Here is a 115595-nt window from a genome sequence, read left to right on the forward strand (position 1 = left end):
TTCATAAATCACAAACACGTACATTTTTATTATGCATTTTTGACAAGCAGATAGATGCCAGTCCATGAACTGTCAGCTGCCAGTGCCCCAAGTTTCCAAGAAAGAAACAAACAATTGCAATCAATGGGCATCAATATAGAACAGGCCCCTAGCACACTTGGGGGGGGGGGCTGCTGGTCTACCACATCAATTAGATTGAGAAGCAGTGGTTCATACCTGTATCTCAGAAGTTATGGCTCTTTGTACATTGTGCAAGGAGGTGTGGTATATTATGCCATAGTGTAAGTTAGATGTGCAGTTGTTTCCTGCTTTTCTTCTTAAAGATGATGAATAATTGTCTTCCTGCTGTGAGAAAGACGTCAAAAACTCTGTAGTATTCAAAGTCCATTCACAGCTCAAGTCGTATTCTGGACATGGTATTTTTGCATAGAAAACATTTTTTCACAGAAAACAATATCCATACACATACATATGCACACATATACATCAGTCAATTTCATTGTCAAGTTTACATTCAACTGAAAAGCATTGTAGAAAGCCTGTGGTATTTGATGAGTGGCACTTTGATGGATTTTTCTGTAACCTGTGCCATCATCACTGGAAGTGTGCAAAATCATCCTAATCCTCGTCCTCATAGAATCATAGAGTTGGAAGAGACCACTAGGGCCATCCAGTCCAACCCCCCGCCATGCAGGAAATCCAAATCAAAGCATCCCCAACAGATGGCCATCTAGCTTCTGCTTAAAGACCTCCAAGGAAGGAGACTCCACTACACTCCGAGGGAGTTTGTTCCACTGTGGAACAGCCCTTACTGTCAGGAAGTTCTTCCTAATGTTGAGGTGGAATCTCTTTTCCTGTAGCTTGCATCCATTGTTCCGGGTCCTTTTCTCTGGAGCAGCAGAAAACAAGCTTGCTCCCTCCTCAATATGACATCCTTTCAAATATTTAAATATTGATGATGATGATATTTAAATCATCATCATCAACATGTATACAGCTTTACAATGTAAAATTCATTGCAGTTGTATCTTGCTATTCTCATTCAATTATATAAGGTCAATTTCCTTTTCCAAAAACAGACTTTTGGGGAGAAAGGGAGGGTTGGGAGACAGGGAGGGCTGCCATAATTGTCCACTTTTACCAGGGACAAAATGTAGGACAAATTCAAGACCAAACTGTAGGGCAACTGCAGGACAAAACTCAGCTCAAAATGTAGGACATTTAAGGTCCACCATTTTTCTTCAATGTCCTACATTTTGGGCTGAGTTTTGTCCTGCAGTTGTCCTACAGTTTGGTCTTGAATTTGTTCCACATTTTGTCCCTGGTAAAAGTGGACAATTATGGCAACCCAGCATGGCACCATACCTCAGGTATTTTATGGTACTTTGCTTTGTCCTTCCTGCCAGGCATCTCTCCTAGGGTTGTGATGCAAGCTCGTTGTTGTTTGTCAAACCTATAGGATTTTTGGTTTTCTTGATGCTCAGCTCAAATATTTATAAGCTCTAAAATTTGGCACCCAAAATGTCCAGGATTTCCCTCCCTTAAGTAATAAAAGTAACAGTGTCTCAGCCATTCATTTTAGCTGTGTGAGACTCATAGCATTTATATATGAGTCAAATAAAATTATTTCACCTGGTCTTCACAGAAAGCTGTCTGGACAGTGTATGAGATGATTGAGATCAAATCCAGGTCTTTTCAGTGCCTCCGGATTTTAATCTAGACCAAAAAAGTTGGGATTTATCCCAGTTTTTATTTTAAAATCTGGATATAAATTTGTACGTGTGGACTGCTCGCCATAGCAATGTCAGTGTGGAGCTAGGTAGAGGAGTTCAGTAATACATATATTCACATTCATTGGGGGGGGGACAACACTCCCCCAAAACCGGAGCCGCCACAACAGTGTGGCCATGCATACTACAATTTTTCAGACCATGATGAGTTTGAAGGGGAGACCTGCATGAAAAGTTCTCTTGAACTTCTCGCTGTGTGGCAGTCATGTAGACGAGCCCATAATCACTGCAGATCAGGGAAATTCAAACATAAGGTGAATTTTGCTGTTAGTGTAGATGCACCCTGAGTTAAGGCAATTTGCAGGAAGGATGAGGGAGAGGGAAGAATTCAATTCTAAAGATAAACACAGACTTCCCATCCTTATTATGTACTACTTGTTGGTAGAGGACACACTGGTAACCTCAAGGCTTGACCTTTGCAATGCACTGTACATTAGAATATTTCTGCGACAATTTTAGAAACCTCTTTTAGTTCAAAACATGTAAGCCAACTTGGTCACTGGTACATCTGGGAGTGATCATAACACACCAATATTAAAAATCATGCCACTGGCAGCCAATTAGTTTCTGGGCAAAGTACGAAGTGTTGATTATTGCCTTTAAAACCCTACATCATTTGGGTCTGGATTATCTACAGGATCTCCTTCTCGTATATAGCCCACCATGTAAACTCCATGAACTCAAGTTGTCTGGAAAACATCTCCTTCAGTCAGCCAAATTAGGCTGTTACCCAAAGGACATTTTCTTTGGTTGCCCCCAGAGTGTTGAATGACCTGCTGGAAAAGATTCATCAGTCAAGATTCTATCCAGTGTCATCTTCACCCCTGATGCCACCCATTGTGTGGGAAGGGGCTTCCAGGAGCAGGGCTTCTGGTGAGGGGGGGACAGGGCTTCCAGGGGTGGCCCTCTTGGCCTCCCTGAGCGCTGCTGCATTGTTCTCCCCATAAGGAGAACTATGGGACAACACCAAGGTGTGTGTGTGGGGGGGGGGGGTGCTTGATCTCCCTCGATGCTGCCATGTCATCATGAGAATGACACGGTGGCACCAAAGTGGGGAGGAAGGCCTGACCGGGTGTCACCCCTCTTCTTGGATGTCACCCCTAGTGATGCTACTGATGGTATCTGAGTTTAAATGAGCAGTAAAGACCAATCTCTTCCAACAGGCCTATCCAGTTGATTTTTACATTATGAATTTTAAACTATGGTCTGGTTGTTTTAATATGTATTGCTCTTATATGTTATTTTAAACTATTGTTACATTTTTTTGTAACTAGTTCATGTGTTTTCATTAATGTCATGTGTTTTTAACTGATGTTGTGTGTTGTATTTTAATCTGTTGCTCGTCTGTTTAATCCATAGCAAGAGGCAGGTAAGAAATAATAATAATAATAATAATAATAATAATAATAATAATAATAATAGGTTGGCAGCAGGTGCTTGGGATCATACTACACTGCTTCTGACTGGCTTAAGCAACCCGCACTAGATGTGGAGAATAGGTGAATACAGTAGATACAATTCTATGAATATCTTCAGTAGTAGCAGGAATTATAGTCTAGCCAGACTTCCCTGGTTTCTTGGTTCATTTTAATTTCTAGGCCCTGATAAAGTCTATGCTTAGACAATCATGTGCTGGCCTTGGGTATAATTACAATATGTTAAGCTGTACCTGTGTGATGATTGGAAGAAAAGCAGTCACAACGAAAGGTGTCATCTCATAGACATATTATCCAGTCTACACAGAGACTTTGGTTGTTGAGAGAATTTCTAAGCAACCGTGTAATTATTAAAATTATGATGATTTTCCTCAGATTCTTGCAGATGTCCCAGTGTGACGGGCCATTTCCAAAATTCATAACACCAAGAAAATCACACACTGCCCTCTATAAAGACTCCCATCGAAATATGTTTATCTCCTAGTTGATGTAAACTTGGCAGGGCTTAGCCACCAAATGCTTTTGTGCCTTTTTCTTTCAATAAAAAACTCCAGGCTGGTGAAATTTGTTTAATGCTTATGCTGCTTGAGAACTGTTACCAATGGATTCTCTTAAAACTACTACAGCTGGTACTCATAGTGATGTTTGTGTTGGTGACAGTGCAGTTCTTCAGGTGGGGCAGGGATCAAGGTTTGCTAGCTCTCAAACTACTTTTGCTGCTCTTTTCACTTTTGGTTCTGCCCCATACTTTCAGCAAGACTTTAAACTTCTCTTTGTGTAGCAGGAAGGAAATGGAACAAGATAACTCACATAACTCAACGGGTGACATTATCCTGGGCCAGCTTTTGTCACTGATTTATGCTGAAGAGCCTTCACTCAACTTTAGAGAGAATCCACCTTATTCAAGAAATAATTTGTAAGTAGTTCTTAGCATATTGTAAAAGCCTTTTATAGGAAACATGAATCAAGTTTGCTCCTTCCTGCTTCAGAACGTAGGACCTGATCTAATAGATTCTAACTACAAGAAAAGATTTCTCAACTAAGCATTGGGAAGAACGTCTTGATGATGAGACCGGTTCAGCCTTGAAATAGACTACTTCCTCAAAAGTTGATGGACTATCTCTTGTTGGAAATGTTAAAACAGAGGCTGGATGGCCATCAGAGAAGAAGGCTTTAGCTGTGCATTGACAGTGTTTGGATGACTTGCTCTTTGGTTTCCAACTCTACAATTCTATGGTTCTGTAAATTTATTGAGATTCAAAGTGGAGAAGAAAGGAAGGAGAAGTCTTGGGGAATTAGTCAAGGACAGTGAGACTAGGAGGGGCTGTAAATGTAGAATGAATCCACATGGTACATTGATTATGGCAGTCCTTTGAAAAAAAGCTAAAGAAAGTAGGTATAAAAACATTTAAATAAAAACAAGAAACAATGATCAGATTCCTGGCTAAAATTCTGTTATGCCTTTACACTGATGTAAATACCATTACACAAATAGTTGCATATTGTTAGAGGCTACCAACATCCTATTCAGGATGGTACCCTGGCTGTCATGAAGCTAATACTATTCAAAATCTTCAAGGCCATATGACTGCAATTGCTCTTTTTCCTTGTTAGCATAGCCTGACTCAGCTGGGTTCATCTTCTCACAATAGTTAATTTACTGCACCTGGCTCATCACTTCTCCAGACCAGACTCCCAAGGGGACATAATCTTCCCATGTGAAGATGATTTAGTTGTCAGTTTGTTCTTGTGGAACTCTGCATGACCACAGAAATTTCAGAGGTTGTGGCTTTGGAGCTAGTTAACTAGCCTGGGAAGATGCTTGATGCAAAATCCTATATAATGGTTCTGCAAGGAATTGTACGCTGCCATTTGTATGTATCTGTACAGCACAACTTACCACACATTGTCCTTGCTAGAGCTGAAAATCCTGCTTGACATTTGCTGACATATTGGCTAGGACACTTAGGATTTGTTATGTCCTTTGCCTAATAGAAAAGCATCTTTTATAATTATTTTGTGAATTACTACTCAATTTTCCCCTTCTTTTAAAATTAACTCTTCTCCTTTAATTTGTCTTCTGTGTCTGTTTATTTTAAGACTGTCCAGTACTAAATTCTTTGTCTATTTAATTGGTCAGTTTACAAAAGGAGCTTATAGCATCTTTGTACTAACTGTGTGAAAGAAGTTGTTTAGCATAAGCTTTTGTAAACTTGGGGGCAAAGCAGACTGCCCCAAAACCTGGGTGGGCGCCATGGCAACCACACAATATGGTCCCACTTGAGCCTTTTTCTGGTGCAAAAAAAAAGCAGCAAAATGCCACTCCTTTTTGCACTGGAAAAAAGCCAGCTTTTCTGCCAACAACACTTTGTGGCTCTCCTACAGCATGTGGCATTTAAGAACTGTTTGCAAAACTTAGCATCACTTCCTTTTTTTAATCACATAGTTTTCTTCTTCCTTTTTAAACAATCTGATTGTAGACCTCTTCTTAAAGACCTCCAGCATGTCCTTGCTCTTGTTTTTGCCATTCACGAGATCAACAAGAGCCCTAGACTCTTGGCCGATGCCACACTGGGATTCAAGGTCTATGACAATGTTTTCAGTGCAAGCCAGAACTACTGGAACATTCTGGATATACTTTTCCCAGGAAAAAGGAACCCTCCCAATTACAAGTGTGAACAAAACGAGAAAGTGGTGGCTGTAATTGTTCAGCTCACCTTCCAGCATTCCATTCAGATGGCTACCATCTTAAATATCTTCAAAATTCCACAGGTATGTTGATATACAAGGCAGTTTGGTAGGCAAGTAGGAATGCAGGTGTTTCCACCTAAACATTAGGAAGAACTTGCTGATAGTAAGAGCTGTTTGACAATGGAAGACACTGTGTCAGAGTGTGCTGGAGTCTCCTTCTTTGGAGGTTTTTAAACAGAGGCTGGATGGCCATGTGTGTGGAGTATATCACTTCATGGCAGGGGGTTGGACTAGATGACCATTATGGTCTTTTCCAACTCTACACATACAGATAGACATAATCAGAGGCACTAATTAAAGGCAAATATTTTGAAAGCAAGGGGTCGCACACAAGTGTCCTTCCAGATGTCGGATTCCATCTTCAGTCACACCTTGTCAGCATAGCCAATAACGAGGGATTTATGGATGTTGCAATCAAAAAACATCTGGAGGGTCATATATTTTCCTATTTCCATTCTGAGTGTTCCTGCCTCTTTCTGCTTCCGTGGTGTATGGACTGTTCCTGTTATTTTTTTCCTGCTCAATATTTAAAAGTAGATCTGCTCAACTTCCTGCACCATAACAAGTTTTACTTCATCTCTGCTAGACTGTCATGTCTCAGAGTTCCAGACTGTAAAGAGCCATCCCTCCCCAGATTAAAAGACACTTCTGTCTAAACTTCCCGCAGAGAAAATTGAAGTCCTTCAAAGATGTAAGATTGTAATTTTGGTATCCACCACATGTGTCAAAGGATCATTGTCAGTGATCAAATTATTTTGTTCTTTTTATTAGCTTGTTTACGGATCCTTTGATTCAAGGCTAGGTGACAAAACGCAGTTCCCTTCTTTCTATCAGATGGTGCCAAGCGAAATGTTGCCTTATATTGGGATTGTTCACCTGCTTAATCATTTCAGATGGACTTGGGTTGGCCTCCTTGTGCCAGATGATGACAACGGAAAAATTGTTCTGTGGAAACATACACCTATGCTCATCCAGAACAACATTTGCATTGCATTTCTGGAAATGATTCCAAGAGTGATTTTTCCATCCAAGATTCCATACGCCTTTCCTAATAAATTACTCCAGATATCTACTACCCTATTGGTCACCAAAGCTAATGTGATTCTTGTCTACTGGAATACATATTTTTTCAAGGTTTTTCAGTGGGCTCTAGAATATAATGCATTACATGAAAAATACCACTCAGGAAAGGTTTGGATCACATCAGCTCAGTGGGATGCAGATATCATGGACAATGAGAACAAAATCCCTGCACAAACCTTGAATGGTACCCTATCCTTCACACTCCATACCAAGGTGATACCTGGATTTGAGAACTTTCTTCATACAATAAATCCTTACAATTACACACCGCACTTCCTTCATACGTTTTGGCAGCATGCCTTCAATGGTTCATTCCCTAGTCATTCTCTTTACACTGCAGACATTCAAAACTCTACTGGACAGGATAACCTAGAGAGCCTCCATGGAGCTATGTTTGAAATGGGAGTGTCAGGTCAGAGCTACAGCATCTACAATGCTGTTTATGTTGTAGCGCATGCCCTTCATGCCATGTATACATCAAAAGACAAGCAGAAAGGAATGAGAAGTGGGGTCACATGGAACCTCATGAATGTCCAACCATGGCAGGTGGGATCTTTTTCAGAAAGAACCAGGATAATGGTGGTGGATGATGATGATGATGATGGTGATGATGATGATGATGATGATGATGATGATGATGATGACGACGATGACATTTCTGTTAACAACAGTTATTACTGTTGTGGTAGTTATTATTTTATTATGTCCACAGCTTTACCATGCATTTTTGATCAAAGGAAAAAGAGAGAGAACAAGTGAATTCTTATTATTTTTTATTTTTTAATCTTTTAATGAAACTACGGTGTGAATGTGTTTTAAGTTTTTAACTGTTTTAACCATGTTTGAACAATACTGATATTTAATTCTCTTTTTTAAAATTCTCTTTTAACTTTTGTAGTCCATGTTTTAGCTGTTGTTTGTTTGTTTTTTGAACTATTTTAAGTCGCCTTGGACACCATTTTGGGAGAAAGGTGGGATACAAGTGCAATAAATAAAATACATGGATACATGCATAGAATTTTATAGTTACTTATGAAAATTAAGAGATATGGCTCAGATAGGCCTGAGAAGGCAAGCCAAAAAACAAACACACAAACACACAAACATCCTATTTTTGTGTAGACATTCCTTTTTACAAAAATGTCATGTCTTATTGTTACATCTTTTTGTCCTGCAGTGAATACAGCTTAATATTTTGTATTAAGATTTCTTGTTCATCTTCAATAAGCCAATAGTGGGGGGGGGGGGGGCATTAAGTCAAATGCAATTGCTGCCTTGAGGAAAGATGATGATAATGCAACTAGTGACTGAAATATCTGAATTCAAAAACATCTGAATAGGTAACTAAGGTGGTTGCATACAGTAGCTGATCTACAATCATAGCCTATGTCTGCTGCAATAGGACTACTTTTAATAGAAATGTAGAGAAAAATGTATTATGGGTAAACTAGTATTAGTAGTATTAGTATGGGATTATTATAGGAGCTATTAAGATTATTATTATTGAGGTTATTCTATTATTATTATTATTATTATTTCATTTCTATCCCATCTTTTCCAGAATATGGGACTCAGGGAAGCTTACAATATCTTAAAACAAATATAGACTAAAATACATACAGAAACATCAGTAAAACTATAAAAAATATTTTAAAATAGAATTAAACTATATATAGAATTACAACCTTTATAAAATCTATTGAACACTGTTATTATCCCCCATTGATCTGATTTGATAATTGCTTGTCACTTTCAATCTAGCTTCACAGCTTTCTGACCAATGTCCGATTTAACAACAGTGCAGGGGAAGAAATATTTATTAATAATAATATGGAAATGGAAGATCAATATGATATTGTAAATTGGGTCATATATCCCAATCGGTCTTTCAGAAGAATACAGGTTGGAAGGATTCTTAGCCACGCTCCTGAAGGCAAAGTGTTTACCATCAGTGAGGATGCCATTGTGTGGAATCCTTACTTCAAGCAGGTACCGTATTTATTAATCTTGGCCTTCTAAAATGCTTACTATGTTTACCAGAAAACACTCCAGGCCAGGTCTACTATGGTCAATTCTTTCTCATGCCATAATTTTTTTATAATGCTAGGCTTCAGCCCAATAGGGTTGCTAGGGAGAATAATATGGACTATTGGTCTTGCATATTAGACCATAGTGCAAGGATAGGACCATCCTCCATCTCCTCCATCTACTGACAGGTGGTAGTAAACCTCACCATTGGCTAGTCCCATTGTAAAGGTGAAATATCTGATTTTCTTGTCAACACAGAAGTATCTCATGTCTTTTGGCCTTCGGATTTCTCAGGTTTTCCACCTTTCGTGTCCTTGGCTAAGATTAAGCCACTGTTCCTTCAGGAAGATATATTCCTTGTGATCAATAATTTGCAGCCTCCATAATTCTGTACTGGATTGACACAACAGGGCCATACTTTACAGAAAGAGGATGTGCTAGAACAAATGACTTTATGTGGATACTAATATTGTTCATGGGGCCAATGACTATGGTAAATTCCACCACTCTCTTAGGCAGTCTAACCCACTGTTGAATAGTTCTTACAGTAAAGAAGTAATAAAATAAAACAAAATCATATAGCAATGAATGAATGAATGTTTTCCCTGATGTTTAAGTGGAATCTCTTTTCTTGTAACTTTAATTCATGCTTTAATCTCTGGAGCAGGAGAAAGGAAAGCTCACTTCATTTTTACATGACATCCCTTCATACAACTCACAGTTCAATCTCTTTCTGGAAAAGAAGGAAGCTTTTAGAAAACCTGGAAATCCAGTCTTAGTAGTTACTGACAGATGTTGAACTTGGTGGGACAAAGCTGTTCAGGTGATCCAAATGATGACAATCTGCCACACATCATCTGATATTACTAAATTATTTATAGATTACAAGAACATGTATTTTACTCTCTCTATCTCTCACTCACTCCCTTTATAAAAAGAGTCCTTTCTTTGGTAGACCACATCATAACAATGAAAGTTTAGAATAAAAGAAAGTAAACATTTAGAGAGTTGAATCTTCTAGTCTTCATTAAGAGATCCATGTACACTCCTGATGAAAGATGGTCAGTTCAGATGACATAAATCAGGTAGTAGTGATGGTGACATGTGGTCTTGAATGAATTCTCCTTCCCTGCAAAGAAAATCAAAGTCATAAAAATAGATATTTGTACTTACTGCCTCATTCACAATTTGAAGGTGCTGGCCAAGGTTATTATTGCTGTGGTCTCCCAAGACATTTTGGGAGACATTTGACATTTTTGTAGATGCATTTTCCACATTGTAAGGAAGTCTACCTATGGAAGGTTTCACTTGCTGGGTAGAAGTGAAATAAAATGGGAAAGGAAGCATGAATAGGATTAGAATTTGAGGTTTGATGATGGATTGAATGCCCCTCTTCCTGGAATGCTGACAGTTTTAAGAAAGGTCCTTGGAATGTCCTCAAAATTCTTGAGATATCTTGCCTCAGTAGCAATATTCAAATTTGAAGTCGAACGCTTTCGTGGCCAGCATCCATAGTTTTATGTGGGTTTGGGGGGCTATGTGGCCATGTTCTAGAAGTGTCTATTCCTGACGTTTCACCTGCATCTGTGGCTGGCATCTTTAGAGAATGAAGATCTTCTCTGAAGATGCCAGTCACAGATGCTGGCAAAATGTCAGGAATAAACTCTTCTAAAACATGGCCACATAGCCCCAAAAACCCACATAAAACTTTGTAATATTCAAATTCATTTCAGCTCTTCTAGGAAGTGGTAATAAAGAAGAGTGAGAGAAGTATTGAATGAGAGTAAGAAATTGGATTGTGTGTGTGCATGCATGTGTATTCTTTCCATGAGAAGCAGAAAGCACTATGTTTCTATCATAAACACTCTTTCTTTTGGATATTATTAGACATTGCCTGTTTCCACTTGTGCCAAGAGTTGTCATCCCGGATATCACAAAACTGTTCAGCAAGGGGAACAGGTCTGCTGCTACAATTGTGTTATTTGTCCAGAAGGGATGATATCAATCCAGATGGGTAAGTAAGGGGTAGTGCAGGTAACTTCTGGCAAGAATATTGCTGAAGAAGCTAATTGTGGGCCGGAGTGTTTACAAATGGACAAGGATGGAAAATGTAGTATTTGGATTTGGTTTTAGATCTGAATGATGTTCCCCATGTCATGTACTTCAGATACATTGTTCTACTACAAATTACATTCCTTCTGCCTGTCAGATTTACATGGAAAATCAACACAACTTCAGGACTGTCATAAGTCCAATGTGCTCACGTGCATAAAATCATAGTGAAAAATAGGACATGCATATGTGGTTGCACTGAGATTCCTGGCTGCCCTGTGATGCCATTAGGGTCCCTGTATGTTGGTGTAAATTAGTTGTTTTCAAGTAATAAAAGAAATGCAAAGTGCATATGTGGAGCAGGAGCAAAGGGCAGAAATTTTTATAAAGGAAAGTGTGAGAATTGGAACTCACCAAGGAAGATCTAATAATTTGCATCCACAATCAGTTTAGGACTTGAAGTGGGTACAGTGAAATCTGGTGGCTTCCGTGTGAAAAGAATCAGAATCTGTTTTTGGTTTTATTACAGATTTTAGAAGACCTATCAAAGATGCTGAACCTATTTCATGGTGAATGTTCTAAGATACAGTGAGATGTGCCCCCCCCCCAAAGGATTAACAATAGATTACATTAACCACATCCACTTACCCATTCTGGAAATTTCCAGCAAAAGCAAGCACAAAGTTGAAAGGCTTTACCAATTTTTGGGAATGAAGATGGACTATATTTGAGACCAAAAAAACTCTTGGTGTATTTTTACTGCTGTTGTTGTTGTTGTTGGAAAAACTGAGAAATTCTATATTCTTTTCAGATGCTGATCATTGCAAGAGGTGCCCAGAAGATCAACATGCAAACAAATACCAGGATGAATGCATTCCCAAGGTTTTAACTTACTTAACCTTAGAAGAACCCTTGGGGATCATTTTGGCTTCATCTGCTCTTTTCTTTTCCCTGATCACATTGCTGGTAATGGGGAGCTTCATTCACCATCGCCATACTCCCATTGTCAAAGCTAACAACTGGAATATTACATGCATCTTGCTTTCTTCTCTGCTGCTCTGTTTTCTGAGCTCCTTCTTATACTTTGGGCTGCCCGGAAAGGTGATCTGTTTTCTGCGACATGCCATGTATGGCATCTTTTTCTCAATCACTGTTTTCTGTATATTGAGCAAAACCATTATTGTGATTTTGGCCTTCAGGGCCACAAAGCCAGGAAACAGGATGTGGAAATGGGCAGGGAAGAGACTAGGAATCACAGCCTTTGTTCTCTGGTGTCTTATTCAGATGAGTTTCTACACAGTCTGGTTGATAACCTCTCCTCCCTTTCCAGAGTTTGACATGAAGTCCCAGATTGGACAGATCCTAGTGCAGTGCAAAGAAGGCTCAGCTGTCATATTCTACACCATCCATGGCTTTCTTCATTTATTGTCAATTGTCAGCCTCACTGTAGCATTTTTTGCCAGAAAGTTACCTGGTGCTTTTAATGAAACCAAGTTTATCACCTTTAGCATGTTGGCACATGTCAGTATTTTGGCATCTTTTCTCCCAGCCTATCAGAGTGCAAAGGGGATATATATAACTGTTACAGCAGTCATTTTTATCTTAGCATATAATTCTGGAATTCTGTGTTGCCTCTTTCTTCCAAAGGTTTATATCATTGTATTGAGACCTGAGCTGAACACAAAGACACAGCTAGTAAGGAGAAGGAAATAAGTTACTTAACTTTTCTTTTTCTTTTTCAAAAAAGAATTTCTATGTTTTATCTGATTCTTTCTTGGGTATAGCTGCAGCATACATTTTCCATTGATTCAATTCTCATGTTTATGGGGGAGGCAGAATGATTTAACAGTTTTGTACATTGTTTTTCTAAAATGATTCACAATAATAAAGTCAGATTGTTTGTGATCAAAATTACCTCAGCGATGACAGATGCTGTGAAGTCTATCCAAATGTTAGAGAAAATGTTTTCTGTTACTCTACACTTTGATGCATCTATCTTCAAAATACCAGGTATTGTAGATGTTTTCAAGAGAACCAGCAAATACAGAAGAGAAGGGTCTCAACCATGGATACATAAACCAAACAAGACTATAGTAAATACATAAAGAAAGCATAAAACAATGTTGCAGACTACATAATGATGGCTTAATTCATAGAATCACAGAATAACAGAGTTGGAAGAGTCCGCAAGGGCCATCCAGTCCAACCCTACAACACTCCAAGGCAGCATATCCCACTCTCAAAGTGTCTTTGAAATGCTTCCTAATGTTGAGCTCTTTTCCTCTAGCTTGAACCCATTGCTCCAGGTTCTGTTCTCTGGAGCAGCAGAAAACAAGCTTGCTCCCTCCTCAATATGACATCCCTTCAAATATTTAAACAGGGCTATCATATCACCTCTTAACCTTCCCTTCTCCAGGCTAAACATCCCCAGCTCCCTAAGGCGTTCCTCATAGGGCATGGTTTCCAGACCCTTCACCATTATAGTCACTCTCCTTTGGACATGCTCCAGTTTCTCCACTTCCTTTTTAAATTGTGGTACCCAGAACTGGATGCAATATTCCACGTGGGGCCTGTCCAAAGCAGAATAGAGTGGCACTATTATTTCTCTTGATCTAGACACTACTTTTATTGATGCAGCCTAAAATTGCATTGGCCATTTAGATGCTGCGTTGCACTGTTGACTCATGTTCAACCTGTGGTCGACTTGGACTCCCAGATCCCTTTCACATGTAGTTTCATTCAGCCAGGTGTCACTCATCCTATATATGCGCATTTCATTTTTCTGCCCTAAGTGCAGTACCTTACATTTCTCCCTGATGAAGTTCATTTTGTTAGCTGTGGCCCAACTTTCTAGTTTATTCAGGTCATTTTGAATTTGGATCCTGTCCTCTGGAGTATTAGCTATTCTTCCTAATTTGGTGTCATCTGCAAATTTGATAAGTATGCCCCCAATTCTGTCCTCCAAGTCATTGATAAAGATGTTGAATATCACTGGGCCCAGGACAGAGCCCTGTGGGACCCCACTGGTCACTTCTCTCCAGGATGAAAAGGAACCATTGTTGAGCACCCTTTGGTTTCAGCCAGTCAACCAATTACAAATCCATGTAACAGTTACCTTGTCTAGCCCACATTTCACTAGCTTATCTGCAAGAATGTCATGGGGAACCCTATCAAAGGCCTTACTGAAATCAAGCTATACTATATCCACAGCATTCCCTTAATCTAACAAGCTAGTAATTTTATTAAAAAAAAAGAGATTAGATTTGTCTGGCATGACTTCTTTCTCTGAAACCCGTGTTGACTTTTTGTGATTGTAATTGATAGATTCAAGATAAATAACAAACAGGCAAGAATACAAAAATGCAGAAACAGAATGGAATAATGTAACTTAAATCCAAGAAATAAACATGCAAGAAGCACTACTGCAAGCAATATAAAAAATAAAGACAGAAAAATTAAGATACATACCTCAGAATATAACAAGGAATTATATTCAATGCAGAATACAAGAAATCTAAAACAATGGTGATATAATAATGCTTTTTTATTTCTTACTCGCCTCTTTCCAAGGCTTGAAGTGGGGTACAACAAATTTTAAATTCCATTTGCAAAATGAAAAGCTACTGCCTTTGAGATACAGTTTGTCTCTAATCCTTTCTGAGGCTACAAGTTCCTTTGTTAGGAAGAGAATGCTGGATTTCTCAGGAAGTCTCCATACTTTTGCATCAGGAAGTTTTTTTAGGTATAGTTTAGGTGGCAGCTAAAATGCAGTATCTTCACATCCAGAAAACATATCCAGGGGTAGTGGTGATGGCCATATTGCAAAGTATGGTATCATCTAAAATCCACAAAACACTGATATCTTTATTGGGCCAGACAAAATGCATATTATATATGATGCAAGCTTTCAAAGCTGCACTGGCTTCTTCATCAGAAAAAGGTACTAAACATCATACTGGAGAAAGAAAGGCATTGGGGGAATTATGATTTTAGTCATAGTGCTGCATTTGGTCAAGATGTTGTGGTTGTAATAATAATAATAATAATAATAATAACAACAATAAAATTTATTTGTATCCTGCCCCTCTGAGAACAATCGAGGTGGCTAACAAGTTAAAAATACAAAACATATCAAATCCCTAGTACCCTCCCCCCCTTAAAAAGGTATTAAATCTAATAGAGGATTAAAACCATACAAGTTAAAACTGACCCAAAGGTCAAACAACATAACAATAATCAATGGGAGCGGCGGTATCTATTTATAAGAGTTTCCTGAGGCCGGGTTCTCTATTCTGGGAAGGCCTGCCGGAAGAGATTCATCTTAACAGCCTTTTTAAAGCTGTCTAAGGATGTAAGCAGATGGATTTCATCCGGCAGGCCATTCCACAGTCTGGGGGTGATGATGGAAAATGCCCTCTGGGAGGTAGCTGAAAGCCTAGATGTTTGTTGCTGAAGTAGGCCTCTCCCAGAGGACCGGAGTGTGTGGGGAGGATTATAGGGGAGAAGGCGGTCCCGAAGATAGTTTGGACCGAAGCCATTTAGGGCTTTAAAGGTAATAACCAACACCTTGTACTGGGCCCGGAAATTAATAGGCAGCCAGTGGAGGGACTTTAGAACCGGAGTAATATGGGCTCTCATAGATGTTCCGGAAATTACTCTGGATGCCATATTCTGTACTAGTTGCAGTTTCCGGACCAAGTACGAAGGTAGCCCCGTGTAGAGCACATTACAGAAATCTAGACGTGAGGTTACCAGCACGTGGACAAGTCTCAAGATCCCTTACATCCAGGAAAGGGCGCACCTGGCGTATCAGCCTAAGCTGATAACAAGCGCTCTTGACTGTCACATTTACCTGATTCAACATCAGGAGCGACGAATCAAGGAGCACTCCCAGACTGTGAACCAGTCCTTGATGGAGAGTGTGACCCTGTCTAGGACCTGAGGTTGCAACCCGATTCTTGGTTTCGGGGCCGCTACCGTGAGCACCTCCGTTTTGTCTGGATTCAGTCTCAATCTGTTTTTCCTCATCCAGCCCATTTATTGAGAGAGGAGATGCCATCAGAATTCGAGGTCGACAAACGAGGCATGGAGAAATAGATTTGGGTGTCATCAGCATACTGATAACACCCAGCTCCATGACTCTGAATCATCTCCCCCAGCGGCTTCATATAGATGTTGAACAACATTGGGGACAGGATAGCACCCTGTGGGACTCCAAAGGTGAGCTCCCTTTTATTGGAACAACTGTCCCCGAGCATCACCCTCTGGGATCTGGCCAAGAGGAAGGAATGGAGCCACTACAATGCAGTGCCTCCAATTCCCAATCCCCTCAGGCGATCCAAGAGGATGCCATGATCTATTGTGTCAAAAGCCTCTGAAAGGTCTAAAAGCACCAACAGGGTCACACTGCCCCTGTTGATGTTCAGACGCAGATCGTCAGTCAAGGCAACCATGGCAGTCTCAACCCCAAAGCCTGTCCTGAAGCCAGTTTGAAATGGGTCCAGATAACTGGTTTCATCCAAGACAGCTTGGAGTTGTTGTCCTCAGTTCAGATGGTATGGAAAGATATTAATGCAGGTGGGCCCCTCCTTTTGCTGGCTATATAGGTACTGGAAGAATCGGTCCAGGAAGTAAACTTTAAATTTCTGTAAATTTACTATTTAAATTTACTTTGCTATTTGCGATTTCAATCTCCAACAAATGTGTTTTTTTCTGCACGGAAAAATATTATTTTCTGCACAAGAAACTTGGTCCCTAAACAGAAAACAACATTCATCTGTAGAAAATGGTTTTCTGCTTGCCACCCCCATGTGTTGGGTAAGCTACGTATCTTAGTTTACCCAACATTAAGTATCTTGGTTTACCCAACAAATGTCTTTACCTTTCTGATCATTTTCCTTGCTAGAAATATATGTTCCCATTTTCCATACCAGCAACCCATTGTTGTGGAAATGAATGGGGGAACCTGAGGCCAACTCAAATGAAATAAGTTTGGCGAAGGAGCATTTCATGACTCAGAACAATGTTTGGTAGCAAGCTTGCATGTGAAAGCTGTTGGACACAAAAAATGTATAACTGGAAAAATAAGCTAGAGCCATGAGTGGGATTTCTTTTTGTTTTGCTTTGATTTTTTTGAGCTCCTTCGCAAGAACAGATGCCCTCTGCAAACATGACATATTTTATGAAAACCATTGGATTTTGCCCCTGAAAATCTTCACCAAACTTTCACCAAAAATGCAAAAGTTAATTGAAAAAATGTGCATAAAATAAACTTTTTAAATCTCACCCAGAGGGGAGAAGCCTGAGATTAAAGATTTACATCCCTATTGTGCAGTGCCATTATGGTCCCTGGTTTATCAGAGAATAACAGACAAGAAAACAGATGGTGGTGATTCTAGGGATTTGTTACTCCATGTCCTCATTGACAGACATATGTTTACACCTGTGAAAAGGGATTGTTGAGAATAAAGGGAGTGGATGATGGGAAGGCGGAATGGAGGTTTAACTTTTATTAGGAAATCTAAAGGTGTTATAATTGGATTGCAAGAATATAATTTAAAATGAGAAGTCTAAGGTTGCATCTGCACAGCAGAAATTATACAACTAGATACCACTTTAACTGCCACGGCTCCCTCCCATGGAATTCTGGGATTGGTAGATTATTGTGGCACCAAAGCTCTCTGACAGGGAAGGCTAAATATCTCACAAAACTATGAATCCCAGAATTCCATAGCATTGAGCCATTACAGTTAAAGTGGCATCAAACTGCATTATTTCTGCAGTGTAGAGGCAGCCTAAAACAGGCTTCTTCTTAGGCGTCATCTGTTCAAATAAAATAATAAATGGAGAGATGAAGCGGGCAACTAGAGAGAAGAGGCAAGAAGGGATATTGACTTAATGAAAGACATGGCTGATTTTTTGATGGTATTGCAAGAGGCACAAACATTGTAAAAGCATTTTAAAAGATTGCTTCCTGGGGAATATTGTAGAATTTAAAATAGAAGAAAAGCTAAATCACTCAGTTGTAGTTTGGGTATGAAACGAAGAATAATAATGTTAAAGAGGGGGAATGAAGAAATGGGAGAATGCAGCCAGAAGTAAAATGATAAATGGAAATGTTGTAAGGAAATGAAGGCAAAGAATACAATGCAGCCATACATATGAAGCTATGTCTTTGTCATTTAAAGACAGAATCCTGAACAAGAAACATTAGAAGACTGTTGGGGTTAAGAGGAACCCCGGGTTTAAGTGATGTCAATAATCTGCCTATGACAGTAAATGTAAGGAATTCAATAAAAATGCTGCTTTATCCCCCCTACCCAATTTCTGATCCAAATATCATACCAGACATGGCTATCACATGTCTGTTTCAGTTGTGGCAAATCTTAAAGTCAAAATCATTTATTTTGGATCAAAATAAGTGTGGCTTCTGTTTATTTTATCAGATGCTTTCTCACAATAATTCACTGTGGTTAAGCTTTTTTTCATCTTAGGATAATGAAGAGTTGTACCTAGAACTCTGTAATGTACTAGACACTTTGCTAAAATAAATACATATCTGATTTTAAAGGATCTTAGTATTTATACAGGATAGAATAAGGAATTCTTTAATTGCAAGTTCACCTAGAAATTGACAAATAAAGCTAGCCATCTCGTAGCTAGATCTTTATTGTTTTTCTTACTAAATGAACTCTGGTGTTCAACTCAGGCCTTATGACAATTATGTAGAATTTAGGGATAAAAATGCAGCCCAGCAATCCAGCACTAGAGGTTAATATGGAGAAGATCTCCACAGCCACCATGTATTTGCCCTTTGTGCTCAGGTATGTGGGGACAAAGGACACCCAAACACTGCAAAACATCAACATGCTGAAGGTGATCAGCTTGGCTTCATTAAAAGCACCAGGCAGCTTTCTGGCAAAGAAGGCTACAGTGAAGCTGATGAAAGCTAACAGCCCCATATAGCTTAGGACTATGTAGAATATAACATTGGAGCCTTCATTGCATTGTACAATGATCTGATGAATCTCAGACCACGTATCCAACTCCAAGAATGGTGGACAGACAGACAACCACACAACACAAATAGCTGTTTGAATGAGAGTTGAGAGGATGATGATTGACCCTGCCAAACTCTTCCCTACCCATTTCTGCATTCTGTGCCCTGGTTTGGTAGCCAGGAAGGCCAGGATTACTGTGATAGTTTTGCCCAAGACTGAAGAAATGGCAACAGAGAAGATGATGGCAAACAACACTTGCCGCAAAGTGCAAGACACCATTCTGGGCTGACCAATGAACAGAAAAGAGCACAGAAAGCAAAATAGCAGAGAGACAAGCAGAGTGTAGGTAACACTTCTGTTACTGGCTTTGATAATGGGAGTATTCTGGTGCTGAATGAAGCTCCACAAAACCATAAGGGTTATTAGAGAAAAGGAAATAATAAAAGAAGACAAAACGATTCCCAGGGGCTCATCATATGACAGATAGGTAATCTGTTTGGAGATGCACTGATCCTGATTCTTGTTTGGATGTTGATCCTCTGAGCACTTGACACAGTGTTCTGCATCTGAAAGTAATAAATACAATTTAAAAACAGATAATTGTCTTCGTAATGAAGATGACTCCACTTACCAATATTATGCTATGGCAGGTGAGGAATAGCTGCAAGAGAACACCCCTTCCTTTTAATGCACCTGAAGGTATATGGAGGTCAACATCAAATAATCATTTTCCTCATCCCATGCTTGGAACACTGGTGATGAAATTGAAAAGGCTGTGGATCTGAACACATTTATTGTGTTGTAGCTCATAGTTCTTTCCCATGAGGGTATTTCCTTAGGCATAGAGAAACGCACAGTGTAAATACTGAATTGCCAGCTTTACAAAAGCCCAGCATATACTAGTGCCCACATCTGGCATAAAGAACACACTGCAGAAATAATCCAGTTCAAGACTGCTTTAACTGCCCTGGCGTAATGCTAGGGAATTCTCAGAACTGTAGTTTAGTGAGACATTTAGCCTTCTTTTGTCAGAGAGTTCTGGTGCCACATTAAACTTAAGATTTGCTTGCCTTTAATAACCTCAGCAAAGAAGACTTTTCTGGTCAGGTAGACCAAAATTGTGGCATCTGAACTGCTAAAAGAGAACAGAGGAAACAACCCTTTCTGAGAAACAAGCTGAAAATTCCTTCACTTCCAGATTTTGATGTTTTCTCTTCTTGTCCTTTTGAGACTCTGGGTCTAATAATAATAATAATAATAATAATAATAATAATAATAATAATATGTTTATACCCTGCTGTTCAGCCAAAAGGCTATCAGAGTGGCTTACAAATTGTTTATTAGACTTTTCCCTGCTCTCACTCAGAAGGCAATGTACATTATATACTATAGTCACATAAAACCCATCCAAGAGGCTGCCTTTCACTTTGCATGTCACTAGGCAATCTCAGCTTACCCATCTGGTTTGCAATCATTCCTTCAGGACATTGTAGACAGTCATAACAACAGATCTGTTCCCCTTGGCGGACGATCTTGCTATGTCCAGGATGGCAGCCCTCAACACATCTGGATTGGGGAAGCTTCTATCAATAACCAGAAGGGAAAGTGTTTGTGGGAAGAGCATCTCTGTGTGTTGTTTTTTTCCCTTTATGTCTATTATGCTGAAATACACTCCCCCACTCCGTTTCATATAGTAATACTTATGTGCTGGTTGATGTCCTAGAATCCTATTAACATTAACTGACTATCTTTTTTCTTGTACTCTCAAACTCACTGGCTTGTAACATCCTTTCATGAGCTGGACACTTACAAGAAGGCATCCTAATGAATTGATTAGGTAATGAATTGACATCTAAGTCAGTGGTACTCAAACGTTTTACCCTTGGGGATCCTCCCCCTTTACATCTACAAGTGGGCATTGTGCCTCCTCCAATATAGTATATAAATAAAAATATTTTGTTTTTTAAGTGTGTATTTCCATTCATACATTTATGTGTATTTGTATTTTAACATTTTATAAGGAGATAACATTGTACAAATTAGAACAGTTTTATTTAAGTAAATTCAGTATTTAACTCAACACATGTGTAAATTTTATACATAAAAAATCTGGGAAGAAGAGGAGGAGGAGGAGAAGGAGGAGGAGGAGGGATCAAGCCTTCCAAGTCTTGCACACACACCCTTGAGTAACTCTCTTTCTCTCTCTCTCTCTCTCTCTCACACACACACACACACGGGGGTCTCACCCCACCAAGGGTGGGGTATAAATACCATAAATAATAATAATAATAATAATAATAATAATAATAATAATAATAATTTGAGAACCACTTAGCTAAGTGATGTCCTGACCACTTTCTGCTCCAAGAAATATTTGTTCTTGGGCTCAGAAGTGAGGTGAGCAGAAAAAATATACAACTCTGCAACTATAACTATGGTCCAAAACACACTGCAGAAATCATCCAGTTTGAGACCATTTTTACTGACCCGGCTCAGTGCTAGGGAATCCTGGGAAATGTAGCTTGTTGTGGCACCAGAGTTCTCTGACAGAAGGCTAAGTGTCTCACCAAACCACTGTTCCCAGGATTCCCTAGCACTGGGCCAGGGAAGTTAAAGTGGTCTCAGACTGGATTATTTCTGCAGTCTGTTTTGGATCTATGCCTCTAGTTGGTAGAATTTAAAGACATGATTGTATTAAGCAGGAAAATCACTATGCAAAGAGATTTAAAATATTTTTGTTTTAAAGATTAATATAGACCCGGTACATACCTTCTTGAAGGTCTGGGCTGGTGGCAATGGCTTTTCTGCTGGAGGAAAGCCACAGCCGCCAAACCGTGCGGCTTCGCACCAACAGAAAAAGAACCCACAAAAACCCACCATGGCGGTGGTGTAACAAGTGCACCACAGGTGCACTGGTTGCATAAGTGCCATGCAGTACCATGGGGATGCTGCACGGTGCTTACATAGCAATGGTGGCACCCATGTATACAGGGCACCACCATTGTTACGTCGCCATGACGTATTAGGGTTAGGGAGCATGTACATGGTGCGCGCTCCCTAACCCTAATGCTGGCACCGGTACGCCGCTTGTTGGCGGTTTGTACCGTACCATAGTTTTCTAAACCTGGTGGCAAATAGTGTATTTGAGCCTGATTTTTTTCTGCTTGATAGAATTGTTTGCAAAAACTTGGCTAACATTCATTCTTGACAAAATCATTCACACCTGGTTGAACTTGTGGTTCCATGTAATGACACTTCCATTAATGGTGAACTCTTTTCCTGCAAGAGCCTGTGGGTTTATCCTTCCAACATGGACTCTGTGAATGGACTGATTGAGAAATGTAACTGTGTTGATGATATCATATCCACTTGCCAGCTCTCCATTTTCATCAAAAAATATTTCTTCTCCAACACTGTTATTGAAATGGATGTGCTTCAGGAAAGACTGAACCTAGGTTGGAGGATGAAATAAAATTAATTTCCTTGGGACTTGCTAGGTTTTCTACCATCCATCACAACTAGCTGTTTCTTATCCATTCGAGTTGTTTTAATTGTTTTAATTCATGAAAGGTGCCTTGAACCTCCATTTGCTCTGGGAGCAATTCCAAATAGACAGACAAAATAAGTGAATGAAATAATCATAGATAGTATCATAACAGCACAGTTGTAAAAAAATGACTCTGATTGGAATATGCTACATTATCTGAGGATACATCACTGGTTCCTAATTTTTTGGACAGAATCTAAATCATTGATGACCCAAAAACTCCATCTAGTAACACCTGGTAGACTATGAAATAGCAAAATATAGAAGGGACACAAATCATTTTAAAATGCTTATGTTAGATCAGAAGTGCTAGGAACATGAAAAAGAGAACATTTATGGTTTCTGGTAATAAGCTAGAATTTTAATATCAAATTCTACCTCCACAAATTCAAAAAGGTAGATGTTCACAATTTTCCAGTAGTTTTCCTCAAAACCTTTCAAATCCAGGATTCTTTAGATAAAGATAAAGGCATTCCCTTGACGAAAGATTGTTTAGTTGTTTCTGACCCTAGGGAGCAATGCTCATCTCCATTACTAAGCCAAGGGAGCCAGCATTGTCAGAGAAGATTTCATGGCCATGTGGCCAGTATGACTACATGGAGTACTATTACCTTCCCACTGAAGTGGTACCTTTTCTGTACTTGCACATTCACATGCTTTCAAACTACTAGGTTGACAGAAGCTGGGCCTAGTGACAGGGTACAGTGCGCCTGCGTCATACGCGGGCATGCTTTACATGGCTTTCAACATACGCTGAAAGCCGTGTGGGGAGAAGAGGCGTGCATTCCATAGGGATGAATGGAGCACACATGCACCACACCACCACCACACCGCCACGTGCACGAGCCCCATTCATTTAAATGGGGCTCAAGCATAGGCAGTATTTGCTTTATGTGGGGGAGTCCAGAATGGACTTATATTTAGTTTAATGTAAAGTACAGTGCACCCTTACTTTACGTGGGGGATCCGTTCTGGACTTCCCTGCATAAAGTAAGGGCGCACTGTATTTATTATTATTATTAACTTTTATTTATAAAGCGCTGTAAATTTACACAGCGCTGTACATACAATCTTTTAGTTAGACGGTTCCCTGCCCTCAGGCTTACAATCATTAAACTAAATATAAATCCAGCTGCCAGTATCTATAACAATTAACTAGAAATCTATTTAAAGCAATGCACATAGTTATGAAAGAGGTGCATTTCAGACCACTTTACAATACCACTCTACCTGGTAATACTGGAATATAAATCTCTGCATTCTCATCACCAGCTGATGGTTGAAAGATTCTTGATTTTGCAAGGGCCTTGTGCCCAGCAATAAGAGGTTGTTTCCCTCTATTTGTGCCCTATGTATACTTGTAGAAGTCATTACAGTAGTGACCTACAAAAGAATATCCTTACCTGCCACGGCTGGATGTTTCGAAGGTCCCATGTCCTTCCCTCTCCCATTGCCTTCTTGTGGAATTTTGATGAAAACATGGCATGGAGGGCATGTGCCACAGCATAAACAGCATTATAGATGCTGTAGCTCTGACCAGACATTCTCATTTCAAATACAAATTCAGGCAGATTGCTTACCTTTTCCTGGTTAGTACAGTTTCCTACATTTGGTATATATATATTGTATGTAGGGTGGGAACAGACAAACACATTGGACCAGAATAAAGTGAAGTAATCAAGGACAGACTGATTAGGATTTAAAGTCTCAAGAAATGCTTTATATCTTGCCATGTCATTTGTATGGAGAGTAAAGGACAAAGTACCATTGAAGGATTTAGGTGTGAATACTCCACTATAGAATACAGATGTAAAATCCCACTGAGCTGTTATGATCCAAACCTTCTCTATTGGCTTCATTCCATCCAATTCATTGAATGACAGAACCATTCGTAAGCCCTCCATTGCTTGTGAATCCCCGTGAACAAGAATGACATTGGCGTCTGTTGACGAGAGAATAGAACTTAATCTTTCCATTTTAGCATTTAGTTCCAGTCTTCCTTCACGATATCCTTTCCAGGGTTCCTTCACTGCTGGAATGATTTCCTTAAAAGCAAGGCAAATATTGTTCTGGAGGAGCTGAGAAAGGAGAGTCTTCAATAGCATTTCTCCACTCTCATCATCTGAAACAATGAGGCCAATCCAGGTCCACCCAAATTGTTTAAGCATCTTGACAATCCCAACATACTGAGGAATGTCATTTGGGATCATCCGATAGACAGAAGGGAACTGAATTTTGTCATTCAACACAGGGTCGAAGGAGCCATAACTCAGCTAATGTAAAGAACAGTGATTTTTTTTTAAAAAAACTAATAGCAATATCCCATTATTTCTGGATTAAAATTCCATCTGTCTACATCTTGATAACATAGGTTTTACTTGAAGGGTTTGGGCAGCAAATATTGTAGAGATCAAATGCATCCTAGTGTTGCAATGTAACCAGAACTACCCAAGGCAAAACTATGCATTAGACTGAAGTAGCTAGTTCCAAAATATTTTGGGGGGAATGAAATTTTGGAGCAGTGTGGAAGGCTGTATTTATCATAGTCCCCCAAATTGGGGGGGGGGGCAGGGTTGCTTGATCCCCCCCAAGGGTAGTCTAAGGGGGGCTAAGCCTGCCTACTTCCAGGATCAGGACCACCAAGACTCCTGGGTAACTGTGCCCCCCAAGCAGAAATGTCCTTGTTTCTAGCCATCTTTGCATTCATTTAACAAGATCATGTATATTTTCCCCTTTCCTTGATACATCAATGTTATGGTTGAAATAATTTTATAACATTTCTTTTAGTGGTTTGTCATTGGTCTAATCTGCACTGCAGAAATAATGCAGCTTGACACCTCTTAAACTGCCATGGCTCAATATTATGAAATTATGTAGTTTGTTGTGGCACCAGATCTTTCTGACAGAGAAGGCTAAATATCTCACAAAAGTACAAATTGCAGAACTCCATAGCATTAAGCCATGACAGTTAAGGCAGAGTGATACTACACTAATTCTGCAGTGCAGTTTAGACCACAAACTGCATTAATTGTTGTTGCTGTTGGTGGTAGTAGTAGTAGTAGTAGTAACTATTTTATTTGTTCTTGCTGTTTTTAAAACATACAAGTATACAAAAATCATAATGACTGCCTGCCTTAAAAGCAGTTCTGGGGTCCCTGGTGTTTATATTAATCCTGCTCCTGCCTTTGTTCAGTCCCCCCCCCATTCCCAGATCCTTTATACTTTCCTTAAATTTCAAATATAATATGCATGCAAAGGCACTTTGGAGTGGTGAAACACCAACAGAATTATTTCCCAACTGTTCTACACCATTGAATATAGACCTATATTTTTATTTCTCTCATCCACACAGAGCCTTTCTTCTTTTTAAAAGAGAACTGTGGTCAAATGCATCTGCTTAGTATGAAGTCTTCTCCAGATATGATCAGGATTTTTGCTGAGCCAAACTAAGCAGAGCTGTTGAGCATTGCCAGGCCTTGCTGAAAATTGTTCCCATTCTCCACTGCTCCTTGTACTTGTGTTATGAATTTGTATACAAATACCTGTGGGATCTTATAGATGTTTAAGATGTGGGGCATCTGCCTGGAATTATGAGCACCAAGTCCTCCAATGATGGCTGTTAACTTGTATTTTCTGTTACACATGTAGTTAAGAGGACTCCCCCGTAAGGTGAAAAGGAGACTCATGGTCCCAAAACTTGTTCCCATTTGATTATAAGCATTTTGAATGGTGATGTATTCCAGTGTGTGGTTGGGTAAGATATAGGGATTTTTGTTGATCTCTTCCATGGCAAATGCAAACACAAGAATCTGGTGGTAGTATTTGGGTAGCATGCTGCAATAAGATTGTAACATGGTCTTAGCTCTCATTCATGCAATTACATCATTTGAATTACTGTCCACGCAATGGGCTTAAAATGAATTCAGACTTGTGTATACTTAAAAGAGACATTCCTTCTTAGTGGGATATAAGCAACTCATACACTAACTCTGAAGAGGTTACTTTCTAACTAAGCCTGTATCTAGCCTTCTAACTCTGATATTCTTGTACATTGTTTTTCTTTGCCCTAATTCATTTCCCGAAACATTTGGAAGCACTCTGTGACTGAGCCATGTTATTGGCAGGGGATTTATATAATAGGCCTTGTCCTCATATGATACAGTCCACATTAAAAATGCATAATATCATAAAGATATAGACAGTGCCCAATATTTTTTTCTCCTTTCTCCTTTCTTCCTGAAACAAAAATGAAGAACACGGAGTTTTATGGGAAAGGACAGGCAATCTCTTCCCCTCCAGATTTTATTGAACTACAACATCAGTCATCTCTAATGTTTGTTCTTGCTCACTGGGGCTGATGGAAGACGGAGGCCCACAACATGTTGTCAATTGTAGGTTTCTCATCCCTCACCAATGGCTTCAGCACCTCAGCTACAATAATCTAACAGAGTGATATTCCCACTCTACATTTATGTGATAATATTTATACATAATTACAATTCCACCTAATACACAATGTGTAAAATGCAAAATGTTGAATACATTATCAAATAAAAGAAAGCACATTTTTGTATAAAAAGAGCTACCTACTATCCATTTATTATTTTCTGTGGCATTCTATTAAAAGGAAGCTCGTTCAATAAAGAAATCAAAAAACTGACAAATTCACCAATGACAATATCCTCTTGAAAGCCAAATAAATCCTTCTCAACTTTTGTCCTCCAATCACATCCATAGTTCCATTTTTTGCTGACAATATTGGGGAGTTGTATCAGCAAAAGTAGGATCAGCAGTAGTGTCATTCTAAACATTATTAGATTTCGGGCCCAACCTCAGTGGAACGTATTCAGTCTCAGAAATTCACAAAACACCAGGACTACAGAGATCCACAGTGCTCAAACTAGCTTACAAGTGATGTTGAAAATCTTTACAGGTTAAACAGACTTTACTGTCTCATAAACTCTAGTCTGCTCTCTCAAACATCTGCTTAATAAAACCTTGAGTATCTTCTGTTAACTCCCAAGAGCTATGTCTACCAGACTGTTTTGAAAATATTCTTTATAGACAAGGCGGAATACAGTTGTAACTCCTGTGGTGGATTCATTTACACCTGAGGTTTCCTGATAGCCCTGTGCTAAATTTTCTTCTTGACAATAATTGTGATAATTGTAGGGTAGAAAAATTCCCTTTCCAGTATTCCCAACGATCAGTAAAACTGATGAAAACTTAGTCATGTGTTTTCTGTCCAGTAGTTTGGATCCAGACATAGTCATAGTTAGAGTAGATCAATTGAAATGAATGCTACTCACTAGTCAGTGTGGTATAGTAGTTTGAGTGTTGGAAAGAGGGGCTATGCAGACCCGCACTTTGTGCCGGCATGTGGGCAGGGTGAGGGCTGAGTGGCCGCACGCTCCAAGACCAAACGATGAAGCCCAGGCACCATTTTGGTGTGCGCTGTTCTAGATGGGGTGAGCCATGATGACATTCCTCTGGTGCAGCACCCAAATGGCACAGCGGCAAAGGCGCGTCATCATGGCACACTGGCCTGCTTATGATACCACTTCCAGGGAGCTAAAAAGAAGCCGCTTTTTGCAGCTTCTTTTTGCTCCCTTCAGGGACCAGATCGGTGCAGCTGTGTGTGGACTCGAGGGCAGTTAATCACAAACTTTAAGTATGACTTCCCTCATTTTCAGGAGAGCTCAATTTATTGCATTTAATGCTCATGCATTACAGGCCTTCAGAACATCTTGAGGATCTCCATCAAAGAAAGGGAAATACAGTTTTGAACCAGCAGGATGGCTATAGGAGTATAGAACCTGGAGTACTGTAGAAATTGTGGGACTCCAACTTCCATCACCCCTGACCTTTGGCCACATTGATTGAAGTTGATGAGATTTGGAGGCCAACAAAATCTGACCTTCCAAAGGATCCCAATTCCTCGCTATGAGTTTTAATGATTCCATTTCAAATGATAAAAAAGGAATTATTTTTTTTTCATTTGTACCCAAGTATAATCCATCAGAATTATCCTTTCAGAAGTTGTGTTACTTTTTACATAGCAAAGTTTTACTTAATAGCTGTTTAATAGGTCTTCAGAGCATCTATTGAAAAGAAACTTATTCAAGAAAAGTGCACATAAGGAGACAAATTCACCAAGAGCAACCCTATTCCCCCATTTATCTGCTAACCACATTTGTCCTTCTGGTCCTTGCAGGCAGTGCGTGGCAGTTATAATGGCAATGACATTCATCTCACTCTATGAAAAATCTGGCCAGAGACACACCTGGACACATACTTTTTGGAAAGCAAACAGAACACCTGGACTACCAGGACCTTCAGTCTTCCTTTTACGAAGTACACTGAAATCCAGAAATGTTACTATTTCACCAGTCTGGTCCTTCAATAGTCTTTGATCAACCCTTGTTTCTCTTCAGTTAAACTAGGGTTCTCACTTTAAACATGGTTCATAGAGCAGATTATTTCACTATTGTATGAACTGGATTCTTCTGTGTTTGTGGCTTCATGATAGCTTTGGGATAAAATCACTTGACAAAAAACTGACTAATTTCTGAAGTTAAATGTAAAGTAATTCCCACTTGGATTCGATCTGAAGTAATCCCTACTCAGCCATGGAAACCCATTTTGTTATCTTGTGCAAATCACAGTCACACTCTTTCAACCTCAGAGGAAGGCAGTGGCAAACCTCTTCTAAAGCTATCCTGCCAGAAAAACCCCATGCTAAGTTTGTCTTAGATTCACCATAATTCAGAAATGATTTGAAGACAAACAACAACAATCCATTGCAAGTAATATTTTACTTCCAGATTCTGAGAACTAAGAATTCTTCTACTGAAGAAATGCCTTGATCAGGAACTACTATGTCCTTGCCTTTTTAAAGGTGGTGTGAAGAATGTACAGGCAGCAGTATAGCAGTAACAGGAACAGACATAACTTCCCATGTTCTCAGTTCTCACTCACTCACAAGTTCTCACTAACTCCCATACTTTTTGCTAAAAGGTCAACAATGTGTGATCAGAGAATATCTTAGATGAGAGAATACCTTTTACTTCCCATCACAAAACATCCTGTCAGCCTTTATTTCATATTGCATTTCCTCTACTGGACCCTGAATTTCCTTTCATGAAAATTCTCCGTATTCTACGTCATACACACTTTCCTGTAGTGAAGTAACAGATTGCACATGTAATGTCACAGCTTGCATACATATCTTGATTGTGTTCATGGCAGCTAGTCCTGATAGACTGTGATGGTCATTGTAGTCTCCCAATAGCTCAAGAAAGATGGTAGGGAAAAGGATGCCCTTTTCCCTCATAGTCCACTGTTTGGTCACAGAATTCTTTCATTTTCTCTTGCAGTTGTTCACCTCATGCTTTTTTATTTCACAGTGGCTGTTATCCTGCATTGTAGTTATGGATTCGCCTAGCTGTTCTGTATTCACCTATGCTATATATTCATGATCATATGGCACTATTGCCACAATTGCAAATGCCAGCCAGAACCCAGCTTAAACTTGAAGGAGCTACTTCAGGTGATAGAGGTCTGCAGAATGGGCAAGTAGGGAGCTTGAGAATGCAGGGTCATACAATGGCTCAGGGGTGGGAGGATACTAGCCACATCATCCTGAAACACCCCACTCGACCATGCCACAGATCTCCATGACATGGAATGGCTCCAAGTTTAAGGTGGGTTCATGCAACATCAAACCTATAGAGGTGCTCAGCCTACACCTTTCTGCCAATGCATTCAGGCAGTTTACAGTCTTAAAATCAGGTCTCATAGTTTAACAGGGAAAGGGGAAAGACAAAAACTCAAAAAATTTCAAGTACCACACAGCCAACAATGAGCTAAATGGCAACTAGGTCTCATAGAAAATGATAAAGTGGGCATTGTAGTCTCAGCTCTTCTGTAAAGTTGTGGAAATATAACAGTGTCTGATGGAGGCATGTTTGGGAGGAAGAGCCTTGAGATACAGTTGTTGTCGGTTTCTCCAGGCACCACAAAGCAGACAATCTTTCATGCCCAAATGGCAATAATGGCCATGACGCAGAAACCTAAACTAATGAAGAAGAACTTGGTGAGGGGACTTTCATGTGAACGCAGCTCATACGGAAGTATCTCCAGGAAGGTGACATACAAGAAAGTCCCTGCTGCTATTCCTTCGAGCACAGCTTGAGCCAGGCTGCTCCCATTGCTGTTGGAAAGTGAGACGCCAATGCCCACACTGATCCCAGCAGGAGACATCAGAGCAAAGACCACCAAGTAGAGCAGTCTCCACCGGACCTTGGTCCCACTCTGCACCAACTTAAGTGACAAGCTAAAGACAACAATGGCCTTGTGAATGAGCACTGCTAAACAAAGCTGAATTGCTGCCGTGACCTGCTTCTGAACACCAATAGCTAGGCCCTCAAAGACAGAGTGGAAGGATAAGGAGAGGAAGAGTACAAATGCCCGGAAAGAGCTGTGAGATTCTGGAGGATCCTTGTGACTGTCTTGACTTTCATGGTCACCATGAGCATGTACAGCCTGGGGACAGCAGTGGAGCACTATGCTCTCGATAATAAACACCAGGAAGAAGCCAAGTGAGATTATGAGCTCTCCAAATGGGTATGCCTGCCAAAGAGAGAGAATTTGCAGAAAATAAAATGTACTGTAATTTGCAGAAGCACACCATGCTATTCTGTTGCACCGAAAAAAGACTAACCATAACCACTAATCACAAAGAGTAAGAGTTAGTTGAAGACTTACAAATTTAATATAGGATCCTGTTATGTGCAACTGCTGCATTAGATAAGGAAATCATGAACATTTATGCAATAATCAATGTGTTAGTCTTTAGGATGCACAAGAATAAGTGTTGGTTTCATATCACTATTTTGATGTTTTCTTTCTTTTACAAGCCCAGTGGCAGGCAGATTAAATATACTTGCTGCCTTCATCCATTACTTTACCCTGACAATTCAAAGAGCTACACAATTAAGTATGAACACATAGCAAAGCTGTAGATTAAAAGGCTGCTGTTGTTCAAACATCATCTTTCCATGGCAGTTGGCAAATGGGTCCTAATGCTACTCCAGATAGATTCATGATACACGTCATGGTTGTGCATCACTTGAAAAAACACAGAGGGTTTTTACAACCTGCTCATCTAGCCATAACTGCAAAAAACAGCAACAGATTATTATTTTTAGTCTACTGGTATCAATGTTAAGGTTGCACCAGCAGATGGAGGTCAAGAACATCTACTACTGAATTACTTCCTCTTCTCAATGTTTGCAGTACTAACATCACTGCCTTGTGGGGAGACAAATATGTTCATGCTTCAGTACAAACAGGAACATGTAAAAAAAAATAGTTGTACACCACCAAAAAGGAAGGTTTCACATGTATGTACTGGCAGTGGCTGAATGTCAACTAACAGCTAAACTGCAGATGGAAAATCTTTGTTTTTCTGTGAACCAGTCGCTTGCATTTTGATATGCTCCACTGCTTCTTACACCTTGAGAGCTACATCTGCACTGCAGAAATAATCTAAGTTGACACCAATTTAACCTCCCTGGCTCATTGCTAGGGAACTCAAAGAACTGTAGTTTTGTGAGACATTTAGCCTTCTCTATCAGAGAACTACAGTTCCCAGAATTTCATAGCACTGAACCAAGAAAGTTAAAGTGGTGTCAATCCAGATTATTTCTGCAGTGGAGATGCAGCTGAGGTAGTGCATGCTTTGGTTGCATCTTTTCAGGAAAATAAATAAATGTGACACAGTCCTTTTAAAGGCCATGAGGAGGTATACATTTGCAGTATTTGACTAGTGTTAAAGTCAGTAGCCTTAAAAAGAAGATATGTTTTAAGAAATAAATATTTCCATCTTAATATTCCTTAGGTATGCCTTTTTAAAACTCCGTTCTTCAATCTAAAAAAAGGTGATTGGTTCATTTAAACAGCTAATCAAAACCAAACAGAAATATAACCACAGCAATCCTTCAGAACAGAACAATCAAGGTAAGCGTTTTAAAGTTTGCTGTGGTTTCTGTTCTGCTTTCAGAAATACTGTAACCACATGTGAGCAGGGCCATCAAGATTAAAATAGAGTAAAGATTATGAAACCAACAAAGAACAAGCTTGAGAATTTAATCTTACTCAGAGCTTGAAACTTAAGTTAAAAATTAATTTATTATATTAACTTCTTCCAGTTTAACAATGATAAAAGCCTTGCTATAATCATTTTAACATCCACTATGTTAAATGTTTTACTAGTAATGATTTACTAGTGATATAAATCTTCATGTATTTCATTCTTGCATGTATGAACAATTTCAAACATTTTCTTCCCACTAAGTATGATTATCAGCACTTGCATGCATTTTTGTTGGATACAATTTTGCCTCATACACACTATTTGCAAGCAATTTCCTCCCTGGAATATAATGAAATTTCTTTCTGCTAATATGTTGCCTTCAGGGGGAATCACTTTGCCCACTATTCACATTTTGCATACATTTCGTAACAGTAGAATTCACTGAATAATTTGCAAAACTGATAATTGCAGTGGGCTGTTCTTATCTATGGGCTTGCTATCCATGGATTTGAGCCTCCGTGGATGACAAGCCCCGTTGTTTTTAATGGAGGCCATACAAAACAATAGGATTTGAGGTCTTTCATTTTTTTGTTATCCATGGGGGGAGGGTCTGCAAGGGATCCCCCATGGATACAAAGGGACAACTGTACAAAGAAAGACTGAGGCTTCATTTGCATATTCTTCCAAAAATGGAAAATTAAATATGTTTGCATGAAAACAAAACAAAAAAATGAATTCCTCTCCTATTCCTAGATTTGATTGTACAGCCCTTGAGACACTTACATCAGAATCATCATCAGCTTCAGAGGTGTTGTTCAGCTTGTGTATGATATTCCCCTGTATGTAAACACAACAGCAGAGTTAGATTCATTTTAGATGCAAGAGAAATGCAAACAGTGCAGTGATGGTGGCAGAAGGAAGCTGTACACTGATTTAAAGCAGTCTGCCCTCCCCATTTGCGGCTTTTACTTTTGCGGATTTGCTTATTCACAGTTTTGATTAATATGCTCTCTCTAGATCGTCCAGACTGACTCTGCCAGATGTTAACCATAGAATCATACTGGAAGACTTAGGCATTCCTTGGAGATTATTGCATGGAGAATGTGATAAGGATGGGATTGCTCTTCTGTCCTTATCCCATCCATGACCCAAGTGGAAATGATTGTGCAAATCACTTTCACACTGCAATCAGCTGAAAAGCGCTTTCAGACGTCATGGTATTAGTGGATTACGTCATTAATACAAAAGACTGCAAATGATGTCTGAAAGTGCTTTCAGCTGACAGCTAAAAGCGCTTTTCATCCGGCTGCAGTGTGAAAGTGATTTGCACAATCACTTTCATTCGCATTTTCCTGCCGGGTCAAGTGTGAAAGTCTTTCCCGTGATCAGACGGGAAGGGTGGGACAATGATGTCCCTTCCCTCATGTGATAGTTTCCCTAAACAAAATACTTTTCTAGGCATTTGTAGATCTTCCAGCACTATTCTATGCTCAGTTTCAGGCAGATGATGGCCATAGAATTGCTCTGAAAGACCTAGAGATTCCATGAGAAGTGTTTTCTCAAGTATTATTATTATTATACTTTATTTATATAGCACTGTAGATTTACACAAAAAACATTAGTGTTTTTCATTTGTAGTTTTTCCATTTTTGCACGGGTCTTGGACCCCTAACCAAAGTGAATGTGGAGGGACCACTACATTCAGAATCTAAATTTAGCTTTTTCAATTGTGAATTGTTTGCACGTTGCAAGTGACATTTCATTTCCAAGAATGGTTCATGTTTCCTTCCAATCCATACCATAACTGGCTGTCATCACAATCACAATACAGAAGGGGTATGTGTAGGTGGGGAATCAGATTGAGATGGAAATATGATTTCGCCTTATAACAGTTCTTTCTAGTCCAGTAGAATGGATTCAGAGCAGTGGAGAAGTTGCCCATCATTTGCTATCTAATCCATCTAAACTTGGAAATACTAGCAATTGAAGGTAGGACCTTCTGCGCAGTGATAGCTGGTAGCTTCCATGTCAATGGGGCAATCAGTCCAACTGATATTCTTTCCTAAACTTCACAATAGTTAGCGAAGCAGCTGAACCTACATTAGGGCTAGTATTCAGTATCTTTGACAGCTCTTGTATAAAACTCAGGAAGCTTTCACTGTCTCACCAACATGGAGGCCTTCAACACCACTTCTTCCACATCTGAAGCAGCTTATCCACCACTCAGCTATGACCCCTTGGATTTTTCAAGGAAAATCTAAAATAGGAGGCCCCTGCGATGGCACTCACCTGTCGCTGCCGCTTTTTAATTTCCTCTTGGATGTCTCCCAAAGCATCAGCCACCATGTGCATTATACAAGCACCCAGGAAAACACCAGCAGCAAAGCAGCCTATACAACTAAGGATGCGCCGATGCTTCCCTAAAAGGAATGAATAGTGGGGGGAAAGAGGGAAAGCTGTTACTCCAGAGGTGCATATAGCCCAAATTTAGGTGTGTCTGTTAATATCCTGAAGAATTGGTACAGGTATTCAGCTGCCCTGAGCTCATATGAGAAAGGGCAGAGTAGGGATGGAAATAATATTCATGCATGTTTTTTGAGTGTGGGGGAAAAAAACAAGAAGAATAATCCTGGACTGGACTAATGATCATCTTTGCATTTCAAGAATTAGTCTGCATCAAATTCACAAGCGATTGTTTTGCACAGTAAGCAGCCTTTTCCGCAAAGAAAAAAGTAGCTTCCACAGAGAAAACTGCATTTCCGATGCAGAAAGGGTTGTTTTCCATGCAAAACCATGATGTGCAAATTCTGTACATAATAAATCCTGAATAGTGGTGTATTTGCATTCATGATAGCAAATGAAATTTTGGGCAAATGTGTTTTGAGCATACAGTAGACACTGTAATGGAGGGGAGGGATTTTATCAGTGAATGCTGGCCTTAATGAAAATGAAAGAACTGAAGGAGGTGGGAAAGAGCATCTGACCCAGATCCAAGGTTTTGCAAATTTAACATACTTAAATAAAGGAGACCAAGATTGATCTTTTCATACAGGTAGCCTGACAGGTCCAGCCTTCAAACTGCTGTAGACTAAAGTACAGATGGAATGAACAAACTGCTTATTTTTAATCTAATAAATGTAAGAAGTTTATCGCACGGGGCCTAAACCGGTCCCCAGCGTGTTCTAACGGGGGCGAGCGGGCGCGTGCATGGAACGCAATGGGCCCCGGATGGGGCCCAAAACGCGACTTTATCGCACGGAGGAACGCCGCCGCCGCGCGTTCCCATTCCATCCCATTCTGTTCCAGGGGCGCCATTTCTGGGGACGCTTAGAAACAGTTCCCAGAAATGGCGCCCTCTGGAACAGAATTGGGACGGAATGGGAACGCGCGGCGCGCGCGGCGGCATTCCTCCTGCGATAAAGTCGCGTTTTGGGCCCCATCCAGGGCCCATTGCGTTCCATTCATGCGCCCGCTCGCCCCCGTTAGAACGCGCTGGGGACCGTTTAGGCCCATGCGATAAACTTCTAAGACTTATCAACACCTCAATGCTGGTAATATGCAGCTTTCCACGTCATCCCTTAATATGCATCTCATCCATCGTATTTGCAATCACATCCATCTGCTTCCATCCTGACTTCAAAAATTGTGGAAAGGACAACTTAAAGGTTTCCTATCAATCACATATTTTTCCAGTTTACTCCTGATCTATCATTTCTCTATATCCCATGACAACTTTGATTTGTAAATCCTTAAAGATAAGAACATGAAATAAGGAAGTTAGAAAAGCATTGTGCACTTCAATACTGTAATGATAATTTGCTTTGTGGGCTTAATAGCGTTGATGGGGGATGAAGATCAGGAGTAGACTGGAAAAATATGTGGATAGCAACTCTCATCATCCCCCCAAATACTGAGACAGTTTCTAATCAAACATGAACACTGGTCTCCCCTCTCCCGCCATCTTAATGATGGGGGGATGATGGGAGTTGCTATCCAAAACTTGAAGAACATGAAGTTGTTTTCTCCTGAAATGAACAAGTGACACCAAGAGATCACAGCAAAACCTTTGCAATGTAGAACTGTAGTCTGATAATTTTTTATATTTGTGCACAAAGCTGTTCTGACAGTTACATTACATCCAACCCATTCCGAAGATCAAATGCCCATCCTTCCACCAATTTCTCACCTCTGGCCATGTTGAACTGGAACCATCTGACCTGGGATGGGATGAGGCCACAAAGGAGTGTGATCACCAACACACCAGCCAAGCAGCCGATTTTCACTGCCAGCAATTGATCCATCTTTGCAAAGTACGATATGTAGATTTTAAGAGAAACAGAAACAGCTAAAGCGAATCCCTGCCTTGGACTGATATGTGCTTGTCTCCTTTCAGCTCAGCCTAACCAGGAATCTTCTCATAACTCGAATATAGCCTGAGAGAAATCCACCAGGCTTCACATTCCCATGGTTGAATAATCTTCTGCCTTCAGAGTTATTGGAGGAACAAATGTCAGGGGAACAGTTTCATACCCATGCAGGCTTCAAAAACCACGCATTGACAAATGGCAAGGTCATAAGCAACTAGATGCCCCAGTTGTGGCCAGAAGTATCACTTCCTTCTTCAACTTCTTCAAGCTTCAGTTATACTTCCTGATACTCTCTTCTCTCTATGTTGCTATTCACCATCTCACTGTTCCATCCACTCTTCCATTGGCCTTGCACAAGCCTTGCCTCTTCCATTTCACTTGTCTTCCTTCTCTTTCCTATCTTCCTCTCTCCACCTTTCTCCTTCCTCTGCTTGTTTCCATCCCAGCTCTCTTCTGTTCCTTGCCACCTTCTTAGAAGCCTGTGAGTAACCATCCCGATACTCCAAACAAGGAAGCCTCCCGCCTTCTTAGGTGTCCCAGCCCATTCCAATCCCTTCATTATGTAAATACATAATGACTTTCATAGTAAACAGTCTGCAAGAGACTTTCAACATTAACTTCAGGTCACTAGGCCACGGCAGGTAAAGTCAAGGGCTCCACCTCAAGTTTTCGATAAAAACAATCATTAAAAAATGGGAGTTTGTTGATCCAGCTAAAGATTGCAATATTGAGATCTGGCCTCCTACTGGTGGGTTGGGACCAGTGTGTGGATCCTATAAGTGACACCATCCCTTTTCCTGTTCCTTTATTATTAAGTTATTATTAACTTCATTTATGCATTGCTTTTTCTGCAAACCAGGACTCACAGTAGCTTACCAATTAAAACAAGTACATTTATAATTAAAAGAGACAAAACAGCAACATTAAGTGATGGACAACACTAATAATTATTTAAAACATACAATTAAAATGCTTTAAAAAGGGTAGTTTTAAAACAGTGGCTTGTGCTCTATATCAGCTACTTAGTTAAAAAAAGAGGCAATGTGGTGTACTGGTTTGAGCGTAGGTTGGACTAAGACCCTGGAGACCAGGTTTTGAATCTCTGCTCAGCCATAGAAACCCTTAGGCAACTCATGATCTCTCAGCCTCAGAGAGAGGCAAAGGCAAACCTCTCTCTGAAAAAATATTGCAAAGAAAACCCCAGGATTAGGTTCACTTTAGAGTAACTATAAGTTGGAAATGACTTGAAGGCACATGCCAAAAATACTTGGCTAAATATACTTAACTAAGGGCCAAAACAGACAACCCTAAAGGGGTGGCATGATGCCGCCCCTTTGAGCACCAGATCGGGGCCATGGCAACCACATGCCACAGCCCCGATCTGGCTATTTGCCGGCTCAAAAAGAGAGGGCAAAATGCTGCTCCAACAAATGGGTGTCCTTTCAGCTGCCACCGCAGCTTTGGGGCACTCCTATGGTGTATGGTGTATAAACGCTGCACCGCTGGAGTGTCGCAATGCTGCCTACCATCTGGCCAGGTGGGCAGCATGACAGATGCATTTGGTGCACTAGCTTTAAGTGTGCCAAGGCATTCCTGTGCCTCAAGATTCAAGGCTGAGTTGAGGAGCACACCAAACTGCAAACCTGAGTCTTGGGGTAGAGAGGGGGTTGTAATAGTATCCAGCACAAGCCGAGTATCTATTTCCTGATCTACATTTTGACTTCATTTGGTTTCAGGAGTGAGCAAATATATATTGTACAAAAATCATCAGAAACAGAATTGCTTAGTAATACAGTACCTGCTCTGTATACAGAAGATATCAAGAATCAGGTAACGTGATATGTAAGACTAACCAGAATGGATTAGATAAGTTTGTACTTCAGGATGGAATAACTGTTGAATTCTGACTCGTATCTCTTACCAGAAAAAGCAGTCCTTGTAAGGGATACTCTAACTGTAGCACATCACTGAAGTATACAATGCCACACACATCTAATAAAATCCAGCAAAATCTGGGGAAATTACAGTGCAGTGAAAAGCTCCAGCCATTAAAGGGAAGTGAAAAAGCCAAGCTTGCTTTGGGAATATTTAAATTTAAGAAAACTGAAACCAAGAAATATGCTGATTATTGTCAGTCAAGAGGCTGAAATGTTAAGAGAGTTTGGAAGACAAGGCAATGCATTTGCTTTTAATATTTGTGAAGTACTGCACTCCAAACCATTCCTGTTTTAATAGTTTCATTATATGATGCCCATTATATGATTCTATGCAGTAAGGGATTTGTTATTGTTGCGATGTAGCTGTAGAAATAGGAATCTGCCCTATGCTACACAAGGATCAAATTATCTGTACAGGCTGAGTCTCCCTAATTTGGAAATTCAAAATTGGAAATATTTCAAAAACCAAAACTCATTTCATGTGTGGCTGACATAATAACATTTTTGCTTTCTGATGGTTCAGCATACACATACTTTGTTTCATGCACAAATTTATTAAAAATAGTGTATATAAAATAACCTTCAGACTATTTGTTAAGGTATGTATGAAACAAAAAATGAATGTTGTTTTTAGATTTGGATCCCATTCCCAAGATATCTCATTATGCATGTATATGCAAATGCATGTATTCCAAAATCCAAAACATGTTTGTTTGCAAGAATTTTGGGTAAGGAAGACTCAACCTGTGTGATTGCCAATATTTTCTATTTTAACCAGCCAAGGCTTCTAGCATACAGGTATTTATATGCTACTTGATTGCCTGCTTGTTATTTTGTCATGTTTAAGATTTACAATTGCTTAACAGTTAAGCCAAATTGTTTTGTTCTTAAGTTCTTTCAGTCTGACTTGTAACAGATTAAATAATGTTTTGAAATTTTAAAATACCAATGTAGAGTAAATGGATTAGTGTAAACAAAAGGGGTCTTGTGGCATTCTCAAAGGTCTACTCTGCATTGCAGAAATAATGCAAGTGGTGATTCAAACCCTGGTATCCCTAGTCCAGCACTCAAGCTACTGCACCACAGTGGCTCTCAATTGTGTTGTTAGGAGCCTCTAAACTTCCCCACTCCATTCATATTCATACACACACACATCTGTGATACATATACGGTGTGTGTGAGGGGGAGGGGGCAGTAAATCCAGTTGCTTGAACCAGAGAAAAATGCTTAAATCAAGCCATGGACACTCCGTGTCAATTCTCTGGGAAATCCCTTCAACTAAGGTTTACTCCAGTTAGCATCATAGTTGGAAGATACCACAAGGGCTATCCAGTCCAAGCCCCTGCCATGTAGGAAGGCACCATCAAAGCACTCCCAGAAGATGGCCATCCAGCCTCTGTTTAAAAATCTTAAAAGGAGACTCCATCACTCTCCGAAGCAGTGTGTTGAACAGTTCTTACCATCAAGAAGTTCTTTCTGTTTACATGGAATCTCTTTTCCTATCACTCAAATCCATTGCTCTTCATCCTATTATCTGTTGAGCAGCAGAAAACAAGCTTGTTCCATCCTCAATATGGCATATTTAAGCATGGCTAATATGTCCTCTCTTAACCTTCTCTTCTCCAGATGAAACATATCTAGCTCCATATTGAGGGCTTGGTTTCCCAGTTGGGACTAGCAACTGGATTTAGGCCTCAGTTTCCTTTACAGCAGGGAAAGGAATCCTGTGTTCTCCCAGTTGTTGGACTGTTACAGCTGTTGGTACTTGCTTTAGTGTTTAGTGTGCACTTACGCAGATGTAACCTTATGTTATCCCTTGGTCCCATTTGATGGGATGCTTATTATGTTGCCCCCTTAAAAAGAAGAAAGAATGGAGGTAACTTCTTGAGTGATCTATCCCAAGCCAGTCTTTGAAATAGGTCTGGGATGTTGGACTATATCATACATCTATTAGCCTTGGGCTGATAGAAGTTAAACATCACCTAAAAGTCCAAAGGTTTTTCACCTGCTGAAAGCTGAAATAATACTAATTGTTTATTAGAAAGGTCATACAAGGCTGCACACAAGGAGCTGGCAAGTTGCAAACTTACATTGTGAAAAATGCCTAAAGTATTGTGCAGCAAGATATCTGGGGAAAGTGCACAGTACTACCTTTCCTCTAACACTAATAATCCCGATTAACACGCTAGCTGAAGCTAGTCAAAAACCAGCTTCAGCTAGCGTGTTAATCGGGATTATTAGTGTTAGTTTTAATCTACTCTTGATTATGTGAAACTACCCTAAATGAAACAGAACATAGTCAACCAAATGGATCAACTCTTAGTGGGGGGCCAATACTGAATGGCAGGTCGCACAAGGTGTGAGATATTCTAGGCAACAAGAGTTTTAAAGGCAAAAGACCACTTCTCTCCAAACCTGCACAGCCAGGTGACCTACAATCCTGTTCGCGCTTAGCTTTCTTTCCCAGCCAGCTTCAAATCCAGTTTGACAGGCTGAATGGAACCACACCTAAGTGTTCCACTTTTCACAGGCCAAGATTTTTTATGAGGCGCGAACAAACAGGTCCATTTCCCGACACTCCAGTTTCTTTATGACTCTGCTGCTGAAACAGTGTGAAACTGATGGCTTCCCATCTTATGATGGGACACAAGGCAAATAAAACTGGAAGAAAAGAAAAAAACACAGCAACAACAAAACAATACAAAAGCAGAAAATCCAACATCAGCTTCAACAGTGGCCTTCTTTTCTCCATACTTAGAATTGTTTTTATTGCACAATCCTACAACCATTACAAACTCTCTAGTGTATAAAATTTTCTTGTTATTTGGGAGTTTTATTATTGCTTGTTCCTTCTGCTGCAAAACTGCACGCTGGTAGGAAGAAATGATTTATGATAAAATGCCCAGAAAGACATGGTGAACAAAGAAAGCAAGCAGTAGTATTCTTGCTAAGTTACTTCCAGGGATGTTTTTAAAGTTGTGAACTTCAAGCTCTGATTCCTATAGGAATAATAAGCATATTTCTATAGCTTTTTAAAGAACAGCCCTAAAATATCAGCTAACGGAAAAAAGTGAATTATTTCTGTTCCAGTAAATGTATATGGCAAGGCAGAGACCCAGAATTCAAAGATAAACCATCCCATGGGAGGATTCTAAAAGTATTATTACACTCATTCACATTCTTTCCTCTATCACACTCAAGGGAGTACACATATGGGATTGTCGAATAGCTGGGCACTAAGGGCCTGAACAGACAGGCCAAAATAAAGCTGCTTCGGGTCTCTTTGGAGGTATGCTGTTTAAATGACACACACATCTTAAGAGGCCAGAAGCTGCGCCAAAGCTGTGTTCCAGTCCTCAGGACCGGAGCATGGCTTTGGTACAGCTTCCAGCCTTTTAGGATGCATGCATCATTTAAACAGCATACCTCCAAAGAGACCCGAAGCAGCTTTATTTTGGCCTGTCTGTTCAGGCCCTAAGATTCAAACCTGCTTAGTGTCACTGAGTGTAACTACAGACTACAGATGGTGTTGAAATCCTAGGATGTGAAGAGCAATTCACTTTACAAAGCCAGAATGTCCTATGGAGTAGCCTCCTATAGCCCAGTTCTCTGGGCTCCGCCATAATCTAAGCAGGACAGGAATTGTTCACGCGTTACCTCTTCCTTTCTTTAAAAAGAAACAACTTCTTTATTCATTTATTCATACCATTCATTCATATAGTTCATTATACTTCCTCACTGACAGAGACTCTGCCAGGTTTAGACAGGGGTCTTTCCCAGCCCTATTTGAAGATGCCAGGGTTGAACATGGAACCTTTTCTGCATACAAAGCATGTGCTCTGTCACCAAGTCTAGAAACACTAGATCTGGGAATATTAAAGTCCAGCAACCCTATAAAATATACTATTTCTCATAGGACTACATATCACAGAATAAGAGCTGGGGCACTCATATCCCAGATATAAATGAGAAAGGTTGTCTCCAGATCCTCCTCTCTGCTGCCTGGTAGCAGACCAAAGAAAGAGAAGGCGGTAGTAAGACCAGCAATTGAGTGCTTGTGGGTTGGGCATTTGGAAATCCCATTATTCTCTTGATGCAAAGAATGCTGAAAGGGAGGTTGTCCCTTCAAATGTTTTGTGTGACTTCCTCCTGTATTGCTTAAGAAAATTTTTTGGAGTGGTCAGTGGTTTGGTAAAGCAAGAATATCTTGATGATGATACTTAAGCTACAGGAATGTCTGGATGATGTGCATGGCTATTGGTAGAGTGAACCTTGCTCCAATAGTGGAGGCATTCAAGGAGTGGGAGTAGGGTAGCTAGAAAGGAACCAAGTTCATCCTCTCCACCTGGATTAAATACAAACAACAGCAAAATATTAGCCACTCCCAAAGTTTGTTTGTTCCAATGAGCATCAATTTACCCAGATGAACAACTTTGAGGATTTTGCGACAATCAACTGCAATTGATGTGCCTCATCTTCTTCCTGAAGCTTCTGAATGCGACCTCAAATCTAATTCCAATAATTCCCCTAGATTACCTGCCCACTCCTAGTGGATCTCACAAACTGCTCTCTTTTTCCCCTTCAAGTCTCTGGCCTAACTTCAAAAGTAGGAACCCAATCCAAGCTCCCAACAGATCTATTTTAATTTGTTCAATTTCTTTCCAGGCACAGGATTGAAACATACCTGAGATCACACCCTTCTGCCCTGGATAAAAAACAAGTAATGTATTTCCTACCACCTCCTGGTTTCAGGTACCCAACACTAATCTAGTTTAGAATCATACTCCACCCATAAGCTTGAAAGAAGTGTAAGAGAATATCTAGGTAGCTTTTTCCTCTTTATACAAACACCATGTCAAGAAAGAACAATCTACTGCCATTAAGATATCTTCAACACAAGTTTTGGAAGTGGACCATTTCAATGCTACCCCAAATCCAAATGATTTCTCCAGCAGACATAGGTTTGTTACCCCAGAAAGTGTGCTTGGTTCCTTCAGAGAAATTAGACTTAGAAGGCTTTGGCCCGATACAGACGGGCAAAAAATGCCGTCCTGGGACTGCTTGAAGTGTTCCATAGGGCTGGGCGTCCATATGCACCCAGCCTTAATAGTGGCGCCCGTGCTGCACTCTAGGAGGCAGCTTCTTTTTAGGGAGCACATCAGTGCCACACGGTCCGGTTGGCACGGGCCCAACGAGGGGTAAAGACGGGCAGCATGGAGCCGCCCTTCGTATCCCATCCCCCAAGCCCTGTTAGCCTTCTTCAACTTGACACTCTCCATGGGTGCTGAACTGCAACCTCATAATTCCCAGGTTATGGAATGCTGCTCTGTGTCTATGCTATCAGTTGCTAGCTTCTACTACTGTGCTCCTTCACACAGTATTACCTGTAAAAATGCACAATTAGGAAAAACTTCTGGGCTACCATGTTTCCTGATAAGCTTTCCTTCAGTGAACAGACAGAATTTTTTGGGACAGGAGATTCAAACCGGACTGCCAATGTCCACAGTAATGGACACTGAGTTACAACTTGTAACTCAAGAGTATGCCAAATTAATGAATATATATATATATATATATATATATATATGCTATGACCCATAACTGTGAGAGCTAAAATGGTGTAGTGGTTGCAGCGCTGGACTAGGACTCTGGAGACCACGGATCAGTTTCCCACTCGGCCATGGAAACCCACAGGGTAACCTTGGGCAAGTCATATTCTCTCAGTTCAATATCCTCATAAATTGCAAACAACTTGAAGGCAAACAGCAACACTAACCTCTTACTGCACTCCAAAATGATACAGCCAGAAACAAGTACACTGTTGGACCTCCCTTTCACTGTTCATTTCAGAGTACATTCAGTGTGAACATTCAGTGAGTACGTTTACTATGCCAATGTGGCATAGTGTTTTGAGCACTGGACTACTACTCTGGAGACCAGAGTTCGATTCCCAGCTCAGACATGAAACCCACTTGGTGTCTTTGGGTAAATCACATGCTTTCAGCATCAGGGGAAGGTAATACCAAACCTCCTCTGAACAAATGCCAAAAAAGACCTATGTTAGGGTTGCCATAAATTGGAAATGACTTGAAGGCAAACAACCACAACAAACATTCAGCACATCATGATAGGAAGCATAAAAATGCCAGTGTCCATGGTAATAACCCTCATGACTAATAATCAGGAAGATGACAGATGGATAAATGTACAACTTCTACACATGGACATGTCAGATTGCAGAGAAATAATACCTAATTAAATACAATGTATTGTGAAACAGCAGAAGTTATTCTGCGAGGTTTAACTTTCTCTAGTCTACTGCTTTAGGCCACACAGATTATTCCCCAGTCCGCCTGGAAATATGTCCTGTTGTTCATTAGTCAAATCACTTCATCAGTTCTGTAACACTAGCGAGTATCTTTGCTCCATTATACACAGTACATCTTTAAAAGGCTGTTGAACACACTAGAAAAGGAGTGCCATCAACTTGCATCCTTGTCCATGGAGCTGCTCTCTTCTTCTAGCAGTTGTTCGCCCTCTGGGTTCAAAACAGGGAGACGATCCCCACACTGACTATTCCGGGCACAACGATAAAGATCCCTGGAGGAAAAAATGACAGGGTGAAGATCCCTGCTAAAGGAGAACCAAAGATCAGAACAAAGCTGGGGAATCATTGGCAATTCAGATGTTTAGGATTGCTGTTCTCACAATCCCTTACTGTTGGCTTAAGTGTATGGGAACTGAAGTCCAAAACAGCTGGAGAGCCAAAGGTTCCCATTTTTGGCCTAGAACCACCCACCCACCCCCAATTCTCTGAATGGAAAAGTTCCATACCTGCCATGTTTCTGAGCAGTAACAACTGCATGTTGGAGGCTGCCATCAGGACAACACAGATGGACATGGACATGGCGAGACCGGCAAAGGACAGGCTGGGTGATTCGAGGCCAGGGCTCCTCCGATTTCCCAGCTCCACGGCGCAGGATTAGGAAGGAAAATCTCTCCTCCTTTTGTGGTAGGTTCTGGACACACATATGGGGGGGGGGGGAGGAAAACAGAGCTTATGAAAAGTACTGGCATGTCTTCCAGCCATCTTCCATTTCATTTCCAGTTGAAACCAACAAGTTAAAAGAGGGAAAGCTCCTGAAGCCATTTCAAATGACCCTACATTATCAAACAGTGAGCTAATGGATGATAGATGTGGCGATGAAAAAGTGCGTAGTAGCACGTTGTTATCAATAGTCTTAGAATCTGATCCTTGTTTTTTTAATGAGAAACGCCTGGGGTTGAACCTGGGCCCTTCGGCATGCTGCCTTGACAGTTATAAACCAACCCAGGCTATACTGTAATACAAAAAACACAGCCGTTATCAAGGGATGAGAGGGAAAGCTGACATTCATCAGCTCTCCTGGGAAGCCAGCTGCTTCAGGCTTTGCCTCTCTACAAATGTCATTCCACAGTCATTTCACCTGACTGAGGAGTCATACAGAACTTAGAATCGATGCCTTTGTTTTTTTGTTTTCTTTCTCCTCCTTATCCCCTTTTCAGTTCATGCCATGTCTCTTTAGATTGTAAACCACAAATCAGCAAACGACTTGCCATTTTTAATTGATATGTAAACCTCTTTAAAAGCCTCTCAAGTTGCAGTGCAAAATGTAAAAGCTATGAATAAGTAATTGTATTTATTGTAAATAAGTACTGCCTGTTATGAGCTTCGGCTGATACGCCAGCTGCGTCCTTTCCTGGAAGCGAGGGACCTAGAAACGGTGGTGCATGCACTGGTAATCTCATGATTCAATTTCTGCAATGCACTCTACACAGGGCTACCCTTGTGCTTAGTAAGGAAACTTCATTTAGTGCAGAACATGACAGCCAGGTTGGTTTCTGGCAAAGCCAGAAGTGATCACGTACTGTAATACCTACTTTAAAATCGGTCCACTGACTGCCCATTAATTTCCGGGTGCAATACAAGGTGTTGGTTGTGACATTTAAAGCCCTAAATGGCTTGGGTCCAACCTATCTTAAGGACTACCTCCTTCCATATAATCCATCTGGCTGGGCCCCAGAGCACCTCCTCAGGAAGTGGCATGCCAGAGCACTTCTCTCGGACCTTCCTTCCAGCCCCAAGGGATGCCTAAGGCTCGCGGTTCCCTCTGTCCCCATCATGCCTGACGAGCTCCTCCGACTGCCCCATTGGCATTTACTGCAGTTAGGAGGGAGCCCTATGGATGGAAGTCTAGGCCTGATGGGCACAGCAGGAACCATGAGCCTTAGGCGTCCCTTGGGGTTGGAAGGAAGGTCCAAGAGCAGGGAACTAGTGTCGCTCTAGCGGGGATGGTCTGGGGCCTGGCTGGATGACTTCACGGTCCCTTTCAGCTCCAGCCCTGCTGTTCCAGATCCCCCCGCAGATACTGAGGGCCAACTGTACAGGGAAGCCAAGGCAGGGAGACTTTACTGTCTCAACCAACCCAGAGTATTTATATCTCATGCTCTCAATCACAATGCTACAGAAGCTCCCTAACTTGAATACATAAAGATCTGATCACCCTCTTTCCAAAGCTAAGTAGGACACTTACCCAACTGAAAGGCAAGGCATAATATGCCTGGATGAAGTTACATGGGAGAACACGGTTGGGTGTCAAAAGTGGACAGGGCAAGTGGTGTGGGCACTGAACAAAGGGGAAACAAAGTACAAAGTCAGTATAATAATGTTGTGACAGTCTCCAGTCCCTTAGGCATTGGTGCTCTTCAGAAATAGTGTAAGCCTCATCTTCCACATACGCTATGCAACAAAAAAGCCTCTGCATCACTTTTGTTCCCCAGTCACTCTTAAACTGAGAACAAATTAGTGAAGGTTTAAATCTGACAAGCTTGGTCCAATAAACTAAGTTCTGTGTCCACGTATGTCTTAAATTTAACAACTCCAACATTTCTTAATCAAATACTTGACCATAGTTCAGGATTACAAGCCATGTAAGAACAGAAGAAGGGTTGCATACAATCAAACCTACAGTATCTATGCCAACATGTTTACACACTGGCCAAACACTTGTTTTTCAACAGCCTGCAACTGGACATGAATGCATCTGCATCCTCCCCCAAGTCTATTTTCAGCTCTTTTTTTTTACTCTTACCGGAGCAAATATATGAGGTTCTCGGGGATCATAAACTACTTTGTCTGTGCCCTGGACACAATGAGAAATAGAAAAGAGATGAATCATTACAATAGTCCTCCACATCTTCTCCACATTTCTTCTGTGCACCCACCCAACTGCCACCCACAGAGAGATTTCTGAGCCAGAAGCAACCTTTGGGCAAAATGCTGCAACATGTATAGAGGTTGTGTAAGTGAAAACAAAAAGTCTTCCAGTTGCTTAACCATCCAGGCAAATTAATATGACTATCACGGAGAAAGCACCCCCTTCTTCATATCAACCCATGCACAAATTAAGATGGAAGGAAATATACTCTCTCACCATAGGTAGGGTGGAACAGAAGAAACACTTTCTCCTAAATGAAATCCTTTTCTGAGAACTTATATAATTTGAAAGTTTAGAAAAGTTGCCGTGAGGAGAAAAATACTTAGAATCATAGAATAATAGAGTTGGAAGAGACTGCAAGGGCCATCCAGTCCAGCCTCCTGCCATGCAGGAAATCCAAATCAAAGCATCCCCAACAGATGGGTCATCCAGCCTCTGTTTACAGGCCTCCAAGGAGGGAGATTCCACTACACTCCGAGGGAGTGTGTTCCACTGTCGGACAGCCCTTACTGTCAGGAAGTTCTTCCTAATGTTGAAGTGGCATCGCTTCTCGACCTTATGGCTAAGATCAAGCATTCTCTAAATGTATAATCTGTTCCTAATGTTGAGGTGGAATCTCTTTTGCTGTAGCTTGCATCCATTGTTCTGGGTCCTAATCTCCAGAGCAGCAGAAAGCAAGCTTGCTCCCTCCTCAATATGACATTGCTTCAAATATTTAAACAGGGCTATTATATCATCTCTTAACCTTCTCTTCTCCAGGCTAAACATCCCCAGCTTCCTAAGTCGTTCCTGGGGATGTTTAGCCTGGAGAAGAGAAGGTTAAGAGGCGATATGATAGCTCTATTTAAATATTTGAAGGGATGTCATACTTTGGGGGGGGGATTATCCAAGAGAGAAATTTATTTATTTAATTTATATCCTGTCTTGCCCCTAGTCCTGTGACTCAAGTCAGCTTCACAAACGTTAAAACAGATGCAAATAAAGAAATATTTATGAAACTCAAGGGTGCCTAGAGAAGAGATGGGCAACAATTGCTGGGGCTTCAAGGCCGCAGCACTCTGTCAGTTAAATATTTTGCCCCCAAATACAATTCAGCGGATGGCAATTATGCCTCCCCTTCTTCCCTATACTATTTTAGACACATGAGACACACATAGGTCAGAAAAGGCTACGTCTGTTTTTCACTACCTGCGTCCTGACCTTTCAAGTATGGCAAAACTGCCCCCAACAGTACCTAGAGGGCATCTGGGGGAATTTAAAAAAAATTAAAAACTGTGGGCCCTATGTTCCTGAACAAGCAGTAGTGTAGTATCTGCACACCCTAATAATTATATCCAGTCTTTCAAAAGAGCTTTGGGAATGGCATAAAACTTTCCTCAACATAAGAACAGAAGATTATGATGAACTATATGCTGCATTTGCCTTTAGTACTATCATAATTTTATACCCTTATGTATTATTCCTGAGAACCAGTGTAATGTAGTGGTTTGACAACAAGATTAGGGTTCAACTCCCTGATCAATTGTGGAAACCCACTAGGTGATCTTGGACAAATACTAAAACCTCTGTAATAGGTTCACCTTAAGAGTCATCATAAGTATGAAACAATCTGAAGGCACACATCAACAAATTATTCTTAGCACATCACAAATATATCAAGATGTCTCACCTTCAGTACAACATCTCGGGCCTCCATGAGCATTTGATGACCTTCCTTGGTACCATTTTCTACCAGAACCTACAAAAGACAGAAAAGGGATGCCTGAAAAGCTACCCCTTACAAAAGAGAGAGGGATTCTAGTGTCATGGACTGCAAGAGAAAATGACTATGGCCCATTACAGACCGCCCAAAAGGGGTGGTCTCGGGCCGCTGCCGGTTGCAGCGTGGAGGAGTTGCAGCAGCCAAACCATGCAACTCCCCTGCGCTGCAAAGAAGGAGCGTGAAAATCACGCTCCTTCCGGCAACCCAGAAGAGACACTGCAAGTGCCAAAGCGCGCACTCGCGGCGTCACTTCTGGGCTGTGACGTGTAGACGCAAAGCGTCCGCTATGTCAAAATGGCGGCGGCCGTGTGGAAAGGCCGCAGCCATTTGTTACGGACTCTGTCTGTAATAGGAGTAGGGGCATCTAGAAGAGACGCCCCTTTTTCAAACTGGGACGTCCTGAGGACGTCCGAAATGGCGGTGTGTAACGCGCCCCAGATTGTTACTACTATAGCACTATTACTGTGTACCGTGTTTTATGGAGTATAAGAAGATCCTGGCTCAAGCAAGTTGAGTCTAAAACTCAACAAAGGGGAATCAGATTATGAAAAGAAAGATGTAAACAAAGAAAGCAGTATGTAGTTCTCTCTTAACTTCTGGTCCACAAACCACAAGAAGGGTACAATGATCTCACAGGAGGTCCACAAAAGTTTTCACCTTCTCCCCACAGCAGAGCATCCATATTGACATTCTAGCCACAAAATGGTGGGAAGAAGCAGGAGAAATGTCTCTCCTCCCCCACTAATGCCTCTGAGGGAAGATTTAACAGATGGTGTAATTGTTAATGGTTCAGATATTATTATTCACGTTCAGGTGATACTGTTATTGTTGTTATTTTTTTAAGTCTTGAGTTAACTTGGGGGCGTGCAGCAACACAGGTGTTCCCAACCTTTTTAACTCGTAGAGCTCTGATTTCTATGGTGAAGCCCCTAAGAGTCCTACACTATGTCTTACAAGTTAGTGATGTTTAGGAATATATATACGAATATATTCTTATTCTTTAATTTCATTGAATTTTTATTTCTTTCATTTTCCTGGAGAAGGCACGGAGCACATGGGAAGTGCATGCGGAGCCCTAAGAGCTCCTCGGAATACAGGTTGGGAACTCAATTTAAAGGAAGCCCCAGGTAAAGAAAATATTAAGAACCACTGATATCTATCATGGACATGAGGAAACAGAGAGATTAAACCACTAGAAAAGCAAGTCCTTGCTTCGCAATCTGAGAGCAGGGCAGTGGAGGGGGCACAAACAGCAAAACACATACCACTCCACCAAGTCAGGATAGATATATCACTTACTAGAAAGCTATCTGTCTTTCTCCAGAGGGTCTGCACTGTCTCCACTCTCTCAGAATAACTAGGAAGTTCATTAAGCGAGTAAGCTGATACCACAAGATCAAATTTCACCTGCAGATGAAACAGAGAAAGAACATACTGTATACACTCATATATAAATCTAGAAATTTAGGTCAAAAAATTGACCCCCCAAAAACCCCCTGAGTCGACTTATCCACGGGTCAATGTAAGTACTGTATTTTAACTCTTATTTAAAAGAAGGAAACATCTCCTTGTCAAAGGCAATAGTATAATCTGTCCTGGAAGCACCGATCCCCTCATTCATCCAGCCTTAGGAGTGAGCGCAAAGAGCTACGTTTGCTGGAATTTTGTAAGTTCTCTGACATTGTTTTGCTTTGCATCATCCTTTAGATCCTTTGCTATATGCCCCTAAGTTTTACCCTCGATTTATCTATGGGTCATAGAAAAATCCATAATTTTGGCCCCAAAACTTGTCCTCGACTTATACATGAGGTCAACTTATAGTCGCGTATATACAATAAGTGGAGCCACAAAGTCTCAAATTATAAACATTGGGTCCTTTTAAGACTAAATATTTTGTCTGCATCAAGCACAGAAACAATCTGAGGTGAACTGAAATCTGAGACTGTTGGAGTGAGACTGGAGGCCATGTTCTGATCATGGGAAGTTTCACTCCTTCAGCCCACCCTACTTGTTGTGAGGATACTGTACAATGAGGGTGTGGAGAAAGAGACCCTATGCCTATGGCCCTTAGCTCTTTGGAAGAAGGGAACAACAAACATTTACCATGGTCAAAAGAACCCTGCTTAATGTTACACCAATTCCCCACATCTCTTACATTTCCTAAGCCAAAACTGAACACTTTCAGACTGAAATTAAAAATATTGCCTGGATCACTGTTAAAAAGTTATGGGATCATATGTTAAGACTTACAATCTCAAAAGGCTGTGGATTCATGTTTATAGACCCAAAAAAACTCTTCCGTCTATCTATACTCCAATAGAAAGTTGCAGATAGGTTTTCTGGGAAATGATGGCATCTACAGTGCTGTCCCAGGCATGGGGTATATTGACAGAAGCAGTCTAAGTATTTTGGATGAACCATTGATCCGGAGACTACTGCAGATAGCATTTCCCAGCTCTGCAATATGAGGTGCCTTTGGATGGGACACAGCCAGACTGAAAAGCTAGGTTTTCAATGAGTGGCAATATCAGATGTAACTACAACAGACCTCCCTCACTATAATGATGATGCAAAATTTTGGCCATTATGTTTTACAAAGGCTATAAAAGAATTATTTAATAACCAAATGTGGACCACCTTCAGAAGACAGATGGGATGCAAGATGATGTGGAATTTAACTTAGCTGCAGGTATCTTGGGGTGCTCCACAAAGACAAATTAGGAAAAAGGATGCAGTCACCAGTACACTCCAGCACTGGCATCTCAGGCATTTGAATCATGGCTAACAAGACCCCACAGAGTTCAGATGCTTGTGAATAGAACTGCCACTGGGGAAAAGTTGTTTTTACCTTTGGTGATACAGGGAGGAACTGTCGGAAATAGACCCCAGGAAAGGATAGATTCTGGTCCTTGGACAAACCTGGGAAGAAGAAAAGTGCTAATAGTACCAACATGGGGAAGAAAGAAAGGCTTGGGGGAATTTTAATAAAATGGGACAATCCTGATGATGAAAACTGTAGTTTCGAAATGACTTTTTAAAATGTATGTGCTTTGAGGGCGGGGGTGAAGGAAAGGCATCTTTGGTCAGAGCCAGTTCAGCAGTATAATCATATCCCCATGAAATACCTCATCTCAGGCATATTGTGCAATTGGGTTAGCAGTTGCTTGCTTGTTTTTCCCTTTTAAAACAAGAACAATCCTCAGGGCTCTAAGTATGAAGATGTATGCAAAAGTAACAATGGGAGGGGGGTGGTAGAAAATCTGTATTGTAGCATAGCTATTTTTGCTTTTCTTATGAAAGCAGGAGCAGAATAAGGCAGGATAAGGCATTAGATTTAATTTTGGCTTTCGACAACACAGATGTGTCCAGATGATGCAGCGCCAAAGGAGCACTGAAAAGCTGCAGCTCTGGCAGCTATGGCATCCTTTCCGTGGCACAAAAAGGCCAGATCAGGGCCGCAGCATGTAGTTGCCATGGCCCTGATCCAGTGAAGAAAGAAGCAGCTGTAGGCCACCCCTTAGGGGTGGTCTATTCAGCCCCACAGTCGCTAAGAAGAGCCAGGGAACACAAAAACTGAAAAACCATATAGTCCCATAGAAATTTTATCTCAGTATACCACTTTCAGAGGCATGTCTGGCACAGATAAAAGGCAGTTCCAAATTATGGAACTCCCTTGCTAGGCTAGACTCCTGCTGTCCTGCCTTTGTCAAAGACGTCTCTGGCCCAGAAGGCTTTCAGTGCCTCCCCACCTGGTTACAGTCAGATGTTCCAAACTTTTAAACAGATTACTTAGTAATAGTAGTATAATGTTTTAAAATGGTTTTCATCATTTTATACCGAAATGGTACAATTAATTTACCTTCCATTTTATTATGTGGATTTTATTGTATTTTTACTACAACCTTTTTAATTGCATTGGTAGCTGCCATGGATCTTAACTCTGGAAGAAAGGTGGAATATTAATCAAGGAAGTACATGAAATAAACAACAAAACAATCCACAAAGAAATGCTGTTCAACGAATAGTAATATAATTATGTGCCTGATGTTTAAAAGGTAGGAAGGAAATCCTGTTTTATTGGGATAGGATGTTTCCTAGACATTGGCTCAACAAGGAAGACAAAATGCAATGATGCGCATTCTGGTATTGTAATGCCTTGTGCTACCATTTCACTAGGAACAAATTTATTATAATTAAGACACATCTGACATTTATGAAGGAATCTGTCAGTTTTATGTATGGAAGTACAACACTATTATTATGAATTTCATAGGACAAAATATGGCAGCTGGTTGAGACTGCTGGATGATGCAACGTCTGGTAAGGCTGCAGCATGGGTGACAGACGTAGTGTCCATGTCACACCACTTGCAGCACATACCCAGGATGACTCAACAGGTGTGATGCAAGAGGTAGAATCAAGGGGGAATTGCAGGCACCTGTGAAGGAGATTGTGTCATGGTCAACGTGTATAAATATAGGCATGACACTAAAGACAATGTGGGTTATTGATTAGTAGTGGTTGGTTGGTTGTCATGTGTATAGTGCTGTATATACATAGTAGTAAAGTTCTGTAAATAGAACTTGGAGACTGAGTATTTATTTAGCACCTTGTGCAGTGGTAGGTACTGGCAGCATTGCAGAGCTCAGCAAAGAAGGAGCACAAATGATTAAGAGTGAAAGTGCATAGTTCTGATAGAATCAGAGAGAAGAAAAATAGAGCAGTCAAAAGTTTGGCATACCCACTTCACAGTCCTGACTCTCACCTTTCATCAGATTTTCAGCCAAATCCAACATGGAAGCCGAGTGGTCAATATTCATATATTCATTGATTGTCTTACCCCAGATACTATGAGCTGCCCTAAGGTGAAAGAGGTGGATTGGGGGTGAAAGAAGAGGTAGCAAGATTACTCAACTACATACTGCATCTTTCAGTAGAGCTGCTAGGACTCCCAATAATTACTCTCTCCCTGCCTCCCTCCGAGCAATGTCCTGTCACTACGGCAGAATCAATGCTCCATTATAATCCTGTGATTTCTCACCAGCTGACAGCGCCGGTACCAGAGCCAAAATCCAATAGAGTGCGAGGCTGAAAATCTGGGACTCTCTTCTGGATCTGAAGGAGTAAAAATGAAGAAGAAAATATGGTGTTAGCTTCTGAAGCTACACTATTGATTTCAAACATTAAGGGGCTCAGCTTCTAGACTTAGAAACACTTAAGGAACCAGCTACATATAAAAACCAAGATACTACAAGCCTTACAAGAAGCAGACTTTTCTTCATATCTAAAAAGCCAATCATTCCAAAGATAAAGGGTCACTTCAGCCTGAGCTAGGCTTCTTACTGTCAGTTTTAAGTTGTGGTAACACAGACGTATGTCAACATCAGGGAGCCTATGGTCTTCCAGATTTTGTTGAGACTGAAAACTATTATCAGTGGTGTAACAACATCCAAAATCAACAGTGATATCTTTACTAAGCAAATCAAAATGCACAAAATACATGCTGCAAGCTTTGAAAGCTCCACTGGCTTGTTCATCAGCCCTCCCTCCATGATAACTGTCATCCTTCGGCCTGTGAGGGAGTGACCAGGCAAGCCCAGCTCCACCAGGGCTAGCCTGAAGAGAGCCCTTCCTCCAGTCCATCTGCCTTGGGGTCCAGGCTTCAGAGGGAGAGAATAACCACTGGACCTGATCCCCTTCTCCACCACCATTCCCTTCTCCTTTTGTCTCATGTCTTTTTAGATTGTAAGCCTGAGGGCAGGGAACCATCTAATTAAAAATAATAATTGTAAGCCACTCTGATAGCCTTTAGGGTTGAAGGGTGGGGTATAACTACCATAAGTAAATAATAATAATAATAATAAATAAGTGTGTTAAAAATCATGTAGGAGAAAGAACAATATGACAGTGCTAGTCACAGGCCTGCATTTTGTCCAGATGCTGCTGCTGTTGCTCTCAGTTAAGATGGTACGGAGGGATATCCATGCAGGAAGGATTTGCAACATGTATTTTGTGCATTTTGGCTGGCCCAATAAAGGCATCGTTGTGGAGTCTGGATGCTATTGTACTTTGTTATATGGCCAACACAGCTACCCCTGGATATGTTTTCTTATCCATGGTGTCAGCAGAAGTAGTCTGTCAGTATCTAGAGAACTGAGATTTCACCACCATTGGTGTGCAAGATTTGACAGCTCATTTGCAACTGATGCAAGACTCAATATAGATTCCACTGTGACATGTGTTCCATTGTGTGATGTTAATGTTCTTAATAATGCTGGTCTACTTACAAGATTACAGTAAAAAGTAAGCACTGCTGAAATAAACAGTTTGAACATTTGGAAACAACTTAAGGAAACCAAGTAAAAGGCAATCAAAACTACTTTTTCTGTTTTACTAGACTGAAATGTTAATGTTTGTCAAAAGGCCACCAAGAAAACACCGTTATGGCATGAGATGAGAGCTATATTTAAATTGAGATATGAGCTCCATATTTAGATACTGCATGAGGTATAGGTCTGGATAGCCCAAGTATTTGCCAGTTATAACTCCTTAAAAATATTGCAAGCCCTTGACACATGAGTACCATGTAAAAACAGTAACTCACCTCATGTAAAGCTCGGTACACTGCTGCAAATATCCCATCCATCCGGGCTGCCATGTACAGAAAGCTGAGTTCTTCAGTGTAGCTTGGAAGAACAAGCCAGAAGCAGTCAGTTGTGTGTGTGTGTGTGTGTGTGTGTGTGTGAGAGAGAGAAAACAAAGACTGGAAGGCATATCATAAAGGACTAAGAAAAGGTTTCCCATTGTATGAAGATGCATAAGTTACATTATGAGCACCACCATCTATGTATCCCTCTGTTACAATCAGAACCATAAATAATTAAAAACAGTAATGTTATCAATTAAATTGAAATTTTCTGAATAAAAGGAGGCAAATTAGCTAACATTTTTAATGAAGGTGACTGACTAAAGCTGAAATGTTCAGCATTAATTCCAGAATTAAGTTATAAATAGCTGCTTTATTAAACAAGGGAATGAAGATCCTGAAATGTCACATTTCCTAGTTGGTTCTTGGAGTTTTACAAAACTATGTCTTGTTTATCACTGGGCCTTCAGTGTTGGGTTATTCAGGTCATATAATCCTAACAGAGAGACAAAAGTGAGGTAACGAAATCAGATCATGAGGGAGAGAGAAAGTATAAGTAAAAGAGGCATTTCTGGTGGGGTAGAGGTGAAATGTTTTCAAAAATTAATGCAACTGTTTCCTTCTCTTCTCAGTTCAAAAGACAGACAAGGAGGAGAGGCAGAATTTTTGATATACAGATATTTAGTGGAGATTCATCGCTTCTCGGCCTTTTGGCTAAGATCATGTGTAGTATTTAGTGGAGATTCAAATGGCAATTTAACATAACCTTAATATTAATTGCTCCCATTTTAATGGAAACATAATTAATTAATGTTTTTAGTTTAATAATAATTAAGACATCAGTCATTTTTTACTAACTGCTCCATCTTTGGTTAAAATTGTTTGTTGTTATGTTTGTTATTTAAATAGTTTCTGACTTATGATAACCCTTAGGCTTTTTCATAGGGTTTTCTGGGGCTGAGTGTGTGTGATTTGCTCAAAGTCACCCAATGAGTTTCCATGGTTGCCTGGGGATTCTAACCCTGTTCTCTAGGGTTGAAGTCTAATGCTCAAACCATTACACCAAACTGCCTCTTACATAAAATAAGGAGGCCAAATCTGATTCCACCTTTCCAGAACCACAGTCATGGGTAGCTTGCAGTCCAAAAGGGTGAGGCTTCCACCTGAAATGGTGAAGTGAGGTGACCCATTCCCTATTTGGACCATAAGCTGGTAGTGATCTTGGCATTTTAACTGAGAAAGAGTAAGAATAAATTTCTAGCCTTTACAGTTGTTACAGCTGGGGAAAGCCTGAATCAGTACAGGCAATGATGGTAACAGTATGGAGAAACTATGGACTCATTTAAATTACAGCAGATGAGTGAGAGACCATTTGCTTCCTGCATGGTATAAATACCCTAAAGGGACCATATCCCATCTGATCTTGGAAGTTAAGCAGAACCAGCCCTGGTTAGTATTTGAATGAGAGATTGCCAATGAATATCAGGTGCTGTATGCTATATTTCAGAGGAAGGAACTGATAAAACCAGCTCTGAGTTTTCCTTGTGTAAGAAAACCCTATGAAATTCATGGGGTCACCATAAATCAAAATGCAACTTGAGGACACATAAACACACACATCCCATAGTGTAAGATTCTTTGGTAAAAATGCAGATCACAGAACAGCAAATTCAGGGTATGTGAAAATAGATCCATTACCATCTTACCATGACTTTGGGGGGGGGGGGGGCATGTATCTTGAAACCTCTTTTCAGCCGCAGACCTTGTTTTTTGTGGGGGGAGGCCTCCAGGAACATGAAATAAACCCTGGGTATCTAAAGTTGCCCCAAATGGCCTATCACCCCTGCCCAAGGCTGTCCATTGTCCATTCTTTATGTAAATGTAGTAGTAAACAATTATGGCAAATAGACTACTATGAAGCAGACCATGTAATGTACATGCTTAGAAGTTAGAAGAACACAAAATGACATGAGAGGCAGCTGTATGAAATAAAGGGCTTTGCAAACTAATCTGCACTCAGTGAGCAAAGTGGGAATATAATATTTGGACCAAATCTTCACTGGGAATCAGTATTTGGGTTCTAGAACAGTTGACAAGCCACTCACTTCAACGCCTCCCAGTGGTAAGTTGTTTTACGGATGACATTCATAACCTTCTTCTGTAACTTCTTCTCATCAGCTTCACTCAGTGCATCTGACAGACAGAACATGATGCATTATTTTATTTATTACATCTTCTTCTAAAGAAGTCAGGTTAGCAAGCATTATAACTCTTACTGCACTCTTATAACCACCTCTCAATGGCTGCATCCGCACTGCAGAAATAATTCAGTTTGACAACACTTTAACTGCCATGGTTCAGTGCTAAGCAATCCTGGGAACTGTAGTTCTGTGAGACAATTAACCTTCTTTGGCCTGAAATAGATGGGCTAAATAGAGAAACTTCCAGTCACTTTGGGGGCATGGTGTTTAGACACCTCGTGACCCTGATGCAGCCAGAAGCTGCTCCGAGGCCACCTAAGAAAGCCCAAAGCCACTGGCAAAAGGAGTGGATTTAACCAACTCCTGCCAGCAGTCTGTTCAGGACCATGGCAGCAGCCTGCTTCAGGAGTGGGCTGTCCAGCCTCCACAGTCCCAGGTTGATCAGGACTGGAGCGGCTTCTGGCCACTCCTTTTGGCCCTTCTGCTTCGCCTCTCTGTCAGAGAGCTCTAGTACAACAAGAAACTAGTGTTCCTAGAATTCCACAATATTGTGACATGGCAGTTAAAGCAGTATCAAAATGGATTATTTCTGTAGTCCGTATGCAGGCTACATCAGTTGAGGTTTACAGAATATGGTTGGACCAAGATTACAAAATGTGAGCTTCATGGCTGAGTGTGGTATTTGAACATAAACTGAGTCAAATCCAGTGCTCTAATAGTGCAAATCCTTGAATTCTTTGCTACTGACTATGGTGTGTGGGGCTACTAGTAAGTCACTGAAGTACAATGACTTCTGTTATTATGTATTTTGTAGATTATACACCATTGGCAGGTTTTATATATTTTATTGATTTGATTATTGTATGTACAGCACTGTGTACATTTACAGCGCTATAGAAATAAACTAAATAATAATAATGTACACCTGCATTACTGATTAAAATATCACATCAACTCTCCCTTGGACACAAGCCCTCTTTTAACTGTTGTGATACAAGCCACAATCAGGAAAGATGTTTTTTCATCAGATTTCTAATATAAGCCCCCAACCCACTCCACTAATATAAAAGCACAGCAATCCTCAAATTTGGGCTGGCCTTCGCATGCAGTTTATTCTTTGTGGTTGCAAAAGGCTCCCCAGCAGTCACCATTCTCTAACCTGTGGTTCAACTAGGCCATTTAAAAACCCATTCACTTGCCCTGGGGAGAAATTCAGATGATCACCAACAGTATGTAGACACCTCCCCTAATCATGGAGGGTGTCCTCTCTCCACTTACCCCACAAACCCACACTCACCCTTCTGATGGGCCTGGGCCCTTAGCTGCTGTTCCACCCGCTCTGCTTTCTTGCGCAGGTCCACTGTCTCTATGGGCCGCTTGCGGCTCCATAGATAATTGGTGAGAGTCTTGGTTTGCTTGTCCAAATTACGCAAGGAGGATTCTGGGAGAAGAAATATCAGTCAGATTGGAGGAATCATTACCACTCCCGCTCTGAAACATAACATGCCTTCTTCTTTTAATACTGTGCATGCACTGCCCTCAAACTAAAGATGCTTCATATCTAGGATAGAAAGAAGGTAAGATCCCTTACTGGATGCAGCAGAGCAAAAAGGGTTCTAACCCTCCTAATTGCTTAATAACAGGGCTGGGTAAAAAACAGGTGTTTGGTCATTGTTCATTTAAAAAAAAAACCCTTTTTTGGTTTAAACTTTTTTAAAAAAAGATGAGGAAGTTGCATTAATGTTTTAGTGAAAAAAATGAATCCTATTTATTATATGAATATTATAAAACATTATTTTGTATGTTACAGAGTTTGATCAACCACTTTTTAATGTTTACTAACATTAAAAATCCAACGTTATTAAGTTTTAATATGCTCTACGTCTTTCAATAAAAATGTGGGAATTATATTAACAAGTTGGTAGCCTATATACAGGAATATAGGACTACACCATTATAGGACTACATCAGAAAATTAAGTAGCAAAATACAATTCAGAGTTATGGCCACTAGCTTAAATAAACAATTGTTCTTTAAAAAGTGCTCCTTTAAAGCAAGTTGTTTTGGTTGAACTTATGTAAATAGAACTATTTGTTTCTGAGTGACATTTCTTGTACTATAAAATAAAGTGATTTTTAAAAAGCCATTGCCACTACATATTGGTCTAACAATAAACACCTGCCAATAATCTGTTCAAGTTAAAATGTTTTAAATCAATTATTGCTGCTCCAGTAAGTGTGTAGGAAAACAGTAGTACTAGCCAGACTATCTAATCTTTGAATAATCAATTTAAAAAACAGGAGTGGGTTTTTTAAAGTCATTTAGTTTAAACTAGCCAACCCTACCTAATAATTTCAACAAAAGGGGACAATTATTCATATTTTTGTACAACCCATAATTCCAGAAAAAGAGGGCTTTCAATCTACACAACCCACAACTGCCTGACACCCCAGAGATCCCATATTTCATGAATTTTACTCACGTGCTACCAGAAATTGAGCTGCCTCTACCAACTTGGGTGGAAGACTGACACTATTGAGGTGGACAATGCCTGGGTGCTTGCGGTGTGGAACTTTATCCAAGAAACTGGATGTGTTATCTACCCTGGAGACCTTGGGAACAACTGTAGCCAGGCCCTGAGGGAAGAAAGGTGGAGGGGAAAGTTAGGCATGATATACCAAGTGTATCAAAAAGACATAAACAAAGGCAGGGAGAACTAATAATCATAGGGAACAAGCACGATTTAAGCTTGCACTGAGAGGAATGGGAAGGTCACAACACTGGATTGTCCTCATGGACAACCTGTACTCAGGACAAGAAGTGGCTGTTAGAACAGAATCCAGAGAAACAGAATGGTCCCCAAACAGCAAAGGAGTCAGGCAAGGCTGCATACTATCACCTGTCTATTGAACCTGTATGCAGAAAACATGGGACACAGAGCAGGCTTAGATTCAGAGCTAGGAGTGAAGATAGGAGGAAGGAATATTAACAAGGTAAAATATGCAGATGACACAATACCACCAGAAGAAACAAGTCCTGGAGCAATTATTTACAAAGGTCCAGGAGGAAAGTGCCAAGATAGGATTAATGTTGAACATTGTTTAAAAAACCCAAAATAATGACTATGGAAGATCTATAAGAATTCCCCCTAGATAATTAGAAAACGGAAATAGTCAGAGTTCCCATACCTTGATTTAAATACCGATCAAAATGGAGACTGCAGTAAAAAATAAGATTAGGATTGGGAAGGGAAGGAAAGCTATGAAAGACTACACACTACACTCTTAAAACGCTGCTGGGTCACTTCAGCTGCTCTGCCTCCTGTTGCAGTTTGGGGTTTGTAGTTCAGTGAGGCTTAATGTGAATATTCTAAATGCCCCTTCCTAAACTACAAGTCCCAGAATGCAACGGAAGGCAGCCAGAGCAGTTAAAGCAGATAACAACAACAAGAAGAAGATCTAAGGCGCTGAGAAAATATATTAAAGACTAAAACTGCTAAGCTTTGATTGTGTATTCCTGCATGACATAGCCCTGGTAGTCTCTTCCAGTACTAACCCCATGAATCCACTGAATTCAGATCTGGATACTATCATATGTGATAACTGAGGTTCAAACCAACCCTGGCCTGGTTGAGTCTCCCTTATCCGAAATGCTTGGGTCAAGAAGTGTTTTGGATTTTGGATTTAGGGATATTTGCACATATCAAATGAGTTATCTCAACTCTAAAGTATACATCCCATATAGACCTTAAACACATTGCCCAAAGATAATTTTGTACACAATATTTCTAACAACTTTGTACACTGAACCATCAGAAAGCAAAAGTGTCACTAAGTCAGCCCTTCATGATTAAAAGTATGCAAGGGGACCTTGTACCAGCTTTGAGATTAACCGGGGTCACACTGCAGAAATAATCCAGTTTGAGACCACTTTAACTGCCCTGGCTCAGTGCTAGGGAATTCTGGGGATTGTAGTTTATTGAGGCACCAGAGCTCCCTGAGAGAGGCTAAATGTCTCACAAAACTACAGTTCCCAGAATTCCCTAGCATTGAGCCAGAGCAGTTAAAGAGGTCTCAAACTGGATTATTTCTGCAGTGTGTTTTGGACCCTAAACCAACGCTCAAACCATTATGCCACACTGTCAGAGAGTTCAAGAATTGCATTTATCCAATCTTCATGACAAGATTAAGGAGCGAAAACCACAGAATATCTTAACGAAGAGGAACAGACAGCCTGAGATCCTCTAGAGCAGTGGTCCCCAAATTGTAGCCTTCAAGAGGTTTTGGACTTCATCTCCCAGAAGCCTCAGCCATGTTGGCTAATGGTGTGGGATTCTGGGAACCGAAGTCCAAAATCTCTTAAAGAGCACACTTTAATAACACACAACTTTAACAACGAGACACACAAAAAATGAGGGCAATACTGGAAGAAAGCTTCACCCTGAAAGCCAAAGAAACATCAGGAAAGGCGCCTCTCTTCAAGCCCCTGGCCGCCGCCATCTTGGAAAGGACGGTTTTTCCTCACCGCGCAGGCGCAGAAGCGATCGCAAGTCGTCCCTAGGGGCTTCCAAGCCGCCATCTTGGGAAGGGATTGCGCGGCGAAACAGCAGCGCGCATGCGCGGTTTCTCTGCGGCGCCAAGGTTCTTTCGTCCATTCCCTTCGCGTCTTCTCGAGTTTGGCGGGTGGGCGGGGCTTGAGTGAAAGACAGCAGTAGCGATCGCCATCTTGTTTACCCATAATGCATCATTTCAAAATGGAGACTGTTATGCCATGTTAGGAGCCTTGGTTATTTTTTGGAGCTAGTTTATGACTCCCATCATGGCATTATTAGCTCCTCAAGTGGTCACAGAAGCACTGAGATAAGTAACATGAGAGGAAAAGGCTCATGTGGTGCCACAAACACACACAAACTGAAAAAAGGTGGCACTAAGGGGCTATTCAGACAGCCCCAAAGGGGTGGCATGGAGCCGCCCCGTTTCAGCCAGATTGGGGCTGTGGTAGCTGCATGCCACGGCCCCAATCTGGCCTTTCCAGGGCGTAAAAAGGAGCCACAAAAATTGCCTCTTTTTCGCACCCTGGAAAGGGTGTGATAGCTGCCGCACCACAGCTATATGGCACTCCTTTGGCACTGCATTGTGCGGATGTGGCGCCAGAGGAGTGCCATGCCACAGCGCACTATGCGGTGTGGTGCCCTGACTTCAACCCCAGGCCAGCCTTAATGGCCGGTCTCCACAGGGCCTAAGTCTTTACTTCCCCCTTGTCACCATGCATCACAAAACAATACACTCTCTGGTAAGTATGGGGCCACTCCTTATGCAAAATCCTTGTCTTTTCTACTTTTTTTGGGAGGGAGGGTCCAAAAATAATTTTTTCTCATGCAAAACTATTTGTTTTGTGCACTTTATTTTCTCTGCAAGGTTTTTTTCTGATAAAAGAAGTTTTGGGAACACAGAAACCATTATTTTTCCATGAAAAGGCCACAAAATATGGAACAGCACAAAAAAAAATTGGCCGGGGGCGGCTCTACAAGTATAGCTGGCCTGGAGATAGGTAAAGAAAATATTGAAATTACCTGTTCTTGTATGGAAGGACAAAATTAGTTAAGACTGACAGCCCTACTCCATTATAAATAAATAGGGTGATGAGAAAGTTTCCATTCGTTGCATGATAAGGGGTGTTTCTAATTGTTCATGTTACTAAGACATTGAGAAAATCATGGATCTGTTGGGAAAAGGTGGTGTACTTCTGGTAGAACATGGGTGGACAGGACTTTCAGAGAGTTAAGTACCATTTCCCTTGCAGATTTTCAGTTTTTCCTAATGATTCTCTTCAAAAACCTTTGACAAGTCATCTTTCTTGGCATTTCTCCCAGGCTTTCCCAAGGCTACTGTGTATTAGCCCTACATATCTGGAGGGCTACATGTTGCAGAAGTTTTGGGAAGGCCCAGGAATGGGGAAGGCAGAGGGTGGGAACATCATGTGTGACTGAGAGATGCCCAGCTGGTTTGGCAGTATTTGACCAAGTACAGCAGTAGCAAATCTCCTGGTGTTCTCTAATACTTTGAAGTACATCTGCAGTACTAAAGACTGAACAATTCTGAGAACTGACTTCTGTTGTGAAGATGTCACACAGCATGTGTTTCCCCATAGATCTGTTTGGGAGTATTAAGCTGTTCTGGCGCGCTGAAAAGGTAGAAACTTCAAGAGGTCCTGGGTATTTTTCTGAAGGTCACAAGTGTGAACAGACATTTGTGGGATAGATAAATTTTGTGTGTGAATATAACACAAAGTAGTGATACGTTAATGGAGCATGGTTGTCAGAAAATTGTTTACAGTGCATTGGGGGGAAGGAAATATTGCCACCTCCCTTAGGTTCCACATAGGGATGTAAATATTTTGAGTGCTTCATCCTCACAAATGAGGACAACTATTTTTAACTAATTTTCTCCCAGACCCAGAGAAAAGAAATATTCTCATCCAGTATTCTCACCTGTTATTTACATATCCCAAAGTGTTTCCAGAAATTGTTCTGTGCAGAAATCCAAGCGGGAGTTTAATGCAAAAATTCCACTTTTTTCAGATATCCATTGTGTGTGTTTGTGTGTGTTTGTGTTAAAAAAAGCAGACTGTCTTGGACACATAAAAACACTATTGCCTTTGGTGCGTGATGGCTTATTAGTGGACAGAACAATGCAGTCTTACACAAAAAGGTGGCTTTTTGTGCAAGATTGCTGGTTGTTGTGCAAAAACCAGTATTCTAGCACACACACACACACAAACCACACACACACCACACACAAGAAACTATGATTATTGGAAACACTTTTGCACAAACAACTCAACATTTTAACGCAAAGAGCCCATGTGGATTTCTGTGCAGAATTGCCGAAATCTAATTAGTTTAAGATTGGACTGAAACATAAACATCCAGAAATTATTTTAAAATATAATTTTAATATAAAGATGCCAGTTTTTTTAAAAAAAAAAAACAATGTGGGGAAAAACTAACTGAATCCAGGCAAAAGGCTTGGCTCTGAAACGCCTGAGTTTGAATCCCTTTGAATTCCATCATTTTTAATGTACTTGGTTAATTTAATTTTTATTGTTTTTGTGGGGTTTTCAGGCTATGTGGCCATGTTCTAGAAGAGTTTTTTCCTCATGTTTCACCAGCATCTGTGATGAAACATCAGGAAGAAATTCTTCTAGAACATGGCCACATAGCCCAAAAACCACACAAAAAACTGGATGCCGGCCATGAAAGCCTTCGACCCCACATTAATTTTTATTCTTTTGCAATCTTTTCTTTTAGAGCAGCTTCACATCCTTGGAATCCCTGTACCTTTTGGATATGGTCATTCAATTAGCTTTTTTATTTTTTTAAAGAACTTGCCAAATTTGCAAATTTCTTCATCGGTGCAAAATAAGATATTTGTTTATTTATTTATTTAAAAATTCATACTGAAGTATAAGGATATTTAATTTGTCCAACCCTATAACTCACTGACATGATTTGAATGTGAAACCTGCAAACATTCTTCACGCACCTTTGCTGGAGGACAGAATTTTAGTGAACCTGTTGCAGAAATATCTGTTATCAATGATTTGTATGACTATTTTATGCTGTAGTTGCAAACGGGACAGAAAGCCATGCTACATGAAATTGCTCTCTTCAAATCGGATAGGCCATCCTGATGGGTCACAACCAATATGAATCTGTCTTTGGCCTGTGTGCGACCAATAGCGGCATTGGCCCCGTGAAGTCCCCTGCAGCTTGCAGGTGGTGACAGACAGTTGCTCCTTGCTGAGTCTCAAAGCCCGGCGGTAGTGGGTTCCAGCCCAGCCACAGATATCCTTCAGTTGGTTCTTAGGTGCATGAACAAAGCTGTTGGTGTCTTTGCAAGGCCTCGCCATCCTCCTGCGTAGCATCATGGTCCCACAGTAGTCCTGCCCTGCTACTTTGGTCCGGGGGAAGTCTTGGTGCTCTCTCCAGAATTTCTCGTGCCGAGGATTTTGAGAAGAGACCTGGCTTGTGATCAGGCAGGTGAGCAACAGGGTGAGCATCAGCACTTCACCTCCGCTCAAGGTGAGCATCGTGTCTGAATTCAGAGGAGAAAAGTGGTGTTACACCAGATTTGTACAGACTCTGGCATATCAAACTCAGCATGTCTACTAGCAGTGTCTTCTGATCTGCTAGTAGCCTGAACAAACTGTTGTTTGGGCTTCCTTAGGCAAAACTGGGAAATATTTTCAAGGCCACCATGTTCCATTTATGTTAACAAGAGATGAAAGATAAAAATTAATGAGGATGACAGCTGGGTTGCAATTTGACACATGGAACAATTGTGTGAGAAGCCTCCAGCCCAGATCTTACTTTCAATGCTGCTACTGCTGGAAAAAATTATACAATTGCCTTAGTGATTAGGAGTGGCGCTTTATCAGTGACTCGGGGTGCATCCGCACTGCAGAAATAATCCAGTTTGAAACCACTTTAACTGCCATGCTTCAAAGCTATGGAATTCTGAGATTGGTAGAGCTCTGCTCCACTCTGGTGCCACAATAAACTACCAATTCCCAAATTCCATAGCCTTAAACCATGGCAGTTAAAGTCAAATGTGGGCTGGTTCTAGCTTCCTTGAATACCAGATTTGGAGGTCATCCCAGCATTTAAAGTTTTTTTGTTCTATGTTGTTGGTAAGCTACGTCTGATTAAAGCCCCTCTTCCCCTTTTTCTACTGAAGATTTAATTGCAGGAGAAGCTCTGTACTTACTCCCATTTGTCCTGGGAAAGTGGGATATATCAGCTTGACCAAATGGATTTTCAGTGAAACAAGGCAATGACTTCTTTGCCTAAATACCCTAAAGACACCAGATCCTGTCTCATCTTGGAAGCTAAGCTAGCTCAGCCCTGGTTAGTACTTAGATGGGAGCCTATCAAAGAATAGCAGATACTGTTGGCTATATTTCAAGGGAAATGCCAAAACCTGCTCTGAATGTTTCCTGCCTAAGAAGTATGAAATTCATGAGGTTGTCATATGGCGTACACACACACACAGCTGCCAATTCAATGCCATGCACCAGCACTAGATGGTGACAGAAGACAAGAACTGGACAGCAAGGAACCAAAAAGGTTATTCTTGGATTTGCGTAATAGGGAGGCCCTTAGGGTGAAAAAAGCTTTCACCAGGCCAATGGTGTGGAGGGAAGAACCACTAATGCTGGAATGTCTTCTTTTATAATGCTTTGAAAAACACGAAGATTGAATCTTCCTTTGCATAGATCCCCTTAGAGCTAATTCTTCGGGTATTCTCTTTCGAATTCTCTCCCCCCCCCCCACTTTTTTGTGGTTTTTTGTTTGATTGATTGATTGATTGATTTCTACTCCTTCCTCTCATAAAAATCCCTGGGACACCAGAAAGCTAATAATAAACAAAATGATTACGAGTGAAAACCTCAAACAATGTAACTGCAGATCGGCACAGCTGGATGGCATGCAACAGGCTGCTATCCTCCTTGTAACTAAGAGACTGTTGTTGTGGTGTGCCTTCAAGCATTTCTGATTTATGGCAAACCTAAAGGGAACCTATCACAGGGTTTTCTTGGCAGGATTTGTTCAAAAAGGGTTTGCCCTTGCCTTCCTCTGACTTTACCAGAGTGGGACTAGGTCATCAACTCGGTCACCAACTCAGTAATCATGGCAAAGTGGCAATCTGAACCCTGGTCTCTAAGAGTCCTAGTCCAGCATTCAGATCACTGTACCACATTGACTCTTAACTAAAGGATAGCATAGGTAACACTTTTTCCCAGTGAGTCCCATGAGGCTTTGTCTGCATGGGCCAAAAGGCCAATTTTGCCCCCCCCCCCCCCCCACCACCACCACCTTTCTGACATTGTCCTATTTGGATGATACATGGCTCAAACTCTGATTCTGATGCAAGCAATCCAGGCATTAGACCACTTAACATGGTTTAAAATTAGTTACCTGTTTCTCTGGAGCTTCTGGGAAGATCCGGAGCCCTCTATTCCCACACTACTAGGCCACCCAGCATATCCACTGCCCAGCACATCTACCATCACCATGGGTTGCTTGTTCTGAGGTCAGAATGAGGCATCCAGCATGTGATCATCACTGTTTGCAAAAGCGAGAGACCTGCGGTGGCAGCAGGTAACCCAGCAAGACACCCATGCAATAGCTTTAGCAGTAATATTTACATTTCTATACCACTTCATAGTGAACTGAGCACTCTCTTAGCAGTTTACAATGTTTAAGCCAATGGCCCCCAACAAGCTGGGTACTCATTTTACCGACCTATAAAAGGATGGAAGGCTGAGTAAACCTGGAGTTCTGCAGGGATTGAACGCACAACATTGTGGCTGCAGTACTGGCATTTAACTACTGCACCACCAGGGTTGCTTACTTCTTCCCATGCAAACTGCTTCCACAGCATGGAAATGGAGGGACAGGTAATGTGGACTGGTTGGGGCAGCTGAGAAACTAGGATACTTCGGGAAACTCCCAAGTATCCTGGCCAGTGCAGACAAGAACTAGGTCCATCTAAGGAGGAGGCATTGCATCCTAGAGAACAGCAGTGCTTCTGGATTGAACCCCTGCCTGCCAGCTGCAACATGAAATCCAGATGCATCCTTACTCTTATAGCCTTTCCACAACCTGCTGCTATCCAGGTGGTTTGGATTTATTTTCTTTCTTTCTATTTTGAGATCTCAGGGCAGTGTACAACAAAGCCCTTCTCTTCAATTTAAATCCATGTGAGTAACTGACATGATTTGAAAAAGCTAAAACAAAGCAGACTAAACAACTTAAGAAATTAAAGACAGCTTTAAATAGTTTAAATGATTTAAAAGGAATTAAAATCATGGACACACAGGGGGTTCTATAAAACCAATTAGACCCAAAAAAGCTTTTATGAATTACCATGTTTTATCATGTCTTCATTGCAGATTCTCATCATTCCTGACAATAATCATCATTAGTATTGGTAATAGTATTAATATATATCTCAACTTTTGCCTTGTATAGAATCCAGGGCAGCTTTCTACTGATTAAAAACAAGGTACTACACACACACACACATATGCAAAACCCCACAATTGAACTACAGTTGTGTTTAGAACACAACAGCTGCCTCTCCACTGCAGAATCAATGCTGTCTGAGACTGCTTTAACTGCCATGCCTCAATGCTATGGAATTCTGGTAACTGTAGTTTTGTGAGATATTTAGCCTTCTCTATCAGAGACCTCTGGTGCCATAACAAACTACAGATCCCAGGTCTCCACAGGCTGGAGACATGACAGTTAAAGTGGTGTCAAACTGTTTTATTTCTGCGAGCCGCCTGTTTCTCCTTTTCATCTTGAACCATCTATGCAGCCAAAATTTCCTAGGAAAACATCCTTCTTACCAAGATGCCTATTAAAGCAGTGAATGCAGTTTCCACACAGAGCCAAAAGTCTTCCTCATTTCCCTTCATTTCCCTGGGGACTCTTTATACACAACCCAGCTGGTCACTAGGCAAGGATCGGCAGCCCTGATCACATGGAACTGGACAATGCCTGTTCACAATCCATGGATAAATGTAAAGCAATGTTGGGATTATGAAGAACAATTGAATAAAAGCTCACAAATCCCTTGACCCCATGCATGGAGGTCTCTCTCTGTTAAACAGTAAATGCTCTTCTCCAAGTCATGGCTTCTCATGAATTTCTCTTGAGTAGAGGTGCGATACTTATATTCTTCCATATCTCATCAGGATAAAATCATGATCAATTTATTCCCTTCTCCTTTCTGGTGAATGTTCATGTATGACTAGGGTTGTGGTGAGTTTTTAAAGGATTTGGCTCTGGTTCTTTTTTAATGCTCCTGCCAACACAGGCACGAAGCGGCATGCCACTACCGATGGTAGGCTTAGGGAGTGCACAGTAACCCTAGTTCGTGTGGGTGCCACCATGATTGCGCAGCCCTGTCCACCCAGGGCATGCATCCATGACGTGTCCTGTGCAATGCATCCAAATGGCACGTATCACAGGACATGTCACCGCACCGCTGGAGGGCATTTATGGCACCTTACCAGCTGCGCAGAAAGGAGCTGCATTTTGCAGCTCTTTTCTGCACGTACATCACTGGTGTGGCAACCACACAGCCGCACCAACGATGCAAAGGAGAAAGGGGTTACCCCTTTCTCCTCCTTAGGGTCAGGGTGCCGGCGGGCATGAAGCTGCAAGGGCACCCCTTTTCCGGGCTCTTTTGCCTGGAAAAACACCAGTTTGTGGCCACAGCGCTGTGTGTGCAGTTACTGTGGCCCCAATTCTGCACTTACAGGGGCGCACAGACCCACCCCTTTTGGGCTGGTTTGTACAGCTGCTGAGTTCTCTTCTCTATAACTTGATTCTGAGTATCATGGTTAGCATACATCAGTTCCATATAACTTGGTGGGCATATCTTAATTCTACAAAGAGCATGGCTCTGTAAGCATAAATGCTGTATTTCTTCAGCAATATTATTCATATTCTTGAATGGGTAATCTTAGTGCTGCTCCTAGGCCTTGTCCAGTGATGGGAATATATTGTCTCTTGGGTCAGTTTCAGGTGAGCTGGGCAATGTTTGGCTACTGATAAAGGATCAGCAAACAGAAACAATCTGGTATAGTCTCTGTTTGTTGTCCATTGTTCATCATACCTTTGACCTGGCTCTTGTCTCTATTTCTTCCTTGTTCCCTAGCGCCCCCCCCCCCCTTCTTCTTCAAAGGACAGCAGTGGACAATCTGCAGCCTTACAGATGTTATTGTATCACAATCTCATCATATTGGCTAGGACAGTCCAACATTATGAGGAGCAGGGGGTTTCCCTCGTGCTACCAAAAGTGGTAGTGAAGGAACTCACCAAGCTGGTTGCAAATCCTTTCTTTAGATTCTCCTTAGCCAAATCAGGCTATAAACCATTTCTTCATGGGCTTATGGGTTGCCACATACTCAAAGGGAAGTTCCTTCAAAGAAGTAGAAACCAGTTGTTTCTTAATAGCCAAGAGAACATCTGATGGCCTTCATGCCAATTCTGAGTATCCATGGCTATGTGAATGTCCATGTACTGCAAATATCAGAAATTTACTAGCTGAATAAGAAAAATTACTATCAACACCAGACACTTTTCCCTATTTATAACTGGAACAGTCCTTAAATAACAGTCACGTCTTCAACGTTACCTCTTAGCCGGTGTAAGAATCCTGTAATGCTGACAGTCACTGGAATTATAGATCACTGTGCAACCTTACCAAAATTTCAGCACAATGATAATGGTACTGAAAAATGCACCATGACCCCACACCAGATGGATGGGTGAGGTTTGGAGTATTATTGTTTTGTGGAGGCAACAGTTATCACCGAATCAGACACTAATGGAAAACATTCTTATCTTAAAAGCCAAATTCTCAAACTTTAAATCAGGAGTGTGTCAAGCCAAGAAATTCACAAGAGAATATTGTGCCCCTGGTGTAAGATCTACATGGACTGCTGAAACAACAAAAGTAAAAAGCTGGGAGCCTACTAGAAGGCCATTTCTGACTTTAAAAAATAAATTTCTTTATATTAAATGGGTTGGGGGAGATCAGAGAGTCTGCAACCAATTTAAAAGGTGAATTGATACTTACAAGCAGGTAGGATTTGGAAGTCCTTGTTGGCATCATGGCCAAACATTAACAGCTGTCTAGTAGCATGAAAGAGTTAACCTGTATGAGTGATGTTAGTGATTAATGGATGCTTTTTGCATTTGCTTTGCAGTTTGAGGCTGGGCAAAGATATGAAGGTTGAGAACCAACTGGAGGAGTGGATATTTCTCTTATGCTAATATGCTTCCATGGTTCTCATATCTTTTGAGGAAGAAGAAGGGTCACACTTGCACACTCTGATTTCCTTAATTGCTTCTAAGCTATATAACCCATAGGAGCTCATCTTCCATTGTCCTTGATCTGAAAGAGTATACCCAAATCCAGTTGTCCCATATATGTCCCAGCGATGGGTATTCAATTTGATTGCCTGTTGAGGGATATTTCCGAATAGAATTAGTTGTGGGGGGAGCAATTCTACCATTGTCTGTGAGGGAATGGTGGATCCCATCAGCCAAAAAGCTTCAATGCTCCTCTGCAGACTATTGGCTGTATCATTTACCACCAATAAAGCTTGTGCTACAACAGTAATGTGTGTCAATGTCTGGAACCTTAGGAGAGGCTTGGAGCTATACCCAGTTCTGGCGCAAGGCTCTGTTCTTTGGGGCTTCCAAAATAGGCAATTCACTCTTTCGGGGGACAGAAAATCAGTAATCCTGGAAATTTTGCAGGTTGCAAAAACAGCCTGGTTACTCTGCAAGCAGCCTCAGGGGCTGCACATTGGCCTCCCCAATTTAAACAAAAACACCTAAGTCACAAATTTCAAGGGCTGTATTTTTTTTTTTAATTGCTTAGGTGAGTTCCATGTGATTCAAATTTCAAACTCTCCCATTGCCTATGGTTCCTTTTTCTCAAGAAGCTTCCATGCCATGTGTTGTGTCTGTTATTTGCTATAGCATATGGTGATCATCTCCATAGGGTATGAACAGCAACTTTCTTTTAAGATGCCACCTGCCTTGTTCCATGCATTGATATGGGCACAAGATTCAACTTTCATATCAAAGACAGCTTATGAAATTTGTGTTCCCTTGTGTAGAGCAAACAGGTGTCTTCTGTCCTATCTACTGTTGTAAGTCCTATTATACCAAGATACCTACAAATGGGAATGTTCTAACTTAATACGGCACCCCTTTCATTTTTGGAAAAGCTAATAATTTGGACACTGGCCTGTTTCTAAACACCCAATCTACTTCTGTGGTCAAATGTAGGAATCTTGTCTGAAGAAAGATGTGTAGACACTGAAACCACAGGACGTGAATTTCACAAGTTGGTGCAATGGGTTGTGATATCTTGCAATTTACTGTGTCTACATTATCAGCACTGAGAGGCATTTTGAAAACTTTGGATATTGGCAAATTGAAGGAGCGAAACTACTGTCAAAAGATTTCTACAAAGTAGGAAATTATCACAAAACCCACAAAGCAGCCATTCGGTTTCATCACAGCCATGGCACGCAGTGGAAGCAATTCTGTTGACTTTGTTAGGAAGCAAGCTGGCAAACAGCTTTCATCCAGGAAACAGTATTTGACGATCTAGTCAATTTTGGAACCTGTAGTTTGGTGAGGCACAGGAACTTTCTAGAAGGAATTTGAAACATCTCATAAAACTGCAAATCCAAGGCTTCCATGGAATGGAGACCTGGCAATTCAAATGATATCCAAGTGCTATGAGAGTGTTGAGTTATAGAGACTTCAGACAGAGGTCTTTGCCATCACTATAGTTGTTGGTATCTGCCTCTGAGGTGACCACAATTCATGGTGACCCTGTGAGTGAAACACTTCCAAGATCACTTGTCCTCAACTGTTCTGTTCAGGTTCCACAGGCTCATGGCCGTACCCTCCTTGAATGAGTCTATCCATCGAATATGCAATCTTCCTCTCTTTCTAATACCCTCCACCTATCCTAGCATTATTGTCTTTTCTAGTGAGTCTTGTCTTCTTATAATGGGCCATCATTGCTACTAAAAACAAAATGAAAGACAACAGCTCCAGAGATACCTAGTACTGGACATGGGACTTTCTGAGGAAAGGAGCATGCTGTAAAATGAAGTATAACTAGTACTAAATTTTTCTCCTCTCCTCTGGGGAACTGATTCTCTCTCCTCTAAAAGACAACTGGCACTATTTGATACTATACTGCAGTGATGACAAACCTATGGCACGCATGCCAGAGGTGGCACTCAGAACCCTCTCTGTGGGCACATGTGCCATCGTCCCAGCACAGAGTTTGCCAGAGTTTGTTACTAGAAAGCCAGAGGGACATGGCACTTTGCAATAAATAAGTGGGTTTTGGATTGTAGTTTGGGCACTCGGCCTCGAAAAGGTTCACCATCATTGCTATACTGTGTAGTACAATTGTATCTTATTCCTCAACAGTCTTGAGGGAGGTCAAGGGTAGTAAAAATATCATGAAAACTTATGGGAAAGAAGGGGAGGGGGAGATCCATAATGCAGCCCTGTAACAACTGAGCATTGAAGTAGGCATGGAATACTTGCTGTTCCCAAGGGATGGAAAGAAGTGCAACCAATTTGACTGGAACAGTGGATGAGTACTCCTATAGGTAATAGTAATGGTGGTGGTGATATAATGGTAATTCAGTTCTACATGCACAAGAAAGATTTTATTGCATGACACTGCAAGTGAAGGTATTTTATTGCATGAAGCTGCAAGAGCAAAGAATTCAGGCACAGTTCCCACTTTTCATCCAGAGAGGAAAAATACATTTTAGTGTCAGCATTTTCCATCTGCAGTGCCCTATTCAATTTTCAGCCAAAAATCAATGGCACACATGCAAATCAAAAGGATTTGACAGCATCAGTGCAAGATCTGGTGGTCGTACAACACCTCCAACCACTCAGAGCTCAACGGTATAACAAATGCTATGCTCTTAGAAGTTCAGTTTATCTCTGGTCCTTCATGAAATTAACATGCATCTTTTACATTGACAATCAGATTCCAGTTATGCCATGTTACCATTTGTGACAGCAAAGGACAGAGTTGGTAACAAATTTGTAAATGGTTTACACCACTATCAGCATCGTAGTTTCTTCCCCAAATCCATGGAACTGTTGTACTGTAGTTTGTTGTCTGTAGTATCAGTTCTTAACTAGCAGTCCTTTCCCATGCTCTCCACCTACCCTATACCTGAGTTCCCTGGAAGCAAATAATTACATTTTTATATCATTTAAAGGATGGGTTATCTTGGAGGAAAGGTTAAGGTTGATATTTTAAGAAAATATATGAATAGGTAGCTGTTACATTACTTGATGGGACAATACAAACCATCGAAGTGCAACCTTAAGAAAGAATGTCATGAGAGAGAGAAGCAATAATTTGGTAGTACCAAAATGCAACTGAAATGCTCATGTATACTACAGGTGTGCATGGAAACTTTACTCCTGATGGACTCTAATATGGCAGAAAGTATAGTATCCCAAATTGATTACATGGGAAAACAATGGTTTCATAGACACTCTCTTCTAAAGAGGTGTTTTGAAGTGAACTGGCTCCCCATTAAGACAGGCAACTCGAATGCGCTGGGTGCTGACTCTGCCTCGGTAGTTACAGGGGGGGCTCTGGGAACCTCCTCCAATAATGCGGCAAGCAGTGAGGAAGAAAGGGATGTTGCTGTCATAGTAATTCTCATTGTAGTAGGTCCCCCCATCTCTGCAGATGGCATGCACATCTGGGTGGGCTGCATGGATGAAGGTGTTGGAGGGTTTGCAAAAAAGTGGCAGTCATCCCTCTTCTCTGCATCATCAGGTTGCAGTAGCGCCGAACATCCAGTTCACTGCTGGTCTTGGGGAAGTCGATGTGCTGCCGGAGGAACTTGTCATGACGGGATTCCCTCTGAGTGAGAGCTGGCATAGGTCCCAGCAAGACAATCAGGAGTAGTAACACTGAGCTGGTGGTCCTTTGATCCATGGTACCAGCAATGCCTGTGGGAAAAGAAAAGGTAAAGATTTATTATAAAACAGCGAGAAAGAAATTTGGAGGAAGAGGAATGAGGAAATTTTCCTGCAATTGTTTGCACTGCTTGCAGTGATTTCACTTATGCGCTGAATGAAACCGAAGCTTCAGTAATAGCATCCACAGTCCTTAAAAATTCTTCAATACTCTGCCCTCTTTCATAGTTAACTGTGATTTCACTTTAACTGCCAGAGACCCATCCTATGGGTGGGATTTGTAGCTTCCTGAGTGACTTAGAATTCTCTGCTAGAGCACTCTACTGCTTCACTAAACGACAAATCATAGGATTCCATGACAGTTAAAGTGGTATCAAAGTGCTTTAATTGTGTAGTGTGAGTAGCTCTATGACATGGAACTTAGCTAGCAATTTAGCAAGAAAAGGCCGATGTTTGCTGACTGGTCCTGAGCTTGCACAAAAATATTCAAGTTGTCAGCCTATCAAGTTTGGTTGGGCTAACATTATCAATGGTGTCATTAGAGGGGTGCGAGGGTTCACAATGCACTGAGTGACTCCATCAGAGGGGGTGATACCTGGTGAAGTGGTCACTCACCATCTGCTGCCATCCATCTGATGCAGTGGCTGGTGGAAATGAGGTGCTGCTGCCTCCTGGCAGACCCTTCTGGCAGCCCCTTCCTGCTGGTCCTGGCAGGAAAAGGATGCTCTGGTGGTACAGGCAACAGCAGTGGCTACCACAGACTCCATCTCTTCACCAGAAGAAAACACAGATTGGAGCAACAGGAGGGAATGGAGGCCAAGCCAGGCAGCGGTGTGCCAGATAGCTAGGATGGGATGTAGGAGGGTGTCGAGGCAGGCAGGAGAAGGGTCAATGGTGAGCAGCCTCTCTGCCACCTGTTGCTGCCACTTCTCCTTCCACCACCCCATCCCTTCCTGCTCTCTCCCCAGGGTTGCACAACCTGACTTGTGGAGTGGAGGGAGGATTCAGCCTCTGGCACTGCCTGATGGATTTGCTGAAAGATTGGTGATGGCATCCTCCTCGTCCTCCTCCACACCCTCCCTCTCCCCTTTTGCAGGACCAAAGGTATCACCGGGGACCCTGGTCCAGACCCACTCCCACCCATCTTTGCTTCAGGGACAGGAGGAGACAACAAAACCAGGGTCCTCCCTCCTCTGGTGACTCCCACTTACTAGGGCTGTGGGGTGATTGCCTGCTTAGGGGTGACACTATGAGTTGGTAACATCAACTCTAGTGACACCACTGACAGTACTTCATAGATGTGTGTTCTAACATTTGTAGAAATTTGAAATGCTTGTTCAGGAGGTACCCAAAGTAGTTGATTGGTTGGGTCCCAAACCCTACTATGATCTGTTTTCCCCCTCTGGTTTCATTAGATAGCAAACCAAGTTCAATGAGTTTATGATCAAATGTGTGCATTTATATATCAGAATAGATACACAAATAATGACTTTGTGTCCTCGTATAGATACGTAGGCAAAAAGGCTAACCACAGTTATTTAGTAGTGATTCTTGGTGTACACAAAAACAAAACAAATGAATGAACAATCCGTTGGTTATGGCCTTTGCTCTAGTGCTTCCCCTCTTTCCAGATATCGGTTGAGCTGCTGTGATGCCATGGATCAACACATGAATATTTCAAGAGCTCACATAAGTGGTGTCAATTTGGGCAAGTGCACAACTCCTGGAAAGGAAGTCAAAGTTCTTCTTAGTATTTCTTCTGGGAATAGAAATGATTGTTAACTAATTGAAAGAAGAAGGAATTGACATAGACAAGAAAAGCCAAGAGCAAAGATGATAACAAAAAGAGTACTGGGAAAGAATATTTACCAGCCATTCTTTTCCAGTAATTTGTTTATTTCCAGGATTTATATCCATCCTTTCTCCCACAATGGGATTCAAGCACCAGAACAAGGAGATATAATCTAGAGAGACTATTTGGGAGATCACGAGCTGTTTTACTGACCCTGATCCCATCATTTAGATAAGTGGATTGTTTTCTTACATCCAGTCATAACTGGAAGGGAGTTGTTGATGAATCTTTGGAGGTGAACTGGAAGAAGGAGCTGAGAAGACAGCAGGCTAAGAAACAGGGACCTTAGGAAAGGACTGCCAATTGATTTATTCATCTGTTTTCATATAACGTTTTGGCTCTTCACATGGCAAAATCAACTTGCAGTGGAAATTCCTTATGAAATGCTTTGTTTCTTAATGCCCACAAAATATTTTAAGCAAAGGCAACAAAACAAAGCAGCTGATTGTTGGACAAAGAAGTAATCAGTCATCCACTAAAAGCATACCTTCCAACTGCCCTGTTTTGACAGGGACAGTCCTGATTAATACTCCAGTCATCCCACTTTTTCAACTGTTTTTAAAATATCAGTTTCTTTCTCTTCCTTCCACTTCCCTCCCTTTGCCCTCAGATTACTTCATTTACTGCAAGCTGAGTTCAAAGCAAAAAACTGATTTCCCGTCATCTAACTCAACAGGAGGAGCGAGGAGGAGAGGCAGAATTTTGCCCTTCCCAGAAGGTTCAGAAAAAAGCAACCTGCTGCAGCATCTTCTATGTTGTAAGCCGCCTGAGTGCCAACCTTGGGAGAAGAGCAGATATATATATATATATATATATATATATGCTTGTTTGTGCTCCCTCATTAATGTTTTGTTCCATTTTGAGCACACTTTAATGTTGCTTGGCCACATTAATGATTTAATATTCTGACTAAGGAATACAAGTGTCAGCAGCCAACCAGCAGCAGAAATAATTCTCAAACTCAGGGCACCACAACTGAAACTCTCAAAAGCAGGGCACCACAACTTTCACCTGCTATCATCGACCCAACTGTCACTGGAAGGAGGGTTAAAATATCCAGAATCCCCCAACAAGCATGGCCAGTACACTGCATCTGACCTGTATCCTGTGGTATGATGCTTGGAAGAGAACCTTTGAAACAGATTGCAAATCAGGGTTGCATAGGAGGGTTAGGAGAGACGGGAGATATATGATAGATAATGAGAGTACAAGAAAGAACTAGAGAACATCTCACACAGGGCCTAGTCTCAAGGAAAAGTATGTTGTTTGCTCCAGACAGAGGTTGGAAATTGTAAGAAAGTAGATTCAGATAAACATCAGGAGAAACGTTCTAATGATAAGAGCTGTTTGACAGTGGAACAGATTCCTACAGGGTATCAAAGCTTTCCTTCAGTGGAGGAAGTTAAGCAGAAGCCGGCTGAATTATGTGACAGGTATCCCATAATTGCACCCTGCATGGATCCTGCATTGGTTGCAGTAGATGACCTCCAATGTCCTTTCCAACTCTTCAGTGTTATGCTCCTCCTGCCCATCTCCTCACATGCCAATAGTGTGTTGCCCACACATTCATTGCAACAACTTACCTGAATCCTAGGATCCTGATCTTTTCACTTGCAATAGATCCTACCAGATTTGCAGAGCAAAAATGCCAAGCTTTTCTGTTTTGCTGAGCTGCCTTCCCTCATCTGACAAGCTTGCTTGGTTGAGACTGTGAAACAGGAGATCCAATTCCCAGAAAATCCAAAATAGCCAAAATATTTTGCAATTCAGACCTCCTGGGGGGGAAATGAGAGGCCGTATTGCAAAGAAGGGAAAGTATAATAAACAGTGAAGCACAGAGAGACAAATTGGCTGGCTGTTGGAGTTATTGTTTTTAACCAGGAGAATCTGGTTCAGATGTTTTTTTAAAGCCACCTCTCCCTTTGCCATTTCAGAAGTGATAACTGTGTTTTACACACTGACAAAACTCTGGATTTTATAAATCTAGAATAGTCAAAACTTCTAGTAAGTGTTACTAAGTGAAGAAAAGAACATCTGGAATCAATGAAATTGTGTGAGAGAGAGTAAACATCGCTAGCCACTTTCTGAAGTTACTTTGGCTTTCATTCCAGCCAAGATAGGAGGATCTGGGTCAGACAGAACAGGACAGAGTGATAATTGCTGCACAGAAAATCACTCTATTACCTTGGCATTGGATCAAGATGAGAACAATTTAACCCAGCCAACTCTCATGCTGAGTAGGAAACTTGTTTCTTGTTGCCTCCATTCTTCCTCAATGAAATCTGAATCCCATGACTGCTGCCTGGGCTATTGCCAGTTTCTCCTTCTCTGTGGTTTCCTAGGCAATGTAATTACTGGAATCTATACAACATGCCTCTTTAGGACAAGGACAGGACTTGCTGGCCTTGCAGATATCAGCCTTGTTATATATTCCATAGGCCCTGTCTGCATGGGCCAGGATATTCTGGGGCCAGTCTCCCTAGAACACAGTTGTGAAAAGGTGGTGCAGGAGGAGGTTCGGGTTGAGCGGGCGAGGGAGCAGGCAGGCAGACAGGAGGGACCAGGGGGGCGCCAGAAGGAGGAAGAAGAGGGAGGAGACAAGGCGACACAGGTGGAGAAACAAAGAGGGAAGGGGAGGTACCCGGGGCCCTTATAAGGAAGGAGGGTGAGGCGTTCGGGGGAAGGAGAGCATGCGAAAGACGGGGGCGTGGTGTGGCAGAAGGACAAGGGAGAGCACAGGTAACAAGAAGCTCCCTTCGGGTGGGGAGTCCCATCAGCCTACAAGCTGCTCATGGGCATCTTCGAGTCGGACCTCACGAAGCAGTCAAATTAGTCGACCCACGGTGGGAAGGTATCTTGGGAGACGACTACAGGAATCCCAGTTGGGGCCGAGCGGGCTGAAGTCAACCTAACCTAGAAGGGACCTGGTGGGATCTACAAGGAGAAAAGTGGGAGCATGGGCCACAGCCGATGGAAAGGGAGAAAGCTGAGCTCGAACTATCGGAGAAGGCATTTTGCTCATGCCATTGAGAAATAAACCAGTAGAGACTGGGTGCAGGAACCTAGACACTCTGGCTTGTTGTTGAGGGACCAGGAGTTGTTGAAGGACCAGGAGTCAAGTCAGTGCCCAATATCTATCTGTAAAGGGAAGTGAAACTAACTACCTTATTAAAGTTTGTTTGAAGTGCACAGCATCCCAAAGGTCTACGTGTTTATTTGTGTCCAACAGAAGATTATTATGGAACCCAAAAACCCTACCCTTACGGCTGGAACACCGACCCAGCCCACACCAGTCATTTGTCCAAAACCCCAGGCCTGTGTAGCCCAAAGATGGAACTGAATCCTAGAATTATAGGGTTGGAAGGGGCCCCATGGGCGATCAAATCCAACCCACTGTATCAAAAGCAGACACAGCAAGATAAAGTGTTCGGGGGGGGGTGAACGTAGGAGAAAAATCAGTTAATTTAATAAAAGGTCAAGAGCCTTTTTAAAAATTCAGAGGAGAAATGTCATGGTGACAGATGTTATCCTTTTCTCTTTTAAAAAATAAACCTTATTTTAATGCATCTGCTTAAAAACTTAATTTGACAGATAACGCAAACAACACCAGCAGCTGCCATTGTGTTAACCTATAGTCCCTTGCTTGGAAAACTGTCATGGCATGACTCATGATGGAGAGACATTCCTGAAATATTGTTTAGTTTAAAAAATTTTGGCCCTCATTTATGGTCCCTCATGTAACTGTAAGCAAGCAGATAAGGAAACATTTTCTGCTGCTCCAGAGCCTAGGACGTGGCACAATTAATTCAAACTACAGGAAAAGAAATTCCACCTCAACATTAGGAAGAGCTTCCTGACTGCAAGAACTGTTCAACAGTGGAACACACTCCCTCAAAGTGTGATAGAGGCCTGTTACAGACTGCCAAAATAAAGCTGCTTCGGGTCTCTTTGGAGGTATGCTATTTAAATGATGCATGGGTCCTAAGAGTCCGGAGTTCGCACCAAAGCCACACTCCATTCCTAAGCACCGGAGTGCAGCTTTTGGTGCAGCTTCCGGATTCTTAGGATGCATGCATCATTTAAATAGCATACCCCCAAAGAGACCCGAAGCAGCTTTATTTTGGCAGTCTGTAACAGGCCAGAGTCTCCTTCTTCAGAGGTCTTTAAACAGAGGTTGGCTGGCCATCCATTGGGAATTGTTTGATTGTGTGTTTCTGATATGGCAGAATGGGGTTGGTTTGGATGTCCCTGGTGTTCTCTTAAGATTCTATGTTCTCTCTGTATTTACATGGTGCTCACATTGAGCCCTCTTTGTGATTGCAGTTGGTGACAGAGAAGCAGTTGAGGTTACATCATGCACCATTGCCATAACTCTTCCCTCTTGTTTTGGTTCTTTTTGGCATTGGATGAAGGAATTCACTCCTGTGCACTCTGGCCTCATCATATCACACCTTTGCATCTTGGTATTGCAGTAATTGTTTCTGACACTGCTTTTGGTTTTAAGAACACTGCCTTAGGAATAGGTTATTGGCAGAGGCATAGGAATCAACTGGAACCAAACCAGGAGAAGAAGAAGAACTGGTCAGGTAACTGGTCATGTGCTTAAGGGGGTGGGTGGGGGATAATTTCAAAATAATTTCAAACATAGGCTCAGCAACCTCAGTTGCTCATTTCAAATATGGAATTAAGCCCAGAGCAGATTCATTGCACCCCTGACATGGAAGCTACACAGATCTTCTGAGCATAATAGCATAGCATATTTATTCAAGTCCTGTGTGATGCTCTTTTTTTAAACACACACACACACACACGTACACATACACAATGTATTTCCATCAGGGTCTCATGTCATTTTCTCTCTTACATTTCTTTAATTATGCCACCAGCCCGGCCAAAAAGTGTTCTTGTTCTACATGGGTTCTTCTTTGTTGGTTAATAATAGATAAACCTCCACTTCTAACCCTATTCTACTTATGAAGAATCCAAGTTATAATTGTTCAAAGACTGGTCAGAATTGTTTGACTGTATCTGGAGTGGAATGTTGAAGAGATCACTGAAATCCTCCTGAAACCATGTGACATTTGAAACCTAAGTAAACTGAATGCTGTGGGTTTCAAAGCACCTCTTATCTTGGATTGAAATCCCCCCCTCCTTCTCTATAGTCATTAAAGTCACTGAGGGATGCATCCAAACTATACAGTTACTGCACTTTAACTCACATGGCTCCATCCTATGGAATCCTGGGGTTTGTTCGGAGGGGAGGGTTGCCATTGCCTTTTTCTGAGGCTGAGAGTGCGTGATTTGGCCAAAGTTATCCAGTGGGTTTCCATGGCTGACAATTTAAACCCAGAATTGTAGTCTGAAGTTCAAATCATTACACCACACTGGCTGGTTGTATGGCTTACTTACTAAAATAATGTATTTAAAACCCTAAATACCATGGACACTCATTATATCCTTTTGAACCCATGAATAAAAATTGGTTTTTAACATGACTTTGTGTAATTGTTTGTTTGTTTGTTTGTTTGTTTGTTTTTAAATAATGTTTTTACACATCTTATCAACCTTTGTTTCCGGAGATCTGATGGTTAGTTAAAAAACAACGGATAAATAGTTTTAATAAACAGAAGTAATAATATACATCATTGTATATTCTTCTTTCCATATCCAGTTTTCTATAATATGAGGACAAAACATTTTTTAAAATCCCATACACATTCCTATATAAATGTGTCGTTGGTAATAGTATTTCTGTTACTTAGCAGCACTTATATGGTGTTTTTCAATAAGCATGAATTTTGTCTTCCTGTTGGGATCCATTTCCACTAAACCAGTTTCTCCATTCGAAAGTGATTCCTACATCCCTGGCCGCTCAAGAGTTGTGAAAATCAGTCTTGCAGGGCATAAGGCTTGCACAGATATTTGTTACTTAACCACAGGCTCAAGGAGGGAATGTCACTACATGAGCCAATATCCAAACCACCAATTGCTTTGTCGTGACTCAGCCATACCCAAGGAGAAATATTTCTATTTCAGTTTGGGTATGATTCAAATTTACCACACTTCACAAATTTATTCAGGATGGGAGAGGTTTGAGATAAGTAAAATAAAATTTGGGAGAAGCTAGGACTCAGAAATTCTTCCTATCCATAGGGCTTTGGATACTTGCATAGTCTGGGTCTGAATGCTTGTATGTCAAGGTGTAGCTACCAGGCAGGGGACAAAATGAGAGTTTTGCTCTCAAATAAGTATTCTGTCCCCAATTACAGAATAATAATAATAATAAATTTTTAATTAAATACCGCCCTGCGGCGAACCAATCCAGGCGGTTTACAACATTAAAATAACATACAGCATAAAAACAATGTATTTCCCTCCCCCCTTAAAAAGAACACTTTCTCATCAAAGAGAGCCAGTGTGAGCTAGTGGTTTCAATGTTGGACTAGGACAGTGGTGTCGAACCTATGGCATGTGTGCCAGAGATGGCACTCAGAGCCTTCTCTGTGGGCACATGTGCTGTTACCCCAACACAGAGTTTGCCAGAGTTTGTTACTGGAAAGTGAGAGGGACTTGGCACTTCACGATAAATAAGTGGGTTTTGGGTTGCAGTTTGGGCACTTGGTATCTAAAAGGTTCACCATCACTAGACTAGGACACTGGGAGATAAGTGGTATAGAAATGTATATGATAACCTCAGCTAGGATACTTTGGGCAAAGTATTGGAAATCGGAAAAAGTACCACTGGTTGGCAAATGGTTGCTGAAATTAGTTGAAATGTGTGAAATGGACAAATTAACAGCTAGATTAAATAACAAAGACTTGAATATTATTGGAAAAGAATGGAACCCCATTGTAGATTTTTTTAAAAAAAGAAATGGGAAACTTAAACAAATGAAAATACTGTATAAGAAAAGATCTACAACTCTGAGAGCTGTGCTAAACAGATTTCAAACTTTTAAGGTTATGAAAAGTTAGAAGAATAAGAAGTTGTGAATATAGAGCTAAACAATTGTTCTATGAAACCAGATATAACAGAAACTTAGAAGTAGATTAAGTGGAAGTGGAAGTGGAAGCTTCTAGTCCCCCCCCCCCCCGCACAGAGTCAACTTTTAGATATGTATATCAATTTATATCTGTGTAGATTAGTTTTATTAATATATATATATATAGGAACTCAGATTTTTGGGATATCTTGGGTCACCTTGGCCAGCCTCTCACCTTCAGATGGCTTGAACCATAACTTCCATCCCCTGCAGTTCATCGTAACTGAATAGGTGGCGTGATGCAAGTTCTAGTCCAAAGCATTTCAATAATCCAAGGTTGAGAAAAACTATTTGGGGGGCATTTAAACTGCAAAAGGTGCTCTGAGCTGTTAGGATCTTGTGTCATCTGTGTGGTTTTCTGTTCTGAAATTGATCCTGTATGTCCACTACTTCTTCTTTTGTGGTGAGATGGGGGTCTCCACTTCCTCTTACCAGTATCTACCCTTCCCCATATTAGAAAAGTATTTATACAGCAGGGTGCTTTAGTTAAGAGTGGAAGGACTCCAAGAACGGCTTCCCACTTCATCTCAACTCTGAATTCATCTTCTTTTGGAAACCAGATCTGTGTGAGTAAAGGAAAATGGATAATGCAGTCATCTTTCCTACTGTATTGAGTAGACTTTACTTTGGTTTGTAATGAATGAAACCTAGGGCTGGATCCGCACTGCAGAAATAATCTGGTTTGACAACACTTTAACTGCCAGGGCTCAATGCTATGGAATTCTGGGAAATGTCATTTGTTGCAGCGCCAGAGCTCTGCTTCCCAGAATTCCATAGCACTGAGCCCTGGCAGTTAAAGTGGTGTCAAACAGGATCATTTCGGCAATTTGGATGCAGCCTAGGTAAGAGACATTAAACATGGAGTTCAGAGAGGCCTCTGAGGGTGCATCTGCACTATAGAAATAATTCAATTTCATGTTGCTTTCAACAGCCATGGCTCCATCCTACAGAATCCTGGAATTAGTAGTTTTGTGTGGCAGTGAAGCCTAAAGACCTTGTAAAACTATAAATCCCACGATTCCATAGGATGGAGCTACAGCACTTAAAATGGTGTTAAACTGCATTATTTCTACTGTGTAGATGCACCCTGAATCTGCACTTATTCGGCTCTCCTGTGCTAGAAAGAATGGTGTCCAGTGGTAAATAATTGTGAGTGATTTTGCACATTCTTGATGATTTGGCGCACTTTAGGACCATTTTAAAAATACATTATCTGTACAAAAAAGTTTCTTTTTCTGCAGAAACATTTTTAAAGGCAAAAATGTCAAGGGGAGGTTGTGCTCTCTCTCCCCATACAAACTAGTACCTAAATGGAAACATTCTTACTGTGGTAAACCATTTTCTCAATTGGGCAACATGATATATCAAGACCCCCTTTACATCAAGGACAAGAATATTTATGAGCATTCTTTACCTCCCCCGAATAAAATTTAGGGGTCCATTTGAGCATTTTCATGTAAAGAACTATAACGGGTTAGAACAGTTCCTTCTGTGTCGCTTGTGTTGCAAAGCCATGAAATCTATTGTTAATATCTTGCTGTTGACTGTGGACTGGACCCATAAATAGTGGCTAACTGTAGGGGTTGTGAATCCATAATTGATTTTATTGTCACTCTTTGCATTGAACAAGAGCTCTACTGATTGTTGGAACTTAGTAGCTTATCGAGGATGTGATGGGGCACAACAAAAGGGAGCGGGATGGGAACGGAAGGGTCAAGGGATGCATTTTACTGCTCACTGGAATGCCGTCGCCACTGGAAGTTCCCATTCTGTTCCTGCTCCGCCACAGAGGAGGCGATTTACAGGAATTGTTCAGAAGCGTTCCTAAAAATCGCCACCTCTGGGACTGACCGGGAACAGAATGGGAACTTTTGGTGGTGGTGGCAGCATTCCAGTGTGCGGTAAAATACATCCCTTGCCCCCTTCCGTTCTCATCCCGCTCCCTTTCATTCCACGCACAGCATGTCCCTGGGGGCAATGTGATAAGCTTATTCGATTTGGAACCAAAAGAGCTCCTGCTGAACTCAAGTCTAATCTGCACTGCAGAAATAATCCAGTTCGACACCATTTTAACTGTCATGGCTCAATGATATGGAATTCTGGGATTTGTAGTTTTGTGAGAGATTTAGCCTTCTCTGTCAGAGAGCTCTGGTACCACAGCAAACTACAAATCCTAGGTTCTGTAGGATGGAGCCATGACAGTTAAAATGATGTCAACTATGTCAATGCCTATAACAGGACTGAAGACAAGTGTGGTGCAAGGTTTCCCAGCATTTGAGGCAGGAGGATCCATACTCCCTCCTTCCCTAAGCCCCAACCTTCTTCTTCCATCACTTTCTTGTTGTGTGCCTGCAAGTCACTCTCATGACAGTCCTAAGATGGACCTATCATAGGTTTTTCTTGACTAATTTCATCAGAGGGAGTTTGCCATTGCCATCCTCTGAGGCTGGGAGAGTGGGATAAATCTCATTATTGTACGCCGCCTTGATCCCTGGAAAGGTGGGATAGAAATAAAATTTTTATTATTTATTTTATTATTTAACTATTACTTCCTTCACTTCAATTGCTGATTCTTAGGGGACCACTAAGGGGGGTAATCAATTTAAAAATGCAACAGATAGAATATTGCACCAAATGTTTTCAGCTGTGGACTGATGCTGCCGATCAGCAATGAGGTGTATACAAATGCTGAGATAATGTACAGTAAGTCTTTGGTAGCCACAGAGATTTGGTTCCAGGACCCCACTTGGATACAAAAATCCATGGATGCTCAAGCCCCATTAAGTAGAATTGATAGTAAAGTTGTATAACTTTATATTATACAACTTATATAACATGACAAAGACAAAGTGTGCTTTTTGGAATTTATATATTTTTTAAATATTTTCAAACTGTAGATGCTTGAATTAAAAGCCCGTGGATAAGGAGAAGTGACTGCATCAAATAATACCAAAGAAGTCAGATAATCTCTAGTTATGCCAATATTGAGAGAATCTGTCCCAGAATATGCAGCCAAGAACTTGAAAGGAGAAACGCATTTTATTTCTAAACTATTTCCAGAAGTATAGCTCCTTCTGGTGGCAGTTCCTATTATAAGCTTTTCAACCGTCCTCTTGGGTTTTCCTTCTCTCTCCAGGTACCTCTTTGGCCTGGCAAAACTGACCATGCAGTTCAAGGGATCTGGCCCCATTCTCTTTGTGCTCCTGGTAGTGGTGTTTATAGTTGGAACCTATGCTGCCGACTACAACACATTCCTAAGGCAGCACTACGACAACCCCAGGAGCAATGTGGGAAACCGTTATTGTAATACTATGATGCAAAGACGTGGGATGACCAAACCTCAGTGCAAGGCTGTGAACTCCTTCATCCATGGCAGCAAGAAGCAAATCATTGCTGTGTGTGGCAATGGAGGGAAGCCTTACGGCAACGGGTTGCGGCGTAGCAATAAACAGTTCTCTGTCACCACCTGCAAGCTCAGTGGAGGCTCTCCCCGTCCACCTTGTAACTATCGAGAGAACAGATCAAATAGATTTATTGTTGTCGCTTGTAATGGTGGGAAACCTGTACACTTCGATGAAGGTCAGATCTAAGATGCATACAGAATTGTACTCGATGTGCCCCATAGGAGAATAATGAACCCATTTCCTTTGTCTCATCCATGGAAAAGTTATCTATGGTTTGTAAATCTATGGAGCCAATTTGTCTAACTTTCCATTCCCAGTTGCTTTTTGCTTCTCCACTTCTGTACTTTTCATGCCTTCGCAAATGTCAGAAAAAGCTGAGACGAAACAAAAGAAAGTCCTCATTTTGAAATTTGTTTAATTTAGCTAGCCACATGTATTCTTCCAAGCACAGATAAAAATATAAACTCTGCAAATGCATTTTCAACTGAGCAGTGTTTCATTCCATTGTTGTGGAGTTCTTGTTTTTCTCTCTATTTTTCTGTGTTTTGTTTTGTTCATTATCTGTGTATGAGATAGCAGGCATGGCACTACTTGAGGTTTTCTGCTCCTGTTAACCCTAACCCATCACACCCCACATACAAAATAGGGTTTGTAAAATGGCATTGCAGATCCTATTTTGAAGTGAGGCAATATGGATGAACAACAACATGGCAGAGGCTATTGCTTGTGACAACAGCAAAACTGTATGTAAGGACAAAAACGTGTGTGTGTGTGTGTGTGTGTGTGTGTGTGTGTGTGTGTGTGTGTAAGGAATAAACAATGTCATCATGAGTACGTCTGATTATAAGAACCCCACTCCCATTTTCTTTCCTCCTTCCTTCTGGCCTTGTTCTCATTTGAAAAAGCTCATTACGGAGATTCGGAATAAGTATGCTTATTTATGAAGCAGAGAAAACAATCAACCTAAGGCTGGTGGGGGGAGGGGGGCAGCAGGGAGGCCAGGATACTTCCAGCTTCCCCTGGAGTATCCTTGGCAGTGCAGACAAGACCTTAGTCTAGATCAGTGGTCCTCAAACTATTTTGGGCCACTGCCTCCTTTCCTCTTGGGCAACAATCCTAGCACACACACCCCTGGCATATTTTTTTATATTAGATCTACTATTTTACTGCAAATTCAAAACAGCCAATCTCAGTTGCTGCTCCCTTTGCACCCAGTCACCTCTAGAGCAGCTGACTGAGCAGTGACTAAAAGCTTCTTGCTTGTGCCAATCTTGCAGCAAAGGCTGGCACAGGTGAGAGTCTTTTGGGTTGCTGTTTGCCTGGCTGCTCAGCTGCTGTTCCCTTTGCGTCCTGTCATCCTGGAAGCAGCAACTGATCAGCTGGCTAAGCAGCAACTGAGAAGCCTCTCCCCGTGCCACCTTTGCAACAAAGGCCGATGTGGACAAGAGGCCTCATGGTGGCTGCTCAGTCAGCTGTTCAGTTGCTGCTTCCAGGATAACTAGGTGCAAGAGAAGCTTCTTCCCAGAGAGGAAGGACTGTCAATCCTTTATCGGGGTAGAAAAAGGTACAGCTAGTGCATATGTAGGAGGTTTACAAAGGCCGCATGCACTGGATTGCAGACTTACAAAGGCCGCATGCACTGGATTGCAGACTGGTGTCAACTGGGAAAGGGAAAGATTTTAAGTACAGGAGCCACTCCAAGACAAATGACTCTTTCCAACAATCAAGCACAGATACCCCTTCCCCAGATGATGATGGTGATGATGATGGTTATGATTTGTACCCCATTCTTTAAAAATGCTCTCCGAGCAGAAGACATGTCTTTCCCACACAGCTTCAAGGGGCCATTCTCCCACAGAAAAATGTTTTCTTCTACTGCCTCTTCTTTCGCTCCGTCTGATGAAAGAAAGCAGGACCAGCAGTGCAACTCCAACCTGCTAGCCAAGTCCCAGCAAAGCTCCAAAGCTTAAGCAGGGTTCCAAATTTGAAAGCTCTTTTTTGCCACCACTTCTCTCCCACCACCATGTGCTTTAACTCTTTGCTCCAGCCTGTCCCAAAATGGTGCCACTCTGAGCCACAGAAGCAAAGCCCTGTGTGCAAGCCTTGAACAAGCTTCCCAATGGCCACTACACTAGTAAGGGAGTGAACTCACATAGGCAGGCAATTTTGATAATGTGTTTATTTGAGAAATGAGGATAAGATATTGGCAGTAAGCTGAAGCCTGGGATGGACATTGGTAACAATGAGTGTGTGAGTGGAAAGTGAAATATAAATGGAACAACAACAACAACAAAGATAAACTGCATTTACAGATGCTAGACAGCAACACTAATGATGACTTTCCACATTTTGAACACTGCTGCTTATTAATAATAATAATAATAATAATAATAATAGGTTTTATTTATAGACCGCTATTCCGCAATGATCATAGCGGTGTACAATAAAAATTGAAATACAAAATTAGCCCCTACCCGCCCCCTCACTCCCTCCAGGCTTGGAGATGACAGTTGGCCGTGGAGGGAGGGCTCTGTCTCTTCAGGGCGGTCCCGATGGTGTTGGACCCGCCCCCTCACTCCCTCCAGGCTGGACAATGACAGTTGGCCGTGGAGGGAGGGCTCTGTCTCTTCAGGGCGGTCCCGATGGTGTTGGACCCGCCCCCTCACTCCCTCCAGGCTGGACGATGACAGTTGGCCGTGGAGGGAGGGCTCTGTCTTCAGGCGGTCCCGATGGTGTTGGACCCGCCCCCTCACTCCCTCCAGGCTGGACATGACAGTTGGCCGTGGAGGGAGGGCTCTGTCCCTTCAGGGCGGTCCCGTGGTGGTGGACCCGCCCCCTCACTCCCTCCAGGCTGGACGATGACAGTTTGGCATAGAGGGAGGGCTCTGTCCCTTCAGGGCGGTCCCGATGGTGTTGGACCCGCCCCCTCACTCCCTCCAGGCTGGACGATGACAGTTGGCCAGTTACATTTCCACATCCTCTAAAACTTCACAGATGAAAAGAAGAAGACATCTGGCAGGCAACATCAGCAAGTTATCAAGATGGCAAAAGTTAATTATCAAAAAGGGAGAATTCAGACTGATTAAAAAGATCAGAAAGTCCCTGGTTTTGTTCCTGTTCTCTGTGGTTTTGTTTTCAGATATCTATACTGTACATATTTTGTGTCCCCTGCAATATTTTCTGTCAGCTACTGGTACACTCTGATACTTTTTTTTAATGAGCTCTCCAGATCAGATTATTTTAACTCAGTATAATATTAAGGGAAAGATTGAGACAAAAATCTGGCACTTTTCAATCTGTCTATATGTTCACAAAAGCTCAGGTACAGTGCAGCAGTTTGCTTCTGCCTGGGTTTCCTGGGAAGGGCAAGATTCTGCCCCTTCCTTGCTTCTTCCCCTCAGTAAATTTACTGAGAGCAAACTATTTTGCACTTTGAACTTGGTTTACATCAGCTGGAGAAAGCTGAGGACAAAGGGGGAAAGTGGGAGGAAGAGAGACCAACCAACCCATTTCAAAAGCAACAGAGGATTGACTGAGGCTATTCCTGCCAGTTCAGGACAGTTGGAGGCTATGGCCCAGAACAGATGAGCCAAATGCACTGTGTCGGTGTCGCTTTTAGGGTTAGGGACCACACACCAACCGCAGGGTCCCTAAACCTAGCACAGCTTGGCAGTGTAGTAAAACAAAAAACAAACAAGCTTCATTTATATACCGCTTCATACTGCCTAAGCAGTGTCTAAGCGGTTTACAACTGTAAGCTAATTTGCCCCCAACAATCTGGGTACTCATTTTATCGACCTCGGAAGGATGCAAGCCTGAGTCAAGCTTGAGCCCTTTGCTGGTCTTGAACTTGCATCCTTGTGGTTTTGAGTGAGTGGCTGCAGTACAGGCATTTAACCACTACGCCACCAGGGCAGTGACGGCCACCATCTTTATGTAATGGACTCATAGCGTCCGCACGTTGTGGCATGTCCGTTACATCACAAGTGCGCCATTGGCACACTCGCCACATAACCAGGGCACCGGGGGAAAATCCCGGAAAAACTGGGTCCTTTTAACTCTGGATGGATATAGCGCAGTCTAGCGACTGCGGCATCCCTCCGGAGTTAATATGGGCGCCTGCAGACCACCATTTTTGGGCGGAATGTACTGTGCCTAAGTCACTCCTGACTTCTGAGCATTTGCCTAACGAAACTATCACATGGGAGAAAATCAAGCATTTTCCCAGAAAAGTCATGCCATCATGGAGAAGATTTTCAGACAAAGTCGTGATCTGAGAGAACCTATCCCAGGAATAATTTAGAAACACACTAGCAACAAACCAGTCATAGGACTTCCCCATGACTGGTTTGTTGCTGGAGCATTCCTCATTCTTCTTGGGATAAGTCCTTTCAGATTGCAACTTCATCTGAAAATCTTCATCACGATTGCACAACTTTGTGTATACTCTATCATCTTTATATTAATTTATCTAAATATGTGTATAGCTTAACATATTCTTATCTTTGATGTACTGTATATACTTTTTCTTTAAAAAAACTTATTTCCTTTCTACTGTTCTTTCATATATTAAGCAAGCATCTGAATTTAATAATATTGTTATTATGCATATGTTAAACCAATTATCATATCACTTCGGTAGTAACTGCCCAACTTAACATCAGTTTAAAACCAGCCAAGCCAGCAATGATATTAAGAAAGACATAATTATTATAGTTTACACATTATATTCTTTCAGTTATTTTTTTCTATTAGTCTTTATTCTTATAGAAATTCATTAGTGAGTTCCAGTCTTTGTTTCAACCTTCTTTCTATGTTCCTTTTATTAACAATGTTAGTTTGTCTAAATCTATCATTTCAATACTTTTTTGTAACCATTCATCTTGTGTTGGTATTTCTTTTTGTTTCAGTTTTTTGTGTATGTAATTCTTGTGGCCGTGATCAAATATTAAATAATTTTTAAATGTGTTCTTTCATCTTTTTCCTTTATTATATTTAACAAAAAACTTTCTGGTTTAAATTTAATTTGAATTTGTAAATTTCATTGTATAGAATTATGTGTTATTTTCCAATATTTAATTGAGGTTGGGCACGTCCACCAAATATGATATAATGTTCCTTCTTGGTTCTAACATTTCCAACAATTACTGTTACTATTGTTCCCCATTTTTGCAAGTCTGTTTGGTGACAATTATTATTATTATTATTATTATTTATATAGCACTGTAGATTTGCACAGCACTGTTCATAAAAACAATAAATATGTAAGAGTAAACCTGCCTATGGTGTATAATCTAAGAAATAATTGGATAAAACATATAAAATACAGGAACTGGTTCAATAAAACAGGCAACAAAAAAAGAACATCAAATAGCAAGTGACAATTATGCAATGCCTGGGAAAGCTTCTCTGAACAGGATGGTCTTCAACTCCGTTTTGAAGCTGGTTAAAGAAGTGATGGCCCTTGCTTGCGGGGGAAGAAGGTTCCAGGCGTGAGGGGCAGCAAGTGAAAAGGGGCAAATCCAAAATGGGGCAGAGAAAATCCTGGGCTGGGACAGCAGACCTTGACTACTAGAACGGAGGGCCCGAGTGGGAAGGTGAGGAGAAAGAAGGTCTGATAAGTAAGGAGGGGCCAGTCTATGGAGGGCTTTAAATGTTGACAGCAGGAGCTTATACTGAATGCGGATAGGGAGTGGGAACCAGTGAAGGGATGCCAGCAAAGGAGAGATATGGTCAGAGCGGTGGGTGGAAGTGATAATGCGTGCAGCTGAATGCTGGACAGAGATTAAAGGACAGAGGTGAGAAAGAGGAAGCCGAGCCAGGAGGACATTACAGTAATCAAGTCGTGAGATCACTAGGGCATGGACCAGGATCTTGGCAGTAGAGGCGGAGAAATATGGTCGGATTTTGGCAATATTGTACAAAAAGAATCTACAAGCCTTGGCTGTGGTCTGGATCTGAGGGATACACGACAGAGAAGAGTCAAAGATAAAACCAAGACTGCGGGCTTGCTGGACTGGTTGAATAGAAATGTTGTCCACAGAGACAGAAAAGGAGTGTTGAAGGGTGGACTTAGGAGGAAAGACAAGAAGCTCCGTCTTGGACATGTTGAGCTTCAAACGCCGATGGCGCATCCACTGCGTGACAGCTTTGAGGCAAGACAAAATTTGCTGTTCAAGCCTTGGAGAAAGGTCAGGGGTGGAAAGATATAACTGGGTGTCATCGGCATAGAGATGGTAGGAAAAACCAAAAGAGCTAATGAGTTTACCTAAGGATAGTACCATCTGTGTAACATTTTATAATAGTTTTCTTTCAAGTCCATTGACAGTGTAAATTTTAAGTCTTGACCCCAGGCTCTTTCCCATTTTTCAAGGGGTATCGGATGACCTAAATTTCTAGACCAACTTATCATACTTTCTTTAATTGTTTCTTGTTCTAACTCTCTCTTTAAAAGTAGTTTATATAATTTAGAGATTGTTGATTTTTCTGAATATAACAAAATCTTATCTAATTCATTTTCCTCTTTTTGAAAACCTTCTGTTTGTAAATCCGTCTTATATCTTCCCCTTAATTGTTTATATGGGAACCAATGGCAAATATAACCTTTATTTTTTTAAGTCTTCATTACTTTTTATCCTCGGTGTTTTATCTTCCCAGTTGATTAGCTCTTTATATGTTAGAAATTCTTTTGAATCTGTGGCCAGATTAATTTTCCAGGCTTCTTATGGTGAAATCCAAATTGGAAATTGTGTATAAAATTTGATTTTTATCCTATTCCATATTGTTAACAGTGATCTTCGGATAATATGATTTTTGAATTCTTTATTTACCTCAATTCTCTTATACCACAAGTAGCCATACCATCCATATACTATGTTGAAGTCTTCTAGAGTGAATGGTTTTTTTATCATCAAGTTTTATCCATGTTCTAATCCAATCTAATGTACATGCATAATAATATATTTTCAAATCCAGAGTCCGCAAACCTCCTCTTTCCTTAGAGTCTTTCATTGTTTTGGTTTTTTCTTCTGCCAGGTGATATTAGAGTAGGCCTCTCACTCTAATATCATCTTTTTTCCCCTTATCCTAAATGATTTTAAATATCTTTGTCTGATCAAGAAGCCAGTGGAGTTTCAAATGCTTACTTGATGTACTTTCTGTTTGCCAAATTTGGAATTGGTTGTACAATGAGAAAATAATAATAATAATAATAATAATAATAATAATAATAATAATAATAATACCTTTGGTGTAATAGTGGGGAAGGTGTCATAAAAGTTAAAGGAGGCTTGTTGGAATCAATTTGGGGAAAGACAGGTGAGGCTGAACTGCGACTGCTAAAATGGGCGAGTTGGATACAATTATTAACCCAGGAATTTGGAGAAGAAGATTCAGGGGCTTGACAGACCTCACAAAGAGGTGGCCTGCAGCCACCCTTTTTAACACAGGATCAATGCCGCGGCAACTACATGCCATGGCCCTTTTTTGTACCGTGGAAAAGGCACCGTAGCTGCTGGCACCATGGCTTTGCAGTGCTCTTTTGGCGCTGCATAATCTGGACATAGCACGAGAGGAGCACCGTGACACCACCCACCATGTGGTGCAGCACATGCTGTCACAACAGCATGGGGATGGAGTCAGTGCTCCCACTCCGCCCGCATGCGCGCCTTTGATGCCAGTTTATACAGCCCCTTACTCTCTTATTACAAATTTACAAGATCCTGGAAATTCTCAGTGGTTACACTTACTGGATAAATAGAATGAAAGCTATAGGAAACTCATTTCTGGGGCAAAATAGCAAGTGTGCTGTTTGGGGATTTTTGTTTGTTCACTTGAGAAAAGGAGGGAAAAGTCACACTATATTTAAGTCTGAAATGAACATTATTTTATTTCCACCCACCTAATTTCTTGTACATGCTCCCAGTGTTGAAATGCATACTACAGTGGAAAGTAATATTACAGAAAGTAGTTATTTGGTGAAAAGAGAACTCTAGAAATCTCCTCCACAAAGACCCTCTTTTTTCATGAGCCCTTCAGGTCACTCTTTCAGAGGTTCATCAGTAACCAAAACCAAAAGGCAAGTCCGATGCTTAAAGAGAGAAAATATTTATTGAACTCAGAAGTCACTTTAAACTGAACATAGAAGAACACCACCACCTCATGCACAAAATCAAAGTTAAGGAAAGACTATTCAAATCAAAGGACATTATTTTTTGTGGGGAGGGAATGACAGAGATTCTGTTTTCTTGATTCAAATTCAAAGTCTACGCTGACAGTAACAATCATTTTCCTATGTCCTGTGAGCTCTTGCGCTTGGTGATGTTCATGTTTCATTATTATTCTTGCCCCCTTTCAAAATCGGCGGGCAGAACGTGGTTGGGGGACAGTTTGTAGTTTCACGGTGGCAAAGGTGGCTTTTTCCTGTGCAATAACACTCTTTCAAACCCGTTCCCAGCTCATGCCCGGATCAGGCAAAAATTGATGTGCGATAATCTCCATAGAATTACATGCATGCCTGTTCAAGCCTTTCTCTGTATTTTAGACTCTCATCTGCACAGTAATGTATTTAATGCTGCTCAAAAACAAACAAGCCCTCCAAAAACATCAGTTTTCAAACACAGTATATGAAAAGGGAGAGCTACTGACCAGAAACTGTCAGACAGCTCTGATGCCATCACAAACTGCAAATCCCAGGATTCCATAGCATTGAACCATGGCCATTAAGGTCGTGTCAAACTGCATTATTTCTACAGTGCAGTTTAGATCTAAAAATGTAATAAAAGACCTTAATCCATTTTGCCGTGGCAATTTCTTTACCTGAAGTCCTGGAAGTTCCAACCTGACAGTACACAGTAATGTCTTTAATGCTACTGAAACCAACCAGCCAGCCAACCAACAAAAACACCACCAATTTTTGAACAACAACAACAACATAAAAATGGATGAAAGGGGGGGAGGTACTTTGCCATTGCCCAGAAACTGGTTGCCCAGAAGAGGTTCGGCAGATGGTTTTCAGCTCAGAGTCTGAAGCATGTAAATAAATGTTTGCACATGAGTAAAGGCCCAAGGCAGCCCCAGTGAAAGGGTACCTTGAAATTTCATGCTTCTTTTATCCAAAGAATCCTGCAGCCAATGAAGAACAAAATGCAATTTGGAAAGACAGAGGGTTAAAAATGATCTTTCATTTGTGGTTACACCATTATAAAATCATGTAAAATTCCAGATTACTTAGGCACAATGTCTATATTTTTTATTATAATCCTAGGAGATGGAGGCATTGATCCATTTAACTGCAGCCACTTATTTACTTAAGGGTTAACAATTCTGAATTCAATTGGGACTCCATTCCTACAGTATACAGATATTTTACGATTTGCACTAAAACCATAAAATTCGTTGTTAAGTTCATAACAATAAGTGTATGAAAAGGGAACTTTGCTTGCCATTTGACCAGAAACCTGCAGCCCATAGATTGTTTTACAGATGGCTTTAAGGTCAGAATCTGAGGCATGTATGAAAATATTGCCATGTTTGTAACTTAAATGTCTATGATACATAATATTTCTGCAGTAGCTATCATCATTTGGAGCTGGAGTCTTTGGGAAGTCTACACTCTCATGTTTGAAGGCTTGAAAAGACTGGACTGCCACATTCTCCACTGCCATCCAGGCAAAGGCCCAAAGCAGCCACATCTGAAGGAGTGTTTTTGTAGCCATCCTTTGCTGTTTCCTTTGGTCTTCCACTCTTTAAAAACAACAGGCAAAAGAGAACAAAAATCACAGAAGGATCAGCATTGCATTCCCATGATTAGCTCTCCTCTAGTGTTCATAGTGGGGTTGAGGTGTATGGGATGCCATTCCCTTTCTTTCCAAGTAGCCATTTTCTGGGTAACTGACTTGGGCTCAATCAACTCTTTTCTGTTTTCTTCTATCGAGTAGGATTTTTTCTTCTTCTACTATTATTATTATGTAGTCTTTCTCTTTTCTTGCACTATGCAGAATATTTCAGTTTGTGACCATTTAAAACTCCCTAACTGGGCATAGGGCGATAAAACCTGGAAATGAAGCTCTCATAGGCGCAGCTACCAATCGCTGAACAATGTGGGGGCAAGTCATCTTTCCTAATGCAGTGCTGTGAAATCTATCATGTCTGTCCCCTTTTGGGAGGAATTCTGTGTAAAAAGAATATATTTATTAACTAATTCATCCTTCAGTGATAAACATGTATACTTGGAAAGGGCAGGTGTGAGAATCCTATACCACTCTTGTTATATGATGGACTCTAGCTCCATCTTTAATCTTGGGAAATAGGAGGTGAAATCTAGCAAGATCTAGGGGACCACAGGTTGCCCATCAACTGTAGTTGAAGCTAAGAACCATTTAAGAGAATAGGATGTATAACAAAATAAATATCTATAAAAGTACTCTGACACCATATTTTTCTGCAGACAGTTAAACGGGGGGGGGGGGGGGGGATATCAGGATTCCAAAACAAAGAGAATATTTGTTGTAGTGTGTCTTGTTTTGTTTGTCAAGAGTCTTTTGGTTGAAAGGGCTGGAAACTATGATCTTAGTTCACACTTTTGTAAGCAAGCCAGTGGCTTTTGTGGTAAAGAGGATTTCTGCACAGGGCCAAGAGAAAGCATGGGAAGCAAAATTAATCCTATTTCATATAGTGCATTACCTGGAGCTTTCCACATTTCTGTTAGCATAGCTGCCTAGAATATAGCCCATATCATGCCCTTTCTTATTCCCAGATTGGGTATTGGAAATGCCTTTACATCTGACCACAGTGAGACCTTCTCTTACCTGGTGCAATAGGCACTTGAAGCTTAGATCCAAAGATCTCTCTATAACTGCCTCTCTACACATAAAAATGAGATTTACCTGTGATATTGAAAGGCTAGTTTCACAGTGTGTTATCTTATGCAAAATTATCCAAAGATAAAATAACAAGTAGCAAAATCTCCCAGGAAGGTATGGAAACCAAGCAGATTCAGCAGAGTAACTTGAGGTCTGACTTGCTAAACATAGTGGGTTCTCCAAAATAGCCATCTCCTACTGGTCCACCGGAAAAGGACAAAAGTTCCACTGTCATAAAGAGGAATTTATAAATGTAATGACATTTCCTTTGGGAGTCTTTCATCAGTAAGGGCAGAAAACTAATGTCTCTACTTCAGGTTTCCAATGCTCTTGCTATCTGCATGGCCCCATGAATTCCTACAGAATGAGAACAGGCGTCCTCCTTCTAAAATAGGAGTGAGTGGCTTTAGACATCCATCTCCTACATCTAGTTCTTCTATTAATATATCCCAATGGGAAGGGATTCTGAGGCCTCCAAAAACAGTGCACCCCAGAGCACCTCTTGCATGCAAGTGTGCATCATGAAATAGTCATTATATAAAAATAGAGAATAATAATATATCTTACATAGAGCAGAAAGTTTCCAACCTGAGCCCAAAGAAACCTTTGTCTTCGTGGATGAGGTACAGATTTGTCACTCAGTGAACCCAGATGTACTTCTCTGGTGCGTTGCTCACTGAGACTCCTGAAATCACCAGTGCCTTATATACAAAGCAAAGGGGAATCTTCTGTACTGTTGATGTAGCACTTGTACAGGAAAATCTAGGAGAAATGCCAGGCAATATTTCCTGGTAGAAGGTGGAACTTCTACCTGAAATTTTGTTTTTCTGACGTGACTGGCTGTTCTTCCCAGAAGTCTAGGGCTTCTTACCAGAAGGTCCATGATGTAGGCGAGATATTCAAATTGAATGAAGGTACTCTTTGTATATCTCAGAAATCTCCATCTTGCTTTTTTTATATGAATATTCCTTACACTGTATTCCTTCCTACTCCCTTATGAATTATCTCTTTCCTTAGCTTCTGACACTTTGAATCATAGAATCATCAAGTTGGAAGAGACCACAAGGGACCCCCCCCCTTGCCATGGCCATCCCCTTGCCATGCAGGAATCAAAGCACCCTGAACAGATGGCCATCCAATTTCTGTTGAAAGACCCCCAATGAAGGAGACTCCACCACCCTCCAAGGGAGTGTGTTCCATGTCGAACAGTTCTTACTGTCAGGAAGTTCCTCCTAATGTTGAGCTGGAATCTCTTTTCCTGTAACTTGCATCCTTCCAGTTTCAGATACATGGGGCAGGTCAAAGAAAAGATTAAAAAATAATAAGTAACTCTTAGTAATGTGTTGCAAAAATGCCAAAAAATGCCCCAGTTAACATGGACCAGTATAAACTTTGTGAAGACAGAGTCTAAGGAGCTTATCGCTTGGGCAAATAAGCCGGCTTACCTCTTCCGGCTTCAATTCTGGATCCAGGATGCCCTCGGGTATTATCATAGCTAAATCGCCACTGATCTAAGCAGGATGATGCGGCCACCTGGATGCATCCCAGGTTGAAGCCTTCCTCAGCCAGCACTTTTTTGAAGTCGGGAACGTCCGACTTAAAAAATTGGCCGGCTGAGCAAGGCTTCAACTCAGGATGCATCCGGGCAGCAGCATCCCACCTAAACCAGTGGCGGTTTAGCTAAGACAACACCCAAGGGCATCCTGGATCCCGAATTGAAGCTGGAAGAGGTAAACTGGCTTACTTGCCCAAGTCCCTAGAAAAATTTATATTTCATATGACATTATGCTACTATAGAATGGAGCAAAATTCCATATTATGTTGAGTCTATGTCTATTTGTTTTATTAAAAACCTACGAAATGAAGGCATTCCTCCATTTAGCTGCAGATTCTTTTTATGCAATATTCAATAAATTCAATTTGGAATCAATCCTCACAGAAAACAATGGTTTTATCCTTGTCACTGTGGCCAGAAAAATTATGTTCAACTCCCAAACACTGAGTATATGATAAGAACCAGTTGCTTCAAATGAACCATCTTCTAGCCCCCCATCTGGTCTGTAGAAGGCTATAAGGTCATTTCCTGGGGTTGGTATGTAAATATTGATGTGTAAGTAGATGTCATGCATACACTTCATAATATTTCTACAGTAGATAGTACTAGTTGCAGCTGTAGTCTTTGGGTAAACTACTATATACAGAATAATGGAATCTTCTGTACCATGCACTCAACACTTGTACTGGAAATCCTGGGAGAGATGCCAGGCAGTATTCTGAGAAGAAGGTGGAAATGAGGCAGAAATAGGAGGACGACCTGAAATTCTGGTTGTGAAATAGATGAATTCTCTGAAGTGACTACCTAGGGCTGTTGTATCCAGAAGTCAAGGGCTATTTTCCAGAAGATCCATGATGTGGGTGATGTATCATGGGTTGCAAGTGGTGGGATCATTAGGTGGAAATGACCATGTTCTCCCAGAGATTATTATACAGTGGAAAGGAGAAGCCAAGCATAGTCAGACTTTCTAGACTTTAGGAGAACTGATTTCAGTAAAATTAGAGAAGTATTGGGGGTGATCCCATGGTCAGGAATACTAAAAGAGAATGGAGTTGAAGACGGATGGGAGTTTCTTAAAAGGGAGATACTGAAGACACAATTTCAAACTATTCAATGAGGAAGAAAAATGGGAGGTGTCTCAAGAAACCAGGATGGATGACTAAGGAACTTTCAACTGAGCTAAGTTTTAAATGGGACATGTAGAAGAAATGGGAAAAGGGGGAAATCACCAAAAAGGAATTCAATCAAATAGCGAGCACATGTAGAAAAGGTAAAGCACAGAATGAACTCTGGATTGCTAGATTTTAAGAACAATAAAAAGGCCTTTTTTGGATACGTCTGAAGCAAAAGGAAAAAGAAGGAAACGGTAGGGCTACTGCGTGGAGAAGATGGAAAATGCTAACAGAGGACAGAGAAAAGGCAGAATTACTCAACGCCTTCTTTGCTTCAGTCTTCTCAGAAAAGGCAAAGGGTGCTCAACCTGAGGAAAATGGAACAGAGGACAGAATAGGGGAAATTCAGCACAGAATAAGCAAAGAGATAGTACAGGAATACCTGGTTAATCTAAATGAATTTATGTCTTCAGGACCTGAGGAACTACATCCAAGAATATTAAAAGAACTGGCTCATGTAATATCGGAGCCATTGGCAATAATCTTTGAGAACTCCTGGAGAACAGGAGAAGTCCCAGCAGACTGGAGGAGGGCAAACGTTGTTTCCATCTTCAAAAAGGGGGAAAAAGAGGATCCCAACAATTATCATCCAGTTAGTCTGACATCAATACCAGGAAAGATTCTGGAGCAGATCATTAAACAGAGAGTCTGTGAACATCTAGAAAGCAATGCCATAATCACAAAAAGTCAACATGGGTTTCAGAGAAAGAAGTCATGCCAATCAAACCTGATCTCTTTCTTTGATAAAATTGCCAGCTTGGTAGATGAAGGGAATGCTGTGGATATCGTATATCTTGATTTCAGTAAGGTCTTTGATAAGGTTCCCCATGACATTCTTGCAAACAAACTTGTAACATGTGGACTAGACTAGGTAACTGTTACATGGATTTGTAACTGGTTGACCGGCCGAAGCCAAAGGGTGCTCAACAATGGCACCTTTTCATCCTGGAGAGAAGTGACCAGTGGGGTCCCACAGGGCTCTGTCCTGGGCCCAGTGATATTCAACATCTTTATCAATGACCTGGATGACAGAATTGGGAACATACTTATCAAATTTGCAGATGACACCAAATTAGGGGGAGTAGCTAATACTCCAGAGGACAGGACCAAAATTCAAAATGACCTGAATAGACTAGAAAGCTGGGCCAAAGCTAGCAAAATGAATTTCAACACAAAGAAATGTAAGATACTGCACTTAGGGCAGAAAAATCAAATGTACAGATATAGGATGGGGGACACCTGGATGAATGAAATTATGTGTGAAAGAGATCTAGGAGTCCAAGTAGACCACAAGTTGAACATGAGTCAACAGAGTGATGTGGCAGCTAAAAAGGCCAATGCAATTTTAGGCTGCATCAATTAAAGTATAGTGTCTAGATCAAGAAACGTAATAGTGCCACTATACTCTGCTTTGGTCAGGCCCCACCTGGAATATTGTGTCCAATTCAGGGCACCACAATTTAAAAAGGACATTGAGAAACTGGAGCATGTCCAAAGGAGGGTGACTAAAATGGTGAAGCATCTGGAATCCATGAACTATGAGGAACGACTTAGGGAGCTGGGGATGTTCAGCCTGGAGAAGAGAATGTTGAGGTGATATGATAACACTGTTTAAATATTTGAAGGGATGTCATATTGAGGAGGGAGCAAGCTTGTTTTCTGCTGCTCCAGAGAACAGGACCCGGAACAATGGATGCAAACTACAGGAAAAGAGATTCCACCTCAACATTAGGAGGAACTTCCTGACAGTAAGGGCTGTTCGACAGTGGAATGCACTCCCTCGGAGGGTGATAGAGTCTCCTTCCTTGGAGGTCTTTAAACAGAGGCTGGATGGCCATCTGTCAGGGATGGTTTGATTGAGATTTCCTACATGGCAGGGGGTTGGACTGGATGGCCCTTGCGGTCTCTTCCAACTCTACGATTCTATGATTCTATGGTTCTAAGTACATGTGACCTCTATGCTGCAAAACATTTCTACAGTAAGTCTTATTTTTTGAAGCTGGAATCTTTGGGTAGTCTACGTTCTGCTGTTTGAAATCTTGAAAAGACTGGTCTCCATCACACAAAAGTTGCAGAAATGGCAATGTGCTCTTCTCATCTTTGACTACTCCCTATTGACTTTTTCTCATGTCGTGACCTCCTTTGCATCATGGCAGTTGGGAAATGTTTGTCTAAAGTTCACCCACAGATTTTTCAATCAAGAGCAGGGGTGATCCTGCCATTGGGCAAACTAAAGAGATTAGCGCAATGGGTTTTATTCCCTCACTAGGCATGGGATGTAAACACACCGGTATGGATTATATTTCACAGCTCCAGGCAGTATCCAGCCTGTACCCAACCCAGGCTTCTCCTGTACCTTTTAAAGAACTGGATTTTCCCATTCTTTAAAAGGTCTGGAAGAAGCCCTGTTCAGGTACAAGACGAGTACTGCCTGGGGATAGAGCTGTGCAATAGAGTCCATCCCTATGTGTTTACATCCTATGCCTAGCGCAAGAATAGAAGCCGGTGTGCTAATCTCCTAAAACAGTTGGCTCAGGCACCAAATTGGGTGGCAGCCATTGACAGAGGTTGTGGCATCTTGTATGGTACACAACATTTCTTTTTAATGTGAAATTACTTCTAGTATGGCAAAACAAATGTATCAAGTGAGTCATTTTGGGCAGAGACCATTGCAGGAGAGTCAGCTGATTATGGCAATCTAAAACTGGGTGTCAGCAAGGAAAGAAGGGGAAGATAATTCAAGACATCCCTACATCTAGAAAAATCCATCCCAAAGCTGTTCATTTAAAATATATATTTCTATCCCTCCTGCAAATGTAAGATTTAATCTCCTTTTTCACCTTTAAATGTCCTTTCTTTTATATATTTTTAAAATGTTTTTAAGACCTTTTGATGATGTGTTTATCTGAGAAATAAGGAAAAGACATTGGCAGTATATTGAAGTCTGGGATTAACATATGTAACAATGTGCTGATTTAATAACCTAAATACAAGGTTTGTGTGAGAGAATGTGAGATATAAATTGAACAAAAAAAGAAAGAAAAAGAAAAAAAAAGAAAAATGCATTTACAGATGCCAGAAGACAACACTAATGATACTCTGCTACACTTTAAACTCCTTCTCTTAACCCCACTGCTTGTTAGTACTAAAGCAGTGATTTCCATATTTGGTCTTCCAGATGCTTTCCACTTCTGTTCCCAGATTTCCTGGGAGAAGGAAAGAGAGAAACCAGCTAATTTGAAAAGCAAATGAGAAGTGGAAAAACAAACAATAACTGAAGGTATCTCTCCCAAATTAGGATAGTTCGGTGCAGTGGGGTCCGACACTGGGGTGTCACCCAGTGTGCAGGATGGGTCCTGGGGAAGAGCCAAAGGAGATCCTTTCCTCCTTGCCCTGCATGACTGTACTCTAAAGTCAAGCCACGTGGGGCTGGACAGGGTCCTTCTCTCTCTGCCCTGTGAGGTTTTAAAGCCAAGCCTCGCTGGGCAGGGATGGGGGGCACCAGCCCCCCCCCTTAGTCCATGCTGCATGCCACAGCACATGACAGGGAGGTGGGGGTGCTCACTGGATGTCACCCCCTTTTGGCAGTGTCACCCAGTATGGTCCACACACACCTCGCATTCCCCTAGTGAAGCTACTGGTTGGGGGGAGGGTATGTTATCCTGGTTTTGGGGTATTTCTTTACCTCTAACAAAGGTGACATGTTTTCACTGGGGCTTCATTTGTCAAGTTTTACCTATACAGTACCTAAATGTTTTTTTCCAGATACAACAATACAGAGGCTTCTTGAAAAATTCAATGTTCTTTGCCTAAGAAAGGTGCAGGTAACCTCACACAAAACAGATACAGCCTGTGTCTCAAGAAAATTTGCCTTTTCTGTTGCTAATGAAGATGAGATTGTATTCCTTATATTTCTCACATGGCCCAAGAGAGGATGGCCTCTGCCTGCATTGCTATCCGTCCAGAACATCTTAACTGACAACATAAGTCACATCTTAAGGCAAAATGTAGGCATGTGATTCTAGCATCATAATTTTTATCCTGTATGATTTTTAACCATCTTTCTCTGGTGGAGAAGTCTGTGGAACCTCAGAAGCTTTCATGGTGTATTTTGTTCTTTTTAGTTGACCCAATAAATGTATCACTGTTTTGTGGATTTTGTCACTAATTCTTCAGTGTAAGGAAAATGATCACAACTTCTTTATAAACACAGCAAGGAAGGTGCCATGAAATTTCAGGGAGGCTCCTTGAATCAGTTTAGCACAAGACAGATGTGGTTAATCCTAAATTGGTCATCATGTTGGATGTTACGTTTACTGCTGGAGTCAGTTATTACCCCAGGAATTAAGAAGAAAAGATTCCCTCTCCTATTACAAATTTACAATATCCTGCATATATGAACTGAAGTCCCAGTGGTTTTACTCACTGGCTAAACAGAATGAGGACTATAGCAAACTCATTTGTGGTGCCAAATGGTAACTGTGTTCTTTGGGAACATATGACTGGATTTGTTCATATGAGAAAAGGAACAGCAATATCTCAATTTCAGTCTGAAAAGAACATTAGTTTCTTCCTGTCGAGCTAAATTCTTCTGCCCTTCTGGCCCTCTTTCTTCCAATACAAAAGCCTTCCCAACTATCATTCCATGCTCTGAACTTTGAGATTTATATTACAGTGGAAAGTAATATTACAGAAAGTAGATTTTTAATGAAAACAGAAATCTAGAACACAAGTGATCCCCAGCTAGTCTCCCCCACAAAGACCTACTTTTTCCATTAGCACTACAGCCCACTCTTGCAGGGTTTCATCATTTGTACTGGAATGAACAACCAAAGCCAAGGGAAAGTCTGATGCTTAAAGAGAGAAACATTTATTGAACACGGGAGGCACTTTAAATCGGACAGAAGAAAGGAAATCACAAAATCAAAGTTAAGAAAAAGCAAGCAGAACAAAAGGTTGTGTGGCAGGAAGGGGAGGGAAATGGCAGGTATTTGGCCATCTGCATCGTGGAGATCATTTTCCTCTGAGCTCTCATGCTATCAGCACTTTAAATTGGACACTGAAGAAAACAAATAAAATAAAACTTAAGAAGAAATTAGCTCTCATACTATCAGCACTTGATGTTTCATTATTATTCCTCCCCTTTTTCTTCAGCCATATAAAGACCATGGCTCCATCCATACTGCAGGAATAATCCAGTTTGACACGTCCTCAACTGCCATGGCTCAATACTAAATCAAAACTGAAGAAACTATATCACACACATATAAAAAAGAGCCCAGGTATGGGAAGCTTCCAAAGTATTACACATTGATGTGCTTAATGCTGATGAAAGGAAAATATAGATTTTTAAGCACAAAGACCATGAAAAAGTAGAGTTACTTTGCCAGTGACCAGAAACTGGTCATGTAGATAAATATGGGAAGCTGTCATTTGATGTTTATCTTGATCAAAGATTTCTCAAGACAACATGGGACAAGATGCAGTTTGACAAACAGAGGCTTTCAGCTGAATTTACACCACTCTAGAACTAAAAAATAAGCAAATTCAGGATTACTTGCGGTCAGTGATCCAAAACATACTGCAGAAATCATCCAGTTTGAGACTGTTTTAACTGCCCTGGCTCAGTGCTAGGGAATTTTGGGAACTGTAGTTTTGTGAGACATTTAGTCTTCTGTGTCAGAGAGCTATGAGGCCACAAGAAACATCAACCCCTAGGATTCCCTAGCACTGAGTCATGGCAGTTAAAGCAGTTTCAAACTGAATTATTTCTGCAGTGTGTTTTGGACTAGTGTCTATATTTGTGATTCATAACCTAGGTAATGAAGGCATTGCTTTGTTTAGCTGCAGCCTTTTCTTTACACAAAAGGACTAAAACCTCTACAATCAGTTGGGACTCCATCCTTACAATAAAGAATAATATTCAGCTTGCCACTTATACCGAAAAACCCAGAATCAACACCAGAACAAATGGTGCATGCAAGTGGAGTTATGCTTTGCCATTCACCATCCTCTGGAAGTCCACTTGGTCTGCAGATGTCTTCAAGCTCAGTATCTGAGGCATGTATATAAATATTTTCACGTATGTAGGTCTGATATCTATCATTCATAATATTTCTACAATAGATATGATTATTTGGAGCTGGTGTCTTTGGGTAGTCTACATGCTGCTGTTTGAAGTATTGAAAAGACTGGGCTGCTGTTTCCTTCATCACCATCCAGGCAAAGGCCAAAAGCAGCCACAATTGAATGCTTCTCTTTGTAGACATCCTGGTATTCCTCCCTTTAAAATAAAAATGAAAGAGAACAAAAATTACAGAAGGGTCAATATTACATTCCCATGGTTTTCCTCCTATAGTACTCGTAGTGGCGTCAAAGTGGGTGGGCTGAATCTCCCTTTTCTCCAAGTAGCCAATTCCTTGGTAACTTACTTGGGCTTAACCACCTCTTTTCTGTTTTCATCCCACGAATTAGGATTTTATTTCATCTGCTGTTAAGTACCTTAGGGGCTTGACAGATGGGCAGCTCAACACCACACCTTTCAGCCCTGGAAGCAGGCCACGGCAACCAGATGCCATGGCCTGTGCACAGAGCAAAAAGAAGTCCCGAAAAGAGGCTTTTGCGCCATAGAAGGAGTGCCATAACCACTGTGGTGCAGCTTTATGATGCCCCTTGTGTGCAATGCTGTTTGGTGCCCTGGCAGAGGAGCAAGGGCTTGGAGCAGGGGTAGGCAACCCTTTTGAGCCGGGGGCCAGGTTGCTGTCCCTCAGACAACTGGGGGGCCGAAGCCAAAAAATAAATAATTTTTTTAAAATTAAATAAATAAATAAACCGGGACAAATGTAGGACAAAATTTTCAAATGGAGGGCACTTTTTAAATAAAAATGGACGACATGCCAAAAAAAAATTGCTGATTTTTAAAAAATTTTTAAGATAAATGCATGTTTCTGAGGCTTCTATAGACAATTGCCCCCCAAAGGCCCCGGTGGCAATCGGCGGCAGGACCGGGCGGGGGCCGGTCCCAAGGCCTCGCCGGGCCACATCCGGCCCGCGGGCCGCAGGTTGCCTACCCCGGGCTTGGAGCATATGAACAGACCAGCACAAAGTGTCAGTCTCTTCTGCCTTTGTCTTTATCCTTTTCTGCATAATGAAGAACATTTATGTTCTTAATCATTTGTGGACCGGCTCCCTTACTTAACACAGGGAGAATAACCCATAGAAATAAAGGTCCCATTGGTTTTCCAACCTGCAATTATCAAATGCTGAGCAGAGATGGTGCAAGTAACCTTTCCCAAGACAAATAACCTTTCCTAAGGCAATGCTGTGAAATTTTCCCCAGCTAGGCCATGAAACCCACTGGGTGACCTTTGGAAAGTCGTGTGCTCTCAGCCTCAGAGGAAGGTAATGCAAAACCTTCTCTGAACAGCTCTTGCTGTTCTCGACTGGTTTAGATCTTACTTGTCTGGCAGATCTTTTGCAGTGGTTGCTGGCGGTCAGACTTCTTCTCCTGTTCTCTTATCTGTTGGAGTTCCCCAGGGCTCTGTTCTGGGTCCCCTTCTGTTTTCTCTCTACACACTATCCTTAGGTAAACTCATTAGCTCTTTTGGTTTTTCCTACCATCTCTATGCCGATGACACTCAGTTATATCTTTCCACCCCTGACCTTTCTCCAAGGCTTGAACAGCAAGTTTTGTCTTGCCTCTCAGCCGTCTCGCAGTGGATGCGCCATCGGCGTTTGAAGCTCAACATGTCCAAGACGGAGCTTCTTGTCTTTCCTCCTAAGTCCACCCTTCAACTCTCCTTTTCTGTCTCTGTGGACAACATTTCTATTCAACCAGTCCAGCAAGCCCGCAGTCTTGGTTTTATCTTTGACTCTTCTCTGTCGTGTATCCTTCAGATCCAGACCACAGCCAAGGCTTGTAGATTCTTTTTGTACAATATTGCCAAAATCCGACCATATTTCTCCGTCTCTACTGCCAAGATCCTGGTCCATGCCCTAGTGATCTCACGACTTGATTACTGTAACGTCCTCCTGGCTGGGCTTCCTCTTTCTCACCTCCATCCTTTAATTTCTGTCCAGCATTCAGCTGCACGCATTATCACTTCCGTCCACCGCTCTGACCATATCTCTCCTGTGTTGGCATCCCTTCACTGGTTCCCCCTCCCTTTCCGCATTCAGTACAAGCTCCTGCTGTCCACGTTTAAAGCCCTCCATGGGCTGGCCCGCCCTTACTTATCAGACCTTATTTCTCCTCACCTTCCCTCTAGGGCCCTCTGTTCTGGTAGTCAAGGTCTGCTGTCCCAGCCCAGGATTTTCTCTGCCCCATTTTGGACTTGCCCCTTTTCACTTGCTGCCCCTCACGCCTGGAACCTTCTTCCCCCGCAAGCAAGGGCCATCACTTCTTTAACCAGCTTCAAAACGGAGTTGAAGACCATCCTGTTCAGAGAAGCTTTCCCAGGCATTGCATAATTGTCACTTGCTATTTGATGTTCTTTTCTTCCCTGTTTTATTGAATCATTTCCTGTATTACTATGTATTTTATATGTATTATCCTACTAGAGATGCCCCCTCCCCACCCCCACTCTCTTTGTGTCGTGTCTTTTTAGATTGTAAGCCTGAGGGCAGGGATCCGTCCAATTAAAAAGATTGTATGTACAGCGCTGTGTAAATTTACAGCACTTTATAAATAAAGGTTAATAATAATAATAATAATAAATTGCCAAGAAAATCCCATGATAGGGTCACCTTAGGTTTTCCATAAGTCGGAAATGAATTAAAGGTACACAGCGACCTCAAAGGTGAATTTTATAGGGAGTTATCTTATACAAAATGGCCCTAGGTAAAAATAGCAAGTAGGAAAATCTCCCAGAATTGGATGAAAACAAGTAAATTATTGATGAGAAACCAGGTTTTAGATTATTTTTGATTTTGTTTGTTTTTTATATGGTAATCCATTCAGCTGCTCTTTACTATAATAGAACAAATTTAGAGAAATTTGGCCTGGATCCTACAGTTCCAAAATCTTATGATATACCGCATAGTAGGAAACTTATCAAAGGCCTGGGACAGATTGCCTCAAAAGGGCAGCCTGCTGGCGGCCTATTTCCCTCCAGAGGGAAACCGCAGCCGCCAAACCACACGGCTTCCCCCACGGTGTAAAAAGAACCTGGAAAATCCGGGTTCTCTTTATGGTGCCGGAGTGATGTCATGAGTGCGCCACTGGCCATGCAGATGCTGCATGCCGTTTACATCACAATGGCAGCACCCATGCACATGGGATGCTGCCATTAGTACCCCGCCACTTCGTACTAGGGTTAGGGACCATGAGGTTGGTGCACAGTCCCTAACCCTAGTATCGCCGCCACCACACCACAAATTGCCCATCTGTATCGGACCAAAGAAAGGATACAAGAATATTATGCTTTGCAGGATATTGATGCCACTAGAGCTTCAAAGTTGTCTTCTGGTTTCTCCTTTCTAAAAATATGTTTTGGAGAGGAGAAATATCTATCAGAAATTACTCACTCTCTTCTTTGCAGGGTTTTTATAGCCCCTCAATTCCAGACAATGAAAACCAATTACATTGAAGGGAAATATAAAAAGATTCCCAAGGAGCAGCATGAAAGTCGGTATATTCAAGCCACCATACAGCATACACTATATGCTATATTATAGGATATATTTAATCCCAAGAGATAAGTTTCTGAAGAGAAGTTTAGAACTTGTAGCTAACAAAAATGATTTGGAAAAAATCACTTATTTGTTAGCTAATACAGAAAGTCTGTGATGTTTAATACTGCCAGATTCACTACGAAAGCAGTTAAACTTAGGGCTGGAACAGACCAACCAGTAAAACTGCCTCCTCTGCAGCTTGGGGACGTGGCGTCTTGACGACACATGCTCCCAGGATGCCGAGAAGTCACCCATCCATTCAAACAGGGTTGGCTTCAACAAGGGCGTAGCTTTTTGACACCACATGCCAACCTCTGCACCCGGAAGTTGTTCCAGGGCCACCTAAGGTGGCCCAAAACCAGCCCAGATAGGAGTGGATTTTTCCATTCCTATTTGGCTGCTGACAGAGGGCATGTTCAGGACCGAAACATGTGTTTGTTGTGGTTCTGAGGCGTCTTCGGTGGGGGCAGCTTCAAGCTGCCCCTTTCTGCAGGTCTGTTCCAGCCCTTAGATTAGATTTCAAGGATAACGGCCTGCATGGGTATGTGCGATAAATATATTTATACTAATTTGAATGGATTATGTAACATTGTGATGTGCTTAGTATGAAATATTTTATATAATTTTAGTTTAAATATTTTGTTTTATATTTTACAGAGCCAAATGTGATTGGAAAAGTTTTTAATCATTTTTGTGAGATGATAATTTGTGAGATGATAATTTGATTGGTAGAACCTGTATTTTGTTGTCACCAATAAACTGTACTGTACTGTTATAAAATATTCTGTTCTCAGTTGTATTCTTTTAGATAAATTAAAATACCTATTATTGTCAAAAAGTCAAATGACTGAATGAATAAATAACTCCCCTGCCGGAAAGATTCATCAACAGAAAGCACTCACCCACATACCCACATTTAGGGTTCACAGGTTTCACTGCCTGCCCCTCTCCTCTGAGCCTCATGATGAGAGCGCAGCCTTGAAAATTAAATAGGTGTGCTGTTATTTTATTAAACATTGTACTGTGTCTTGGCCCATGCTGCTCAGCTTCAGAGAAGTTGCTATAAGCTCTCTGGGCCCTTCACTGACCCCCTCTTTCCTGTTTCCCTCTCTGGTTTTCTGATATTTTCTCTGGCAATGAGAAAAGATCTGTGCTTATGAATCTTTTCTTTCACATAAACCTTTAGGGAAGGCTTCTTTATTTTCTGCAGGAACGTAAAGAACAAGACATGGGGATCCATGACCATAATTATGGAGAATGGTGCTAGAATTCCTGTTGAAGAGGAGAAACAAAAAGTGAAACTTAACATTGGCCTGAAAGTTCTGGTCCTTCATCTCTGACCTTGAAAGGATGTCTAGTATTTTCCTGATAAAGAAGAAAGAGAGTCTCCACCAGCATGGAAAAGCACAAAAGAAAGAAAAGTTACAACACACAATCAGAGTCACCAAGAAAAGTAGAACAGCTGCAAAGTTCTTACAGAATGAGAACACCGGAGGTCTGCCATACAAATAGATGTGGGCAGCTGTGGACCACCATCTCCTACAGCTAGTTGTCTTCTGAGTCCTTTCTGACTTAGCCAATGAGGAGGGATTTTGAGACCTCCAAAAGCACCCTAGCCCAGTTGTACGAGAACCTCTTGACTTCAAGTTTGCATCATGAAATAGACATTATCTACATGATGATGATGATGATGATGATGATGATGATGATGATGATGATTCATGAAACAGAGGGTTTCCTACCTGAGCCCAAAGAAACCTGATGGGGTGCAGGTTCGTCACTCAATGAGCCCAGATTTCTGGTCTGTCAGTCACTGAGTCTCCTACAGTCACCAACAGTGCCTTATATACAGGCAACACTTGTGCTGGAAATCCTGGGAGAGATTCCAGACACTCTTTTCCAGTAGGAGATGGAACTGAGGCAGATATAGGAGAACAACCTGAAATTTTGGTTATGAAACAGAGGAATTCTCTGAAGTGACTGTCTATGTCTCATCTACCTGGAAGTCTAGGGCTTTTCTCCAGAACATCCATGATGTAGATGAGATATCCAGATTGAATGAAGTTATTATTTATACATCTCAGGTCCAAAACATGCTGCAGAAATTATCCAGTTTGAGACCAATTTAACTGCCCTGGCTCAGCACGAGGGAATCCTGGGAATTGTAATTTATTGTGGCACCAGAGCTCTCTGACACAGAAGGCTAAATGTCTCACAAAAGCACGCATAAAAGTAGTTCTTCTTCGTGGTCTCTGCGAATCATACAAATGGGGTTTCACTGCGCCTGCGCAGTGCTGCTCGGAACCTACTGGAATCACTAGGCAGAGTTAACTCTGCAACATATTGAAACTTTTTGGCGGTAACTCCGCCCACCCGTTATAAGGCCCCTGCCTTCCCGCTCTTTTCCCCAGTTCCTTTTTTCCGCCGCGCTAGCTGCTTCAGAGGAACTTTCGCTTGCTTTGCTTGCTTGGAATCACTTTCGTTTTTTGACCTCGGACTGTTTCTTGACCATTCTTTGTCTCCCGCCCCTGGTAACTTCGGACTTTCGGACTGTTGACCTCGTTTTTGGACTTTCCCATCGGCTTTGACGACTTCGGAAATGCCTGCGGCTTTCAAGAAGTGCGACATTTGCAAGGGCAAGGTGCCCGTCCAGGACCCGCACTCCTCCTGTCTGCTGTGCCTTGGCCCGAACCACGACCCCAAGGCCTGCCAGCTCTGCAGATCCCTCTCTTCTCAGGCTCGCAAGAACCGTGAGTCCCGGCTCACTTCGGCGATCGCCCTGGGGAAAGTGCAGGAGGGAGGTTCACGGTCCTCTTCTGTCCCGCCCTTGGCGCCCACCGCCTCATCATCTCGGGCGAGTGTCTCCAGCGTGGGATCGGGGAGAGTCGTCGTCCCCAGCGTGGTGTGTGTCCCGGCCGGGACCCGTTCCACCACCTCCGATGTGGCCCGTGGCTCTAAACCGCCCAGTGCCACCGACAAACCCTCCAAGCGCCCCCATAAGCCATCAGGGACTGAGGGTACCGAGCGGGCCTCCAAACCGAGGAAAGGATCGGAGGGCTCCCGTTCGAAGGAGGCGACCGAGCTGGAGGTCCATCTCGCCTCGCCTTCATCCTCCAAGGCGTCCAAGGGATCGCGCCATGCGATACCTAAGGACCGCACCGAGCCGGTGCAAGGGACAAGGTCCCCGAGGCCTTCGTCGTCGGCAGCGGCTGCTGTCCTCCTGGACCTCCCGGACAACCCGTTCTTCCCAACGGAGGAGCCTCCCAGGCATGAGAAGAAGAGGCACCACGACGAGGCGGGTCGTGACTCTGCCTCCAAGAAGGTCAAGCCCTCCAAGGATCGTCCCACCACCGACCCACCGAGGGCGAAGGAGAAGAAGCGCTCCCCCTCCAAAGAGGCTCGCGCTTCGGCTTCGTCTGCTCCCTGTGACCAGGAGCCGACGCCGGTAGACCGGGGGATCCCGGTTCCGGACACACCTCTGCCTCCTCCGACCATGGACTTCATCCA

At 41.5% G+C, this 115595-nt stretch overlaps 7 protein-coding genes and 1 pseudogene across 8 annotated transcripts in view; 2 read left to right on the forward strand and 6 right to left on the reverse strand.

Annotated features, from left to right (window-relative positions):
• Positions 1–18798: 18798 nt before the first annotated feature.
• On the reverse strand, positions 18799–26520 carry LOC121933816 (vomeronasal type-2 receptor 26-like). Its single transcript, XM_042473809.1, has 5 exons — positions 26230–26520; positions 24091–24960; positions 22364–22591; positions 20597–20723; positions 18799–19706 (listed from the first exon to the last, which is right to left on the reverse strand). Exons 1-5 carry the CDS (start codon positions 26518–26520, stop codon positions 18799–18801), a joined length of 2424 nt encoding a protein of 807 aa, XP_042329743.1.
• A 750-nt stretch (positions 26521–27270) lies between these two features.
• On the reverse strand, positions 27271–38277 carry SLC39A2 (solute carrier family 39 member 2). The gene is made up of 4 exons (XM_042477536.1): positions 36970–38277; positions 35073–35203; positions 33567–33620; positions 27271–31318 (listed from the first exon to the last, which is right to left on the reverse strand). Exons 1-4 carry the CDS (start codon positions 37082–37084, stop codon positions 30722–30724), a joined length of 897 nt encoding a protein of 298 aa, XP_042333470.1. The 5' UTR covers positions 37085–38277; the 3' UTR covers positions 27271–30721.
• A 4474-nt stretch (positions 38278–42751) lies between these two features.
• METTL17 (methyltransferase like 17) lies at positions 42752–63528 on the reverse strand. Its single transcript, XM_042476196.1, has 14 exons — positions 63393–63528; positions 61436–61589; positions 60251–60394; positions 58858–58945; positions 56711–56792; positions 55148–55221; positions 54872–54966; positions 52955–53025; positions 51406–51513; positions 50014–50082; positions 48219–48269; positions 47661–47753; positions 45922–46106; positions 42752–45687 (listed from the first exon to the last, which is right to left on the reverse strand). Exons 1-14 carry the CDS (start codon positions 63450–63452, stop codon positions 45570–45572), a joined length of 1392 nt encoding a protein of 463 aa, XP_042332130.1. The 5' UTR covers positions 63453–63528; the 3' UTR covers positions 42752–45569.
• On the forward strand, positions 57447–57593 carry LOC121935825 (annotated as a pseudogene).
• Positions 63529–66603: 3075 nt separating the features above from the next.
• LOC121933817 (angiogenin-2-like) lies at positions 66604–67044 on the reverse strand. The gene has a single exon (XM_042473810.1). It carries the CDS (start codon positions 67042–67044, stop codon positions 66604–66606), a length of 441 nt encoding a protein of 146 aa, XP_042329744.1.
• An 8213-nt stretch (positions 67045–75257) lies between these two features.
• On the reverse strand, positions 75258–80101 carry LOC121934304 (ribonuclease-like). Its single transcript, XM_042474680.1, is given in 3 exon segments — positions 75258–76351; positions 76353–76561; positions 79964–80101. Coding segments are annotated over 2 exon segments (444 nt in total). The 5' UTR covers positions 76548–76561; positions 79964–80101; the 3' UTR covers positions 75258–76102.
• A 5759-nt stretch (positions 80102–85860) lies between these two features.
• Positions 85861–115595, forward strand: part of LOC121932624 (ribonuclease-like) — a 47158-nt gene continuing 17423 nt past the window's right edge. Inside the window, exons 1-2 of one of the 2 annotated variants that reach the window (XM_042471454.1) lie at positions 85901–85989; positions 88560–89304. In XM_042471454.1, the coding sequence (XP_042327388.1) occupies positions 88588–89013 (426 nt within the window). In that variant the 5' untranslated portion in view covers positions 85901–85989; positions 88560–88587 and the 3' untranslated portion in view covers positions 89014–89304. Of the gene's footprint in view, positions 85990–88559; positions 89305–115595 lie in introns of those variants that run through there. The other variant, XM_042471453.1, reaches the window with a different exon arrangement.
• Positions 104203–108685, reverse strand: LOC121932789 (ribonuclease-like; the record flags this gene model as incomplete). The annotated part of the gene is made up of 2 exons (XM_042471767.1): positions 108301–108685; positions 104203–104213 (listed from the first exon to the last, which is right to left on the reverse strand). Coding segments are annotated over exons 1-2 (396 nt in total), but the record flags the coding sequence as incomplete, so codon positions are not given.

Source organism: Sceloporus undulatus, chromosome 6 (assembly GCF_019175285.1).
Source record: "Sceloporus undulatus isolate JIND9_A2432 ecotype Alabama chromosome 6, SceUnd_v1.1, whole genome shotgun sequence".
NCBI classification, from domain to species: Eukaryota; Metazoa; Chordata; class Lepidosauria; order Squamata; family Phrynosomatidae; genus Sceloporus; species Sceloporus undulatus.

Coding starts and splice junctions, on each gene's coding strand:
- LOC121933816 (XM_042473809.1), bottom strand. CDS start 26,520: ATGCTACCCAAATACTACCACCAGATTCTTGTGTTTGCATTTGCCATG. Junction 24,961..26,229: donor ACATCTATAAGATCCCACAG/GTATTTGTATAC, acceptor TCTTTACATTAG/CTGAGTTATGGCTCCTTCGA. Junction 22,592..24,090: donor GAAACATCCAGCCGTGGCAG/GTAAGGATATTC, acceptor CCTCCAACCTAG/GTTCAGTCTTTCCTGAAGCA.
- SLC39A2 (XM_042477536.1), bottom strand. CDS start 37,084: ATGGATCAATTGCTGGCAGTGAAAATCGGCTGCTTGGCTGGTGTGTTG. Junction 35,204..36,969: donor CCAGTTCAACATGGCCAGAG/GTGAGAAATTGG, acceptor CATTCCTTTTAG/GGAAGCATCGGCGCATCCTT. Junction 33,621..35,072: donor TTAAAAAGCGGCAGCGACAG/GTGAGTGCCATC, acceptor GTTTACATACAG/GGGAATATCATACACAAGCT.
- METTL17 (XM_042476196.1), bottom strand. CDS start 63,452: ATGGCGGCGGCCAGGGGCTTGAAGAGAGGCGCCTTTCCTGATGTTTCT. Junction 54,967..55,147: donor GGTACCGGCGCTGTCAGCTG/GTGAGAAATCAC, acceptor CTTTCACCTTAG/GGCAGCTCATAGTATCTGGG. Junction 45,688..45,921: donor ACTGCTCAGAAACATGGCAG/GTATGGAACTTT, acceptor TTTTTCCTCCAG/GGATCTTTATCGTTGTGCCC.
- LOC121933817 (XM_042473810.1), bottom strand. CDS start 67,044: ATGCTCACCTTGAGCGGAGGTGAAGTGCTGATGCTCACCCTGTTGCTC.